The 144,045-nt window shown below is 44.0% G+C and overlaps 3 protein-coding genes and 1 long non-coding RNA gene across 11 annotated transcripts in view; 2 read left to right on the top strand and 2 right to left on the bottom strand.

Moving 5' to 3' along the window:
* Positions 1-3,666: 3,666 nt before the first annotated feature.
* Positions 3,667-47,005, bottom strand: LOC133552705 (equilibrative nucleobase transporter 1-like). Of its 4 annotated transcripts, none has more exons than XM_061900098.1 (13): positions 46,851-47,005; positions 46,536-46,772; positions 46,200-46,329; positions 42,653-42,699; positions 42,474-42,550; positions 34,992-35,084; positions 34,751-34,890; positions 27,919-28,019; positions 24,938-25,081; positions 17,680-17,787; positions 17,397-17,583; positions 8,704-8,916; positions 3,667-4,073 (listed from the first exon to the last, which is right to left on the bottom strand). In XM_061900098.1, exons 2-13 carry the CDS (start codon positions 46,720-46,722, stop codon positions 3,938-3,940), a joined length of 1,563 nt encoding a protein of 520 aa, XP_061756082.1. In that variant the 5' UTR covers positions 46,723-46,772; positions 46,851-47,005; the 3' UTR covers positions 3,667-3,937. The 4 variants fall into 4 exon arrangements, with proteins under 4 accessions (XP_061756082.1, XP_061756084.1, XP_061756086.1 ...); XM_061900100.1 differs by having other exon boundaries at positions 46,536-46,768; positions 46,851-46,940; XM_061900101.1 differs by lacking the exon at positions 3,667-4,073 and adding an exon at positions 8,598-8,703 and having other exon boundaries at positions 8,793-8,916; positions 46,851-47,004.
* Positions 47,006-56,949: 9,944 nt separating this feature from the next.
* On the top strand, positions 56,950-117,484 carry LOC133552708 (equilibrative nucleobase transporter 1-like). Of its 4 annotated transcripts, none has more exons than XM_061900109.1 (13): positions 56,950-57,326; positions 57,405-57,637; positions 91,453-91,582; positions 96,938-96,984; positions 97,087-97,163; positions 103,210-103,302; positions 103,398-103,537; positions 106,435-106,535; positions 110,911-111,054; positions 114,256-114,363; positions 114,460-114,646; positions 117,145-117,268; positions 117,358-117,484. In XM_061900109.1, exons 2-13 carry the CDS (start codon positions 57,451-57,453, stop codon positions 117,469-117,471), a joined length of 1,452 nt encoding a protein of 483 aa, XP_061756093.1. In that variant the 5' UTR covers positions 56,950-57,326; positions 57,405-57,450; the 3' UTR covers positions 117,472-117,484. The 4 variants fall into 4 exon arrangements, with proteins under 4 accessions (XP_061756093.1, XP_061756091.1, XP_061756094.1 ...); XM_061900110.1 differs by lacking the exons at positions 56,950-57,326; positions 57,405-57,637 and adding exons at positions 90,784-90,939; positions 91,022-91,254; XM_061900107.1 differs by lacking the exon at positions 56,950-57,326 and having other exon boundaries at positions 57,364-57,637.
* On the bottom strand, positions 76,727-78,240 carry LOC133552710 (uncharacterized). Its single transcript, XR_009806754.1, has 5 exons — positions 77,857-78,240; positions 77,634-77,705; positions 77,525-77,575; positions 77,276-77,446; positions 76,727-77,039 (listed from the first exon to the last, which is right to left on the bottom strand). It is a non-coding gene; the product is annotated as an uncharacterized LOC133552710 (long non-coding RNA).
* A 7,869-nt stretch (positions 117,485-125,353) lies between the features above and the next one.
* Positions 125,354-144,045, top strand: part of LOC133552707 (smoothelin-like protein 1) — a 19,675-nt gene continuing 983 nt past the window's right edge. The window contains exons 1-5 of one of the 2 annotated variants that reach the window (XM_061900104.1): positions 125,354-125,569; positions 133,924-135,362; positions 135,443-135,557; positions 140,935-141,086; positions 143,543-144,045. The exon at positions 143,543-144,045 is cut by the window's right edge and continues 983 nt beyond it. In XM_061900104.1, coding sequence (XP_061756088.1) covers positions 125,495-125,569; positions 133,924-135,362; positions 135,443-135,557; positions 140,935-141,086; positions 143,543-143,825 — 2,064 coding nt within the window. In that variant the 5' untranslated portion in view covers positions 125,354-125,494 and the 3' untranslated portion in view covers positions 143,826-144,045. The remainder of the gene's footprint in view (positions 125,570-133,923; positions 135,363-135,442; positions 135,558-140,934; positions 141,087-143,542) is intronic. The other variant, XM_061900105.1, reaches the window with a different exon arrangement.

Here is a 144,045-nt window from a genome sequence, read left to right on the forward strand (position 1 = left end):
CAGATTTGGAATCAGAATCGAGGATCAAGGTCGTCACTGTTGTGCGAACACAAATTAGGAGGCAAGACTGAATGGACAGAAAAGGCAGGCTTAAATAAAGACAGTAATCCAGAGGCAGGTGCGAGTCAAAAGCAAGAGGCAGGTGAATCTAATGAGTAACTATGGAAACAGAACAAACCAGGAACTAAGGAAGTCAAACACTAACAGAATATAATACAAAAACGAATCAAAACCAGAACATGATATGATCCGAGCAGCGGATCATAACACATGGTAAATAAAAACAGAATAACTTATATTCTGTTTTTAACTTATATTCAATTGAATAGGCTGCAAAGACAAGGTATTTAACGTTCACACCGAGAAACTTCTTTATTTTGTGTGCAAATAATCATGAACTTAGAATTCAATGGCAGCAACACATTTTTTCAGGAACACCAATACCAAAAGTCACAATGTTCGATAGAATTCTAAAAAAGTTATGACAGGCCACCTCGAAAAAACGGAATGGAATGTTACAGTTTTTTACTGAATGGCACACAAAATGTACATATAAAGACAGTGGGATTTACAATATTAACTATGAGCAATAAAACACTGAATATCAACAAGGTAGTTGGTGCCTGCCGTGGCGGTAATCCTAGAACCCGTTGGTGGACACCGGTGGTGAGGGATGCCGTCAACCTGAAGAAAGAGTCCTATTGGGTTCTTTTGACCCATAGAACTCCGGAGGCAGCGGACAGGTACTGTCAGGCCAAGCGGTTTTGCGGCTTCAGCGGTTGCGGAGGCAAAAACTCGGACATGGGAGGAGTTGGGGAAGCCATGGAAAACGACTTTGAAGAGATTCTGGACCACCATCCGCCGCCCCAAGAAGGGGAAGCAGTGCACTGTCAACACCATGTGTGGTGAGGATGGTGTTCTGCTGACCTCGACTGCGGATGTTGTGGATCGGTGGAGGGAATACTTCGAAGACCTCCTCAATCCTACCAACACGTCTTCCTATAAGGAAGCAGTGCCTGAGGGATCTGTGGTGGGCTCTCCTATTTCTGGGGCTGAGGTTGCCGAGGTAGTTAAAAAGCTCTTCAGTGGCAAGGCCTTGGGCGTGGATGAGATCCGCCCGGAGTTCCTTAAGGCTCTGGTTGCTGTGGAGCTGTCTTGGTTGACAAGACTCTGCAACATCGAGTGGATTTCTGGGGTAGTACCTTTAGATTGGCAGAATGGGGTGGTGGTTCCTCTCTTTAAGAAGGGGAACCGGAGGGTGTGTTCCAACTATCGTGGGATCACACTCCTCAGCCTTCCCGGTAGGGTCTATTCAGGTGTACTGGAGAGGAGGCTACGGCTGATAGTCTAACCTCAGATTCAGGAGGAACAGTGTGGTTTTCGTCCTGGTCGTGGAACTGTGGACCAGCTCTATACTCTCGGCAGGGTCCTTGAGGGTGCATGGGAGTTTGCCCAACCAGTCTACATGTGCTTTGTGGACTTGGAGAAGGCATTCGAGCGTGTCCCTCGGGAAGTCCTGTGGGGTATGGGGTATCGGAATGTCTGATTGTGGCGGTCCGCTCCCTGTACGATCAGTGCCAGAGCTTGGTCCGCATTGCCGGCAGTAAGTCGGACACATTTCCAGTGAGGGTTGGACTCCGCCAAGGCTGAGAGTCCAGTCCATAGTGGATCTAACATAATAGTGTGAGAGTCCAGTCCATAGTGGATCTAACATAATACTGAGAGTCCAGTCCATAGTGGATCTAACATAATAGTGAGAGTCCAGGCCATAGTAGGGGCAGCAGGAGACCATCCCGAGCGGACACAGGTAATTTGACAAGAAAGTATGTCAGGAAAAGAAAAGTGACCACAACCACTATTATTATATGCACTTGAACACAAGTGACATCATTGCTACAACCACTACAACCACCATCGTGTGCAAACCACATGCTCTCATCTTCACTTCCTGTTACCGCCTGCACTCCTCTCACTCTCCTGCCACTGACAGCACACACAGATGAGGAAGTGAGGAAAAGAAAAGTAAGTTTCCTTCCACCAGATTTAGATGCAGCTCCATCTGCATGAGTGAAGTCAGATGTTCCTTACAGATTTGTAAACTCTTGTTCTGTGTGATGGCTCCCCCTTGTGGTAATAGCTAGACTCCCCCCCCCCCCCCCCCCTCCGCCTTTCATTTGTGGAGACATTCTCAGCAAGAAAAATGTGCTCTCAAAATCAAATATTTTAGAGCATTTACCAATAAAACAAAACTTACATATCAGCAATTATTCCCTCTTATGGAAGGGGAACACTGTCCATGTCACCATTTGAAGCATGGTCGACTCCCAAGATGCAGCAGACGACGGGCAGATGGTGAATAAAATAATCCGATTAAATCAAATAAAATAAAAACTCACGAGGGAGTGAGAGCACAGAACACAAGAAGGCGAGTGCAAAAAGAGAAGCAGAAGACAACTTGTTTTCCCATGAGTTCAGGCTGTCGTGCGAGAAGACAAAAGCTGTCTTTGTCCTTATCAAGCTTTTCAACCTCCATTGTGTTCGACAGGATGCGACGTGGAGGTGTCAGTTTCCCTGATCTATTAGACAGCCACAGGAAGACCTTTTCATGACCCGAGATCTACTGTACAAAGCAGAGAGGGAGCAGACCTGACAAAGGCTCCAGGCGCCTCAGCTTTAAACTGTTTGATGTTACGATCCGCTGCCCGGATGGTTTGTTATTTTTGGTTGCATAATTTTTTCACCTATTCCTTGTTTCCGGACTGTCACCTGTTTGTCATTACCATCCTTATTTAAGCCTGCATTTTCTGTTACTCGCTGTCGTATCCTGGCCTTGTTTCCCACAACAAGTGACGACGCTATCTCCCGACTTTGGTAAATCTGTTTGGTACTTGTTAGCTTCCATGCTATTCCTGTGTTTAGTTCCCTATCTTCCATGCTAGCGCTTTTGGTTTGTATTTTCTACCTAGCACCAGTGTTTTTGTTTTTAGCCTGTTTTTTCGATAAATAAACCATTATTTCTTACCTGTACGCTGTGTCCGAGCCCGATCTGCATCTTGAAAGAGCACCACCCGAACTACCATGCCTAGCAAACGTCACGGTTTAGGACTGAGTGCGGCAGCTGTTTATGACCCCTCCTCCCCTTAGAAACAGCTGCAGCCATGTAATCAGGAAATGGCCAAATAAACGAGGAGGCATGGAGCTCCCTCCTCAGAGCGGGGGGTGCCGCTGTACGAGGGTGCAGGCACACATGCGCTCTCCTCATGAGCTGGATTGAATCCCGTCTGTTTTATTCCTTGCTTCTTGTCTTTGTTTAATAGATAGTTTGGTGTTTGAACCTGACACTTTGTTGAAGAATTGTCCATAAGTTCCTGTCCACTGTGTCGCCAACCATAGTATTCCAGTCACTAATTTGTCATTATTTGGTGACTGATCAGTGACCTCTTGCAGCTGGTTGTAGAAGTATTCAATGCTCATCTGGCTTCTCACTCTAGTTAGCTCTATGTCCTATCGTGGTTGTTTTACCTACGACTTTCTGTCCCATTACACTTGTGTATCCATGTGATACACAGGCAGGATAATAAAACTTTGAAGATCAAATACTGTGTGACAGTACCTCACTGTCTTGCAGGTTCCATGGACCACTCAGGAAGGACATGATCGCTTGAGCAGGTTTGACTCTCGTTTATTTTGCAATATAGCTTTCGCTTGCCAGGTTGAATCGCTTTTCAGCTGCTCCTCTCCACTGCTCGCTCACGGTCCGCTTTTCAGCCGCCGTCGTCGTCGTTCTTGTCTGCTCTTTGCTTTCACTGCTGCCGCTCTTTATCTGTTGTTGGAGGCTCTCCAACTCCTTCTGCCCCGATCTCTCCTCCTTCTCCCCTTTTATGCAGCGTAAGGAGAAATGTTAATCGTGTGCCGGTGCGCGATCCACGCACCTGAATTAGATTGCGGCGTCGTTTCCTGCACGCCCCGCCTCTCCGCTCAGCCGCATTCTCCGCCCTCTTGCCGCCAACTTGGGCAGGGCTCCAGCGTGCCCTGCTCCGCTGCTCGTTTGCCGGCTGCGCCTCTCCACATAACTGCATGTCATTAATTTATTGTAGTAAATCCCAAGAAGACATGCACTCTTTAGATACAAACCCCAAAAGCAGTGGAATTGTCACGTTGTGTAAATGGTAAATAAAAAGCGATTACAATGATTTACAAATCCTTTTTTAACTTATATTCAATTGAATAAACTGCAAAGACAAGATATTTCATGTTCACACTGAGAAACTTATTTTTTTGGGGGCAAATAATCATGAACTTAGAATTTAAAGGCCTACTGAAATGAGATGTTCTTATTTAAACATGGATAGTAGGTCCATTCTATGTGTTATATTTGATCATTTCGCAATATTGCCATATTTTTGCAGAAAGGATTTAGTAGAGAACATCCACGATAAAGTTCGCAACATTGTTTACAATCATGGCCACCACCAGCGAGAGCGATTCGGACCGAGAAAGCGACTATTTCCCCATTATTTGGAGCGAGGATGAAAAATAAGTGGACGAGGAAAGTGAGAGTGAAGGACTAGAAGAAAAAAAAAGAGAGGGCAGTGGAAGCGAATCAGATGTTATTAGACACATTTACTAGGATAATTTTGGAAAATCCCTTAACTGCGTATTGTGTTACTAGTGTTTTAGTGAGATTATATAGTCGAACCTAAAAGTCGCAGGGGTGTGACCACGGGTGTGGTGACCGCCAGTGTCTCCGTGGGAGGCCACGGAGGAGGCAAGAGAGTCGCAGCTGCCTCTTTGACAGGTGCAGGGGGAACGACACAAGCTCCGCTCGTGTCTACGGTAAGAGCCGACTTATTACCACAATTTTCTCACGGAAACTTGCTGGTTGACATGTGGTAGGGAACCATGTTTGCTTGACCGCTCTGTTCCGTATTAAAGCTTCACCGTCATCTTTAGGGAATGTAAACAAAGAAACACCGGCTGTGTTTGGGTTGCTACAGCCGGCCGCAATACACCGCTTTCCGCCAACTGCTTTCTTCTTTGACGTCTCCATTATTAATTAAACAAATAGCAAAAGATTCAGCAACACAGATGTCCAGAATACTGTGAAATTATGCGATTAAAGCAGACAATTTTTAGCCGTGATCTGTACTGGAAGAAAATGTCCGCTACAACTGGTGACGCCACGCGCACGCGTCATCATTCCGCGACGTTTTCAACAGTATACTTCGTGGGAAATTTAAAACTGAAATTTAGTAAACTAAAAAGGCCGTATTGGCATGTGTTGCAATGTTAATATTTCATCATTGATATATAAACTATCAGACTGCGTGGTCGCTAGTAGTGGCTTTCAGTAGGCCTTTAAACAATAAAAAAAATAACGGTTTGAATTGGTCCAGGTTATCGGGGACTGTTATTACTGACGAACAGGTGTCGCGGTGTGACTGCAGCCAGGCACGTAAGAAAACCCTCGTCTCCATGGCAACGTCTCTGTCGCTTTTCACTCATTTGCCGCTTTTCCACTAACGCGGGGTAGCCAACCCAGAATGTTGAAAGAGCCATTTTGGTAGCGGGTGGTGTATATCGTAGCGTGTATATTGTAACTTTTGAAATATCAATCAATCAATCAATCAATGTTTATTCATATAGCCCTAAATCACAAGTGTCTCAAAGGGCTGCACAATCCACAACGACATCCGCGGTTCAGCGGAAGGGAAAACTCACATCCAGTGGGATGTCGGTGACAGTGTAAATGATGACTATGAGAAACCTTGGAGAGGACCGCATATGTGGGCATACATGGCCCCATTCATTCTTTCCTTAAAGGGGAACATTATCACAATTTCAGAAGGGTTAAAACCAATAAGAATCAGTTCCCAGTGGCTTATTTTATTTTTTGAAGTTTTTTTCAAAATTTTACCCGTCCCGGAATATCCCTAAAAAAAGCTTTAAAGTGCTTGATTTTCGCTATGTGCGAAGCCACTGTCCATTTTCCTGTGATGTCATCCAGTGCTGCCAATACAAACAACATGGCGGTTACCACAGCAAGATATAGCGACATTAGCTCGGATTCAGACTTGGATTTCAGCGGCTTAAGCGATTCAACAGATTACGCATGTATTGAAACGGATGGTCGGAGTGTGGAGGCAGATAGCGAAAACGAAATTGAAGAAGAAACTGAAGCTATTGAGCTAATAGCTATTGACGCTATTCAGCCATGTCTGCGTTAGCATCGCCGGTAAAATGTGCAGACCAAACGATCAGGACTTTCGCATTGACACTGGAGCAACTTAAATCCGTCGATTGGTAAGTGTTTGTTTGGCATTAAATGTGGGAGGAAGGAAACGCTGGATGTAAATATAGTTTCAAATGTACATAAAGCTAGCGTAAATAGCATGTTAGCATTGATTAGCTGGCAGTCATGCCATGACCAAATATGTCTGATTAGCACATAAGTCAATAACATCAACAAAACTCACCTTTGTGATTTCGTTGACTTTATCCTTGGGAATGCATCTGCTTTGAGTGTCACAGACTATCCAGTCATTCTTGCCATCTCTGTGCCATCTCTGTCTTAGCATCGCCGGTAAAAACCAAACGAGGGACTTTCGCATCTCTTGACACTGGAGCAACTTAAATTCGTCGATTGGTATGTGTTTGTTTCGCATTAAATATGGGTGGAGGGAAAGGCTGGATGCAAATATAGCTAAAAATGAGGAATAATGATGCAATATGTAGATACAGCCAGCCTAAATAGCACGTTAGCATCGATTAGCATGCCGTGCTAATCGATGCACATTCTACGTAAATCAACTTGAATCCGTCCCTGATCGCGTTGTTACACCCTCCGACAACACACCGACGAGGCATAATGTCTCCAAGGTACGGAAAACAGTCGAAAAAATGGAAATTAACAGAGCTGATTTGACTTGTTTGTGTGATGTGGTGGAGAAAAATGGCGTTGACGACCTAAGGTGACGTCACGTTCTGATGTCATTGCTCTGAGAGCGATAAACAGAAATGTGTTTAATTCGCCAAAATTCACCCATTTAGAGTTCGGAAATCGGTTAAAAATACATATCAATCAATCAATGTTCATTTATATAGCCCTAAATCACTAGTGTCTCAAAGGGCTGCACAAACCACAACCCACACCACTATGACATCCTCGGTAGGCCCACATAAGGGCAAGGAAAACTCACACCCAGTGGGACGTCGGTGAGAATGATGACCCAGTGGTCTTTTTTCTGCAACATCAAGGTATATATTGACGCTTGCATAGGTCTGGTGATAATGTTCCCCCTTAACACGGATCAATCGTCCTGTCCCCTTAGCAGAAAAACAGCCCCAAAGCATGATGTTTCCACCCCCATGCTTCACAGTAGGTGTGGTGTTCTTGGGATGCAACTCAGTATTCTTCTTCCTCCAAACACGAGGAGTTGAGTTTATACCAAAATGTATACATGGATGATACAGCAGAGGATTGGGAGAATGTGTGGTCAGATGAAACCAAAATAGAACTTTTTGTTTCGACTCTTTAAAATTCAAAATTCAACCGAAAAAAAGAAGAGAAAAACTAGCTAATTTGAATCTTTTAGAAAAAATTAAAAAACATATTTATGGAACATCATTAGTAATTTCTCCTGATTAAGATTAATTTTAGAATTTTGATGACATGTTTTAAATAGGTTAAAATCCAATCTGCACCTTTTTTTTAGAATATATAACAAATTGGGCCAAGCTATATTTCTAACAAAGACAAATCATTATTTCTTCTCGATTTTCCAGAAACCAAATGTTTAAAAGAAATTCAAAAGACTTTGAAATAAGATTTAAATTTGATTCTACAGATTTTCTAGATTTGCCAGAATAATTTTTGGGAATTTTAGTCATAATAAGTTTGAAGAAATATTTCACAAATATTCTTCGGCAAAAAAACAGAAGCTAAAATAAATAATTAAAATAAAATGTATTTATTATTCTTTACAATAAAAAATAAAAAAAAATACTTGAACATTGATTTAAATTGTCAGGAAAGAAGAGGAAGGAATTTAAAAGGTAAAAAGGTATATGTGTTTAAAAATCCTAAAATCATTTTTAAGGTTGTATTTTTTCTCTAAAATTGCCTTTCTGAAAGTTATAAGAAGCAAAGTAAAAAAAATTATGAATTAATTTAAATAAGTGAAGACCAAGTCTTTAAAACATTTTCTTGGATTTTCAAATTCTATTTGAGTTTTGTCTCTCTTGAAATTAAAAATGTCCAGCAGAGCAAGACCAGCTTGCTAGTAAATAAATACAATTTAAATTTTAATAGAGGCAGCTCACTGGTAAGTGCTGCTATTTGAGCTATTTTTAGAACAGCCCAGCGGGCGACTCATCTGGTCCTTACGGGCTACCTGGTGCCCGCGGGCACCGCCTTGGTGACCCCTGACTTAACCTAATGTAGCTGAATTTTTTTTTGTTAATCTGAATAACATTTTGGAAGTTATTCGATTTTTTATCGATGAACGTTTTTGTGTGTAAAGATCGGACAAAACTTTGTTCAGACTTTGCAGCCCGACAATAAAAAGAGTGTAAATACCACCAATTAAACCGTCATATACATGTTAACTTTTATTGCTGGGATTGAAGGTTTCGACAGTGCAGAAAGACAAAGAGGGGGTGAATGAAGGAGAACAGGATGAGCAGCGTCAGAGCGATGTTCACCTGCAGTCACATGGGGGATTTGTCAGCCATTTGTCATCTGCTCTGTGATGAAGCCTCAGCCCTCCTTGGTCCGTGAGGACGATACTCACATATAAGGGATCTCCTTCCAGGACGGACTCCACTAAAGCGAAGCAGGCGTACTGCAGTAAGGAGAAGATGGCTCCCAGACACATTTCGAGTCCGTACAACTTGCCGAAGTGACAAGGTGGGAAACTACACACGCGAGAGAAGAGCACAAAGGTGAGGGTACTTCAGTGCGGGAGACAAAAGGGTATGGACATGTTCTCACACTATGGTAGTGACCTAAGTTATCAGTAGTACATGATTTATTACCAATGTCCTTCACCAAGAAGTTGTGGACCTCCATGCTTTGCCAAGTTTTCATCTGTTTTGTGGTATAAACCAGTGTTTTTTCAACCACTTTGCCGTGGCACACTAGTATGAAATGATGCAACTTCACCTAATTCAAGGGTGTCCAAAGTGCGGCCCGCAGGTCATTTTTTTAACGGCCCCACGGCACATTTTGAATATACTATGGAAAAAAATTTAAAAACATAAAGAGTGGTATAAAAGAGCAAACAGGTGAAATGTAACTGTGGAGAGGTGGAGCCGACGGGGCGGGACACGCTTTAGCCCGGCTCAAGATGGCGGCCAGGAGGCGGAGAATGCGGCGGAGCGGAGAGGCGGGGCTTGCTGGGAGCGACACCACCACAATCAAGATCAGGTGCGTGACACACACACACACCGGTTCACAATCTGCCTATCTCCTCGCAACATTTAAGAGGGGAGAAGGAGGAAAGAGAAAGAGCGAGAGAAAGTTGGAGTGTCCGCAGGAGAGCAGAAGCAACAAGACAACAAGATCAAAGGATGAGCCCCAGGGAAGGACGACGTCACCGGCAGCCGAAAAGCTAGCCGAGACAAGCAGCGGAGGAGGAGGTGCTGAAAAGCGGCCCAATCGATGCAGACACTTGCATATTTGAAAAAATAAAAGTGTAAGCGTCGATTGGGCCGCTTTTCAGCTCCTCCTCCGCTGCTCGTCTCGGTCGGCTTTTCAGCTGCCGGTGATATCGTCTTCCCCTGGGGCTCATTCTCCGATTGTTCGTGGTTTTCTTCTGCTGCAGTCCTGCGGACACTCCACCTCTTCCTCCTTCTCTTTCCTCCTTCTCCCCTCTTAAGCACTGCGGGGAGATAGGCAGATAGTGAACCGGTGTGTGTGTGTCACGCACCTGATCTTGATTGTGGCGGCGTCGCTCCCAGGAAGCCCCGCCTCTCCGCTCCGCTGCATTCTCCGCCTCCTGGCCGCCATCTTGATTCGGGCCAATGTGTGTCCCGCCCTGCTGTCGGCTCCGCCTCTCCACAGTAACAAGAACATGTTGCAATGTTTACTCTAATAACACAAAGCTGCCAGGCAGGCTGTTTTTTTCTATATAAAAAAAAAAATTGTGAATCAAAATCAATTATGAATTATTAACCAATTCAAGGCTCCAATTACGTCACATTAAATATTCCACTTTGAGATATTTTTGGGGGGAAATGTTGCATATTTTGTGTTTGCCATATAAAAAACTGAGCTGTTTTTTTTTTTTTTAAAGAATGGCCTAAAACGAACAAACAAAATACATAAACAAAAAAAATATATATTATTGCCGGATAGATCTGAAGTTGATCTTGAGACCATTGTGTTAAAAGTAAACAGTAAAAAAAAAAAAGTTTATTTTTTAACACTTTTAATGAGTTTTGACAGGCTTTCCACTGACAGTTTGTGTGTGTTTTAGTTTTTCCTCTGTGTGGGTTTAGTATTTCCTGTCTTTAGTTCCTGTCAAGCGCTCTTATTTTGTCTGTTTCCTGTTTTTTCCCCTGTGCGCTGTTTTTCCCTCAGCTGCGGCTGATTGGCACCTGGCCACACCTGGTGTCAAACAGCCCGTTCCTATTTGTACCTGCTTTGTTCCTCCAGTCAGTGCTGAATTATTGATTTGTCGATGTCACTTCTTGTCGCTCTTGTCATGTATTATCGCTCCTGTCGTGTCGTACCTTGTCGTGTCTTTGCAGTGTAGCGGTAAGCTATGTCGTTTGATGTTTGTAGCTTACTGTTTTTTGTTCCCTGCTTCCAGTTTGTTCTTTCATTTTACAAGTACGAGTTCTGTTTCCTGCTAGATGCCTGCTAGCTTCCACGCTAGACCCTTTTTGTTTTTGCTAGCTTCCATGTTAAGCTCCTTTTATTTTCTAGCTCCCATGCTAGCTCCCTTAGTTTGTTATCTGCCCACGTGCACACTTTTTGTTTGAACCCTTTGTTTGTTTTTGTCTTAGTATTTTAAATTAAATCATGTTTTCCTGCAAAATGCCTCCCTCCTTCTCTGCATCTTGGGGTTCGTCACAAACTAACCCTGACAGTTTTGTTTTTAAGTGTCATTGCACAAAAAATAATAGTGAATTAAAATCAATGGTGTTATGAGTCGTTGGCCTTTTTCCGGCTCCAATTATTATATAATCTCAAACATTCTACTTAAAAATTTTATTGGGTGAAAATATTGCATATTTTGTGTTTTTTTTCAATTAAAAAAAACATGGCTTTCTTTGACAAAAAGAGTATACAACTTAAATCTTTAAAAACGTCATATTGACAGATAGAGCTAATGTTGATCTAGAGATTTAAAACTTGAATAATAATAAAAATAATAATAAAAATACTGAATAATGACACATTTTTTACATTTTATTTTTACCAAAACACTTTGGGATCAAGCCTGAGTGGAGGCCTAAATGAATGTTTTTTATACATATATTGTATTGTTTTTTTTAAATAAATTGCCCCAGCTTGCTTTGATTATTCAGTGTGCGGCCCTCAGTGGAAAAAGTTTGGACACCCCTGACCTAATTGGTCCAAAAAAATATTTTTTGCAAATCAACAATTATGATCTGCAAATAATGTGCCGTTGTCTAGTGCCTGGACTGTATAGCAGGGGTCCCCAACCACCGGTCCGTGAAGCATTTGCTACCGGGCCGGAGAGAAACATGAAATCATTTATGAAGCACTGCATTTTGTCCAGGGGTTGTCAAACTTGTTTTCATTGAGGGCCACACCGCAGTCATGGCTTGCCACTGGAGGGCCGCTTGTAACAGTAAATAATGTATGAATTTGCCGATGAATTTCATTATTTTACTTTTTTTTTTACATATAGAGTAAAACAAATCTGTGGATTTTACCACAGTTTTTTTTTACAGAAAAAAAAAACTTTCCAGACTTTTACTGTAAAATATATGGTGTTATTTTATTATTATTATTTTTACAATAAAAATACAGTACGGCTATTTAATTTAATTTTGGCAACTCGGCTGCCAGTTTGTTTTTGTTTTTACCATTATAAAATGTGGATTAAAAAAAAAAAAGATAGCTCAGTCGACGGAATTTACTGTTAAAAAAACAAACATTGGTCATTTTATTTTCAACTTATAGTAATATGCTGTAAAAAAAAAAAACTCCCTAAATTTTACAGTAAGACCTATTGGTCATTTTTATAGTGTACAATTTGATGGATAACTTGCTTCGAAACCATAAGTTAAGCTACTCAGTGGCCTAGTGGTTAGACTGTCCGCCCTGAGATGGGTAGGTTGGGAGTTCAAACACCAGCCGAGTCATACCAAAGACTATAAAAATGGGACCGATTACCTCCCTGCTTGGCACTGTCAGGACTTTGACTTGGATTAGTTTTGCTTCTTCGACGCAGAGGGAATTTGGAACGAGCCAGGCGTGAATGTGAGTACATGTTTAATTTATTTACACACTAAATACAAAAAGGCAAACAAATGGCGCGCTCGAGGGTGGAAAACTTGGCTATGAAACAAAAAAATAGAACCGAGGCTATAAGTATAAACTAGAAGCCAAAACACTTGCTCGATGGCATGAATAATAATGAACTATAAACAAAAACAGCACGATAGCATGGCTATGAACAACTAAAACAAAACACTTACTGTCACCAAAAACAAGGGGCATGAACAGCAAGGTGTGTAGCAGGTGATCGAGGGCATGAAGGATGTGCAGCATGGGTAGGCAAGTAGGTAGCATGTAGCAAGTAAAGTTCCCAGGACGAGGACAGGGACAGAATGGCTTAAATAATGACTATGATGATTAGTGACAGGTGTGAGGCTGAGGACAGGGGCGTGACGTGGAGACCAGGTGGAAACTAATAAGTATCTATGGAAACAAACAAAACCAGGAAGTGCAAAACGGGAAACAAGGGTCCAAAAACAAAACATAAACATGATCAAACATACATCTGATTACCAGGCATGACAGGGACTCAGCATCAAGGGTTGGAATTGGGGGTTAAATCACCAAAAATGATTCCCGGGCGCGGCACCGCTGCTGCCCACTGCTCCCCTCACCTCCCAGGGGGTGAACAAGGGGATGGGTCAAATGCAGAGAACAAATTTCGCCCCATCTAGTGTGTGTGTGACAATCATTGGTACTTAAGCAGATATTTAAGTATTTATTTGGATTTTGACCAACAAAGTTAGATAATGATGTCATGAGGGCAGTTCTCCTTCTTATCCCTCTTGTTTTCCTACCCCCCTCCCCTCTTGTGTCTGTAAGTCTCCTACCCTGTCGTTAGTTCCAGGTGTGCTGCCAGTCATCCGAGCCCACTTGTTGCTAATCAACCACCAGACGTAAACCCTAGAGCTCCACTCAGCCGGTGACAGTTCGTCCGTTGCCAACGGTAGAATCTAGCCCTGAGCTCACTAACTTCTGACCTTTGCCCTGAACCTTTTGTAATTCCTGTTTTTTGTATTTCTTCCGAGGGAGGTCAGACTTTTGACCCGGTTTTCTGCTTGCATCACACAAATGTTCGGCCCTCCAGAGCCACATACCACACCGTGATTGGTAGATTCCTTCAGCTTTGCACGCGGCGCTGTCAAGGGCCATTCATACAAAACTTGCGGGCCGCGCTAATATTAAACTTTCATATTAAGGTTGGGGCCGCAAAATAACGTCTCGCGTGTCTGAGACCCCTGCTCTAATACCTTTAGTAAGAAAATAAGAAAGTAAAGAAAAAAAAAAGGTATTTCATGGAGTCACAGTGCGGGTTCCGCTCGGAAAGATCAACCATTGACATGGTCTTCACCATCAGGCAACTGCAAGAGAAGTGCAGAGAGCAGCACAAGCCCCTCTTTCTGGCCTTCATTGACCTGACCAAAGCGTTCGACCTTGTCGGCAGGGATGGGCTCTTCACAGTCCTAGCGAAGATTGGCTGGCCACTGAGACTCCTGAGCTTGATCAAGTGGTTCCATGACGGCATGCAGGTGGCACTGTGCTGAAAGAAGTTGAAGACTTCAAATACCTGGGCGCATGGGTCAACTCAACTGAGCCAGTTCTAAAAGTGAGGAAGGCACTTGCATGGAGGGCCCTGAACGGCATGACCAGTGTATGGAACTCCAACCTCCCCCGCCAAATCAAACTCAGCTTCTTCTACGCGACAGTTGAGTCCGTTCTCCTCTATGGCGAGGTCTCTGGATGGTTGCTACACCAGGATGCTGCGTGCAGTCCATAACGTCAACAAGAGTGGGCACGTAACCAACAGAGTCCTCTACAAGGGAATACCGAGGGTGAGCGAGAAGATTGCTGTAAGGAGAATGAGGCTAGCAGGACACTGCCAAAGGCATCAGGAGCTGCCAGCCAGCAAATTGGTGCTTTGGTAACCAACACATGGGCATCAGTCAAGAGGACGTCCCACACTAACATACGTGGACATACTCAAGAAGGATGCAGGAGCTCAGAGTACCAAGGAACTGGCCAAATGTATGGAGAATCGGGATGACTGAAAGCAATGATGGAAGGCTCGTCTGAGGACGACCTAGAGAGATGAAAGGCACAGACCAATATGACGGCTCAACATCAGATGCCTTCGACATCCGCGGTGGCGTTAAACAGGGCTGTGTCCTCGCTCCCACTCTCTTCGGCATCTTCTTTGCCGTTCTGCTGAAGCACGGCTTCGGATCATCGACCGAAGGTGTTTACCTACACACCCGGTCGGACGGCGGACTGTTCAACCTGGCTCGCCTAAAAGCAAAGAGCAAGGTCTGGGAGTTAACCATCAGAGACATGCTGTTTGCAGATGACGCTGCTCTGGCCACCCACACAGAAGAAGAGCTACAGAGCCTGATGGACCGCTTTGCAAAGGCATGCGACAAGTTCAGCCTAACTATCAGTCTGAAGAAGACAAATGGGATGGCCCAACATGTTGAACCACCCTGTATCAGCATCAACGACTATCAACTACAGGTTGTCAGCCAGTTCACAAACCTTGGCTCCACCATCACTGTCAACCTTTCACTGGAAGCAGAGATCAACAAGAGGATCCACAACCTTGGCCAGGTGTTCGCAAAGAGTGTGGAACAACAGCATGCTGACAATAAACACCAAGATCGCTGTGTATCGTGCCTGCGTGCTAAGTACTCTCTTGTCCATCTATCCATCCATCCATCTTCTTCCGCTTATCCGAGATCAGGTCGCGGGGGAACCAGCCTGAGCAGGGAAGCCCAGACTTTCCTCTCCCCAGCCACTTTGTCCAGCACTTCCCGGGGGATCCCGAGGCATTCCCAGGCCAGCCGGGAGACATAGTCTTCCCCGTGGCCTCCTACCAGTCGGATGTGCCCTAAACCCCTCCCTAGGGAGGCGTTCGGGTGGCATCCTGACCAGATGCCCGAACCACCTCATCTGGCTTCTCTCGATGCGGAGGATCAGCGGCTTTACTTTGAGCTCCTCCCGGATGGCAGAGCTTCTCACCCTATCTCTGAGAGCGAGCCCCGCCACCCGGCGGAGGAAACCCATTTCGGCCGCTTGTACCTGTGATCTTGTCCTTTCGGTCATGACCCAAAGCTCAGCACTATAGGTAAGGATGGGAACGTAGATTGACCAGTAAATTGAGAGCTTTGTCTTCCGGCTCATCTCTTTCTTCACCACAACAGATCGATACAGGGTCCGCATTACTGAAGACACCGCACCGATCCGCCTGTCGATCTCACGATCCACTCTTCCCTCACTCGTGAACAAGACTCCTAGGTACTTGAACTCCTCCACTTGGGGCAGGTGCTTTTTGCAGATGATGTGGTCCTGATGGCTTCATCTGGCCGGGATCTTCAGCTCTCACTGGATCGGTTCGCAGCCGAGTGTGAAGCGACCGGAATGAGTATCAGCACCTCCAAGTCCGAGTCCATGGTTCCCGCCCGGAAAAGGCTGGAAAGCCATCTCCGGGTTGGGGAGGAGACCCTGCCCCAAGTGGAGGAGTGGAGGAGTACTCTCTTGTACGCCAGTGAATCCTGGACTCTGTACTCTTCGCAGGAGAAGAGGCTAAATGCCTTTCACATTAGCTGCCTTCGTCGCATACTCGGGATTACATGGAGTGATCGTGCGACAAACCACGAGGTCTGATGCAAGCCAAGATTCCCAGCATGGTCACTTTCCTTCGTCAGCGTCGCCTTCGATGGCTGGGCCATGTGCGTCGAATGGACGATGGCTGGATCCCCAAAGACTTCCTCCGGGCAGCCACATCTACGCTTCAAGGATGTCTGCAAGCGTGGTCTGAAAGCGCTCGACATGGACCTGAACACCTGGGAAGAGCTTGCTCAGGACAGATCCAGCTGGAGACACACCATGAACACTGGATTGAAAGCTGGCAAGGCAAAACTCCACCAGCTTGCAGATGAGAAGCGAGCTCAGAGAAAGAGCAAGCAACTACATCCTGAGGCTGATTCCACCTACAAATGCACCGAGTGCAACAGAGACTGTCTGTACAACCACAGCAGACGCTGCATGACCAACTAAAACATATCTAAGGGGCGCCAATCCATGGTCTTCCGAGACTTACGGATGCCAACAACAATATTTCCAAGCTTTTTGCGGGCCATGTAAAATGACATGGAGGGTCAGATCTGGCCCGCGGGCCTCGAGTTTGACACATGTGCACTAGAAACACCAAGGAGCTTGTTTATAAATGTACAATAAAACTCCTCAATGCACATTAATGAACATATCAATTATAAATGTGACAGATTGTAGCCAAAGGCTGATTTCCATCAGCATTTCACAGCAAAGGAACACTGGACTCTCACTATTTTGTTAGATCCACTATGGACTGGACTCTCACTATTATGTTAGATCCACTATGGACTGGACTCTCACTATTATGTTGGATCCACTATGGACTGGACTCTCACTATTATGTTAGATCCACTATGGACTGGACTCTCACACTATTATGTTAGATCCACTATGGACTGGACTCTCACTATTATGTTAGATCCACTATGGACTGGACTCTCACTATTATGTTGGATCCACTATGGACTGGACTCTCACTATTATGTTAGATCCACTATGGACTGGACTCTCACACTATTATGTTAGATCCACTATGGACTGGACTCTCACTATTATGTTAGATCCACTATGGACTGGACTCTCACTATTATGTTAGATCCAGTATGGACTGGACTCTCACACTATTATGCTAGATCCACTATGGACTGGACTCTCACACCATTATGTTAGATCCACTATGGATTGGACTCTCACTATTATGTTAGATCCAGTATGGACTGGACTCTCTCAGTATTATGGTCGATCCACTATGGACTGGATTCTCCCACTAGTATGCTAGATCCACTATTGCAATAATCTGAGAATGTTTACTCACGCCACACTGATGAAAGCCACTAAGCCGCCATACAGGAAGGCATTATTGATCACAGCCATCACGAAGGTGAAGTACTGAAGAGGTAGTACAGGGATGGTAGCACAAATGGAGAAAACCAAGGAAAACAAGGCCGTCAGGAAGAGAGACAGAACCGTGGAGCGCAAGTCCGCTTCCTCGTCACTCATCCCTACACAAGCCAGAGAAAATCATGTTAGTACCGCTCGCAAATATGGATAAGACTATTGATAATGAAATGGGGGAAAGTCCGTGGCGGTGAACTCACCTTTCACCCGGGGTTTACGTTTGTGTCTGTCCAGGATAAGACCATTCCAGGGACCACACAGCACCGCACACAGTTGTGTGAACGCAAAGGCGTCGGTGTACTTGCTGACTGCGAACGCATCGGAGCAAAGATGACACCTTAATGTTTCTCCTTGACATAGCTGACTAACATACTCATTATTTCATGGACAGCTGCAATCAAAACTTAGGATACATTTCATTAATGACAATGAGTAGTATTCAGTGTGTTATTTTCTTTTGTTAGTTTTAGGGTTGTCCCGATACCAATGTTTTGGTATTGGTAGCAAATTGTATTTCGATACTTTTCTAAATACCGGGCACCACAAAAATGGTGTCAGAATAGGACAGGACAGGTCTTTATTGTCATTGCACAAGTACAACGAAACTTTGTTTTCAGCACAAACCCGTTCAAGATGAGACAAACAAACAGAACAGGAACGCTGATGGGTCGCCACAAGGCGCCCCCGTAAAAGATGGGGAAAAAGGTAAAACTATGGACTCCTAAGGGGGCCCGGTCTGGAGTGGGAAAAAACCTCCATATACATATTACAACATACATCTCGAGATATCTAGCAACAGAGGGAAGGGAGTGCGGGGTCATGGTGGTAGGCCGCAGCTCTCAGGCACTGACCATCCCTCTATCACCCTTATGGGATTTGCGTCGAAGGCGTTGGATTGGAGGTGAAGGGGTATATATATGTGGCGAGTATATTTTTGTGGATTCATGTTTGTGTGTAAGCCTGTAGTATGTCTTTGTTCCGTGGCCTTGATGTCATGCAGTCTTTAGTCCAAAGTCAACAACAACAGGTGTTTGTGTTATGATCCGCTGCCCGGATCATACCATATTCTTGTTTTGTTCCATTTTTAAATCATATTCTGTTAATGGTTGACTTCCTTAGTGCCTGTTTGTTCTGTCACTATGGCTGCTTATTTTTTCACCTGCCACGGTTCACAGACGCACACCTGTTTTGATAAATCACCGTCCTTATTTAAACCTGCCTTTTCTGTTCATTCCTTCTGGCTTCGTAAGTTTGTGTTACACGCAATTTGTGTTCGCGCAACTGTGACGACCTTTATCCTCGTCTCGGTAATCCCTTTCCTGTCCCTCTGGCTCTCTCGCTAGTAGTTTTGTTTTGCCTGTTGGGCTTATACAATTTTTTTATGTTATTTCCCTAGCTCCCATGCTAGCGCTTATGTTTTTTCTCTAGCTCCCATGTTAGTTTTGTTTGTTTGCCTTTTCTGCCTGGTACCAGTGTTTCTGTTCTTAGTCTGTTTTTAGATTAAATAAACCATTATTTCTTACCTTCACGCTGTGTCCAAGCCCGATCTGCATCAAGGAAGAACGAACCGCATCACGATGCCCCGAAGACGTTACAGTGTGTCCACGAGAGACGAGAAGGGTGTTTCGGGAAAGTCTCCAAGCCAGGGAAACAATCCAAGTTAGAATGTTTTGTATACGAGTGAAAATAAAATTTGCTTTCCACTCTAAATTGTCTATGAATGGTCCTCAAAATCCTGCGGGGCAGACTTTCCGATGTGATCCAAAATCACAAGTGTCCACAGTTCTTCCCGTATCCACCCAATCATTTGAGGCAGCTTTGAGTTACTTTGAAAACTGCCAGCAACTTCCAATTTGTGGACAAACCAAAGCAAGGCTTACTCCAATCCGCAGATGTCTTGTTGTCATAATTCCGAATAGGTAAATATATTCACGTCCTCGACTGAAAAGGCTCGCCAGGCACGCGGCCCTCCTTCTTCTCCCAAGAGTCCGTGGTGTGTCCGTCACGACAAGCTGGTTCCCCCACACCCAAGATCTTGTTAATTTTGTAGAGGCCAGTGAAATAGTTCCAATGTTGATTTGGAGAGCAGCGCAAAAAGAAGCAACATAAAAGTTAAAGGGGAACATTATCACCAAACCTATGTAAGCATCAATATATACCTTGATGTTGCAGAAAAAAGACCATATATTTTGTTAACCGATTTACGAACTCTAAATGGGTGAATTTTGGTGAATTAAACGCCATTCTGTTTATCGCTCTCGGAGCGATGACGTCAGAACGTGACGTCACCTAGGTAGTCAACGCCATTTTTCTCCACCACATTACACGCAGCAAGTCAAAGCAGCTCTGTTATTTTCCGTTTTTTCGACTGTTTTCCGGTACCTTGGAGACATCATGCCTCGTCGGTGTGTTGTCAGAGGGTGTAACGACGCGATCAGGGACGGATTCAAGTTGACTTACGTGGAATGTGCATTGATTAGCACGGCATGCTAATCGATGCTAACATGTTATTTAGGCTAGCTATATGTACATATTGCAGCATTATGCCTCCATTTGTAGCTATATTTGCATCCAACCTTTCTCTCCACCCACATTTAATGCCAAACAAACACTTACCGATCGACGGATTTAAGTTGTTCCAGTGTCAAGAGATGCAAACGTCCCTCGTTTGGTTTTTACCGGCGATGCTACGACAGAGATGGTACAGAGATGGCAAGAATGTCTGGATACCCTGCGACAGTCAAAGCAGATGCATTCCCAACGATTAAGTCAATGAAATCACAAATGTGAGTTTTGTTGATGTTATTGACTTATGTGCTAATCAGACATATTTGGTCGCGGCATGACTGCCAGCTAATCCATGCTATTTAGGCTAGCCGTATGTACATTTGAAACCATATTTATACATCCAGCGTTTCCTTTCACCCACATTTAATGCCAAACAAACACTTACCAATCAACGGATGTAGGTTGCTCCAGTGTCACAAGATGCAAAAGTCCCGATCGTTTGGTCTGCACATTTTACCGGCGATGCTAACGCAGACATGGCCGAATAGCGTCAATAGCTTCAGTTTCTTCTTCAATTTAATTTTTGTTATCTGCCTCCATACTCCAGCCATCCGTTTCAATAAATGCGTAATCTGTTGAATCTCTTAAGCCGCTGAAATCCGACTCTGAATCCGAGCTAATGTCGCTGTATCTTGCTGTGGTAACCGGCTTTATGTTTGTATTGGAATCACTGGATGACATCACAGGAAAATGGACAGTGGCTTCGCACATAGCGAAAATCAAGCACTTTAAAGATTTTTTTAGGGATATTCCGGGGCGGTTTAAATTTTGAAAAAAAATTCGAAAAATAAAATAAGCCACTGGGAACGGATTTTTATTGGTTTTAACCCTTCTGAAATTGTGATAATGTTCCCCTTTAATACAAGACAAGACAAAGAAGCAAGCAGGAGAGATAAGGGGAGAGGAGAGGGGAGCGTCCACCCTCCATGAGTGCCAGAAAGAAAAGAATAATTGTATAGAAGTTATCACACAACTTCTGTGAGTTCAGGTTCCCCTGCGAGAAGACAAGAGCTGTCTTTCATCATATCAAGCAAACGGCTTGTAAAACTCCACTGTGTTGCGATGGGATGCGACATGGAGGTGTCGGTTTCTTTGATCTATTCACAGCCGCAGCAAGACCTTGTCCTGACCCGAGATCTACAAAAGCGGAGAGGAAGCAGGACCTGACACAGCTCAAGGCACCCTTTTCTTTGAACTGTTTATGACCCACCTCCCCTGAGTCATGTAATGTCATGTCATCAGGAGATGGCCAAATAAAGGAGGAGCGCGTTGGGACTGCCTTCAGAGACTATACGGCGTTGCAGCTCAGACCTTTCTCCTCATGGGCGAAATTGAATCCTGTCTCTGCTTGATTTCTTTGCTTCTTGTCTTGTCTAATAGATGTCATCGGTGTTTGAACCTGACAAATGGCATTATTGGATTTATTTGAACAAAAAAAAAATCTTAGGCTACATTAAACATAAGTTTTTTATTGCAACTTTGTCCTTAAATAAAATGGTGAACATACTAGACGACTTGTCTTTTAGTAGTAAGTAACAAACAAAGACTTTACCGTTAATATCTGCTTTTTTTCTGCTTCAACATGTTCTATCTACACTTCTGTTAAAAGGTAATTAATCACTTATTCTTCTCTTCTTTGATACTTTACATTAGTTTTGGATGATACCACACATTTTGGGTATCGATCTGATACCAAGTAGTTACAGGATCATACATTGGTCATATTCAAAGTCCTCATGTGTCCAGGGACGTATTTATTGAGTTTATAAACATAATATATAATGTTGTACAATATATATAAAATATATATATCGTACAGGATTACTTTTTCTTTTTATTGGATATTAGTCATTTATTTAAATTCTTAGGTTTATCTTTATTACTTCTTGTGTCATTTATTTTTATCCCATATTTGTTCCCACTATAGCACCTTAAATTGGAGTCCTTAATCTTTTTATATGCAAATATAATGACAGCAAAGTCCATTATATTCAATTTTATTCCAATATAAATAAAATGATTTTGTGATGCTAAAAAATATCGATGTAATCTCGGTAGTATCGACTAGATACGCTCCTGTACTTGGTGTCATTACAGTGGATGTCAGGTGTAGATCCACCCATGGCGTTTGTTTACATTGTGACGCCGATGAGCTATTTATTGTATCCTCCTACGGTGTGTAGTGAAGCATGTTTAGCTATTCCTCGTCCTGCATCAGGCAAGAATGAAGGTTTTAGAATGGCCTTCCCGAAGCCCTGACTTAAACGTGTGGACAATGCTGAAGAAACAAGTCCATGCCAGAAAACCAACACATTTAACTGAACTGCACAAATATGGTCAACAGGAGCTTGTGGATGGCTACCAAAAGCGCCTTATTGCAGTGAATAAGCAAATATTAACATTGCTGTTACGGCTCAGACTCCTGCCACCGGCGCTCATCCATCTGTGTGCTCCAGTGAGAGCACCGCGGGCCACGCTCACGGGCGTTCCCTCGCTGGTGCGGGCGCACCTCCGCACAACTGCAGGAGATCTGCAATCAGCGCGCCTGCCTGGGATGAACGAGCTTCCTTCTTAAGCCCGCACAACCTACTATGCCATGCCGGAGTATAGTCTTCTGTTCCTTTGTAAACATCCTGTGTCATGCATCCAGTTTTCCTTGCCCTTATGTGGGCCTACCAAGGATGTCGTAGTGGTTTGTGCAGCCCTTTGAGACACTAGTGATTTAGGGCTATATAAGTAAACATTGATTGATTGATTGATTCCATCCCCTGAAATCGCTTTTCCCCTGTGACTTCCGTGTTTCTGTTGTGTCTGATGTTCCTGTTGTCCTCCTGCAGCACTTCCTGTGTTTTTCCTGTGATCCCCTGTTGTTCCCCTTGCCTCCCGGACTGCCCTTTTGGATTCTCCACCTTCCGCTTGGACACATTTCTCTCGACGCCTCTCGCTCGTTTGGATTACCTGCCTACCCCACGGACTTCCGTGTTCCTTCGCTCTCGTTCAACATTTACGGTAACACTCAACAGCTAATCTACACACATAGTCTTACACAGACACACTCTTGGATTGTGTCACGCTCCATTTCCTTGGTTAGTTTAATTATTATTGTTTGTTTATAATATATAGCAGGGGTCGGCAACCCAAAATGTTGAAAGAGCCATATTGGACCAAAAATACAAAAACAAATCTGTCTGGAGCCGCAAAAAAATAAAGGCCATATTACATACAGATAGTGTGTCATGAGATATAAATTGAATTATGAGGACTTAAGGGAAACTAAATGAGCTCAAATATAGCTACAAATGAGGCATGGTAATGCAATATATACTACATACAGCTCGCCCAAATGGCATGTTAGCATCGATTAGCTTACAGTCATGCAGTGACCATATATGTCTGATTAGCACTCCACACTGTCAGGCTTGCCCCTGACGGTTTGTCTATGTTTTAGTTTCTTCCTCTACATTTGTCTGTTTCCTGTGTTTAGTATTTCCTGTCTTTTAGTTCCTGTGTAGTGCTCTTATTTTGTCAGCTTCCTGTCTTGTTCCCTGAGTGCTGTGTTCCCCTTCGGCTGCGGCTGATTGGCATCTGGCCACACCTGTTGCCAATCAGCCGGCTCCTATTTGTACCTCCTTTGTCTTGTGTCAGTGGCTGGATCATTGTATTGTCTTGTCGATGTCACGTCTAGTCGCTCTTAAGATGTGTTATCACTCCTGTCGTGTCGTACCTTGTCTTTGCAGCGTAGCGGTAAGCTACATTCAGTTGATGTTTGTAGCTTACTGTTTTTTGTTCCCTGCTTCCGTTTTATTTTTCATTATACAAGTACGACTTCTGTTTACCTGTTCGCTACCCGCTAGCTTCCACGCTAAGCTCCTGTTCGTGTTTTTCTAGCTCCCAGTGCTAGCTCTCTTAGTTTGTTATTCTGCCCACGTGCGTGCTTTTTGTTTGTTCTTGTTTAGTTTAATTAAATCATGTCTTCTTATCCAATGCCTGCCTCCATCTCTACATCTTGGGGTTCGTCTACAAATAGCCCTGACACACACACAAGTCAATAACATCAACAAAACTCACCTTTGTGCATTCATGCACAACGTTATAAGTTTGGTGGACAAAATGAGACAGAAAAAGAAGTGGCATAAATCACGTCTTAGAAAGTTGGAGAAAGTTAAACATGTAAACAAACTAGGGTGAGTTCAAAGACCGCCAAAATTAGTAGGACAAAACGGCGCTCGCCAAATACTGGAATCAGTGAAGCATGTTCAAAATAAACAGTGTGCTTTATAGCAATTAGGGAGGTTTGTGTCATGTCTGTCCTCCTACAGAAACCATATTAAAACTAAAAATATGTTTTTTTTCCCCTCATCATTTCCGTTTTTCATATATTTTTGAAAAAGCTCCAGAGAGCCACTAGGGCGGCGCTAAATTCAGAGCCGCGGGTTGCCGAACCCTGATATATAGTGTCTTTACATAATAAATACTTAGAACCATACAGCCTCCTGGTGTCTGTTGCCGTCACCTCCCCTCAGTCCTTACACAACAATTGCTGAATGTATACTTTTGACCCAGCACGTTTGCTCACATTTGCAGTAGAGCCATAATAAATTCATAAAAGAACCAAACTTCATGAATGTTTTTTGTGACCAGCAAGCATGAGTTCCTGTCACTCTATCACAAAAAAATAAAGGTTCTAGAAATGATTGGAAACTAAAGACAGCCATGACATTATGTTCTTTAAAAGTGTATAAACGTTTTAACCACGACCGCCTTCCGCCCCATTGTAGCTGAGATAGGCGCCAGCGCCCCCCGCGACCCCAAAAGGGAACAAGCGGTAGAAATGGATGGATGGATGGATGTAAATATGACCAATTGTTGTTTGTGCGCCTGTGTGCCTACCGAGTGAGGAATCTCCATTAGTCAGCCTCTGCAGCGTGGGGTTGAGAGTCCCAATGAACAGATAATTTCTCAGTTGGATCACAGACAACCAAATTACAGAAAAAAGGAAGAATCTGGAGAGAACGCACTCGCGGAAGGTTTTTTCTGCAAGAGAGGAGAAGGCATACATATTTACTTAATGAACTGACGTGTCATTCAAATAGACAAATATCACATATGGTTCAAGTAAATAGCATTGTAAGTAGCCCAAAAAGTAGAATAATAAAATGATACTCTGTTTTGTTATTTTCCCGTAAAATCCTCCATCCATCCGGAAGGCGGCGTACACTCTGGACAAGTCGCCACCTTATCGCAGGGCCAACACAGATAGACCGACAACATTCACACTCATATTCACACACTAGGGCCAATTTTGTGTTTCCAATCAACCTATCCCCAGGTGCATGTCTTTGGAGGTGGGAGGGAGCCACGCAGTCACGGGGAGAACATGCAAACTTCAAACAGAAAGATCCCGAGCCCAGGATTGAATTTAGGACCTGCTTATTGTGAGACACGTGCACTAACCCCTATGCCACCGTGCTGCCCCTGTAAAATCAAACATATTATGTATCTCAGGGCATTCAATCGGCTGCAACCAGACTTTGGTTTGTCTTAAAAGACGTTCTGCCGCTCATCCGAGTAGGCTTCATCAGTTTGTGCTCATAGACTCAGATTGGTCAGATCTAGTCCAGCAGGCTACTAATAAAATTTTCAATCAATCAATCAAAAGGTGGCGCCAAAATCCCAAATATTAATACTCCAAAAACCAAGATGGTGTGCCTGGGCAAGGTCATCCTGGGGTAGTGAGAAAAACGACTGTTTTGATGCAAACAAGCAATCCTAACTGTCAAAGCCAACATTTGTTGAAGTGTAATTTTACCTCGTTAGCATTGAGGTATTGTGTGGCAGAACAATCACTGTAGATCGACGACTACCAGTCCAAAATAGTCGGAAACCCCCGCGTAAGCATTCCATTCAGTTGTAAACAAATGGTAAAAATTACATTCTGGTCACCTTCTGTGTGACCATGAATTGATTAACGTGGACCCCGACTTAAACCAGTTGAAAGACTTATTGGGGTGTTACCGTTTAGTGGTCAATTGTACAGAATATGTACTGTACTGTGCAACTCTACTAATAAAAGTTTCAATCAATCATTTAAAAAACAGAAAGTCGTTTCTAACTCCTGTTATTTGTTGGAGGCTAAATGGCAGAGTCTTGTAGGAATGGTTGTGCGGTGAATCATACCGTGTACCATTTTGTTATATGATTGTGGACTGTCATATATTTGTATTTGGTCACAGAAGCATTTAAATCATTTACCTACTCAGTGGCCTAGTGGTTAGAGTGTCGGCCCTGAGATCAGTAGGTTGGGAGTTCAAATCCCGGCCGAGTCATACCAAAGACTATAAAAAAAAATTGCCTCCCGGCTTGGCACTCAGCATCAAGGGTTGGAATTGGGGGTTGAATCACCATAAACTGCTCTCCTCACTTCCTAGGGGCTGATCAAGGGGACGGGTCAAATGCAGAGGACAAATTCCGCCACACCTATTGTGTGTGTGACAATCATTGGTACTTTAACGTAACTTAAAATATGCCCTTAGATAACTTCAAGTGCAGATGCCCATCATAGCTCTCCAGAGAGTGGTGGCCCTTGCCCCCAGGACAATCAGACTCCTAAAGGAATGCAGGTTTGGATTTTAGGAGTGATTATAAAAACATTAGCGACATCTCGTAAGAAGCCCTCACAGGTAGGAGTAGAGGATAGGGGTCGGAGGTCACCCGACTCAGACCAATCAGAGGATTTGTCCATACTCGCCGGCTCCAAGGCTAGAGTCACAAAGAATGGGGGTCTTCGTGTAAGGGGTATCTAGAGACAGTGGTCCGAGACGACATCAGAAGAGTAATCAGGCCCATACTCTTTCTCCTGGAAGCTGCAGTTCCAGTCTGAGGTTCGCTGAAACAAACAAAGCTTTTTGTTTGACGATTCCTCGTTGGCATCTTCTTGGCTCATCACCCATCACACGACCAACAAATACACAACAGTTGAAAGGACAGTGTTGTATATGGGAGACAGGTGGTGTCAAAGACCACCTTCTCTATTCAGAGATGTTTTTTCAACCTTGATATAGATTACTTCCCTCAATCCTCTTTCGCACCATCCGTCCTGCCTGTCTAGAATCTGTACATTTTTGTTCTCTAAGGAGTTCCGTTTCTCCCTAGGGTGTAGGTAGACAGCTGAGTCTTGGCCCGAAGAGTTTGCCCGTCTATGCTGTGCCAGATCTGACCCATCTAAGTCTATGAGCGCGAACTGATGAAGTCTACTCGGATGAGAGATGAAACATCTTCTTAGACAAACCAAACAGTCCGGTTGCAATTGAACCCCCTGAGATGACAAGGACCTAAATGAAGAACTTTCATGGTATTTGACAGTTGGTGAATAAACATGAAAAATAATCCTGAAGTTATGTAACACATTACAGTTGATGAAACCGTAATAATCAAAGACTTTCAACTGACAGTAACTAGTGGTATGAAGTTTTACACGAGACAGTACAGTACGGGATATTGAGTTATGAGTTGTGTCACTGAATGATTTGAACTTGATTGTGTCAACAGTTCAAGCACCACTGTACCTTATTTGTGTCAACAGTTCTATCACCACTGTACCTTGTTTGTGTCAACAGTTCCAGCATCACTGTACCTTGTTTGTGTCAACAGTTCTATCACCACTGTACCTTGTTTGTGTCAACAGTTCCAGCATCACTGTACCTTGTTTGTGTCAACAGTTCTAGCACCACTGTACCTTGTTTGTGTCAACAGTTCCAGCACCACTGTACCTTGTATGTGTCAACAGTTCTAGCACCACTGTACCTTTTTTGTGTCAACAGTTCTAGCACCACTGTACCTTGTATGTGTCAACAGTTCTAGCACCACTGTACCTGGTGTCGCTGGTTCCTTGTTTACATGTTGCACTTCATCTGTTGTCTGAGGGTCAAAATTCACGGACTCTTCTGACTTCTTTGATTTTCCACAGGTCAACCTGAGGTTGCAGTAGTTTGGGAGAGAGTGACAAAGCAACATTACACCACTTTTCAATGACAAATTAAATCATGCACAACAAATTTAGTCCAGTATTAGACTTTGACTCTAGTTAATAAAATATGAAACTTGAATCTTTTTCAAACATCAACAAATGTGGTGTGGAGGATGCTATCCTTTACCTGCTGCATTGAGCCCACTCACACCTGGATAAGGGAAATGGCACTGTGAGGATCCTGTTCCTGGACTTCTCGAGTGCCTTTAATACCATCCAGCCCCGCCTCCTCCAGGACAAGCTCTACAAAATGCGAGTGGGCCCCTGCCTGGTTGCCTGGATTTCGAACTACCTCACCGACAGGCCACAGTACGTCAGACTGAAGGACATCACGTCTGACACTGTCATCAGCAGCACCGGAGCACCGCAGGGAACGGTGCTGGCCCCTCCTCTCTTCACCCTGTACACCGCTGACTTCTGCTACAACTCAGAGCTGTGTCACATCCAGAAGTACGCGGATGACACAGCCATCGTCGGGTGCATCAGGGATGGCAGAGAGGAGGAGTTTCGGAACCTGGTGAGGGACTTTGTTGTCTGGTGCCACACGAACCTCTTGCAGCTCAATCCGTCAAAGACCAAGGAGCTGGTCATTGACTTTGAGAGGTCGAGTCCACGGTCACAACCTATTGTGATCGAGGGAGTTGAGGTACAGACCGTGGACTCATTCAAGTACCTCGGGGTTTGGGTGGACAATAAGCTGGACTGGACTGTTAACACGGACCACCAGTACAAGAAAGGACAGAGCAGGCTGTACTTCCTCAGGAGACTGCACTCCTTCAACATTTGTAGAAAACTCCTGTGGATGTACTACCAGTCTGTGGTTGTCAGTGTTCTGTTCTACATGGTAGTGTGCTGGGGGGGCAGTACATCTAAGAAGGACAGCTCCAGACTTGTGAAACTGATCAGGCGGGCCGGTTATAAAATCGGAATGAAACTGGACTCACAGGTGAGGGTGGCAGAGAAGAGGACTGTTGACAAACTAGTGAGCATCCTGGATGATGCCAATCACACTCTGCATAGCGTTATCAGTAGCCAGAGGAGCCTGTTCAGTACTAGACTGGGCCCCCGTAGGAGTCCAGTCTGGATTGTATTTTTTTACTCTTCCTTTCCCAGCGTTTGACCTTTTTTCCCATCTTTTACGGGGCGCCTTGTGGCGACTCATCAGCGTTCTTGTTCTGTAACCTTGTACACTGTTTGTTTGTCTCATCTTGAACGGGTTTGTGCTGAAAACAAAGTTTCGTTCTACTTGTGCAATGACAATAAATACCTATTTATCTATCTATCTATCTATCTATCTATCTATCTATCTATCTATCTATCTATCTATCTATCTATCTATCTATCTATCTATCTATCTATCTATCTATCTATCAATTGTCATTACTTTATAACTCTGGTACTCTTGTTCTGTATATTGCACAGTATGTTGTATATTGTTTTGCATATGGTACAGGATTGCTTATTGTTTTTATTAGATAATAGTCTGTTTATTTCAGTTCTTATTTTTTTACTTTAATACTTCTTGTGTGATTCATTTTTATTTCATATTTGTTTACACTACTGCACCTTAAGTTGGAGTCCTTAATCTCGTTATATGCAAATATAATAACAATAAAGTCCATTCTATTCTACAGTATTCTGTTCTGTTCTATTCTATTCCATTCTATCTTGGAGAGTGCCTGAGTTGGCCTGGACACTGGCTGAGAGTTGGTGGGCGGCCGAGGGTGGAGTCGCGTCTCTTGGTTGCTTTGTTGGGTCTGCTCCTGTCTCTGGCCGTGCTACCCCCACCCCCGCAGACGATGCGTGGAACACCGCAGAGGCCACCACAGTGTATATGTTCTTTTTTTGTTTTCTTGTTGTTGTTTTACTTTTGTGGCTGTGTATAGAAGTGGCTGGTTTCATCAACTCTGCTCTTTTAATGTCTTTAATGTCCTTTGTGTTCTTTGATGTTTCCCTCTTACACACATGTTTATGTGTGCTATGGCTATGAGTTGTTTCCCCCTTGACCTCAGTCTGGACCTCCTCTCCAGGGGCCCAGGCTTTGACAGATTTATTTTTTTTTCCCCCCCCAACCCTGTCCCCAGCGTTTACCTGTTCCTCACCTTTTTTGTAAGGGGCACCGGAAGTTGGCAGACCCTTCAGCGATCCTGTTCTGTCACCCTGTAATGTTTGGTCCTCTTCTGTCTCCCTGTAATGTTTGGTCCTGTTCTGTCTCCCTGTAATGTTTGGTCCTGTTCTGTCTCCCTGTAATGTTTGGTCCTGTTCTGTCTCCCTGTAATGTTTGGTCCTGTTCCGTCTCCCTGTAATGTTTGGTCCTGTTCTGTCTCCCTGTAATGTTTGGTCCTGTTCTGTCTCCCTGTAATGTTTGGTCCTGTTCTGTCTCCCTGTAATGTTTGGTCCTGTTCTGTCTCCCTGTAATGTTTGGTCCTGTTCTGTCTCCCTGTAATGTTTGGTCCTGTTCTGTCTACCTGTAATGTTTGGTCCTGTTCCGTCTCCCTGTAATGTTTGGTCCTGTTCTGTCTCCCTGTAATGTTTGTCTGATCTTGAATGGGCTTGTGTTGAAAATGTAAATTTCCCCTCGGGGATTATTCAAGTATTTCTGATTCTGATAAAGCAAACCACCAAGTTTAATTAAATAGTGGTATTTCAGTGTGAGCAGATAATAAGATAAGGCCCCTTTGCTTGAACATTTGCAGGTGGATTGGATCACTTCTTGTAGGAAAGAGGCCCTAATTGTGAGTGCAAAAGTGATAGCCCTATCCTTGAGAAGAGACTACCTGTCTAGCTCAACGCCAACATTTAAGTTATGACCTACAGATGTTTTCCAGACACTTAAACACAAACATCTCCTTTTATGGTCAGGATGTGCTGTCCTGACTTAGCACACACCCAGAGACAGGAAGGTGGAATTGTTAGAATAATCATGAATATATATTATCACACAAACTTTATTATGTCCTCCACGTGAATGCGTGGGTTCCCTCCGGGTACTCCGGCTTCCTCCTACCTCCAAAGACATGCACCTGGGGATAGGTTGATTGGCAACACAAAATTGGCCCTAGTGTGTGAATATGAGTGTGAATGTTGTCGGTCTATCTGTGTTGGCCCTGCGATAAGGTGGCGACTTGTCCAGGGTGTACCCCGCCTTCCGCCCGATTGTAGCTGAGATAGGCACCAGCGCCCCCCGCGACCCCACAGGGAAATAAGCGGTAGGAAACGGATGGATGGATGTAACTTTAGTATGCCTAAAGTCTGTTGCTATAGTTATTAGCTATTGTGCTCAAGCTGCATTTTTTCTATCTGTGCAAGGACAAAACTTCTTGTCTGAGGGGTGGCCTCAGCCGCAGATCTTATTTTTGTTTTAGCCCGCTAACAGCCAAGGACCTCAACGAAGATAAGATGACAGCTCGCAGACAGCAGAAACAAGGCAATCACAAGGCCCCAGCACATTCTGTCACTTATTGTGCGTACTGGACCTGCTTTGCATAATGTATGTGGCCACTCCTTTTAGAGGCAGCCTCAGTGATGTTGACTGTGGAACTCCTGTATAAATAGAGGGAGGCGGGAGGTGAACCTTAGAGCGTAGGGCGAGACTGTCAATCAATCAATCATCAATGATTATTTATATAGCCCTAAATCACTAGTGTCACAAAGGGCTGCACAAACCACAATGACATCCCCGGTAGAGCCCACATAAGGGCAAAGTAAACTCACACCCAGTGGGACTCACACCCAGTGGGACGTCGGTGACAATGATGACTATGAGAAACCTTGGAGAGGAACGCATATGTGGCCAACTCCCCCCCACCTCTAGGGGAACCGAAAACAATGGATGTCGAGCGGGTCTAACATGATACTGTGAAAGTTCAATCCATAGTGGATCCAACACAACCGTGAGAGTCCAGTCCAAAGTGGATCCAACACAGCAGAGAGAGTCCCGCCCACAGTGGAGCCAGCAGGAAACCACCCCAAGCGAAGACGGATCAGCAGCGCAGAGATGTCCCAGCCGATACACAGGCGAGCGGTCCATCCTCGGTCCCGACTCTGGACGAGCGGTCCATCCTGGGTCCCGACTCAGGACAGCCAGCACCTCATCCATGGCCACCGGACCGGACCCCCTCCACAAGGGAGAGTGGGACAGAGGAGAAAAAGAAAAGAAACAGCAGATCAACTGTTCTAAAAAGGGAGTCTATTTAAAGGCTAGAGTATACAAATGAGTTTACTCTTTTGGATTTACGAAACAGCTGCTGGGGCAGAAGCGGCGCGGGATCCTTGTCTGCTCTGAAGAGGAGATCAATCAGCACCTCTGGAACACATACAGTGACAGTAGGAGAGAAGAAGATTTGCCCCCCTGCAGAGGACTAACCACACCATCAGAACCCTCCTTCCGGTTTAACATCAAAGAGCCCACCTTGGCAGAAGTCAGGGACACCTTCCGAGCCGCTAGGACCAGCGCAGCCCCAGGTCCGAGTGAAGTGCCATACAAAGTCTACAAGCATTGCCCGAGACTCCTGGGGAGGTTGTGGGGACTCATCAGGGTAGTATGGCGGAGGGGGAAGGCCGCCAAGCAGTGACGCCATGCAGAGGAAGTATGGATACCAAAGGAGGAGAATGCAAGTGACATCACGCAGTTCCGCACCATGTCCCTGCTCAGCGTGGAAGGCAAGTTCTTTTCAAGATTCTTGTCAACAGGTTGAAAGAGTACCTCCTGAGGAATTCCTACATCGACACCACAGTGCAGAAGGGAGGAGTCCCAGGCATGCCAGGCTGCTTGGAACACAGGAGTGGTTACCCACGTGATCCGGGATGCAAGGGAAAATCAAGGAGACTTGGCTGTCCTTTGGCTTGACAGCATGGCATCCTGCCAAGAATCCTTTGGCCGCTGCTCATCTACGAAGTCCCAGTAACCATTGTGGAGGGCTTTGAACGCAACATCAGCCAGCACCTGCGTGGGTGGCTGGGCTTGCCGAAGAGCCTAAGAAGCATCGCCCTGTATGGGCACACCAACAAGCTGCAGCTTCTCTTCACCGGATTGACCGAGGAGTTTAAAGTCACCAGAGCCAGGGAGGTGTTACTTTACAGAGACTCATCTGACACCAGAGTCTCCTCTGCTGGCATCCAGGTCAGAACTGGGAGGAAGTGGAAGGCACAAGAGGCCGTCGACCTGGCAGAAGCAAGGCTGAGACATGGCGTCTTAGTAGGTGATGTGGTAGTAGGACGAGCTGGGCTGGGTAGCCATACAAGACCACGCTACGACAAAGCCCAGGGTCAAGAGAGACGGCTAATGGTGCAGGGAGAGATCCGTGCAGAGGTGGAGGCGGAACGTCAGAACAAGACAGTTACCATGCGCCAGCAAGGAGCCGGGACAAATTGGGACCACGCATCTACCTGGAAGATCACCTGGACAGAACTTTGGAAGTCAGAACCAGCAAGACTCAAGTTCCTGATCCAGTCAGTGTATGATGTCCTCCCAAGTCCATCAAATGTTAATTGCTGGGGGCTAGCAGAAACACCTAAATGTCCATTGTGCAAAGCACAGGGTTCCCTGGAACACATCCTGAGCTGCTGCCCTAAAGCCCTGGGAGAGGGGAGGTACACTTGGCGCCACAACCAGGTGCTGAAGGCAATAGCAGACACCATTGGCACTGGAATTCAGCAGAGCAAACACCATCTCCCAGTCAGGCACAGCATCTCCTTCGTCAAAGCAGGGGGAAAACCACAGGCAGGACGTAAGGCCCCAACTGGACTGCTCGCCACAGCCCGTGACTGGCGGCTTCAGGTGGATCTCGGCGGACAGCTGAAGTTTCCAGAGCACATAGCTAGGACATCACCGAGGCCAGACCTTGTTTTAACTTCTGACTCAGTGAAGCCTGTTGTGCTGCTGGAACTTACAGTCCCATGGGAAGACTGGATGGAGGAGGCCCATGAGCGAAAGAAGGCCAAGTACCTTGAGCTGGTCGAGGCGTGCAGAGAAAGCAGCTGGAGGGCCCGCTGTGAGCCTATAGAAGTGGGCTGCAGGGGCTTTCTAGGGAAATCTGTGAATCAAACATTCAGACTTCTTGGAATCAGAGGGTTGCTGGAGAAAAAAACCACTAGAAATATCAGCAAGGCTGCTGAGAAAGCCTCAAGATGGTTGTGGATCAAGAAGGGAGACAGATGGAGTAGCACGCTGCTTGGACACAATCCGGGGCCTGATCAGCCCCGGTTGGGTCGCCTAGGCGAGGGTGTCTAGAGCTCAAAGACCCGAAACACCCAATGAACCTTGGTTCTTTACTGAAGATGTGTCCAAGCTGCACTACAAGGTGTTTCTCAAATCTTCTACTGAAGCATTTAAGTCACAGTCATTTGCGTTCTCCTCATGAGCTAAATTGAACTCTGCCTCTGCATGATTCCTTGCTTCTTGTCTGTTTGATAGATGTCATCAGTGTTTGAACCTGACAGGAATATGAAAACTGACGCTTTGGCTTCTCCCATTTAGGAATGCCTCATGTTCTTGACCTGACCTCCTCCAGGAACTGCAGTCCTGTATAAAGATGCTCACTTGTAATAAAGCAACTTTCGGTTGAGTAAAGCGTCTCCAATGTCTCTTTTGATCAAGCCGCACTGCCATGTCACCCTTCTGTCTGGACGAGGGTAACAAGACCAGAAATACGCATCATCCGCTCTAGGGTTCATACCCAAATGTGTAGTGATCTGGAAGAGGGTATGGAATGATGAGTCTGGGTAACAGGAAGACAGTCCTCAGCACGTGTATGATGCTGCAGGCTGACAGGAACAGGAAACTGTCTCGAAGAGATATTCCAGCCTCAAATACCAACTGTAGGAGTAAAAATAACTTTCAGTTCATAACATCTCCGTAAAAATGAAAAGATAAAAAAAAAAATTATAAGAGGGACAACGATGACAAAATCTCCCCACCTTAATGATGAGGAAGATTGCTGGGGAAGAGTCAAAAGCCCCGTTGAGAAGAGTGATGACGGTGGACCGATTGTTGGGGAACAGATTTGCCACCTTGGGAAGTAAAATAGTTCAAATCAGAGTCTGTTGCGCCTTCTTGGTACATTTAGTCAAGTGTGAATTGGTTATGATTTAAGTTGATTTCAAACAGGCGGTGTCAAACTCCTTTTAATTGAGGGCCACATGGCAGTTATCTTTGCCCTCAGTGTCAATCAATCAGTCAATCAATGTTTATTTATACATCCCTAAATCACATGTGTCTCAAAGGGCTGCACAAGCCACAACGACATCCTCGGTTCAGATCCCACATAAGGGCAAGGAAAAACTCACAGCCCAGTGGGATGTCAGTGAGAATGACGATGAGAAAACCCCAATAGTGGATCTAAAATAATAGTGAGAGTCCAGTCCATAGTTGATCTAACATAATATTGTGAAAGTCCAGTCCGTTGTGGATCTAACATAATAGCGTGAAAGTCCAGTCCATAGTGGATCTAACACAATAGTGAGATTCCTGTCCATAGTGGATCTAACGTAAGAGTGAGAGTCCAGTCCATAGTGGATCTAACATAATAGTGTGAAAGTCCAGTCCATAGTGAATCTAACACAATAGTGAGATTCCAGTCCATAGTGGATCTAACGTAAGAGTGAGAGTCCAGTCCATAGTGGATCTAACATAATAGTGTGAGTCCAGTCCATAATGGATCTAACATAATAGTGTGAGTCCAGTCCTTAGTGGATCTAACACAATAGTGTGAGAGTCCAGTCCATAGTGGATCTAACAAAATAGTGTGAGTCCAGTCCATAGTGGATCTAACATAATAGTGTGAAAGTCCAGTCTGTAGTGGATCTAACACAATAGTGAGATTCCAGTCCATAGTGGATCTAACATAATAGTGTGAGAGTCCAGTCCGTAGTGGATCTAACATAATAGTGTGAGTCCAGTCCATAGTGGATCTAACATAATAGTTTGAGTCCAGTCCTTAGTGGATCTAACACAATAGTGTGAGAGTCCAGTCTGTAGTGGATCTAATGTAATAGTGTGAGAGTCCAGTCCATAGTGGATCTAACAAAATAGTGTGAGAGTCCAGTCCATAGTGGATCTAACATAATAGTGTGAGTCCAGTCCATAATGGATCTAACATAATAGTGTGAGTCCAGTCCTTAGTGGATCTAACACAATAGTGTGAGAGTCCAGTCCATAGTGGATCTAACAAAATAGTGTGAGTCCAGTCCATAGTGGATCTAACATAATAGTGTGAAAGTCCAGTCTGTAGTGGATCTAACACAATAGTGAGATTCCAGTCCATAGTGGATCTAACATAATAGTGTGAGAGTCCAGTCCGTAGTGGATCTAACATAATAGTGTGAGTCCAGTCCATAGTGGATCTAACATAATAGTTTGAGTCCAGTCCTTAGTGGATCTAACACAATAGTGTGAGAGTCCAGTCTGTAGTGGATCTAATGTAATAGTGTGAGAGTCCAGTCCATAGTGGATCTAACAAAATAGTGTGAGAGTCCAGTCCATAGTAGATCCAACATAATAGTGTGAGTCCAGTCCATAGTGGATCTAACATAATAGTGTGAGAGTCCAGTCCGTAGTGGATCTAACATAATAGTGTGAGTCCAGTCCATAGTGGATCTAACATAATAGTTTGAGTCCAGTCCTTAGTGGATCTAACACAATAGTGTGAGAGTCCAGTCTGTAGTGGATCTAATGTAATAGTGTGAGAGTCCAGTCCATAGTGGATCTAACATAATAGTGTGAGAGTCCAGTCCATAGTGGATCCAACATAATAGTGAGAGTCCAGTCCATAGTGGTTCTAACATAACAGTGAGAGTCCAGTCCATAGTGGATCCAACATAATAGTTTGAGTCCAGTCCTTAGTGGATCTAACACAATAGTGTGAGAGTCCAGTCTGTAGTGGATCTAATGTAATAGTGTGAGAGTCCAGTCCGTAGTGGATCGAACAAAATAGTGTGAGTCCAGTCCATAGTGGATCCAACATAATAGTTTGAGTCCAGTCCTTAGTGGATCTAACACAATAGTGTGAGAGTCCAGTCCGTAGTGGATCGAACAAAATAGTGTGAGTCCAGTCCATAGTGGATTTAACATAATAGTGAGAGTCCAGTCCGTAGTGGATCTAACAAAATAGTGTGAGTCCAGTCCAAAGTGGATGTAACATAATAGTGAGATTCCAGTCCATAGCGGATCTAACATAATAGTGTGAGAGTCCAGTCCATAGTGGATCTAACATAATAGTGAGATTCCAGTCCATAGTGGATCCAACATAATAGTGAGAGTCCAGTCCATAGTGGATCCAACATAATAGTGAGAGTCCAGTCCATAGTGGATCCAACATAATAGTGAGATTCCAGTCCATAGTGGATCTAACATAATAGTTTGAGAGTCCAGTTTATAGTGGATCTAACATAATAGTTTGAGAGTCCAGTCCATAGTGGATCTAACATAATAGTGAGATTCCAGTCCATAGCGGATCTAACATAATAGTTTGAGAGTCCAGTCCATAGTGGATCCAACATAATAGTGAGATTCCAGTCCATAGTGGATCCAACATAATAGTGAGAGTCCAGTCCATAGTGGATCTAACATAATAGTGAGATTCCAGTCCATAGCGGATCTAACATAATAGTTTGAGAGTCCAGTCCATAGTGGATCTAACATAATAGTGAGATTCCAGTCCATAGTGGATCCAACATAATAGTGAGATTCCAGTCCATAGTGGACCTAACATAATAGTTTGAGAGTCCAGTCCAAAGTGGACGTTATATAATAGTGAGATTCCAGTCCATAGCGGATCTAACATAATAGTGTGAGAGTTCAGTCCATAGTGGATCTAACATAATAGTGAGATTCCAGTCCATAGTGGATCCAACATAATAGTGAGAGTCCAGTCCATAGTGGATCCAACATAATAGTGAGAGTCCAGTCCATAGTGGATCTAACATAATAGTGAGATTCCAGTCCATAGTGGATCCAACATAATAGTGAGATTCCAGTCCATAGTGGATCTAACATAATAGTTTGAGAGTCCAGTTTATAGTGGATCTAACATAATAGTTTGAGAGTCCAGTCCATAGTGGATCTAACATAATAGTGAGATTCCAGTCCATAGCGGATCTAACATAATAGTTTGAGAGTCCAGTCCATAGTGGATCTAACATAATAGTGAGATTCCAGTCCATAGTGGATCCAACATAATAGTGAGAGTCCAGTCCATAGTGGATCTAACATAATAGTGAGATTCCAGTCCATAGCGGATCTAACATAATAGTTTGAGAGTCCAGTCCATAGTGGATCCAACATAATAGTGAGAGTCCAGTCCATAGTGGATCCAACATAATAGTGAGAGTCCAGTCCATAGTGGATCTAACATAATAGTGAGATTCCAGTCCATAGTGGATCCAACATAATAGTGAGATTCCAGTCCATAGTGGATCTAACATAGTAGTTTGAGAGTCCAGTTTATAGTGGATCTAACATAATAGTTTGAGAGTCCAGTCCATAGTGGATCCAACATAATAGTGAGATTCCAGTCCATAGTGGATCTAACATAGTAGTTTGAGAGTCCAGTTTATAGTGGATCTAACATAATAGTTTGAGAGTCCATTCCATAGTGGATCCAACATAATAGTGAGATTCCAGTCCATAGGGGATCTAACATAATAGTGAGAGTCCAGTCCATAGTGGGGCCAGACGGGTCAGCAGCACCGAGATGTCTCAAACCGATGCACATGTAACCCGGTTGACAAAACCCCATTAAATATCCTTTATTTAAATATCCTTTCAAAACCCCATTAAATATTGTATTTTATTATTTATTTTTTTGACGTTAGCATGGTTTAAAAAAAAATAAATTAACGTTTATTTATACATTTAAACAATAACAAACAGATGAGAAACAATAAACAAAATAGTTCAACAACAATATAAAACATTACAAAACATTATGAAACCCCATTCAATATCCTATTTATTTTCCTCGTCCAAGCTGTCATTGCTTGCGTTATTACGTCACGCGGTCACATGACCTAACGCGGCAAGTATAAAACCCGGTAAAGGGACACGCTGGACGATGTTGCTGCAGGTATGTGACTCCGTTTTGACCCTTTAATTATTAACGAAGCCTTCTAAACTGAAATGTCGAAATGTCGAACTGTAGGAGCCGTGGGTCGTCGTGCAAGAGTGTTTGACTGTGATTTATATGCGGAATTGGTGATTTGCATCTGTGTAGCTTTACGTAGCCTAGCTGCTGCATTCGTTGTGAATGGAGCTGTTAGCATCTACTATATGCCTGTTTCTCTGAATATACTTAAAGGCCTACTGAAAGCCACTACTAGCGACCACGCAGTCTGATAGTTTATATATCAATGATGAAATATTAACATTGCAACACATGCCAATACGGCCGCTTTAGTTTACTAAATTGCAATTTTAAATTTCCCGCCGAGTTTCTTGTTGAAAACTTCGCAGAATGATGACACGTGTTTGTGACGTCTCGGGTTGTAGCGGACATATTAGTCCAGCACCACACACGGCTAAAAGTCGTCTCTTTTCATCGCATATTTACACAGTAATTTGGACGTCTGTGTTGCTGAATCTTTTGCAATTTGTTCAATTAATAATGGAGACGTCATAGAAGAATGCTGTTGGTGGAAAGCGTTGGATTGCAGCTGCCTTTAGCACCGAAACACAGCTGGTGTTACTTTGTTGTGAAACTTTAACACAGAGCGGTCAAGCGAACATGTTTCTCTACGTCAACCGGCAAGTTTTTGGATCTGAAAATTGTGATATTAAGTCAGCTCTTACCGGAGACTTGAGTGGATTATGCGACTTCCTCCTGCAGCTGTCAAAAAGGCAGCTGTGATCTTGGCTCCTCCATTGCCTTCTTTCAGAGACATTAGCGTTCACCGCAGCCCTCCGACTTTCAGGTATAACTTTACAATCTCACTAAAACACTATTAAAACAATAAGCAGATAAGGGATCTTCCAGAATTATCCTAGTAAATGTGTCTAATAACATCTGAAACGCCGCCTGCTGCTGTGCTTTTTTTTTTCTTCCTAGTACTTTACTCTAAACGTCCTCATCCACGAATCTTTCACCCTCGCTCAAATTAATGGGGAAATCGTCACTTTCTCGGTCCGACTCGCTCTAGCTGCTGGTGGCCATGATTGTAAAAAATGTTCGGATGTGAGGAGCTCCACAACCCGTGACGTCACGCGCACATCGTCTGCTACTTCCGATACAGGCAAGGCTTTTTTATTAGCGACCAAATGTTGCGAACTTTATCGTCGATGTTCTCTACTAAATCCTTTCAGCAAAAATATGGCAATATGGCGAAATGATCAAGAAGGACACATAGAATGGACCTGCTATCCCCGTTTGGATAAGAAAATCTCACAGTGAAAACGTTATCATTGTCAACAATTGTCCCATTGTTCTTGGGTTGTTTTACTTGCTTGATGGTTATTAGTGCTGTGCATCCAAGGCACTTTATGATGCAGTCCAGTCAACCACTGTGTCTGCTATGCACCTTATTTGTGGATGCAATGTTAACATTTTGATACTATTAGAGCAGGGGTCACCAACCTTTTTGAAACAAGAACAACATTAAATTGCGCTACAGCTGTATGAATAACATACAACAAATCATTTCAAACCACAACAAAGCAATTGCAAAAGGACTGCCTACCCCCAGACTAAACGACTCTGAAACCAATAAGGAATGTAACTGTCGCAAGAAACCTGATTGCCCTCTCAACGGGGGGTGCTTACAAACATCAGTCGTTTACCAAGCAAAGGTAACACGCAAGGACATTAACACAGCCGACACGTACGTAGGATTAACCGAAGGAGCGTTTAAGGCCAGATGGAACCAGACCTTGCGGAATTCTACAGAACTCAGCAAACACATTTGGAACCTCAAAGACAATAATGTTGAAAATTCAATAACATGGCAAATTCTTGCATCCAGCACACCTTACAACAGTGGTAATAAAAGATGCAACCTATGCTTCAGAGAGAAACTGTTTATTATATATCATCCAGACCTGTCATCCCTCAACAAGCGCAGTGAAATCATTTCAACATGCCGCCACAGACGGAAACACCTCCTAGGTAACACATGAGCCAATCACCACGCCCCTACGCCTGCCTGTACCCACCCACTCTGTGTCCTATATAAATCATTGTATGTGAATGCTTCCATTAAAATCTCCTGATGATTGAGTGAACCCCTCATGAAACAGTTCTGTAGAGATGAAGTAGTCTTGTGATTTTTCCCACACCTACATATTGCGCTCTACCACCGTATCGAGCACTATTCTCTGGATAATCCAATCAAGACATATATAAATAAATAAATAAATAAATATATATATATATATATATATATATATATATATATATATATATATATATATATATATATATATATATATATATATATATATATATAAATTGCATTATTTTTGTGATAAAATATTTTAATGTTTACATTTAAATCAATAGTTTAATTTTGATTAAAAAAATATATATTTTTAAAAGGCTACTTTACGACTCTGCTTTTACATTCTTAAAAATATTTAAAAAATATTGCATTATATTTATGATTAAACATTTCAATGTTTATATTTAAATAGAATTTTGATGAAAAGAATATATGTATTTTTTAAAAGTTTACTTTTTATATTTTTTTAAAACGTTACTTTATGAATGTGCATTTATATTATTTTAAATATAAAAATTATCGCATTATTTTTATGATCAAATATTTAAATGTTTACATTTAAATAGTTTAGTTTTGATTAAAAAAATGTGTATTTTTTAAAAGGTAATTTGTTTTAATCGTTTTTTAAAAGTTTATTTTACAAAAGTGAAGTTCTATTTAATATGTAAAAAATGCATTATTTATAGTTTACATTTAAATCAGTTTAATTCTGATTAAAAAAATATTTTTAAAACATTACTTTTTATATCTTTAAAAAAAGTTGCTTTACGAATGTGCATTTATATAAAAAATATAAAACAAAAATATTGCATTATTTTTATGATAAAATATTTACAATTCAAGATTTGATATAAAAATAAAGCCAATAATGACGTAATTTTTGGTCACTTTTATTTTTTATAAAGTATGGGAAAACATATTAGTACCGATACACAAATGTTGGTATCTGGACGACCCGACTCTATGGTTATTATATGGTCATGCTCACTGAGCTGAGGTCTCAACATTCATCAGTTGGCAAAATCCCACAAGGTGTATTTTTTACCACATGCTTTTAGTCCGACCACCACTTTTGAGGCCTTCAACATGGGACGTTTTGCTGAATCATTATTTCAAGAAGTACTAAATTCCCAGAAAACATCCAAATGTACATCAATCATGACAATGAGCAAACATGTAGTGTGTGACACCGACCTGGAAGTTGGTGAGGAGCAACATACTGCCACCCACAGCGATGAAGGAAAGAGCCGGGAAAAGCAGAGCGGCTCGAGCTGAAGGGAAACGAAACAGCATAGGCCAGATCTCAGCCTTTTTGCAATATATTGACTCTTTTTAGTACAGATATTATGCACAGGAAAGTAGATATCATTTACCTGGAGTGGAGAAGGCAACCATCAAGGTGCCCATGAGGTGAAAGCATCTGAAAGACATTTCATCAATCAATCAATCAATCAATGTTTATTTATATAGCCCTAAATCACAAATGTCTCAAAGGACTGGACAAACCATTACGACCATGACATCCTCTGAAGAACCCACAAAAGGGCAAGGAAAACTCACACCCAGTGGGCAGGGAGAATTCACACCCAGTGGGACGCCAGTGACAATGATGACTATGAGAAACCTTGGAGAGGACCTCAAATGTGGGCAACCCCCCCCCCCGAAAGCAATGAATGTTGAGCGGGTCTAACATGATACTGTGAAAGTTCAATCCATAGTGGCTCCAACACAGCCGCGAGAGTTCAGTTCAAAGCGGATCCAAGACAGCAGTGAGAGTCCCGTCCACAGGAAACCATCCCAAGCGGAGGCGGATCAGCAGCGTAGAGATGTCCCCAACCGATACACAGGCGAGCGGTCCATCCTGGGTCCCGACGAGCGGTCCATCCTGGGTCTCGACTCTGGACAGCCAGTACTTCATCCATGGTCATTGGACCGGACCCCCTCCACAAGGGAGGGGGGGGACAGAGGAGAAAAAGAAAATAAGCGGCAGATCAACTGGTCTAAAAAGGAGGTCTATTTAAAGGCTGGAGTATACAAATGAGTTTTAAGGTGAGACTTAAATGCTTCTACTGAGGTGGCATCTCAAACTGTTACCGGGAGGGCATTCCAGAGTACTGGAGCCCAAACGGAAAACGCTCTATAGCCCGCAGACTTTTTTTGGGCTTTAGGAATCACTAATAAGCCGGAGTCTTTTGAACGCAGATTTCTTGCCGGGACATATGGTACAATACAATCGGCAAGATAGGATGGAGCTAGACCGTGTAGTATTTTATACGTAAGTAGTAAAACCTTAAAGTCACATCTTAAGTGCACAGGAAGCCAGTGCAGGTGAGCCAGTACAGGCGTAATATGATCAAACTTTCTTGTTCTTGTCAAAAGTCTAGCAGCCGCATTTTGTACCAACTGTAATCTTTTAATGCTAGGCATGGGGAGACCCAAAAATAATAGTTTACAGTAATCGAGACGAGACGTAACAAACGCATGGATAATGATCTCAGCGTCTTTAGTGGACAAAATAGAGCAAATTTTAGCAATATTACGGAGATGACAGAAGGGCGTTTTAGTAACGCTTTTAATGTGTGACTCAAAGGAGAGAGTTGGGTTGAAGATAATACCCAGATTCTTTACAGAGTCACTTTGTTTTATTATTTGGTTGTCAAATGTTACAGTTGTATTATTAAATAGAGGTCGGTGTCTAGCAGGAGCGATAATCAGCATTTCCGTTTTTTTGGCGTAATATAAACCATGATCATACAAACGCCGTTTCCATGAGTTGGAAAATTGTCTTAGATGTAAATACAAATGGAATACAATGATTGGCAAATAATTTTCAACCCATATTCAGTTGAATATGCTACAAAGACAACATATTTGATGTTCAAATTGATAAACAATTTTTTTTTTGCAAATAATCATTAACTTTAGAATTTTATGCCAGCAACACGTGACAAAGAAGTTGGGAAAGGTGGCAATAAATACTGATAAAGTTGAGGAATGCTCATCAAACACTTATTCGGAACTTCCCACAGGTGTGCAGGCTAATTGGGAACAGGTGGGTGCCATGATTGGGTATAAAAACAGCTTCCCAAAAAATGCTCAGTCTTTCACAAGAAAGGATGGGGCGAGGTACACCCCTTTGTCCACAACTGCGTGAGCAAATAGTCAAACAGTTTAAGAACAACGTTTCTCAAAGTGCATTTGCAAGAAATTTAGGGATTTCAACATCTACGGTCCATAATATCATCAAAAGGTTCAGATAATCTGGAGAAATCACTCCACGTAAGCGGCATGGCCGGAAATCAACAGAAAAGGACCGTGACCTTCGATCCCTCAGACGGCACTGTATCAAAAACCGACATCAATCTCTAAAGGATATCACCACATGGGCTCAGGAACACTTCAGAAAACCACTGTCACTAAATACAAGTAGTCGCTACATTTGTAAGTGCAAGTTAAAGGTCTACTATGCAAAGCGAAAGCCATTAATCAACAACATCCAGAAACGGCGCCGGCTTCTCTGGGCCCGAGATCATCTAAGATGGACTGATACAAAGTGGAAAAGTGTTCTGTGGCCTGACAAGTCTAAATATCAAATTGTTTTTGGAAATATTCGACATCGCGTCATCCGGACCAAAGGGGAAGCGAACCATCCAGACTGTTATCGACGCAAAGTTCTCAAAAACCAGCATCTGTGATGGTATGGGGGTGCATTAGTGCCCAAGGCATGGGTAACTTACACATCTGTGAAGGCAACATTAATGCTGAAATGTACATACAGGTTTTGAATCAACATATGCTGCCATCTAAGCGCCGTCTTTTTCATGGACGCCCCTGCTTATTTCAGCAAGACAATGCCAAGCCGCATTCAGCACGTGTTACAACAGCGTGACTTCGTAAAAAAAGAGTGCGGGTACTTTCCTGGCCCGCCTGCAGTCTAGACCTGTCTCCCATCCAAAATGTGTGGCGCATTATGAAGAGTAAAATACGACAGCGGAGACCCCGGACTGTTGAACGACTGAAGCTCTACATAAAACAAGAATAGGAAAGAATTCCACTTTCAAAGCTTCAACAATTAGTTTCCCAAGTTCCCAAACGTTTATTGAGTGTTGTTAAAAGAAAAGGTGATGTAACACAGTGGTGAACATGCCCTTTCCTAACTACTTTGGCACGTGTTGCAGCCAGGAAATTCTAAGTTAATTATTATTTGCAAAATAAAATCAAGCTTATGAGTTTGAACATCAAATATCTTGTCTTTGTAGTGCATTCAATTGAATATGATTTGAAAAGGATTTGCAAATCATTGTATTCTGTTTATATTTACATCTAACTCAATTTCCCGACTCATATGGAAATGGGGTTTTTAGATCCACTATGGACTGGACTCTCACACTATTATGTTAGATCCACTATGGACTGGACTCTCACACTATTATGTTAGATCCACTATGGACTGGACTCTCACACTATTATGTTAGATCCACTATGGACTGGACTCTCACACTATTATGTTAGATCCACTATGGACTGGACTCTCACTATTATGTTAGATCCACTATGGACTGGGCTCACACTATTATGTTAGATCCACTATGGACTGGACTCACACTATTATGTTAGATCCACTATGGACTGGACTCACACTATTATGTTAAATCCACTATGGACTGGACTCTCTCACTATTATGTTAGATCTACTCTGGACTGGACTCTCTCACTATTATGTTAGATCCATTATGGACTGGTCTCTCACACTATTATGCTAGATCCACTATGGACTGTATATATGCGTTTAATTTTTTTGACGGATTAGTTTTTTGTATTTTTGGTTCAACATGGCTCCTTCAACATTCCGGGCTGCCGACCCCTGGCCTCCCCCGACCACACGGTCCCCCGGTTAGGCGATGATCAAGGTGCACTTACATTGCGTAGACTCGAGCCACCGTTGTCCCAAAGCGATCGAAGATGAAACCGTTGAGGAGGGTGACAAAATTGATCATGAAGGATGCGATGGTGAAGACCAGCGAGAACTGCTCATCCTGTCCCCGGCAGTCTGATTGATTGATTGATTGATTGAGACTTGAGTTAGATTGCACAGTACAGTACATATTCCCTACAATTGACCACTAAATGGCAACACCCGAATAAGTCTTTCAACTTGTTTAAGTCCGGGTCCACATTAATCAATTCATGGTAACACACAAAGACGTTGGGTCTAGACACGTGGGTGTGTCTCTCTCACGTTTGTCTCAAACATACCTAGGACCTGCGAGCCGTTTATTCCCGTGGCGTTGACACAAAAGGAGCCGAAGAAGCCCTGCGTCTTCAAGATAAAATCAAGCGAGGCCCAGCCAAAGAGGATCCCTGCAAAACACAAACACTCCACCATGCCCGTGAACATGGAGAGGCCTCGTCGCACCCCCGGACATTTTGGACAATTCCACATTGTCCCTGTTGGTGTACCTCTCTATCACACACACACACCAGTTGATCTGCCTAAAAAAGAAGAGCGATATAAGCAATTTATGTTCTATCTATCGCATAAATGAAACTACCAAGGTCTTTCCGACTCACGCAAATATCGCCGGATCCTCTCAGGTCTCGGCGCTGCTGTATCGCACAACCTTTCTTTATAGGGCAAACCCTCCAAACAAAAGAATGGTAAGAATGCCAGCTGTAGAAAGTGTGGAAGCATGCATGGTGACACCACACCACTGTATCAGATCAGACTGATTATAGCAGACGGCGTTAATGCGGTGATCGTCCAAGACTAAGTCACAGCATTTGGGAGCCTGAAGAATGGACCGATCTCGATCTCTCTCAACACGTGCAGATCTATCCGCTCAAGATCTGCCTGTTTTTAAAAACGCAGCAAATCTCATCTACAAAACCCGCAAAAGCAGTGAAGTTGTCACGTAGTGCAAATGGTAAATAAAAAGAGAATACAATGATTTGCAAATCCCTTATCAGGCAATGACATAAAAAAAGAAAAGTTTACAACACATAATAATATAAATTAATACAGTGCAAAAGGTAACGTATCGTATGTATGTCACGACTTGGACTATGGGATAATTTGTATTTCCTACACAAAGGATATTTGGCACGGGTGAGGCGTACATTTTGGTTTATTAACACTATAACTAAAAAAAAAAGGCAAACAAAGGGCGCTCACAAGGAGGTACAAACACTTGGCTATGAAAAAACAAAAGACTAGTACAAAGGCTACAAACTATAAACATGAACAAAAACACTTGCGCTGTGGCATGAACAACAAAACTTACGTGGCGCGGAAAAAACGAACAGCATAGCATGGCATGAAGCAGATAGGGAATATGGATGTATGTAAATTTGTCAGACTGAACCCTTGGCAACTGTGGCTTAAAATAATAGCTATGATAATGATTAACAGGTGTGAGAACTGAGGACCGGGGCGTGACTTTGAGACAAGGTGGAAAGTAATGAGTTACTATGGAAACAAAGAAAACAAGTAAGTGCCAAAGCCGGAAACAAGTGTCCAAAAAACAAAACTGAACATGACCAAAACAAAACATGATCCATAGGCTTGACAATATAATACAAACCCCGTTTCCATATGAGTTGGGAAATTGTGTTAGATGTAAATATAAACAGAATACAATCATTTGCAAATCCTTTTCAACCCATATTCAGTTGAATGCACTACAAAGACAAGATATTTGACGTTCAAACTCATAAACTTTATTTTCCATCCATCCATCCATCTTCTTCCGCTTATCCGAGGTCAGGTCGGGGGGGAAGAAGCCTAAGCAGGGAAGCCCAGACTTCCCTCTCCCCAGCCACTTCGTCCAGCTCTTCCAGGGGGATCCCGAGGCGTTCCCAGGCCAGCCGGGAGACATAGTCTTCCCAACGTGTCCTGGGTCTTCCCCGTGGCCTCCTGCCGTTCGGACGTTCGGACGTGCCCGAAACACCTCCCTAGGGAGGCGTTCAGGTGGCATCCTGACCAGATGCCCGAACCACCTCATCTGGCTCCTCTCCATGTGGAGGAGCAGCGGCTTTACTTTGATCTTCTCCCGGATGGCAGAGCTTCTCACCATTTCTACGGGAGAGCCCCAAACTCATTTGGGCCGCTTGTACCCGTGATCTTGTCCTTTCGGTCATAACCCAAAGCTCATGACCATAGGTGAGGATGGGAACGTAGATCGACTGGTAAATTGAGAGCTTTGCCTTCCGGCTCAGCTCTTTCTTCACCACAAAGATCGATATAGCTTCCGCATTACCGAAGATGCTGCACCGATCCGCCTGTCGATCTCACCATCCACTCTTCCCTCACTCGTGAACAAGACTCCTAGGTACTTGAACTCCTTCACATGGGGCAGCGTCTCCTCCCCAACCCGGAGATGGCACTCCACCCTTTTCCAGGCGAGAACCATGGACTCGGACTTGGAGGTGCTGATTCTCATCCCAGTCGCTGGCCAGATGAAGCCATCAGGACCACATCATCTGCAAAAAGCGGGGACCTAATCCTGCAGCCACCAAACCGGATCCCCTCAACGCCTAAAAATTTTGTCCATAAAAGTTATGAACCGAATCGGTGACAAAGGGTAGCCTTGGCGGAGTCCAACCCTCACTGGAAACGTGTCTGACTTACTGCCGGCAATCCGGACCAAGCTCTGACACTGATCATACAGGGAGCGGACCGCCGCAATAAGACAGTCCGATACTCCATACTCTGAGCATTTCCCACAGGACTTCCCGAGGGACACGGTCGAAGGCCTTCTCCAAGTCCACAAAGCACATGTAGACTGGTTGGGCGAATTCCCATGCACCCTCAAGGACCCTACCGAGAGTATAGATCTGGTCCACAGTTCCACGACCAGGACGAAAACCACACTGTTCCTCCTGAATCCGAGGTTCGACTATCCGCCGTAGCCTCCTCTCCAGTACACCTGAATAGACCTTACCGGGAAAGCTGAGGAGTGTGATTCCACAATAGTTGGAACACACCTCCGGTTCCCCTTCCTAAAGAGAGGAACCACCACCCCGGTCTGCCAATCTAGAGGCACCACCCCCGATGTCCACGCGATGCTGCAGAGTCTTGTCAACCAAGACAGCCCCACAGCATCCAGAGCCTTAAGGAACTCCGGGCGGATTTTATCCACGCCCGAGGCCTTGCCACTGAGGAGCTTTTTAACCACCTCAGCATCCTCAGCCCCAGAAATTGGAAACGCCACCACAGATTCCCCAGGCACCGCTTCCTCATAGGAAGACGTGTTGGTGGGATTGAGGAGGTCTTCGAAGTATTCTCTCCACTGATCGACAACACCCGCAGTCGAAGTCAGCAGAAGACCATCCGCACCATACACTGTGTTGACAGTGCACTGCTTCCCCTTCCTGAGGCGGCTGATTGTGGTCCAGAATGGCTTTGAAGTTGTCCGGAAGCTGCCCCTGTCTACACCCGAGTGTCCAAAACATGAGGCCGCAAATCCGATGACACAACTACAAAGTCGATCATGGAACTGCGGCCTAGGGTGTCCTGGTGCTAAGTGCACATATGGACACGCTTATGTTTGAACATGCTGTGATGAGGTGGTGACTTGTCCAGGGTGTACCCCGCCTTCCGCCCGATTGTAGCTGAGATAGGCGCCAGCGCCCCCCGCGACCCCGAAAGGGAATAAGCGGTAGAAAATGGATGGATGGATGTTTGAACATGCTGTTCGTTATGGACAATCTGTGACGAGCACAAAAGTCCAATAACAAAATACCACTCAGGTTCAGATCTGGGCGGCCATTCTTCCCAATCACGCCTCTCCAGGTTTCACTGTCGTTGCCAACGTGAGCAATGAAGTCCCCCAGTAGGACAAGGGAATTCACTCGGGGGAGCATTTTCCAGTACTCCCTCGAGTGTATTCAAAAAGGGTGTGGACTCTGAACTGCTGTTTGGTGCGTAAGCACAAACAACAGTCAGGACCCGTCCCCCCCACCCGAACGCGGAGGGAGGCTACCCTCTTGTCCATTGGGTTGAACTCCAACGTGCACATACACTCATGCACATAATCACGTTTCATCAAATATATATTAACGTTGTTGCCCTAGGGGAAACTGGGTAACACATGGCATATTGACAAAGCTTAACCTATTGTTACTATAACAATCTACAAGATTAATATACGTTGCCTCTCTCTCTTCCCCTCCATCTTTCGGTATTCCTTTTATTTATTCATTTATTTATTCCCTCTAGTTATCATTATGTAAACATATTGTTGCATTTTAACAACTGTATTGTTGATAATAGAGGTAAACTATTGGTATTATTCATGATCAATAGCGCTTTTTCTATTGGTATTTGTATTGCTCCAGTTGTAGAGTAAAAATGCTCATTGTCATTTCTATATAATTATTTATTTCGCTAACTGCTTCTTTGCTATCACTTTTACGATCATATTTGTACGTATCGTATGTGCTGGTGTTGTTCTATTGTTTTTGTTGTTGTTGTTATTGTTGTGTTTGTTATTATTGTTTTTGTCTCTTTGTCTAATCCCCCTCTTATCCCCACAATTTCCCCCTCTGTTTTCCTTTTTTTCCTCTTTCCATCCTCTCCTGCTCCGGCCTGGCTGCATAAAATGATAATATAAATACATTAAATAAAGTCAAATTCAAATAAGGCAACAAGAGAAGTATCCTACACTTCTCTTTTGTAAAGTAAATCTGAACAGCCGATATGGGCATCTACATCAACTATATGATTTGCTTGAGAAGCTGGACAGGACAAAAAAATAAAAAAAATAAAAAAAAATAAAAAAAATAAAGCTCTACTATGCAAAGCGAAAGCCATTTATCAACAACATCCAGAAACGCCGCCGGCTTCTCTGGGCCCAAGATCATCTAAGATGGACTGATACAAAGTGGAAAAGTGTTCTGTGGCCTGACAAGTCTAAATATCAAATTGTTTTTGGAAATATTCGACATCGCGTCATCCGGACCAAAGGGGAAGCGAACCATCCAGACTGTTATCGACGCAAAGTTCTCAAAAACCAGCATCTGTGATGGTATGGGGGTGCATTAGTGCCCAAGGCATGGGTAACTTACACATCTGTGAAGGCAACATTAATGCTGAAAGGTACATACAGGTTTTGAATCAACATATGCTGCCATCTAAGCGCCGTCTTTTTCATGGACGCCCCTGCTTATTTCAGCAAGACAATGCCAAGCCGCATTCAGCACGTGTTACAACAGCGTGACTTCGTAAAAAAAGAGTGCGGGTACTTTCCTGGCCCGCCTGCAGTCTAGACCTGTCTCCCATCCAAAATGTGTGGCGCATTATGAAGCGTAAAATACGACAGCGAAGACCCCGGACTATTGAACGACTGAAGCTCTACGTAAAACAAGAATGGGAAAGAAATCCACTTTCAAAACTTCAACAATTAGTTTCCTCAGTTTCCAAATGTTTGAGTGTTGTTAAAAGAAAAGGTGATGTAACACATTGGTGAACATGCCCTTTCCCAACTACTTCAGCATGTGTTGCAGACATGAAATTCTAAGTTAATTAATATTTGCCAAAAAAAAAAAAGTTTATGAGTTTGAACATCAAATATTTTGTCCTTGTAGTGCATTCAAATGAATATGGCTTGAAAAGGTTTCGCAAATCATTGTATTCCGTTTATATTTACATCTAACACAATTTCCCAACTCAAATGGAAATGGGGTTTGTACATACCTACATACACACACACATACATATATATATACATATATATCTACATATACAAATATATACACATTTATACCCACATATACATACACATATATACATAACTTGCACTCACAGATGTAGCGACCAACTGTGTTTAGTGATAGTGTTTTTTTGAAGTGTTCCTGAGCCCATGTGGTGATATCCTTTAGAGATTGATGTCGGTGTTTGATATAGTGCCGTCTGAGAGATCAAAGGTCATGGTCATTCAATTGTTCTTAAACTGTTTGACTATTTGCTCACGCAGTTGTGGACAAAGGGGTGTACCTCGCCCCATCCTTTCTTGTGAAAGACTGAGCATTTTTTGGGAAGCTGTTTTTATACCCAATCATGGCACCCACCTGTTCCCAATTAGCCTGCACACCTGCTCACTTCCAAATAAGTGTTTGATGAGCATTCCTCAACTTTATGTTAAAGTACCAATGATTGTTACACACACACTTGGTGTGGTGAAATTTGTCCTCTGCATTTGACCCATCACCCCTTGATCACCCCCTGGGAGGCGAGGGGAGCGGTGAGCAGCAGCGGTGAGCAGCAGCGGTGCCGCGCCCGGGAATCATTTATGGTGATTTAACCCCCAATTCCAACCCGTGATGCTGAGTGCCAAGCAGGTAGGTAATGGGTCCCATTTTTTTTTATAGTCTTTGGTATGAACTCCCAACCTACCAATCTCAGGGCGGACACTCTAACCACTAGGCCACTGAGTATTATCAGTATTAATTGCCACCTTTCCCAGCTTCTTTGTCACGTATTGCGGGTATCAAATTCTAAAGTTAATGATTATTTGCAACAAAAAAAAATGTTTATCATGTTGTCTTGTAGCATATTCAACTGAATATGGGTTGAAAAGGATTTGCAAATCATTGTATTCCGTTTATATTTACATCTAACACAATTTCCCAACTCATATGGAAACGGGGTTTGTACAATGAATGTGATTAATTAATAGCATAATAAATATTGTGGAAAATCATGCTCAAAACACAAATATGTTATGTTCTTGATACCACACCTTTTTGGTCCACCTGGAAACTAAAACCAGTCAACCTTAACACTTATCTGTACATTTATGAAGTAGTCGCAAATGGAAATTTTTTTGAATTGCTTTCACACTGTTTTCATTCTTGGTAAATGATAAAGAAAGGAGATTGTGAGATGTCATCTACTGCAAATTCTTCTTGGGAGGCAAATAAGGGCAGCACGTGTGTTTTGAATCGCAGTTTTGTCTTAGGTGAAAACAATTTGACACAATATATGTATTTTTTTTTTGTCTCAAAATATCCTAATTAGTCATGAAATGTCATCCACAACAATGGACAAAAAAATGGTCTCTAGTTCCACATAAAAATATTTTGAAATAATTACCATACCATACCAGCTTTATTTATAAAGCCCTTTAAAAACAAGCACAGTTGAAGAACAAAGGGCTGTACACCACAAAGAAATAGAGGCAAAGGACAGACTAATAATTGGTTGATTACATAACAATGTGACCTCGGACTATGCTGAGTTAAAAGCCCGCGAATAAAAATTGGTTTGGAGAAGGGTCTTAAAAGTAGCCAACGAAGGGGAAGATTGTTCCAGAGTTTGGGAACCGCAACAGAGAAGGCTTTGTCCCCTCTAAGTTTGCGCTTTGATTTGGGTACCTCCAGGATCAGCTGATCAGCTGACCTAAAGGACCGGGTAGGGGCATATAGGTGGAGCAGCTCAGAGAGGTAAGGTGGGGAAAGACCACGTAAGGATTTAAAAACGAGTAAAACCATTCTAAAATGGACTCTAAAAGACACAGGTAGCCAATGGAGGGGGGCTAAGGCAGGAGTAATGGGCTCGCTTTGTGATGACATATAATCTATCAGTCAATCAATGTTTACTTATTTAGCCCTAAATCACGGGTGTCTCAAAGGGCTGCACAAGCCACAACGACATCCTCGGCTCAGATCCCACATCAGGGCAAGGAAAAACTCAACCCGATGGGACAATGACAAACCTTGGAGGGGACCCCAGATGTGGGGACCTCCCCCTCCTGGGCTACTAGTGCAATGGATGAAGAGTGGATCTAGCATAATATTGTGAGAGTCCAGTCCATAGTGGATCTAACATAATAGTGAGAGTCCAGTCCATAGTGGGGCCATCAGGAGACCATCCCAAGCGAATACAGGTCTGCAGCGCAGAGACGTCCCCAACTGATACGCAGACGAGCGGTCCATATAAGGACAAGAGCTTCGTAGGGTTCAGTGAAAACACTCAAGATGATTTGAAAGTCTTCAACTGAAAAAGGTGGTAGAGGTCTTGGTTGTAACTTTTAGTTGGCTAAGGCCAAACAAGACAATAGACGATGATAATGCCATCAGGTTGCTTGTCTTTGACGAGATAGAAGTTGGTGCAATTACACATCATTGTTTGACTGCAGTAGTAATGTAGAATGTAGAATTTTCAGAATTCGTTCCAGTGGCTTTAACGCCATCATGTGTTCATCCAATGATGGGAATGAATTTAGCAGCACATCCTGGGCTCGGGGTCTGTCTGTGTGGAGTTTGCATGTTCTCCCCATGACTGCGTGGGTTCCCTCCGGGTACTCCGGCTTCCTCCTGCCTCCGAAGACATCCACCTGGGGAAAGGTTGATCAGCAACACTAAATTGGGCCAAGTGTTGTCTACCTGTGTTGATCCTACCACCAGGCGGTGACCTGTCCTGGTGGTGCTCCACCCTCCGCCTGAATGCAGCTGAGATAGGCTCCAAGTGGATTCAAATGGTGCCTCACGATATACCACGTCGAACGCCTTGGACAGATCTATGAAAGCCGTGTATTGTTGGAGATTTTGTTCTCGACATTTCTCTTGCAAAATCAGGTCAATGGTGCCTCAGTCTAGATTGTCGAAATCCACATTGTGATTCAGGCAGCATAGCTTCAAAGACAGGGAGGGGACGGCTTGCAAGAATCCTGGCAAGTATTTTACCTGCAAGGGAGGAGATCCCTCTGTGGTTTTGACGGATGGTCTTGTCCTCTTTCTTGAACAGGGCTACCATTGGTGCATCCCGAAAGTCTACGGACATCACCTCATTTCCCCAGATCTTTGTATTCAGGAGATACAGCTGGTAGGTATGATTGATTGAAACTTTTATTAGTACATTGCACAGTACAGTACATATTCCTTACGATTGACAACTAAATGGTAACACCCGAATAAGTTTTTTAACTTGTTTAAGTCGGGGTCCACGAATATCAATTCTTGGTAAAGGATGGTAAGGTAAGGGATGAACCTCCTTGCTTAAATATTTCAGCGGAAATGTTGTCAGGTCCAACGTCTTTGCTGTTTTTTATTCGACTGATCGCTTCCTGTATTTCTGCCAGAGAGGGAGTGGCCGTCAACTCTTCTATGATTGTGGAATTATATTAAACACCCACTCTTCAACTGTTGAGTTCTGGTTGAACAGGTTTTGAAGATACTCTGTCCAACGTTGGTTGATGGCCGCACGATCTGTCAGGATTCCAACACCATCTCTCGACGTCAAAAATCGCTCGGTAAATGTCTCTTGTTGTGCTTACAAAGGCATGGGAATCACCACTGTCCTTTCATGGGCCACCACTTCATACGTCTGATATTTTCTCTGCACCCCTGCTTTCATTTCCAAGAACTTATTATTTTTGACAGCATCAGATGGATCATTTTACCAAGCGTGAAAGGCTGCTTGCTTTTTTTCCCCTATTTTTCTGCAGATGACTGTGTCGTACTCGTCAAACCAGCCCCGGGAAACGCGCTTCTAGAAATAATTTGTGTTGCACCAGGCTTAAAGAATAGAAGTTTTGAGAGTTAGCCAGTGTTCCTCTATATCGTTTGGTCTTTGCAGATCTTACTTTTGAGCATGGCATCTTGCTCTTCCGGTTTGGCAAGATCTTTCAGACATGTGACGTTCAATTTACGCCGAGCGACCTTGGCATAGTACCCACTCGAGTGTGAAGCGATCGGAATGAGTATCAGCACCTCCAAGTCCGAGTCCATGGTTCTTGCCTGGAAAAGGGTGGAGTGCCACCTCCGGGTTGGGGAGGAGACCCTGCCCCAAGGGAAGGAGTTCAAGTACCTAGGAGTCTTGTTCACGAGTGAGGGAAAAGTGGATCGTTAGATCGACAGGCGGATTGGTGCGGCGTCTTCAGTAATGCGGACGTTGTATCGATCCGTTGTGGTGAAAAAGGAGCTGAGCCGGAAGACAAAGCTCTCAATTTACCAGTCGATCTACGTTCCCATCCTCACCTATGGTCATGAGCTTTGGGTTATGACCGAAAGGACAAGTTTACGGGTGCAAGCGGCCAAAATGAGTTTCTTCCGCTGGGTCGTGGGGCTCTCCCTTAGAGATAGGGTGAGAAGCTCTGCCATCCGGGAGGAGATCAAAGTAAAGCCGCTGCTCCTCCTCATCGAGAGAGCCGGATGAGGTGATTTGGGCATCTGGTAAGAATGCCACCCGAACACCACCCTAGGGAGGTGTTTCGGGCACGTCCGACCGGCAGGAGGCCACGGGGAAGACCCAGGTCACGTTGGGAAGACTATGTCTCCCGGCTGGCCTGGGAACGCTTCGGAATCCCCCAGGAAGAGCTGGACAAAGTGGCTGGGGAGAGGAAAGTTTGGGCTTCCCTACTTAGGCTGCTGCCCCCGCGACCCGACTTCAGATAAGCGGAAGAAGATGGATGGAATAAATGGATGGACAGAAAATAAAGTTTGAGTTTGAACATCAAATATCTTGTCTTTGTAGTGCATTCAACTGAATATGGGTTGAAAAGGATTTGCAAATCATTGTATTCTGTTTATATTTACATCTAACACAATTTCCCAACTCATATGGAAACGGGGTTTGTATTACATACTATACGTTACCTTTTGCACTGTATTAATTTATATTGTTATTTTTAAAAAAAATGTTTATGTCATTGCCTGAAAAGGGATTTGCAAATTATTGTATTCCCTTTTTATTTACCATTTACACGACGTGACAACTTCACAGCTTTTGCGGGTTTTGTAGATGAGATTTGCTGCGTTTTTAAAAACAGGCAGATCTTGAGCGGATAGATCTGCACGTGTTGAGAGAGATCGAGATCGGTCCATTCTTCAGGCTCCCAAATGCTGTGACTTAGTCTTGGACGATCACCGCATTAACGCCGTCTGCTATAATCAGTCTGATCTGATACAGTGGTGTGGTGTCCCCATGCATGCTTTCACACTTTCTACAGCTGGCATTCTTACCAACGTTTTGTTTGGAGGGTTTGCCCTATAAAGAAAGGTTGTGCGATACAGCAGCGCCGAGACCTGAGAGGATCCGGCGATATTTGCGTGAGTCGGAAATACCTTGGTAGTTTCATTTATGTGTTAGAACATAAATTGCTTATATTGCTCTTCTTTTTTGGGCAGATCAACTGGTGTGTGTGTGTGATAGAGAGGTACACCAACAGGGACAATGTGGAATTGTCCAAAATGTCCGGGGGTGCGACGAGGCCTCTCCATGTTCACGGGCATGGTGGAGTGTTTGTGTTTTGCAGGGATCCTCTTTGGCTGGGCCTCGCTTGATTTTATCTTGAAGAAGCAGGGCTTCTTCGGCTCCTTTTGTGTCAACGCCACGGGAATAAACGGCTCGCAGGTCCTAGGTATGTTTGATACAAACGTGGGAGAGACACACCCGCGTGTCTAGACCCAACGTCTTTGTGTGTTACCATGAATTGATTAATGTGGACCCGGACTTAAACAAGTTGAAAGACTTATTCGGGTGTTGCCATTTAGAGGTCAATTGTAGTGAATATGTACTGTACTGTGCAATCTAACTCAAGTCTCAATCAATTAATCAATCAGACTGCCGGGGACAGGATGAGCAGTTCTCGCTGGTCTTCACCATCGCATCCTTCATGAGCGATTTTGTCAAACTCCTCAACGGTTTCATCTTCGATCGCTTTGGGACAACGGTGGCTCGAGTCTACGCAATGTAAGTGCACCTTGATCATCGCCTAACCGGGGGACCGTGTGGTCGGGGGAGGCCAGGGGTCGGCAGCCCGGAATGTTGAAGGAGCCATGTTGAACAAAAAATACAAAAAACTAACCCGTCAAAAAATGTTTACGCATAGATGAAGTCCATACTGGATCTAACATAATAGTGAGAGTCCAGTCCATAGTGGATCTAGCATAATAGTGAGAGTCCAGTCCATAGTGGATCTAGCATAATAGTGAGAGTCCAGTCCATAGTGGATCTATCATAATAGTGAGAGTCCAGTCCATAGTGGATTTAACATAATAGTGTGGGAGTCCATAGTGGATCTAACATAATAGTGAGAGTCCAGTCCATAGTGGGTCTAACATAATAGTGTGAGAGTCCAGTCTATAGTGGATCTAACATAATAATGAGAGTCCAGTCCATAGTGGGTCTAACATAATAGTGAGAGTCCAGTCCATAGTGGGTGTAACAATTGTGAGAGTCCAGTCCATAGTGGATCTAACATTATAGTGAGAGAGTCCAGTCCGTAGTGGATCTGACATAATAGTGTGAGAGTCCAGTCCATAGTGGGTCTAACATAATAGTGAGAGAGTCCAGTCCATAGTGGGTCTAACATAATAGTGTGAGAGTCCAGTCCATAATGGATTTAACATAATAGTGTGAGAGTCCATAGTGGATCTAACATAATAGTGAGAGTCCAGTCCATAGTGGGTCTAACATAATAGTGAGAGTCCACTCCATGGTGGGTCTAACATAATAGTGTGAGAATCCAGTCCATAGTGGATCTAACATAATAGTGAGAGTCCAGTCCATAGTGGGTCTAACATAATAGTGAGAGTCCAGTCCATAGTGGATCTAACATTATAGTGAGAGAGTCCAGTCCATAGTGGATCTGACATAATAGTGTGAGAGTCCAGTCCAAGAGAGTCCAGTCCATAGTGGGTCTAACATAATAGTGAGGGAGTCCAGTCCATAGTGGGTCTAACATAATAATGAGAGTCCAGTCCATAGTGGGTCTAACATGATAGAGAGAGTCCAGTCCATAGTGGGTGTAACAATTGTGAGAGTCCAGTCCATAGTGGATCTAACATTATAGTGAGAGAGTCCAGTCCATAGTGGATCTGACATAATAGTGTGAGAGTCCAGTCCAAGAGAGTCCAGTCCATAGTGGGTCTAACATAATAGTGAGAGAGTCCAGTCCATAGTGGATCTAACATAATAGTGTGAGAGTCCAGTCCATAGTGGATCTAACATTATAGTGTGAGAGTCCAGTCCATAGTGGGTCTAACATAATAGTGTGAGAGTCCAGTCCATAGTGGGTGTAACAATTGTGAGAGTCCAGTCCATAGTGGATCTAACATTATAGTGAGAGTCCAGTCCATAGTGGATCTAACATAATAGTGTGAGAGTCCAGTCCAAGAGAGTCCAGTCCATAGTGGGTCTAACATAATAGTGTGAGAGTCCAGTCCATAATGGATTTAACATAATAGTGTGAGAGTCCATAGTGGATCTAACATAATAGTGAGAGTCCAGTCCATAGTGGGTCTAACATAATAGTGAGAGTCCACTCCATGGTGGGTCTAACATAATAGTGTGAGAATCCAGTCCATAGTGGATCTAACATAATAGTGAGAGTCCAGTCCATAGTGGGTCTAACATAATAGTGAGAGTCCAGTCCATAGTGGATCTAACATTATAGTGAGAGAGTCCAGTCCATAGTGGATCTGACATAATAGTGTGAGAGTCCAGTCCAAGAGAGTCCAGTCCATAGTGGGTCTAACATAATAGTGAGGGAGTCCAGTCCATAGTGGGTCTAACATAATAATGAGAGTCCAGTCCATAGTGGGTCTAACATGATAGAGAGAGTCCAGTCCATAGTGGGTGTAACAATTGTGAGAGTCCAGTCCATAGTGGATCTAACATTATAGTGAGAGAGTCCAGTCCATAGTGGATCTGACATAATAGTGTGAGAGTCCAGTCCAAGAGAGTCCAGTCCATAGTGGGTCTAACATAATAGTGAGAGAGTCCAGTCCATAGTGGATCTAACATAATAGTGTGAGAGTCCAGTCCATAGTGGATCTAACATTATAGTGTGAGAGTCCAGTCCATAGTGGGTCTAACATAATAGTGTGAGAGTCCAGTCCATAGTGGGTGTAACAATTGTGAGAGTCCAGTCCATAGTGGATCTAACATTATAGTGAGAGTCCAGTCCATAGTGGATCTAACATAATAGTGAGAGAGTCCAGCCCATAGTGGATGTAACATAATAGTGTGAGAGTCCAGTCCAAGAGAGTCCAGTCCATAGTGGGTCTAACATAATAGTGTGAGAGTCCAGTCCATAGTGGATCTAACATTATAGTGTGAGAGTCCAGTCCATAGTGGGTCTAACATGTATCGTGAGATTTTGAGCCAAAACCTCCTTCCATCATTGAGAGCTTTGAATGGTTGACCAAATACTTATTTTCCACCATAATTTACAAATAAATTCTTTAAAATTCCTACAATGTGAATTCCTGGATTTTTTTTCACATTCTGTCTCTCACAGTTGAAGTGTACCTATGATGAAAATTACAGACCTCTGTCATCATTTTAAGTGGGAGAACTTGCACAATCGCTGGCTGACTAAATACTTTTTTGCCCCACTGTGTGTGTACATATATATATATATATATATATATATATATATATATATATATATATATATATATATATATATATATATATATATATATATATATATATGTGTGTGTGTGTATGTCCATCGGTTGGGGACATCTCGGTGCTGCTGACCCGTCTGGCCCCACTATGGACTGGAATCTCACTATTATGTTAGATCCACTATGGACTGGACTTTAACAATATTATGTTAGATCCACTATTGGGGGGGGGGGGGGGGGTCACCCACATCTGCGGGCCTCTCCAAGGTTTCTCATCGTCATTCTCATTGACATCCCACTGGGTTGTGAGTTTTTCCTTGCCCTTATGTGGGATCTGAACCGAGGATGTTGTTGTGGCTTGTGCAGCCCTTTGAGACACATGTGATTTAGGGATATATAAATAAACATTGATTGACTGATTGATTGACACTGAGGGCAGAGATAACTGCCATGTGGCCCTCAATTAAAAGGAGTTTGACACCGCCTGTTTGAAATCAACTTAAATCATAACCATTGCATTCACACTTGACTAAATGTACCAAGAAGGCGCAACGGACTCTGATTTGAACTATTTAACTTCCCAAGGTGGCAAATCTGTTCCCCAAAAATCGGTCCACCGTCATCACTCTTCTCAACGGGGCTTTTGACTCTTCCCCAGCAATCTTCCTCATCATTAAGGTGGGGAGATTTTGTCATCGTTGTCCCTGTTATAATTTTTGTATTTTTTTTATTTTTTTCATTTTATGAACTGAAAGTGATTTTTACTCCTACAGTTGGTATTTGAGGCTGGAATATCTCATCGAGACAGTTTCCTGTTCCTGTCAGCCTGCAGCATCATACACGTGCTGAGGACTGTCTTCCTGTTACCCAGACATAAAATTCCATACCTTCTTACAGATCACTACACATTTGGGTATGAGCTCTATAGCGGATGATACGTATTTTTTGGTCTTGTCACCCTCGCTTGATCAAAAGAGATGTCGGAGACGCTTTACTGAACCGAAAGTTGCTTTATTACAAGCGAGCATCTTTATACAGGACTGCAGTTCCTGGAGGAGTTCAGGTCAAGAACATGAGGCACTCCTAAATGGGAGAAGCCAAAGCGTCAATTTTCATATTCCTGTCAGGTTCAAACACTGATGACATCTATCAAACAGACAAGAAGCAAGGAATCATGCAGAGTCAGAGTTCAATTTAGCTCATGAGGAGAACGCATGGCGCTGCACACTCAGTCACAGTCTCGCCCTACGCTCTAAGGTTCAGCTCCCGCCCCCCTCTATTTATTCAGGAGTTCCACAGTCAACATCACTGAGGCCTTCTCTAAAAAGAGTGGTCACATACATTATGCAAAGCAGGTCCAGTACGCACAATAAGTGACGGAATGTGCTGGGGCCTTGTGATTGCCTTGTTTCTGCTTTGTCTGCGTGCTGTCATCTTATCTTCGTTGAGGTCCTTGAAGTCCTTGGCTGTTAGCGGGCTAAAACAAAAATAAGATCTGCGGCTGAGGCCAGCCCTCAGACAAGAAGTTTAGTACTTGCACAGATAGAAAATATGCAGCTTGAGCATAATAGCTAATAACTATAGCAACAGACTTCAAGCATACTAAAGTTGTGTGATAATATATATACATGATTATTCTAACAATTTCGCCTTCCTGTCTCTGGGTGTGTACTAAGTCAGGACAGCTCATCGTAAACATTAAATGAGATCTTCACGTGTAAGTGTCTGAAAAACAACTTTAAGTCATAACTTAAATGTTAGCGTTGAGCTAGACAGGTAGTCTCTTCTCAGGGATAGGGCTATCACTTTTGCATTCCGAAGTCACAAATAGGGCCTCTTTCTTACAAGAAGTGATCCAATCCATCTGCAAATGTCAAGCAAAGGGGCCTTATCTTATTATGTGCTCACACTGAAATACCACTATTTAATTTAACTTGGTGGTTTGCTTTATCAGAATCAGAATCAGAAATACTGTAATAATCCCGACGGGAAATTTATATTTCCAATCCCATTCAAGATCAGACAAACATTACAGGGAGACAGAAAAGGACCAAACATTACAGGGAGACAGAACAGGACCAAACATTACAGGGAGACAGAACAGGACCAAGCATTACAGGGAGACAGAACAGGACCAAACATTACAGGGAGACATAACAGGACCAAACATTACAGGGAGACAGAACAGGACCAAACATTACAGGGAGACAGAACAGGACCAAACATTACAGGGAGACATAACAGGACCAAACATTACAGGGAGACAGAACAGGACCAAACATTACAGGGAGAGAGAACAGGACCAAACATTACAGGGAGACAGAACAGGACCAAACATTACAGGGAGACAGAACAGGACCAAACATGACGGGGAGACACAACAGGACCAAACATTACAGGGAGACAGAACAGGACCAAAGATTACAGGGAGACACAACAGGACCAAACATTACAGGGAGACAGAACAGGACCAAACATTACAGGGAGACAGAACAGGACCAAACATTACAGGGAGACATAACAGGACCAAACATTACAGGGAGACTTAACAGGACCAAACATTACAGGGAGACAGAACAGGACCAAACATTACAGGGAGACAGAACAGGACCAAACATTACAGGGAGACAGAACAGGACCAAACATTACAGGGAGACAGAACAGGACCAAACATTACAGGGAGACAGAAAAGGACCAAACATTACAGGGAGACAGAACAGGACCAAACATTACAGGGAGACAGAACAGGACCAAACATTACAGGGAGACAGAAAAGGACCAAACATTACAGGGAGACAGAACAGGACCAAACATTACAGGGAGACAGAACAGGACCAAACATTACAGGGATACAGAACAGGACCAAACATTACAGGGAGACAGAACAGGACCAAACATTACAGGGAGACAGAACAGGACCAAACATTACAGGGAGACAGAACAGGACCAAACATTACAGGGAGACAGAACAGGACCAAACATTACAGGGAGACAGAACAGGACCAAACATTACAGGGAGACAGAACAGGACCAAACATTACAGGGAGACATAACAGGACCAAACATTACAGGGAGACAGAACAGGACCAAACATTACAGGGAGACAGAACAGGACCAAACATTACAGGGAGACAGAACAGGACCAAACATTACGGGGAGACACAACAGGACCAAACATTACAGGGAGACAGAACAGGACCAAACATTACAGGGAGACAGAAGAGGACCAAACATTACAGGGAGACAGAACAGGAGAGAATTTAAGGGGACACCTTTAGTCAAAAATGATTTATGACCCCTCATAAATCTATGATTTATGAGGGGTCAAGGTCAAAGGTCAATGATTTATGAGGGGTCAAGTTCAAAGGTTAATGATTTATGAGGGGTCAAGGTTAAAGGTCAAAGTCAAAGGTCAGGGTCAAATGTCAAGGTCAAGTGGGTGTGGCTTACCCGGAAGAGGGTGGAGCTAAGACCTGCGGTGGGAGTGGTTAAACCAGGAAGAGGGTGGAGTTTTAAACAGAAAGAGGGCAGAGTTAAGACCTGCGGTGGGAGTGGTTAAACCAGGAAGAGGGTGGAGTTAAGACCTGACGAGGGAACAAAGGAGGGTTCAGTTTTTTAAGAAAGCAATGTCATCTGAGCAGCATGTGACCATATATTTGATAGTTTAAATGTTTACGATCGTTTGAAACAACTTCCAGATTTCGATGTATTGATGGCTGGGAATGTTACGTGTGGAGATGTGGACACGCACGCACTTCACACACACACACACACACACACACACACACACACACACACACACGTAGAGGAGGGGTACAAAAGGGCGGTGTAAGGCTTAGTCATTATTTGGAGCTTTATACGTTAGCGTAAAGACTTTGTTCGATTCGGTCATGATTAGTGAAACGCCTGTGTCGATTTATAAAAATAATAAAACTTACATTGACGCTCCGCAAAAAAGTCGAGTGTTTCTAAATCGTATTCAGATGCCGCCGACCGAATCTTTGCGTGAGAAATGGGACTTGGAAGCGTACGGGATGGAGGGATCTTTTGGATTTGTATTCAGATACGAAATGGGGGATATCTGCTTATTTCAGCTAAAAGAAAGAAGAGACGGAAGCCCTTTCTCGATATTTTCATCGTTATCTACCGTGGATTGGGAAGTTTTAAGACTGGCAATGCCCGATTTCCTGTGGCGTGATCCTTCACCGGTGGATAAACGCGTAAAAGGAAGCTTGTTTACTTACCCGACGATGGATGAGTTGAATGAGAGAAGAATTCTGTTCAGCGATACCTGGGAGACGAAATCTTCAGCCTCGGGTCGTTGGTTTTTACGTGCCAGTCTCCGTGCTCCAAAAATCACCGGTACCTATCCGGCTCAGTGGACCGAGCCCGATGTCTTTTCCCTGGAGTCTTTCAACGATGAATGCGGGGTGTTTACACCGTTGGTGGTCGTACCCATCGTGGCATGGCGAGAGCGAATGGCGTCGATGAAGGAGAAAATAAACGACTTGTTCCGAAGCAGTCGACAATGGAAAAGCATGCTGACGACGAGAAGAAAGTTGTCCTTTGAGACCACACCCCCGACGGAGGACGAAAGGACCTCCCCCGCTTCAGTTTCAACCAATAACCTTCAAGGAAACACCCCCTCCTCCGACTCGTCCAATACCCTTTGAAAATCATAGCGTTAGTTTGATTGGTCGAGACTTTTTTTTTCGACCCTCCCTATAAAAACAACCCCACCCTGCAATTTTTTTTTTCGACCAGACCATATTGGCTCCCTTTTTTGAACGCTCGGATCTCAAACAAGAAAATGGCAAACAAGACCATCAGACGCGTAAAGACCCGTCTTATACCACAGGACGATTTCAAACCATCCGTAAACACGACTGATGAAGCAAACATGGCCGAGATCTTTAACCCTCCTGAAACGACGGCTGGATCGGAGGTGGTGAGCGACGATGAGACGTGTCGCTTCGGCAGAGATTTTTCTGCAGATGGGGGATGAAAACCGACAACGCTACGCAGTCTTTGCCAGATGACGATAGGAAGGAGGAGGAAAAGGAGAATGATCTGATCATCATAACACCTCCGCCGTCCCCGCCACCACCCCCGTCACCATCCCCGTCACTCTTGGACCCCCCCCCCCCCCCGTTGCACATCGATGATGAAACCGATGGGGGGAAGTGGTTGCTTTTCACCAGCACGGTGAAAACGGCCGTGTTTCATCTCCTCAACGAGGCCATCCGCCAGTTCAGGCAGAGCGAATGTTACGGTTGTCGGGTGAACCATCCGAGCCAGAGAAACCACCCGTGCCTGGAACCCTATGAAGAGGACTTTCTCCTGTACAACTACGACGGACTCATCAAGACTCTGCGTACGTCTAAATTCATTCAAGCCATTCAACGCTTGCTGATGCTTCGTCGCATCGAGGCTGAGGATTCAAGGGTCGAATCCTACGCCGACTCTCTGCTGTCTCAACTGAAATCTGAGAGAAATGTCTGGTGGGCCATAGATGACGTGTACAACGAGTTGGTACGGGGTGATGAAACGATTTTGAGACATCTGGATATGGTGACAGAGTGTTGGAATAATTACAAAAAAGATGGGTAATTATTGGAGAAAACTTGTAAACTCTATCGAAAACCACGCTGTTATTTACCCGTTGATTGACGCGATGGAAGCGTATGTTCTAAAACGAGACAAACCTCAAAAACTACAAATTATTCTTGATTATGCCCGCTCTAAGCCTACCTGGAAAGCTACCTGGAAATCCGTTGTCTCTCATGCTTTTGACTTTGACATTTTTGAAACAATTTTGAAGGAATGGTCTAAAGAAAAGTCTTTTCAACCTTCTCCTTATCACGTGTTCATTTTATATGCTCTGTTTGTTGATATGTCGATGTATCGTCTACGATGCGACATCCCCGTCAACGTTTTGTTTGAACTACAAAAACTGCACGAAGCGATTAAATTCACCTACGGTATACCTGTTTTACATCAAACCTTGATTATAGTTTATAGTTTATAGAAAAATTGTTTTAGATTTGCTGTGTGGTGTCCATGAATGAATAAAAACAAACTGTTTTAGATTCATTGTGTTGTTTCCATGAATGAATAAAAGAAATGTGTACCAAGCAACACGAGTTCTTTTCTCTTTGTCTTTCCACAATGGAGAAAGCTATGGAAAAAGCATACTATACACCCACACACCCGGGTAGTTTTGGAGGGGTAGATCGACTCCGTCGAGCTGTGCAGGATGAAACGGGGCAACGTGTCACAAAAGAAAAAGTTCAAGAATATTTAACGGGACAGGACGCCTATACACTCCATAAACCGGTTCGCATTCATTTTCCAAGAAACAGAGTCTTTGTCCCGCGACCTTTAACCCAGTTTCAAGCCGACCTCTGTGACATGCAAGCCTTGGCTGAATATAACGACGGTTATAATTATTTATTAACGGTCATAGATGTATTTTCCAAGAAGGCCTATGTGAGGGTTTTGAGGAGAAAGACGTCCGTGGAGGTGGTTGAATCGTTTCAATCGGTGTTGGGGGAAAGTCAGATTCCTCGCAAACTCCAAACCGACGCGGGAAAATAATTTTTTAACAAGAGTTTTCAAGCTCTGATGAAGAAACACAATATTGTACATTTTTCTACGGCCAGCGATCTCAAAGCTTCGGTGGTTGAAAGATTTAATCGTACTCTGAAAGGGAGAATGTGGAGATATTTTACAGCCAACAACACCAGGCGCTACCTAGACGTCTTACAAGACTTGGTAAAAAGCTACAATCACGGATATCACAGCAGTATTAAAATGAAACCGGTGGATGTGACTTTGGAAAATACCCCTCAAGTGTTTGAGAATCTCTACGGCTCATTCACAGCATTCAAACGCAAATACAAATTTGCCACGGGAGATATGGTGAGAATATCCAAAGTGAGAGGAGTGTTTGATAAAAAATATGAACAGAGTTTTACAGACGAGGTGTTTACAATAACACGACGTCTCCCTCGATCTCCCCCGGCATAGAGACTGAAAGATTTTGACGGTGAAATAATAGAGGGTTCTTTTTACGAAGCCGAGTTGCAGAAAGTAAAAGAGAGCGAGGACAAGCGCTATCATGTGGAGGAAATTCTAAAACGACGTACGGTCGGTGGCAAAAAACAAGTTCTAGTGCACTGGAAAAACTGGCCCGAAAAATTCAACAGTTGGGTGGACGCTGACCTCCTTACAAATGTATAAAACAATCTGATGCCTTTGATGAGCCTCACAGTCTAAAGATCATCGAGCATTATGGATCATTCCTGCAACGAGGGTTTTTACCTCACCTTACCCTCCAACGCCAGCCTCAACGTATTTAAAGAAAACAAAAGTTCCCATTACCAGATAGATTTAAGTCAACATATAGATTTAGCAGGCTCATGGGAGGTGGCCTTAACAGAGATTTCATACCCTCGCTCATGGTATAATGTTTGTAACGGAGCATTTGATGAATGGCAAAAGAGACCTCCACCGGTGCGACCTGAAAGCAATCCTGGAATGGGGATAGTTTACCGTCAAGAATTGAGAGGGGGATGTTATGAGAACGTTACACGATTCATAAATGAACTGAATGAATCTTTACAAAAAATTGACAACGATGTGAGGATAGCCTTTGACAATGTTAAAAAGCGAATCTCCTATCAATCAGGGGGTCAAACTCATTTTCGTTTTTCCCCTTCCCTGGCTTACATCATGGGAGTGAAACCTGGAAAGTGGATCAACTTTGACCGTGGGTCGGCCCCCTATCCCGCGGATATAAACGCCGGTTTCTACAATCTCTACTGTTACAGTGACGTGGTGCGACCTCAGATAGTAGGCGACGCTTATGCTCCTCTTTTGAGAATCGTGAGTGTAGAGGGAGCTTACGGTGAGATTGTCACCAAGTGTTTTAACCCCGCCTACTATTTACCCGTCTCGAAAAATCACATTGAAAACATCAGGGTGGAGATTAAATCTGATCAGAACAAACACGTCGACTTCACCTTTGGAAAGACCATCGCGAAGCTCCACTTTAGACCCGTTAGAAAGTAAAACCAACAACAATGAGAATGAGTCAACCCATGCACGACCCTCTACGTTTAGTGGGTTATTACGAAAGCCAAGTGGGGGGTTCCCTCCCCGGTTTCACAGGTTCACCTGTGATGTACGGGCGTGGGATAGGCTCCGTGTTTTCCAGGTTGTTTCGTTTTGTATCACCTCTTGTGAAAAGAGGTTTTGCCCTGGTCAAACCTCATCTTAAAACAGCGGCAAAAAATATCGCTTCCGACGTATTCAGTCATGCCGTTGGAAAAATGGATAGTGGGGTACAAGACGGATCAGGAGGAATAATGGTCCTGGCTAGACAACCCCGAAAGAGACCCCCGGGACGACGTCTCTCAACGAGTGGTAAAAAACGCCGTCATCTAGGGAGAAGAAAATCAGTCGGTAAAAGGTTTTCAAAGAGAAGGACCGTCGTTCCCTCACACGATATATTTTAAAAAGAAAAAAGATGGCTCTTTTACATCAAAATTCGGCCGAATGCACGATGGCCGAGCTGGATTTATTTTCAGCTCCTATGACTCAGATGTCTATCGATGATAAATCCTACACAGAAGTCCTGCCGCTATCCGCCATCACTGACGGGGGTCCTATTGAATTTTTCATCCCGGGAGAAGGTGAAAAGTACTTGGATCTGAATGACACATTACTTTACCTGCGGGTTAAAATTACCCGCGCCGATGGATCAAATATCCCAAACGACGCCAATGTGGGTCTCATCAATTATCCTCTAAACACCATCTTCAGCCAATGCGACATTATGCTCGGGGAAAGACTGATTTCTCAATCCAGCGCCACACACCCATACAGGGCGATAATTGAAACGCTACTAAACTATTCTGAAGCCACACTCAGAAGTCAATTCTCAGCCGGGTTATTCCACAAAGACACCGGCGGCTCAATAGACTCTATAGAAACAGCGAACGGACCAAACAAAGGACTCAACATCAGAGCCGGTTACACGGCTGAATCTAAAGAGGTTCAGCTACTAGGACCCCTCCACGCAGACATTCTTTTCAGCGAGAGACTCCTTCTCAACTCGGTGGATCTGAGGATCAAACTCACGCGTGCCAGCGACGCCTTTTGTCTCACAGGGGCTGCGGACGGTACTTTCCATCTGAAAGTGCTGGGTGCCTCTCTCTTCACAAAAAAGGTCACCGTTTCGCCGGCCGTACGATTGGGGCACGCCTCGGCCTTACTCAAAGGAAACGCACTCTACCCTTTGTCACGGGTCAGCGTGAAAACCTACTCTATCCCTGAAAATTCCAGAGTATGCACCCAAGAAAATTTGTTTTTGGGCACGATGCCTAAATACATTGTTTTGGGTATGGTAAATCATGAAGCTTTCACAGGAAGAAGAGATCTCTCACCCTTTAATTTCCAGCATTTTAACGCAGAATACATCACCCTCTGTCACGCGGGAAAACAAATTCCCTCCAAAGCTTTCCAACCACAATTTAACCAGGGGGCTTCGGTCAGAGAGTTTTACATGTTTACCGCTACAGGGAGGCATATGAAAGATTTACCTCTGTGCATCAACAGACAAGATTTTGAACGGGGTTATTCGCTGTTTGTGTTCAATCTCAATCCGGGAGAGGACAGCGACGCATTGTCTCGGGTTTCTAATGGCACTTTGAGGTTGGAAATGAGATTCAGAGTACCCTTACCCAACACGGTCACTCTTGTGGTTTACGCATGTTACGATTCTATTTTGGAAATTGATTCCAAACGACAAGTGCTGGTGGATTATTATTGACGACGGAGATGAATAACCATCAACTGGAGAAGCTTCTGCAACGAGTGTTGGGGAATGTTTTCTGTGGTGTATGGGCCTCCGACCAACTCCCCTCACTGACTCGCTCCTTTACCCCACCCTCCTACTTTATCGTCAACACCCACGAAGGACATCGACCGGGGGAGCACTGGTTATCGATGACTCTGGAGGAAGATGGGACCGCCACTTTTTTTGATTCTTATGGATTTTCTCCCGATTTTGATTACTACCCTCGGAGCATCTTGAACTTTTTGGAAAATCGTTCTGACCGTATATTGTACCACAACCTACAGCTTCAACACCCTTTGTCCACAGTGTGCGGTCAACACTGCGTTTATTATCTGCACCATCGATTTTGCGGACTGTCTTTTGAACAAGTTTTGTCTTTATACACAGATGATGTAGTAAAAAATGATCTTGAAGCATATACCCTGGTTAAAAAAATTCAACGTTGTACTAGCACGAATAAGAATAATAGTAGTCGTTGTGGCGTACAAGACGTCTGTTGTTTAGAAACTTTTTTGAACCGTTGAAATGAAAATGCTGTACACACTGCGTTTGATGAATAAAAAAACATTTTACTGAAACAAGAGTTTTGTCATCATTCATTCAAGGTTTAACCAATGTGGGGACAATGTCACTTTTCTACCTCTTCTTTTCCTCTCGGGGGATAGAAATGTTTCTTTTTCCACCCATTCTGATTCAAACTCTCCATCCGCTTTCAGACGTCTGTATTGATCTCGTGCTCTGGGGTTATGAATGGTCGATCTGGGGACATTTAGCTCCGTCAACGCTGTTAAAAATTTTCTCCAACCCTCAGGCGTGCGGGTCTGTGGATTTTTGGACCGTTGCATCAGGTGTTTCAGTAAATCGATCATATGAGATCCCTGCACCGGTGTACCGTTTTGAACAAACTCTCCTTTAGAGGTCCACCCCTTATCATTCTCGGATAATTTTTTCATAATGTACTCGGCGTTGTTACGGTCGCGTCGGGGGAGGATTTTCAGAACTTCGATCATCGTGACATCCTTTGACCCCCCGCCAGTATTCCGAGGTTTATCCTCCGGTTTATCCATCGGTTTATCCTCTGGTTTATCCTCCGGTTTATCCTCAGAGTCATTCCATGGTTCACCCCGCAAATCCTTGTGTAAAGTCAGAGTCATCCTTTTTTCCTCCCGTTGCCCCTGCTTCAACAGGCCGAGATATCTCTGCAGCAGGGTATCGTATATTTTTATTCTTTCATGAGGATTCATTCCGGGTTCGTTTAAGACGGCTCTCATTTTAACATCTAGATCATCCTCCGCCGAGTCTCTGATGGTCGGCTCCGGGCGAGTCAGACGATTTAATTGTTGGGGGGATAGGAGAAACATTTTTTGAGCCTTTTTCATCTTCAACCTTTTCCGCTCAATCCACCGATAAGATTCCCTATAAACGGTACGACGGTGGCCAGTAAGGGTAGAAGAAAACCGCCCGACTGTTTCATCAGAGTCTGGCGTTTGCGTTTCAGTCCAGTCCTTTTATCAGCCAGCAGTCGGATGATTTTCTTTTGTTTTTTAAGATGAGCAAATTGAGACGGTGATAAGGGCACATTACCCTTCAGAATGTTTAAAGCAATTTCACACAGCGTCTGGATAAAGTCTGGTGAGCCGTGACTCAGAATATCTCGACGTTTTTGTGGTGTGGCATGGTACAGAGCTTTTAACATGGGACCGTTCCTCTTTACACGCTTTGACATTATGTTTTTGGCACGTAGACAACGGGCCACTGGTGCGGAAGCACGCCCGACCTCACTCTGTATTGTTCTGGACAGAAAGGTGTCAGGTCGACCAATAAATAGCCATGAGCATCCAAAGTAGCATCCGCAAAACTTTCCAAGAAAAAACTTTTTTGTGCGGGGAACATTTGCTGTGCCAACACGTTAATCTGCAATCTGTCCCGCGGATTCTTAAACAGTATCATATAATTACAGTTTAAGCTAATGGTGCGTGAAAATTTTCCCTGATGAAAAACATTCTGGGTCAGCATCATAACGCTCATATTTCTATGATGTCTATACTGCGTGAAAATTTTAACCACTTCGGGGTGATTTGAGGCTTGAAAAATAACATCGTCCAAAATCACCAAATGGGTCTGATCGTCCGGAAACAAGTTTTCATCTTCAAAGGAATCAGGCAGTCCTTCAACAAATTTTATTTTTTTATTCATCTTTTTTAATTCAGCATACATGGGTTGGAAAGATGTATAAATCCACACAATGTTGTCGGGTACAGAATTCATGACGTGTTCACAATTTTCCAATACACATTTTACAAAAAAAGTCTTTCCGCAACCACTAGGTCCTACAACCAGGCATGAAAAAGGTGTATGAAATCTGGGATCAAAGTCTACTCGTTCCATTTTTTCCATTTCCTCTCTAATACCCGAAAGGTAAAGTTTTCCCGTCGGGAAAGAGACGTCTTTTGTCATACACCACTCAAAACTTTTTTTCGAAAGACGAGTTATTTAAAAGGAACCCCCTTTTATCACGAACAATTTGGTGATGAGGAGTGTAGATCGCACCTGTTTTGTCTTCCTCCAGATAGCCCTCCACCAAATCTTTAACGCTGTCAAAGTTGACCCTCTCACAACACTCGCGGGTTTGAGTGATTCCTTTGGCACGCAGCACAGTTTTTTTACCCTGCAGGGTTTGGTAGGCATAACTCTTTGGACCGGCGGAGACGAATTCGTGAATGCTGTCTCCTCCCAACTCATCCGTCAAATCGCCTAGATAGGACCCCGTCTCCAGAGAAACTTCCCCCTTGTTTACCGTGTAGATTAAACTATCGGTGTCTGTGTAAAGAACTCTCTCTTGCAACCCCTCTAGGTAACCGTACATTTTCAAACGTGCGTAAGCGGTGGTAAAAGCAGCGACAAATACATTATTTGTGTTACCGGGAAGCACCACGCTGTTTTTACTGTATTGCCATTGCACCATAGCAATTTGCTCGTTGAGAAAGGAAAAATATTCAACCTGATATTTTCCTGAAAATACAAAGTCGAAAAATACTTCACTTTTTCTCACCAAGGTGGTCTGAGTTCTATTGCACCTCTCCGCAAACTTTCCCCAAAGGCTGTTTAAACAGAGTTTTGACATTTGTCTCTTGGCAGGGTTGGGTTCGATTTTTTCAGCATCCAGCTGTATTCCCTGATTTTCACGATATTCACGAATGTACTTTTCCCTGCTTTCTGCATCGACGGCTTCTTTGGGATACCCTGAAGCTTCTTGCTTACCCTTTAGGAAAGTTTGAACATAACCCGTAAAAACGGTTTCGCTCCGTTCTTCAAAGTGCCACACCTCCGTAATCTTACCGACTGTATCCCAACTGTAAAGCTTTGTTGAATTCGAGCGTGACCCAGACTCCCGTTAATGCCCTTCCTTCCTCATCATGTTCGCAGGGTTCCTGCTGGTTATTGTTTTCTGCGCATGTGCGGCAAAGTGTAAACACTAGTTTACCCTTGACCGTTCTGTAGGGTAGCACAGGGAAATAGAGACCTCGAGGAGGGTGAACAACGGCTCTGACCAGACCGAAATAGTTTCCAACATCGTCAAAATCCGTGTGGATGATGACAGGATGACCCAGGGGGTAAGGAAATGCGCTGTTGACGTACGGGTAGAGAGAGGTGACATCCTCATACAATACACGCTGGTTCTCACCCGCCGTGTGCCTCAAGCAAAAGGCGTTTGTCCTACCTCCATAAAGAGCGTCTCGAGGCATGAGAGGTGCGGGGTAATTGCGTGTTTTGAGAAAGTCTATTACCCTAGGGTTTGATTTTTTCATTTCATTCCACTCGTGCTCTCTGATGACGATGATGTTGACCTTGTGGTCACGCTTTAACGCTTTCATTTTTTTCTCGGTAGCCTTGTGCAACTCCTCGAACGGTGTGTTTGTCAAAGGGCATACAGCACCGGGTTCGAAACACGTCGGGCATCCGTGATAAAAACACCCCTGAAATTCCCAGACGAATGGTTTGCCACCGATTATAGCAAACCCATCCACAAAGTATGCCCCCATCTGTTTTTCGCCTTTGTTTAAAGCATGCTGAATGAAAATACCACGACGATGCGACTCCCATTCTAACCATTGGATGCTGGTGTGTGAGTATTTTTTACACAACCCTCGGTAGTTATCCGGGGAAGGTATGGCTAGAGAACGCGGCTCGAGGAAATTAGTCACAAACACCTTCATGCAGGCCGAGGCTATGGTGATACGGGAGAAGGGGTCAACACCCGTCTCGCTCGTAAACTCGGCTCTAAATTTGATGCAACCCTCACGAAGAACATTGACGTCGTTTTTACAGTAGTGTACCGCTTGTTTTTGAAAATCAAAGACCTCGCTTTTCTCATTTTGATACCACGTCTCAAACTTGGTGCGTTCAACAGGTGTCATGCGTTCTACACCGTAATTGCTGATTGCGGGGTATTTTCCGACATAATTTAAATGTTCCTCCGAACTAAATTTGTGAGGAAAATACCCCTTGGACCAGCAATCACCGAGTCCTAACGCTTTTGGCATAGCGCTAAGCGGCATGGTAAGGAAGGAAAGCGAGTCAATGTATTTTTGCAAAAAATCAGGGTCTTTAAAACAGAGAACTTTACTCCCCTGCATGATAATTAAGGGTGCTATACTCAGCCGTACCATGCCTCTCAGAATCAAGTAACCGTCAAATCCTCTCGAATTGTGGGCTATAAATGTAGATTTAAGATAACGAGGTTTCCTGAAATGATTGAGGAAAACTGTAACACAATCCAGTCCAAAAGCACACCACTCTTCTCCTTGCAGCGTCTTGGTACAGACTAGAAAGGGAATGTGAGTGTGATTGTCATCGACAAACGTCTCAAAATCATAGAATATGATATTATCATTGTGGTTTACTTCACGTGGTTGGGGTTGTATATAGCAAAGATGTCGTGTTTCAGGTGTCTCTGAGTCACTGCGAGGTAGCTCTTCTTTACATATTTGACATTTTAACTTAGGGCACGTGTGTTTAGCGATACCTGTAGCCACAGGTACATCGTAAAATAGGTTGCATTTAAGGCATTTCTTTCGCCGATCGCAGTTGCTGACGAGTTTTTCCATAACCCGGTGTTTTACCCTGTGTCTGAGGAGACATGCAGGAGAACGACACCACATGTTGCAATCCCTGCAAAGCACAGTTTTCCCCTCTATTTTTACACACCCGTTTTGTGTACAGACCAAGCAATAGCCGTCGCATTTGTGTCTGTCGGGTTTGTTGTACCCTTGGTAACAGTAGTGACAAACGTACGGTTTTGACAAAAAACCTTTAATGTTAATGATACCGCTGTAATGATTCTGAGATAAATACAGATACAACGGATTTTCTGATTTGGGGTAATCCGTCTCGAACCGTGAGAGGGGTCGTTGGCCCTCTTCTCTGTACAGTATGACAATTTTACGACGTACCACTTTTTCAAATTCACGAATATGACTGAAAGTGACGGAAGTCTGTTCGTCTAAGCCCGCTTTTCTCTGTATTTTTTCAGCGTCCGCCACAGCCTGGCTATCTGTAAATTCAGGATGTAACAGACTTGCTAGGCTAATGGCAAAACATAGTTGATTATTCGAGTTTAATGGATTGTAAAGATAACGAGCTTTTTTTCTGCGGATTTCATGTTCCAAAAGGGTTTCGATTTTTCTTCTTACACCACCTCGAGGGTTATGTATCACCTGGACCATCACCTGTATTTCTTCATCGTTCAATATTTCAACGTTTGATTGTACCAACAGATCTAACACGTCTTGAAAAGCATTCATCACAGCCCCGGCATCGTTTCGAAATGTAAATGAAGTGTGTTGATTTGCACTTTCACCGGATAACTCCAATTGAATGATATCGTCGGGTCTAGCTTCCTTAGTTACCATCTGTGTCAGCTTTTTAAGGCTCCCCAAGACTCCGCGGTAAAATGTGGCGTAATCTGTTACATCGTTGTTTTGAGGAAAAGTTAAAACGCTGGATAGTTGTATATTGTTGAATGTTTCCCTCCTCAAGACATTTACCCCATCACCCCTCTGGGTCTCATTTGAAATTGATTGGTCAGCCGTTGACGGTTGGTTCTGCATGACCCCCACCACCTCCGAAAAATCCAAACATTCCCCCGAGGGTGTCGCCCCTCCCAACACCTTGTGATGCTGTGTAGAGGCTTGTGTGTTTGTGTTTGAATGTAACACATTAATATCATCTTGCAAAGACGGATCATCGTTTGGTTCCCATTCTATCTGGTTGTTTGGATCTAAATGATGATTACAAACGTCTTCATCTTCTACAATAACTACATCTAATTCAGATGGAACTACACCCATTATATTTCTCTAAAGAAAAAAAAGAAAAAATAATTCGAATGGAACAGATATAACAAACCAGTATGTATCAAATCATGTCTGCCATCTTCATGAGAGTGCGAGCCAGTATACGATAGTACTGTTTCAGCCTTCTTCTGTTTCTATCATGTTTGTCGAGCTGGCGGGCGCATCTACGCTTCCTCCTGCGTTTGTTGCCTGTGGAAAAAAAATAAAAATAAATAAAAATAATATATACCGGCTTTAACCACATGTGGCGCTGTCATCTCCACTCATGCAAGCATAGCCGGAAATAAACCCACCCCCTCCGGAATCAGTCCCCGCCCATTCCCCTTAGGCGCGAAATTCATTTGAGCGAAAGACATTGGAATGAGAGGAGCTCTTTAAAGCTCCTGAGAATCTTAAAAAGCTTACAGAAAACGAGAAAAACTTACAGCGGGTGCCTGTTGGACATTCACCGTCGTTTTCGATGATTTCCCCTCGGAGCAAAGATTCGATGTCTGGAGTCTTTGGCGCAATCAAGCCTTCTCCTCTGCCTGGAATGGCCGTTGACGGACCCTCCAGCGTTAAGGGAGACCAGTGAGCAAGAGATGTAAACGGAAAATCTGTAAGTAAATATATGTATATATGTATCGTATACCGCATGTTTTTTTTCTTGTAAAAATGAGAATTATTTGACTCACCAGACTGCGATTGGGTTAAAGGGATCGCGTTGGTCTCTTCCGGCGAATCCTCTATAAAACAAAATAATGAATACACACAATATTAAATAATTCGAAGGTTTAAACACACCTCGATAATCATCTTCCAACTTTGTAAGATCGATCAAACAAAGTTCTTCGTCTTTCACTTCGTCGTCATCGGCTGTTAAAAAAAAAAAAGGTATTACATCGTCGTACACGTGCAATGCTTTTAACGTTTAAATGCTTAAATGGAGTTAAACCATTGTCTAATAACGTGGTAAAAACGGAGGTAATGAAATGAATACAGTAAAAAAAAAAAAATCGGTACTTACACAAAAGGATTGGAGACTCTGTTAGGAGATCCCTTGGTGGTGGGTGAATTTCAACTCGATGTTCGACTGTTTTTAGTTCGAATAAATACTTATTATAGTAACATTAAACAGACGTGTTACAAGGAATGAAAAAAAAAAAAAAAAGAAATTACCTTTCATTCTGCAAATCGCGGTTACACTGTGTTCTGCTCTAGTTTCTCCATCTGTTTAAATATGTTTTCGTGAGGTATGGAAGTTGTTTCAGACGATCGTAAACATTTAAACTGTCAGATGGGTGGTCAGTAAAAACTGAACCCTCCTTTGTCCCCCAAACTGACCTGTTGTTTCAAACGGTCATAAACATTTAAACTGTCAAATGGTTGGTCAGTAAAAACTGAACCCTCCTTTGTCCCCCAAACTGACCTGTTGTTTCAAACGACCGTAAAGACCAGTTGCTACGTGACACTGTGTTCTGCGATAGTTTTTTCCATCTGTTTAAATATGTTTTCGTGAGGTATGGAAGTTGTTTCAAACGATCGTAAACATTTAAACTATCAAATATATTGTCACATGCTGCTCAGATGACATTGCTTTCTTAAAAAACTGAACCCTCCTTTGTCCCCTCTTCTGGTCTTAACGATGTGTGCGTACGAATGTGTGTGTGTGTGTGTGTGTGTGTGTGTGTGTGTGTGTGTGTGTGTGTGTGTGTGTGTGTGTGTGTGTGTGTGTGTGTGTGCGTGTGTGCGTGTGTGCGTGTGTGCGTGTGTGTGTGTGCGTGTGTGTGCGTGTGTGTGTGTGTGTGTGCGTGTGTGTGCGTGTCCACCAAAAACTTCCCAATCCACGGTAGATAACGATGAAAATATCGAGAAAGGGCTTCCGTCTCTTCTTTCTTTTAGCTGAAATAAGCAGATATCCCCCATTTCGTATCTGAATACAAATCCAAAAGATCCCTCCATCCCGTACGCTTCCAAGTCCCATTTCTCACGCAAAGATTCGGTCGGCGGCATCTGAATACGATTTAGAAACACTCGACTTTTTTGCGGAGCGTCAATGTAAGTTTTATTATTTTTATAAATCGACACAGGCGTTTCACTAATCATGACCGAATCGAACAAAGTCTTTACGCTAACGTATAAAGCTCCAAATAATGACTAAGCCTTACACCGCCCTTTTGTACCCCTCCTCTACGTGTGTGTGTGTGTGTGTGTGTGTGTGTGAAGTGCGTGCGTGTCCACATCTCCACACGTAACATTCCCAGCCATCAATACATCGAAATCTGGAAGTTGTTTCAAACGATCGTAAACATTTAAACTATCAAATATATGGTCACATGCTGCTCAGATGACATTGCTTTCTTAAAAAACTGAACCCTCCTTTGTTCCCTCGTCAGGTCTTAACTCCACCCTCTTCCTGGTTTAACCACTCCCACCGCAGGTCTTAACTCTGCCCTCTTTCTGTTTAAAACTCCACCCTCTTCCTGGTTTAACCACTCCCACCGCAGGTCTTAACTCCACCCTCTTCCGGGTAAGCCACACCCACTTGACCTTGACATTTGACCCTGACCTTTGACTTTGACCTTTAACCTTGACCCCTCATAAATCATTAACCTTTGAACTTGACCCCTCATAAATCATTGACCTTTGACCTTGACCCCTCATAAATCATTGATTTATGAGGGGTCATAAATCATTTTTGACTAAAGGTATCCCCTTAACTTCTCTAACAGGACCAAACATTACGGGGAGACACAACAGGACCAAACATTACAGGGAGACAGAACAGGACCAAACATTACAGGGAGACATAACAGGACCAAACATTACAGGGAGACAGAACAGGACCAAACATTACAGGGAGACAGAACAGGACCAAACATTACAGGGAGACAGAACAGGACCAAACATTACAGGGAGACAGAACAGGACCAAACATTACAGGGAGACATAACAGGACCAAACATTACAGGGAGACAGAACAGGACCAAACATTACAGGGAGACAGAACAGGACCAAACATTACAGGGAGACAGAACAGGACCAAACATTACAGGGAGACAGAACAGGACCAAACATTACAGGGAGAACGAGCAGGACCAAACATTACAGGGAGACAGAACAGGACCAAACATTACAGGGAGACAGAAAAGGACCAAACATTACAGGGAGACAGAACAGGACCAAACATTACAGGGAGACAAAACACGACCAAACATTACAGGGAGACAGAAAAGGACCAAACATTACAGGGAGACAGAACAGGACCAAACATTACAGGGAGACAGAACAGGACCAAACATTACAGGGAGACAGAACAGGACCAAACATTACAGGGAGACAGAAAAGGACCAAACATTACAGGGAGACAGAACAGGACCAAACATTACAGGGAGACAGAACAGGACCAAACATTACAGGGAGACAGAAAAGGACCAAACATTACAGGGAGACAGAACAGGACCAAACATTACAGGGAGACAGAACAGGACCAAACATTACAGGGAGACAGAAAAGGACCAAACATTACAGGGAGACAGAAGAGGACCAAACATTACAGGGAGACAGAACAGGACCTAACATTACAGGGAGACAGAACAGGACCAAACATTACAGGGAGACAGAACAGGACCAAACATTACAGGGAGACAGAAAAGGACCAAACATTACAGGGAGACAGAACAGGACCAAACAATACAGGGACAGAACAGGATCGCTGAAGGGTCTGCCAACTTCCGGTGCCCCTTACAAAAAAGGTGAGAAACTAGAACTGAAGGTAACGCTGGTCACAACCCACTTCCCTGAAGAAGCAGCTGTGGGAAGGAGGGGGGTGAAAATCAAATAAAGAAGGGTGAGTCCGGTCTTGGGGTAGAGCTTGGTGCAGACTGTGCAAAGAGTGTACAGTGGCCATCTTCCCTCGGATCCGAGTCCAAATTTAATTCTGTCTCTGTTTGATTCTTTGCCTTTTTGTCTTGTTTAATAGATGTCATCAGTGTTTGAACCTGACACTTGTCTAGTCTTAACATTTTTGTTGCCTCTTTTTGCACTGCTCTCCAAATCAACATTGGAACTATTTAACTGGTCTCAACAAAATTGGCAAGATCTTGGGTTTGGGGGAATCTGCTTGTCGTGACGGAGCGGTTGTTGCTGGACCTACCACGGACTCTTGGGAGAAGAAGGAATGCCGCGTGCCTGGTGACCCTTTTCAGTCAAGAACGTGAAGATATCTACTTATTCGGAATTATGACAACAGGGCATCTGCTGATTGGAATAAGCCTTGCTCTGGTTTGTCCACAAATTGGAAGTTGCTGGCAGTCTTCAAAGAAACCCAAAGCTGCCACAAATGATTGGGTGGATACGGGAAGAACTGTGGACACGCTTGTGATTTTGGATCACATCGGACGTTCTGCCCTGCAGGATGAATTTGAGGACCAGTCAAAGACAATTTAGTGTGAAAAGCAAATTTTATTTTCACTCGTATACAACACATTCTATCTTGGATTGTTTCCCTCGCTTGGAGACTCTCCTGAAGGACAGTGCAGTGAAGACACAACAAACTCCCTTCTTGTCTCTCATGGACACACACCTGTTGTTGTTGACTTTGGACTAGCGACTGCACAACATCAAGGCCGCGGAACAGAGACACACTGCAGGCTTACACACAAACATGCATCCACATCCGACGCCTTCGACGCAAATCCCATAGGGGTGATGAAAGGATGGTCAGTGCCTGAGAGCTGCGGCCTACCACCATGACCTTGAACTACCTTCCCTCTGTTGCTAGATATCTCGAGATCTATGTTGTAATATGTATATGGAGGTTTTTTTCCCATTCCAGACTGGGCCCCCTTAGGAGCCCAGTCTAGATTGTATTTTTTTTACTCATCTTTCCCCAACGTTTTACCTTTTTCCCCAACTTTTACGGGGGCGCCTTGTGGCGACCCATCAGCGTTCCTGTTCTGTAACCTTGTAGACTGTTTGTTTGTCTAATCTTGAACGGGTTTGTGCTGAAAACAAAGTTTCGTTGTACTTGTGAAATGACAATAAAGACGTATCCTATCTTATTCTGACACCATTTTTGTGGTCCCCGGTATTTAGAAAAGTATCGAAATACAATTTGATACCAATACCAAAACATTGGTATCGGGACAACCCTAAAACTAACAAAAGAAAATAACACACTGAATACTACTCATTGTCATTAATGAAATGTATCCTAAGTTTTGGTTGCAGCTGTCCATGAAATAATGAGTATGTTAGTCAGCTATGTCAAGGAGAAACATTAAGGTGTCATCTTTGCTCCGATGCGTTCGCAGTCAGCAAGTACACCAACGCCTTTGCGTTCACACAACTGTGTGCGGTGCTGTGTGGTCCCTGGAATGGTCTTATCCTGGACAGACACAAACGTAAACCCCGGGTGAAAGGTGAGTTCACCGCCACGGACTTTCCCCCATTTCACTATCAATAGTCTTATCCATATTTGCGAGCGGTACTAACATGATTTCCCCTGGCTTGTGTAGGGATGAGTGACAAGGAAGCGGACTTGCGCTCCACGGTTCTGTCTCTCTTCCTGACGGCCTTGTTTTCCTTGGTTTTCTCCATTTGTGCTACCATCCCTGTACTACCTCTTCAGTACTTCACCTTCGTGATGGCTGTGATCAATAATGCCTTCCTGTATGGCGGCTTAGTGGCTTTCATCAGTGTGGCGTGAGTAAACATTCTCAGATTATTGCAATAGTGGATCTAGCATACTAGTGTGAGAGTCCAGTCCATAGTGATTCTACCATAATAGTGAGAAAGTCCAGTACATAGTGAATCTAGCATAATAGTGGGAGTCTAGTCCGAAGTGGATCTAACATAATAGTGTGAGTCCAGTCCATAGTGGATCTAGCATAATAGTGAGAGTCCAGTCTATAGTGGATCTAGTATAATAGTTTGAGAGTCCAATCCATAGTGGATCTAACATAATAGTGAGTGTCCAGTCCATTGTGGATCTAGCATAATAGTGAGAGTCCAGTCTATAGTGGATCTAGTATAATAGTTTGAGAGTCCAATCCATAGTGGATCTAACATAATAATGAGTGTCCAGTCCATAGTGGATCTAACATAATAGTGGGAGTCCAGTCCGAAGTGGATCTAACATAATAGTGTGAGAGTCCAGTCCATAGTGGATCTAGCATAATAGTGTGAGAGTCCAGTCCATAGTGGCTCTAGCATAATATTGTGAGAGTCCAGTCCATAGTGGATCTAACATAATAGTGAGAGTCCAGTCTATAATGGATCTAGTATAATAGTGAGAGACCAGTCCATAGTGGATCTAACATAATAGTGGGAGTCCAGTCCGAAGTGGATCCAACATAATAGTGTGAGAGTCCAGTCCATAGTGGATCTAGCATAATAGTGTGAGAGTCCAGTCCATAGTGGATCTAGCATAATAGTGAGTGTCCAGTCCATAGTGGATCTAACATAATAGTGGGAGTCCAGTCCGAAGTGGATCCAACATAATAGTGTGAGAGTCCAGTCCATAGTGGATCTAGCATAATAGTGTGAGAGTCCAGTCCATAGTGGATCTAGCATAATAGTGTGAGTCTAGTCCATAGTGGATCTAACATAATAGTGAGAGTCCAGTCTATAATGGATCTAGTATAATAGTTTGAGAGTCCAATCCATAGTGGATCTAACATAATAGTGAGTGTCCAGTCCATTGTGGATCTAGCATAATAGTGAGAGTCCAGTCTATAGTGGATCTAGTATAATAGTTTGAGAGTCCAATCCATAGTGGATCTAACATAATAGTGGGAGTCCAGTCCGAAGTGGATCTAACATAATAGTGAGAGTCCAGTCTATAATGGATCTAGTATAATAGTGAGAGACCAGTCCATAGTGGATCTAACATAATAGTGAGTGTCCAGTCCATAGTGGATCTAACATAATAGTGGGAGTCCAGTCCGAAGTGGATCCAACATAATAGTGTGAGAGTCCAGTCCATAGTGGATCTAGCATAATAGTGTGAGAGTCCAGTCCATAGTGGATCTAACATAATAGTGAGAGTCCAGTCTATAATGGATCTAGTATAATAGTGAGAGACCAGTCCATAGTGGATCTAACATAATAGTGTGAGAGTCCAGTCCATAGTGGATCTAACATAATAGTGAGTGTCCAGTCCATAGTGGATCTAGCATAATAGTGAGAGTTCAGTCCATAGTGGATCTAACATAATAGTGAGAGTCCAGCCCATAGTGGATCTAACATAATAGTGAGACACCAGTCCATAGTGGATCTAACATAATAGTGTGAGAGTCCAGTCCATAGTGGATCTAGCATAATAGTTTGAGAGTCCAATCCATAGTGGATCTAACATAATAGTTTGAGAGTCCAGTCCATAGTGGATTTAGCATAAGAGTGAGAGTCCAGTCCATAGTATATCAAACATAATAGTGAGAGTCCAGTCCATAGTGGAATTTGCATAATATTGTGAGAGTCCAGTCCATAGTGGATCTAACATAATAATGAGAGTCCAGTCCATAGTGGATCTAGCATAATATTGTGAGAGTCCAGTCCATAGTGGATCTAACATAATAGTGAGAGTCCAGTCTATAATGGATCTAGTATAATAGTTTGAGAGTCCAATCCATAGTGGATCTAGCATAATAGTGAGAGTCCAGTCCATAGTGGATCTAACATAATAGTGAGAGACCAGTCCATAGTGGATCTAACATAATAGTGTGAGAGTCCAGTCCATAGTGGATCTAACATAATAGTGAGTGTCCAGTCCATAGTGGATCTAACATAATAGCGGGAGTCCAATTCATAATGGATCTAACATAATGGTGGGAGTCCAGTCCATAATGGGTCTTACATAATAGTGAGAGTCTAGTCCATAGTGGATCTAACATAATAGTGAAAGTCCAGTCCATAGTGGATCTAGCATAATAGTGAGAGTCCAGTCCATAGTGGATCTAACATAAAAGTGAGGGACCAGTCCATAGTGGATCTAACATAATAGTGTGAGAGTCCAGTCCATAGTGGATCTAACATAATAGTGAGAGTTTAGTCCATAGTGGATCTAACATAATAGTTTGAGAGTCCAGTCCATAGTGGATCTAACATAATAGTTTGAGAGTCCAGTCCATAGTGGATCTAACATAATACTAAGAGTCCAGTCCATAGTGGATTTAGCATAATAATGAGAGTCCAGTCCATAGTGGCTCTAACATAATAGTGAGAGACCAGTCCATAGTGGATCTAACATAATAGTGAGAGTCCAGTCCATAGTGGATCCAGCATAAGAGTGAGAGTCCAGTCCATAGTGGATCAAACATAATAGTGAGAGTCCAGTCCATAGTGGATCTTGCATGATATTGTGAGAGTCCAGTCCATGGTGGATCTAACATAATGATGAGAGTCCAGTCCATAGTGGATCTAACATAATAGTGAGAGTCCAGTACATAGTGGATCTAACATAATAGTGAGAGACCAGTCCATAGTGGATCTAACATAATAGTGTGAGAGTCCAGTCTATAGTGGATCTAAAATAATAGTGAGAGTCCAGTCCATAGTGGATCTAACATAATAATGAGAGTCCAGTCCATAGTGGATCTAGCATAATAGTGAGAGTTCAGTCCATATTGGATCTAACATAATATTAAGAGTCCAGTCCATAGTGGATCTAACATAATAGTGTAAGAGTCCAGTCCATAGTGGATCTAACATAATAGTGTGAGAGTCTAGTCCATAGTGGATCTAACATAATAGTGAGAGTCCAGTCCATAGTGGATCTAACATAATAGTGAGAGTCCAGTCCATAGTGGATCTAACATAATAGTGAGAGTCCAGTCCATAGTGGATCTAACATAATAGTGAGAGTCCAGTCCATAGTGGATCTAACATAATAGTGAGAGTCCAGTCCATAGTGGATCTAACATAATAGTGAGAGTCCAGTCCAATCTGTTGTACAGTATGTGTGTTTTGGTCCCTTTTTTTAGGAACACTAATACCAAAAGTCACAATGTTTGATAAACTTCTAAAAAAGTTATGACAGACGACCTCAAAAAAATATAAATATAAAGTGTGATAACCTGCTCAGTGGCCGAGTGGTTAGAGTGTCCGCCCTTAGACGGGTAGGTCGTGAGTTCAAACCCCGGCCGAGTCATACCAAAGACTATAAAAATGGGAGCCACTACCTCCCTGCTTGGCACTCAGCATCAAGGGTTGGAATTGGGTGTTAAAACTCCAAAATTGATTCCCGGGCGCGTCCACTGCTGCTGCCCACTGCTCCCCTCACCTCCCAGGGGGAGGAACAAGGGAACGGGTCAAAATGCAGAGGGTCATTTCACCACACCTGGTGTGACTGTGACTATCAGTGGTACTTTAACTTTACCTTTAACTTTAGATCCTCCTGCAAAATATCCTACCATGCAATGGAGTAGAGTCCGATACTTTCTCATAAAATTTGTCGAGCGATGTCAAGGATTACATGTCGGTCACATTGCTAGACATATCAAACTATCTGGTGCTCCAGACGTCATTCCACAACAGTGTTTTTCAAGGTAAATTTTTTTAATAAAGAAAATACGGAGGCACACCACCAGCAGAAAACGTTCATTTGTTTTATTAGTGAATGACTTAGCATTTCATGGAAGCTGCTTTCACACCCAATCATGGCACCCAACTGTTCCCAATTAGCCTGCACACCTGTGGGATGTTCCAAATAAGTGTTTGTGTCATGTATGCAGGAGGGAGTTGTGACGGCACAGTTCCACAAGAGGGTGATATTGTTGTATTCATTTTATTTGTTTATTTTGAGTTTGTTGTTGTTTTCGAGATGCTACCTCAGTAGAAGCATTTAAGTCTCACCTTAAAACTCATCTGTATACTCTAGCCTTTAAATAGACCTCCTTTTTAACCCAGTTGATCTGCCGCTTCTTTTCTTTCTCCTATGTCCCCCCTCCCTTGTGGAGGGGGTCCGGTCCGATAACCATGGATGAAGTACTGGCTGTCCAGAGTCGAGACCCAGGATGGACCGCTCGTCGGGACCCAGGATGGACCGCTCGCCTGTATCGAATGGGGACATCTCTACGCTGCTGACCCGCCTCCGCTTGAGATGGTCTCCTGTGGACGGGACTCTCGCTGCTGCCTTGGATCCGCTTTGAACTGAACTCTCGCGGCTGTGTTGGAGCCACTATGGATTGAACTTTCACAGTATCATGTTGGACCCGCTCGACATCCATTGCTTTCGGTCCCCTAGAGGGGGGTTGCCCACATCTGAGGTCCTCTCCAAGGTTTCTCATAGTCAGCATTGTCACTGGTGTCCCAATGGATGTGAATTCTCCCTGCCCACTGGGTGTGAGTTTTCCTTGCCCTTTTGTGGGTTCTTCCGAGGATGTTGTAGTCGTAATGATTTGTGCAGTCCTTTGAGACATTTGTGATTTGGGGCTATATAAATAAACATTGATTGATTGATTGATCCCTGTGCGTAGTGCTCTAGTTCTTGCGCTGTTATTTTGGTGGCCCTTCCTGTTTTGTTAGTGGTTTCCTGTCGCAGCTTCACGCCTTCCTTTAGTGCTATTCCCTGACCTGCTTTCTATTGGCAAACAAGACAGTTTCAGTTGTGCGGACGCTTTCCTTCTTTGTGGACGCCATCTCTGCTCCACCTGCTGTAAGTCTTTGCTGTCGTCCAGCATTTTTTTTTTTCGGGTTTATTTTGTAGCTGTCACGTGTTGTTGTTGACGAACCCCAAGATGCAGAGAAGGCGGCAGGCATTGTGCGGGAAAACATGATTTAATTTAACACTAAAACAAGAACAAACAAAAGGCGCGCGCAAGGCGGAGAACAAACTTAGCTATGAACAAAAACTAGCACAAAGGCTAACTGTGGACTACAAACAAAAACACTTACTGTGATACGAAAGAACTATGACATGAACAGAGTGAACAGAAGTAGACACAGCTACAAAGATATGTATTAATGACATTTACAGGTAGTGGTGACAATAATCCAATAATAATACAATAATGGCTGATTGACAGTGTCAATCAGCCAGCTACTATTTAAAGTTCCCCTTCCCCTCAGCCACAGCTGGGAAGACACAGCACTCCGCGAGACAAACAGGAAATGGACAAAATAAGAGCTCTGACAGGAAACAAAGACAAACGCAAGAGGAAAAACTAAAACATGGCCAAACTGTCAGGGACAAGCCTGACAGTAGCCAGTTCAGTTATACTTTTGTTTTGCATAGCCATCCCTATGCTTCATTGCCTTTTCCTTTCCGTTGTTGTGCGTTTTTGGTTTTAAGTGTTTCATACCTTTTTTACCTGCACATATCGGGATCACGACAAACTATTGTCAACGCGTTCTGACTTCTACAAAGCAATGAACTACCTGCTGCCACCTATTGATGTGGAGTATTACATGGTTAGCCTGCTGAGCGCTATACAGTAGTGGTCCCCGACCTTTTTTGGGGCACGGACCGGTTTAATGTCGCCATTATTTTCAGGGACCGGCTTACCACTTGTGAAAAATACAACTCACGATAACGCCCTCTTGTGGAACTGTGCCGTCACAACTCCCTCCTGAGTTAGTGGGAGCCGTGGGCTTGTTTCTTTGCTGTGAAATGCTGATGGACATTAGCCTTTGGCTACAGCATGTCACATTTATAATTGATTTGTCCAGAGTTTTATTGTACATCTATAAACAAGCTCATTGCTGTGTCTAGTGCACTGGTGTCAAACTCAAGCCCCGTGGGCCAATTCTGGCCCTCCACTTCATTTTACATGGCCTGCAAAAGCTTGGAAATAATCTCTCGATAAATACCTCAAATTTTCTTTCTTTACTTTCTTATTTACATACTAATGGTATTAGTTTTTTTTTTGTAGTTTGACAGGGAGGAAAAAAATGGTGTCCAATATTGCAACAAATATTATATTATCTAACTTTGTTGGTCAAAATCCCAAAAAAAACTTAAATATCTGCTTAACTTATGGTTTCGAAGCAAGTTATCCATCATATTGTACACAATAAAAATAACCGATAGATTTTACTGTAAAATTTAGGGAGTTTTTTTTCTAGCATATTACTGTAAGTTAAAAAATAATACAACCAATGTTTGTTTTTTTTAACAGTGAAATTCTGTGGACTTAGCTGTCTTTTTTTATTTTTATTTTTATTTTTAAATCCACAGTTGATGATTTTATGGTACCACATTTTATTATGGTAAAAAATAATTGCCAGCTGTGTTGCAAAAATAAAATTAAACAGCGGTTCTGTATTTTTATTGTGAAAATAATAATAATAAAATTACACCATATATATTACAGTAAAAATCTTCCCAGGTTTTTTTTGTAGAAAAAAAAAACATTGGTAAAATCCCCAGATTTGTTTTACTCTTTATGTAAAAAAAAAAAAAAAAAGTAAAATATTTAAATTCATCCCTTATATGTGAGTATTGTCCTCACGGACCAAGAAGGACTGAGGCTTCATCGCTCTGACGCTGCTCATCCTGTTCTCCTTCAATCACCCCCTCTTTGTTTTATTTGTTTTAACTATTAAACGAACCAAAAATATGACTTATTTTATCTTTGTGAAAACATTGGACACAGTGTGTTGTCAAGCTTATGAGATGCGATGCAAGTGTAAGCCACTGTGACACTATTGTTCTTTTTTATTATTTTTATAAATGTCTAATGATAATGTCAACGAGGGATTTTTAATCACTGCTATGCTGAAATTATAACTAATATTGATACTGTTGTTGATAATATTCATTTTTGTTTCACTACTTTTGTTTTTTTCTGTGTGGTGTTTTGTGTCTCCTCTCAATTGCTCTGTTTATTGCAGTTCCGAGTGTTGCTGGGTCAGGTTTGGTTTTGGAATTGGATTGCGTTGTTATGGTATTGCTGTGTAGTGGTTTTGTTGGATTGATTAAAAAAAATAAAATAAAAAAATAAATATTTTTTTAAATGAGAATCGATTCTGAATCGCACAACGTATTTGATTCGATTCGTATTCGAATCAATTTTTTCCCACACCCCATGTATGTATATATATATATATATATATATATACCTATGTGAAATACTTAAAGGTATAGTAGAGGATGTGTATAAACGATTTGTATCAATGTAGGAATGATGAATATACCAGCAATGGTAATAGACAACCTAGCAATAATGGGGCAGCTACAAAAAGGTTGGGGACCACTGTCGTAAACCATCGGAATGTGAATACATCCCCCACGTCTCTACCACCTTATGGTGTTGAGAGGAGGGGGGGTTCTTTTGTGTGAAAAGAATTTGTTTTCCCTTAGAATGCCAGATCAACTAGAGCAGCCGATATGAATGTATCGGTTAAGTTGACCTCCTAAAGCTTTAGTAAAACTTGAAAATATTCCAATTCTGTCACGATGGTCCTTCTTACTCAGCATATACTGTATGGGATTGGCCAGTAACTTAGATTCCCTGGGAGGAAGAACTGGTCCGACGCAACAATACCGAGGCTCTCTACCTTAAGCTATGAAGTGAGGGGAAACTGAGTGAATAATGACAGGTTATACGGTTATTTATTCAAACTCTTATTCGGGCTACTTTGTAACAAATGTTTTGGCAGATATTTGTAAAAGAAAAAAAACAAAATATATATATATATATATATATATATATATAATACCAAATTATTTAGAGCCCCCCTAAAACCAGTCCAACAACGCCAATGGCAACGAGAGAAATATCCTCCACTTCTCTTTTGTAAAGTAAATGTGAACAGCCGATACGGGCATCTACGTTTGTACATCAACTATATGATTTGCCTGAGAAGCTGGACAGGACAAAAAAAACAAACAAAAAAAAACAGGCAGATCTTGAGCAGATAGATCTGCAAGTGTTGAGAGAGATGAAGGTCGGTCTATTCTTCAAGCTCCCAAATGTTGTGACTTAGTCTTTAACGTCGTCTCCTGTCGTCAGTCTGATCTGATACAGTGGTGTGGTGTCCCCATGCATGCTTTCACACTTTCTACAGCTGGCATTCTTACCAACGTTTTGTTTGGAGGGTTTGCCCTATAAAGAAAGGTTGTGCGATACAGCAGCGCCGAGACCTGAGAGGATCCGGCGATATTTGCGTGAGTCGGAAAGACCTTGGTTGTTTCATTTATGCGATAGATAGAACATAAATTGCTTATATTGCTCTTCTTTTTTGGGCAGATCAACTGGTGTGTGTGTGTGATAGAGAGGTACACCAACAGGGACAATGTGGAATTGTCCAAAATGTCCGGGGGTGCGACGAGGCCTCTCCGTGTTCACGGGCATGGTGGAGTGTTTGTGTTTTGCAGGGATCCTCTTTGGCTGGGCCTCGCTTGTTTTCATCTTGAAGACGCAGGGCTTCTTCGGCTCCTTTTGTGTCAACGCCACGGGAATAAACAGCTCGCAGGTCCTAGGTATGTTTGAGACAAACGTGAGAGAGACACACCCAAGTGTCTAGACCCAACGTCTTTGTGTGTTACCATGAATTGATTAATGTGGACCCGGATTTAAAAAAGTTGAAAGACTTATTCGGGTGTTGCCATTTAGTGGTCAATTGTAGTGAATATGTACTGTACTGTGCAATCTAACTCAAGTCTCAATCAATCAATCAGACTGCCGGGGACAGGATGAGCAGTTCTCGCTGGTCTTCACCATCGCGTCCTTCATGAACTATTTTGTCACCCTCCTCAACGGTTTCATCTTCGATCGCTTTGGGACAACGGTGGCTCGAGTTTACGCAATGTAAGTGAACCTTGATCATCGCCTAACCGGGGGACTGTGTGGTCAGGGGAGGCCAGGGGTCGGCAGCCCGGAATGTTGAAGGAGCCAAAAAAATTAAACGCATATATACAGTCCATGGTGGAACTAGCATAATAGTGAGAGTCCAGTCCATAGTGGACCTGACATAATAGTGTGAGAGTCCAGTCCATAGTGGATCTAGCATAATAGTGAGAGTCCAGTCTATAGTGGATATAGCTGCTAGATCCACTATGGACTGGATTCCGAACAGGGAGGTCGTGGATCGAGGAAGGCAGTCAGGAATCCGGATGGATGTCGAGAGGCAAGGTACGATCACGGAAGACAGAGGAGTCACTGGGGAAGACACAAGGGACATGAACCAAGGAGACACGGAGAGAGCAAAGCACAGGGTAGGGAATGCGAGACGTAATGCTTACTGGGAAGATAGCGATGTTCTGGCAAAGGTTCCTCAGGTCTGCTGGTCTTTGTGCCACTCCCTTTCATCAAATCCAGGTGTGTCGATTATTGATTGAGTGCAGGCTCGTTGCTGCGTGGGCGTGCTGCGCTCAGCACGTGCGGGGATGTGTCTGAGCATGATGTCTGCGGAGGCAAGTCTTAGCGCGTTGACAGAGGAGGCGGCCGACACGGAGGAAACGCGGGTTCGACTCCGTGTCATGACAGTATAGTTGTATATATAGGTATATATGTATATAAGGTATATACAGTATAAGTATATATATATAGGTATATATGTATATAAGGTATATACAGTATAAGTATATATATATATAGGTATATATGTATATATGTATATAAGGTATATACAGTATAAGTATATATACATAGGTATATATGTATGTAAGGTATATACAGTATAGGTATATATGTATGTAAATTATATACAGTATAGGTATATATATATAGGTATATATGCATATAAGGTATATACAGTATAAATGTAATATGATCCAACTGTCTTGTTCTTGTCAAAAGTCTAGCAGCCGCATTTTGTACCAATTGTAATCTTATAATGCTAGACATAGGGAGACCCCAAAATAATAGGTTACAGTAATGGAGACGAGGCGTAACAAACGCATGAATAATGATCTCAGCGTCGCTAGTGGACAAAATGGAACACATTTTAGCGATATTTAAATTGATATGTTAAAACTTGAAAATGATCCGTTGAGGGTACACTTACTAATGATGAAAAATGATATCTATCTGTGAATATCGTGGTTCGTTTTGAGTCAACTATGAACAAAAAGGGATTTATCGCGATCAATATTTTAAATGTTTGACAGCCTTAATATATGAGAGGTACAGTATACATAACAACAATTCCAAATCAGGACTTCATTAATAACATTGTGTGCCAGTTCTATGATTAACTACGTCGCTCCATAAGATAGATGATAAATTGTTTTATTAATTCAAAGAAAACTGGTTTTGTTTTAAAAAAAAATTCTACCCAAACATTTAATAAAGTCAAATACAAATAAGGCAACAAGAGAAGTATCCAACACTTCTCTGTTCTAGAGTAAATGTGTACTGCAGATATAAACATCTAAAGTAATAATATGTATGATTTGCATGAGTGGCTGCACAGGACATATTAAAACAATACCAAAAAAACTTTTAAAAATGTTTTATATTTATTTATTTTTTTAATCGTTTTTTGATTTTTTGAAATCCAATAAAAATGCTCAGGCACTGATACAACCTGAGCCCTTTTCCTTTCTGTCAGTACTGTGGTGCTAGTTATATGTTATGTGTTGGGAAAAAAAGCACGGCTCTTCAAGACTAAGGCTGAGATGCCATTTGTTCTTCTAATGTCAACTTTTTTGATGACAATCTTGGAGTAGAACTTGATGGAAGATTGTGTCTTGGATGTCTTATATATATGGTGTTTATATATATATATATATATATATATATATATATATATATATAGATATATATATATATATATAGATATATATATATAGATATATATATATATATATATATATCTATATATATATATATATATATATATATATATATTAGGGCTGTGAATCTTTGGGTGTCCCATGATTCGATTCAATATCGATTCTTAGGGTCACGATTCGATAATATATTGATTTTTTCGATCCGATTCAGAAAGGATATTTTTCCGATTCAAAAGGATTCTATATTCATTCAACACATAGGATTTCAGCAGGATCTACCCCAGTCTGCTGACATGCTAACAAAGTAGTAGATTTTTTTTTTTAACTTATATAATTGTAAAGGACAATGTTTTATCAACTGATTGCAATAATGTAAATTTGTTTTAACTATTAAACGAACCAAAAATCTGACTTATTTTATCTTTGTGAAAACATTGGACACAGTGTGTTGTCAAGCTTATGAGATGCGATGCAAGTGTAAGCCACTGTGACACTATTGTTCTTTTTTATTATTTTTATAAATGTCTAATGATAATGTCAATGAGGGATTTTTAACCACTGCTATGCTGAAATTATGACTAATATTGATACTGTTGTTGATAATATTCATTTTTGTTTCACTACTTTTGGTTTGTTCTGTGTGGTGTTTGTGTCTCCTCTCAATTGCTCTGTTTATTGCAGTTCTGAGTGTTGCTGGGTCAGGTTTGGTTTTGGAATTGGATTGCATTGTTATGGTATTGCTGTGTAGTGGTTTGTTGGATTGTTTAAAAAAAAAAAATATATATATATTTTTTTTTAATATTTATTTATTTTTTTAAATAAAAAAATTAAAAATCTAATTTTTTAAAATTAGAATTGATTCTGAATCGCACAACATAAACGATTCGATTCGTATTCGAATTGATTTTTTCCCACACCCCTAATATATATATATATATATATATATATATATACATATATATATATATATATATATATATATATATATATAAATATATATATATATATATATATATATATATATATATATAGGGCTTCACGGTGGCAGAGGGGTTAGTGCGTCTGCCTCACAATACGAAGTTCCTGCAGTCCTGGGTTCAAATCCAGGCTCGGGATCTTTCTGTGTGGAGTTTGCATGTTCTCCCCGTGAATGCGTGGGTTCCCTCCGGGTACTCCGGCTTCCTCCCACTTCCAAAAACATGCACCTGGGGATAGGTTGATTGGCAACACTAAATTGGCCCTAGTGTGTGAATGTGAGTGTGAATGTTGTCTGTCTATCTGTGTTGGCCTTGCGATGAGGTAGCGACTTGTCCAGGGTGTACGCCGCCTTCCGCCCGATTGTAGCTGAGCGACCCCGAAAGGGAATAAGCGGTAGAAAATGGATGGATGGATATATAAAATGTTCCCATATTAATGTGTTACTATATACATATATATATATATATATATATATATATATATATATATATATATATATATATATATATATATATATATATATATATATATATATGTATATATATATATGTATATATATATATATGTGTATATATATATATACATATATATATATGTAGAGACAGAGAGAAATCGATTCAAATACGAATCGCGATTCTCACGTTGTGCGTTTCAGAATCTATTCTCATTTTAAAAGAAATCGATTTTTTTTCTTTCTTTTTTTTTTTTTTTAATGTTTGATCACGTTTTGTTTTGTTTTCTGGACTCTTGTTCCATTTTGCACTTCCTGGTTTGCTTTTGTTACCATGTCAACGCCTTAGTTCCCACCCTGTCACGCCCCTGCCCTCAGTCCCGCACCTGTTCCTGATTATCACAGCCAGTATTTAAGTCATTTTCTTTCTGTTCATCAGTCTGGGAACTTCGTTTTCATTGCCTTTCATACTTCATGCCATGCTTTTCGATTCATCCACGCCAAGTAAGTTTTTGTTTGTATTTATGCCTTTGATAGTATCTTTTGTTTGTTTGTAGATAGTATTGCCATTTGGCTGTTTTTGTTCTAAGTTTTAGTATAGATTATTATCCGCCATCGAGCGCGCTTTTTGTTTTGCCTTTTTTTTGTATTTAGAGTATAAACTAAAAAAAAAATCTACCTGAATTCACGCCTGGCTCGTCCTGTAATCCCTCTGCGTCGAAGGAGCACAAACAATTCATGTCCAGGTCTGACAAATATACAGCAATACCATAACAATGCAATTCAATTCCAAAACCAAACCTGACCCAGCAACACTCAGAACTGCAATAAACAGAGCAATTGAGAGGAGACACAAACACCACACAGAACAAACCAAAAGTAGTGAAACAAAAATGAATATTATCAACAACAGTATCAATATTAGTTATAATTTCAGCATAGCAGTGATTAAAAATCCCTCATTGACATTATCATTAGACAGTTATAAAAATAAATAAAAGAACAATAGTGTCACAGTGGCTTACACTTACATGGCATCTCATAAGCTTGACAACACACTGTGTCCAATGTTTTCACAAAGATAAAATAATTCATATTTTGGTTCGTTTAAAAGTTAAAACAAATTTACGTTATTGCAATCAGTTGATAAAACCTTGTCCTTTACAATTATAAAAGCTTTTTTTTTTTTTTATATCTACTACTCTGCTAGCATGTCAGCAGACTGGGGTAGATCCTGCTGAAATCCTATGTTTTGAATGAATACAGAATCCTTTTGAATCGGAAAAATATCGTTTTTGAATCGAGAAACGTGTTGAATTTGTTGAGAGCCGCTTTTTAGATCCTCCACATATTATTGTGTAGTGATCTTATTAGTTTCACCTGTTTCTCACGGCCCTGCACACCTGTCCTCACTAATCACCTGCCTTATATAAACCTGCATCTTTTGTTGTTCAGTCTGGGATCCAAATGTGTTCACGCACAACGGTAGGTCTGCTTTGCGCTTTTGCTTACATGCAAATTTCAGTATAATTCTCGCGAGTTCTCACGCTGCGCACTTTTATTCAATCTTAGCTCTCATGCTAAATCTTTTGTTTTCCCCTTTTTTGTGCCTATGTGCCAGTTTAGTTTACTATTTGTTTATCCTAGCTTTCATGCTAGCGTCTTTTGTTTGCCTTTTCTTAGTTCCAGTATTTTTGTTCTCTAGCGCCTTTCATTAGTTCATACCTTTTGCTGTGTTCAATTTTCGACGCATTCTCGAGGGAATCGAACCCGGCATCACAATGCCAAACAGGCGTAACGGAATTGAAAAAAAAAATCGATTTTGAATCAAATCGTGACTTCAAGAATCGATTTTGAATCGAATCGCGGGACACCCGAAGATTTGCAGCCCTAATAAACTATATATATATATATACAGACCTGCTTCAAAAGCATATAAATACTCCAATGGTTATCAGTCTAAATGTGTTGTAATAGAATGCATGAAATGTCTTATAGATGCCTTCACCTCATGGGCACCTTGATGGTTGCCTTCTCTACTCCAGGTAAATGATATCTACTTTCCTGTGCATAATATCTGTACTAAAAATAGTCGATATATTGCAAAAAGGCTGAGATCTGGTCTATGCTGTTTCGTTTCCCTTCAGCTCGAGCCGCTCTGCTTTTTCCGGCTCTTTCCTTCATCGCTGTGGGTGGCAGTATGTTGCTCCTCACCAACTTCCAGGTCGGTGTCACACACTACATGTTTGCTCATTGTCATGATTGATATACATTTGGATGTTTTCTTGGAATTTAGTACTTCTTGAAATAATGATTCAGCAAAACGTCCCATGTTGAAGGTGATTGGACTAAAAGCATGTGGTTAAAAATACACCTTGTGGGATTTTGCCAACTGATGAATGTTGAGACCTCAGCTCAGTGAGCATGACCATATAATAACCATAGAGTCGGGTCGTCCAGATACCAACAAAATGCATAGGCAATTGTGTAATAATATCATTCACTGTTGGCAATATTGATTTATTATATATACTGTATATATCTTTATATATATGTATATATATATATATATATTAGAGATGCGCGGCTAGGCAATTATATCATCCGCAACCGCCTCACTAAAGTAGTCATCCACCCGCTATCCACCCAAACCAACATTTCATCAAAGCCACACCCGCCCGTTGTAATATATCTAATATAGACAATGCAAGGCATTAGTGAGGTCAGAAAGTGTAACTCCCTCCAAATAGCACAGACACAATGGCTTTCTTGAACTGATTTATTTGAAGGCTTACTTTCCCTTCAAATTCACCATGAAAACTGTAATAAATAAAGCAGGTTACAAACGTCAAAATAATAACATGCACAGCATGTGGATCAAACATTTTATCAAGTAAAATACCAACAAATGACAAATACCTCGTTGGCCATACCCGGAAGTAGCTTCCTTACACCCGTCGACAGACTAAACGAGACACTTCAAAATAAAAGTATGCCCACATAAGTGTGAAGTGAATTATTTTTATATAGCGTTTTTTTTCTAGTGACTCAAAGCGCTTTACATATCCATCCATCCATCATCTTCCGCTTATCCGAGGTCGGGTCGCGGGGGCAGCAGCCTAAGCAGGGAAGCCCGGACTTCCCTCTCTCCAGCCACTTCGTCTAGCTCTTCCCGGGGGATCCCGAGGCGTTCCCAGGCCAGTCGGGAGACATAGTCTTCCCAACGTGTCCTGGGTCTTCCCCGTGGCCTCCTACCAGCTGGACGTGCCCTAAACACCTCCCTAGGGAGGCGTTCGGGTGGCATCCTGACCAGATGCCCGAACCACCTCATCTGGCTCCTCTCGATGTGGAGGAGCAGCGGCTTTACTTTGAGCTCCTCCCGGATGGCAGAGCTTCTCACCCTATCTCTAAGGGAGAGCCCCGCCACCCGGCAGAGGAAACTCATTTCGGCCGCTTGTACCCGTGATCTTATCCTTTCGGTCATGACCCAGAGCTCATGACCATAGGTGAGGATGGGAACGTAGATCGACCGGTAAATTGAGAGCTTTGCCTTCTGGCTCAGCTCCTTCTTCACCACAACGGATCGATACAACGTCCGCATTACTGAAGACGCCGCACCGATCCGCCTGTCGATCTCACGATCCATTCTTCCCCCATTCGTGAACAAGACTCCTAGGTACTTGAACTCCTCCACTTGGGGCAGGGTCTCCTCCCCAACCCGGAGATGGCACTCCACCCTTTTCCGGGCGAGAACCATGGACTCAGACTTGGAGGTGCTGATTCTCATTCCGGTCGCTTCACACTCGGCTGCGAACCGATCCAGTGAGAGCTGAAGATCCCGGCCAGATGAAGCCATCAGGACCACAACATCTGCAAAAAGCAGAGACCTAATCCTGCAGCCACCAAACCGGAACCCCTCAACGCCTTGGCTGCGCCTAGAAATTCTGTCCATAAAAGTTATGAACAGAATCGGTGACAAAGGACAGCCTTGGCGGAGTCCAACCCTCACTGGAAACGTGTCCGACTTACTGCCAGAAATGCGGACCAAGCTCTGGCACTGATCATACAGGGAGCGGACTGCCACAATAAGACAGTTCGGTACCCCATACTCTCTGAGCACTCCCCACAGGACTTCCCGAGGGACACGGTCGAATGCCTTCTCCAAGTCCACAAAGCACATGTAGACTGGTTGGGCAAACTCCCATGCACCCTCAAGAACCCTGCCGAGAGTATAGAGCTGGTCCACGGTTCCACGACCAGGACGAAAACCACACTGTTCCTCCTGAATCCGAGGTTCGACTATCCGGCGTAGCCTCCTCTCCATTACACCTGAATAAACCTTACCGGGAAGGCTGAGGAGTGTGATCCCACGATAGTTGGAACACACCCTCCGGTCCCCCTTCTTAAAGAGAGGGACCACCACCCCGGTCTGCCAATCCAGAGGTACCGCCCCCGATGTCCACGCGATGCTGCAGAGTCTTGTCAACCAAGACAGCCCCACATCATCCAGAGCCTTAAGGAACTCCGGGCGGATCTCATCCACCTCCGGGGCCTTGCCGCCGAGGAGCTTTTTAACTACCTCAGCGACCTCAGCCCCAGAAATAGGAGAGTCCACCACGGATTCCCCAGGCACCGCTTCCTCAAAGGCAGACGTGTTGGCGGGATTGAGGAGGTCTTCGAAGTATTCCCTCCACCGATCCACAACATCCGCAGTCGAAGTCAGCAGAACACCATCCGCACCATACACGGTGTTGATAGTGCACTGCTTCCCCTTCCTGAGGCGGCGTATGGTGGTCCAGAATCGCTTCGAAGCCGTCCGGAAGTCGTTTTCCATGGCTTCCCCGAACTCTTCCCATGTCCGAGTTTTTGCCTCGGCTACCGCTAAAGCTGCACACCGCTTGGCCCGTCGGTACCCGTCCACTGCCTCCGGAGTCCTATGAGCCAAAAGAACCCGATAGGACTCCTTCTTCAGCTTGACGGCATCCCTCACTGCTGGTGTCCACCAACGGGTTCTGGGATTACCGCCACGACAGGCACCAACAACCTTGCGGCCACAGCTCCAATCAGCCGCCTCGACAATAGAGGTTCGGAACATGGTCCACTCGGACTCAATGTCCCGCACCTCCCTCGTGACATGTTCAAAGTTCTTCCGGAGGTGGGAATTGAAACTTTCTCTGACAGGAGACCCTGCCAGACGTTCCCAGCAGACCCTCACAATGCGTTTGGGCCTGCCAGGTCTGTCCGGCATCCTCCCCCACCATCGCAGCCAACTCACCACCAGGTGGTGATCGGTAGAAAGCTCCGCCCCTCTCTTCACCCGAGTGTCCAGAACATGAGGCCGCAAATCCGATGACACAACTACAAAGTCGATCATGGAACTGCGGCCCAGGGTGTCCTGGTGCCAAGTGCACATATGGACACCCTTATGTTTGAACATGGTGTTTGTTATGGACAATCCGTGACGAGCACAAAAGTCCAATAACAAAACACCACTCGGGTTTAGATCCGGGCGACCATTCTTCCCAATCACGCCTCTCCAGGTTTCACTATCGTTGCCAACATGAGCGTTTAAGTCTCCCAGTAGGACAAGGGAATCACCCGGGGGAGCACTTTCCAGTACTCCCTCGAGTGTACCCAAAAAGGGTGGGTATTCTGAACTGCTGTTTGGTGCGTAAGCACAAACAACAGTCAGGACCCGTCCCCCCACCCGAAGGCGAAGGGAAGCTACCCTCTCGTCCACTGGGTTGAACTCAAACGTGCAGGCTTTGAGCCGGGGGGCAACGAGAATTGCCACCCCAGCCCGTCGCCTCTCACTGTCGGCAACGCCAGAGTGGAAGAGGGTCCAGTCCCTCTCGAGAGAACTGGTTCCAGAGCCCTTGCTGTGCGTCGAGGTGAGTCCGACTATATCCAGCCGGAACTTCTCTACCTCGCGGACTAGCTCAGGCTCCTTCCCCCCCAGTGAGGTGACGTTCCACGTCCCAAGAGCTAGCTTCTGTAGCCGAGGATCGGACCGCCAAGTGCCCTGCCTTCGGCTGCCGCCCAGCTCACAATGCACCCGACCTCTATGGCCCCTCCTATGAGTGGTGAGCCCATTGGAGGGATGACCCACGTTGCCTCTTCGGGCTGTGCCCGGCCGATATCTAACCTAATATCTAAGTTACATTTAAACCAGTGTGGGTGGCACTGGGAGCAGGTGGGTAAAGTGTCTTGCCCAAGGACACAACGGCAGTGACTAGGATGGCGGAAGCGGGAATCGAACCTGCAACCCTCAAGTTGCTGGCACGGCCGCTCTACCAACCGAGCTATGCCACCCCTATAGCTATACCATACTGTTTCAAAGAGTGCTGCTGGTTTTTCGTGTGTGGGTAACAACATTGAACTATTTATAAATGGTTGATTTCTATAGGCTAGCAAGGTAAAGTGTTGTACCTGACAAGTTTGGGCTACCCTGCTTCTGCAGCCTTCATCAGAGGTGTCACGTGATGTTAGCGTGACGTTGTCTGTGACGTGTTATATGAATAGTACCATCAAGAGTTGTCAGGTACAACACTTTACCTACTAGCCTGTATAAATCAACCATTTATAAATACACGTCAGTAGGCTCAATGAACCTCTTCAACATAACATTTAACCATGTATAATGTAGCGGCTGGCTACGGGGTGTTAGCCAATGACTTTAGCTGGGGGGCGGGACTTCCGGGAGAGATAGGGAAGTGAGAGTTCGAGTTGTCCCGGGAAAAGCGTTAGAGACATAAGAGCTGTTGTGTGGTTGTATTACATCTTGTGCAATAAAGACAAGACAAACGAAGAAGTTTTATGAGCCTACATTCCTGGGATTATTACAATATATATTTCCGAATTGGTTCAACCGCCACCCGCCCGAATCTATTTAAAATACATTTTTTCGTCATGTCACCCGCCCGACCCGCGGTTTATTCGCGTACTCCGCGGTTGTGACCGCAAACCGTGCATCTCTAATATATATATATATATATATATATATATATATATATATATATAGGCCTTCCGCCCGATTGTAGCTGAGATAGGCGCCAGCGCCCCCCGCGACCCCGAAAGGGAATAAGCGGTAGAAAATGGATGGATGGATGGATATATATATATATATATATATATATATATATATATATATATATATATAAAACATTGCTCCCTTGTAGTTCTGTGCCGACACAACTCCCTCCTCCACCCATTCTAACAGTGAATGATATTACACAATTGCCTATGCATTTGATTATTTACATATATATATATATATATATATAATATAGCCCTGCGATGAGGTGGCGACTTGTCCAGGGTGTAACCCGCCTTCCGCCCGATTGTAGCTGAGATAGGCACCAGCGCCCCCCATGACCTCAAAGGGAATAGGCGGTAGAAAAATGGATGTGTGTATATATATATATATATATATATATATATACATATATATATTTATTTATTTATTTACTGTGCATCGGTTGGGGACATCTCGGCGCTGCTGACCCGTCTCGCCTCGGGATGGTCTCCTGCTGGCCCCGCTATGGACTGGACTTTCACAATATTATGTTAGATTCACTATGGACTGGACTCTCACTATTATGTTAGATTCACTATGGACTGGACTCTCACTATTATGTAAGATTCACTATGGACTGGACTTTCACAATATTATGTTAGATCCACTATGGACTGGACTTTCACAATATTATGTTAGATTCACTATGGACTGGACTTTCACAATATTATGTTAGATTCACTATGGACTGGACTTTCACAATATTATGTTAGATTCACTATGGACTGGACTTTCACAATATTATGTTAGATTCACTATGGACTGGACTTTCACAATCTTATGCTAGACCCACTCGACATCCATTGCATCCAGTTTCCCCCATGCAGGGTTGGTGGGGGGGGGGGTGTCACCGACATCTGCGGTCCTCTCCAAGGGTTCTTATAGTCATTCTCACTGACATCCCACTGGGCTGTGAGTTTTTCCTTGCCCTTATGTTGGATCTAAACCGAGGATGTTGTTGTGGCTTGTGCAGCCCTTTGAGACACATGTGATTTAGGGATGTATAAATGAACATTGATTGATTGATTGATTGATTGACACTGAGGGCAAAGATAACTGCCATGTGGCCCTCAATTAAAAGGAGTTTGACACCCCTGTTCGGAATCAACTTAAATCATAGCCATTGCATTCACAATTGACTAAATGTACCAAGAAGGCGCAACAGACTCTGATTTGAACTATTCTACTTCCCAAGGTGGCAAATCTGTTCCCCAACAATCGGTCCACCGTCATCACTCTTCTCAACGGGGCTTTCGGCTCTTCCGCAGTGGTCTTCCTCATCGTTAAGGTGGGGAGTTTTTGTCATCGTTGTCACTGTTATAATTTTTTTTTTTTTTTTTTAACGGACATGTTATGAACTGAAAGTGATTTTTACTCCTACAGTTGGTATTTGAGGCTGGAATATCTCATCGAGCCAGTTTCCTGTTCCTGTCAGCCTGCAGCATCATACACGTGCTGAGGACTGTCTTCCTGTTACCCAGACACATCATTCCATACCCTCTTCCAGATCACTACACATTTGGGTATGAGCTCTATAGCGGATGATACGTATTTTTTGGTCTTGTCACCCTCGCTTGATCAAAAGAGATGTCGGAGACGCTTTACTGAACCGAAAGTTGCTTTATTACAAGCGAGCATCTTTATACAGGACCGCAGTTCTTGGAGGTCAGGTCAAGAACATGAGGCACTCCTAAATGGGAGAAGCCAAAGCGTCAGTTTTCATATTCCTGTCAGGTTCAAACACTGATGACATCTATTAAACAGACAAGAAGCAAGGAATCATGCAGTGACATAGTTCAATTTCGTTCATGAGGAGAATGCATGGATCTGCACACTTAGTCACAGTCTCGCCTTACGCTCTAAGGTTCAGCTCCCGCCTCCCTCTATTTATTCAGGAGTTCCATAGTCAACATCATTGAGGCTGCCTCTAAAAGGAGTGGTCACATACATTATGTAAAGAAGGTCGAGTACGCACAATAAGTAACAAAATGTGCTGGGGCCTTGTGATTGCCTTGTTTCTGCTTTGTCTGCCTGCTGTCATCTTCGTTGAGGTCCTTAAAGTCCTTGGCTGTTAGCGGGCTAAAACAAAAATAACATCTGCGGCTGAAGCCACCCCTCAGACAATAAGTTTTGTCCTTGCACAGATAGAAAAAATGCAGCTTGAGCACAATAGCTGACTTTAAGCATACTAAAGTTGTGTGATAATATATATATATATATACAGTAAATGATTATTCTAACAATTTCGCCATCCTGTCTCTGTGTGCTAAGTCAGGACAGCTAATCCTGATCATAAAATGAGATGTTCATGTGTAAGTGTCTGGAAAACAACTTTAAGTCATAACTTAAATGTTAGCGTTGAGCTAGACAGGTAGTTTCTTCTCAAGGATAGGGCCATCAATTTTGCATTTCGAAGTCACAATTAGGGCCTCTTTCCTACAAGAAGTGTATCAGTCAAAGCCTGGGCCCCTGGAGAGGAGGTACAAACTGAGGCTAGGGGGAAAAAAACTTATGGGCCTACCGAGGATGTCGTGGTGATTTGTGCAGCCCTTTGAGACACTAGTGATTTAGGGCTATATAAGTAAACATTGATTGATTGATTGATTGATATCCATAGCACACATAAACATGTGTGTGAGAGGGAAACATCAAAGAACACAAAGGACGTTAAAGATATTAAAAGAGCAGAGTTGATGCAACCAGCCACTTCTATACACAGCCACAAAAGTAAAACAACAACAAGAACACAAAAAAAGAACATATACACTGTGGTGGCCTCTGCGGTGTTCCACGCATCGTCTGCGGGGGTGGGGGTAGCACGGCCACAGACAGGAGCAGACCCAACAAAGCAACCAAGAGAGGCGACTCCACCCTCGGCCAGTGTCCAGGCCGACTCAGGCACTCTCCAAGATAGAATAGAATAGATCAGAATAGAATGGACTTTATTGTCCTTATATTTGCATATAATAAGATTAAGGACTCCAACTTAAGGTGCGGTAGTGTAAACAAATATGGAATAAAAATTAATCATACAAGAAGTACTAATGACAAAAAATTAGAACTGAAAAAACAGACTACTATCCAATAAAAACAATAAGCAATCCTTTACCATATACAAAACAATATACAACATACTGTACAATATACAGAATAAAACAAGAGTACCGGAATAATAAAGTAATGACAATCGATAGATAGATAGATAGATAGATAGGTCTTTATTGTCATTGCGCAAGTACAACAAAACTTATTTTTCAGCACAAACCCGTTCAAGATGAGACAAACAAACAGTGTACAAGGTTACAGAACAAGAACGCTGATGAGTCGCCACAAGGCGCCCCCGTAAAAGATGGGGAAAAAGTCAAACGTTGGGAAAAAATGAGTAAAAAAATACAATCCAGACTGGACTCCTAAGGGGGCCCAGTCTGGAGTGGAGAAAAAAAAACCTCCAAAGCAAAGCACATATAAATATTACAACTTACATCTCGACATATCTAGCAAGAGAGGGAAGGGAGTTCGGGGCCATGGTGGTAGGCCGCAGCTCTCAGGCGCTGACCATCCTTTCATCAAACCTATGGGATTTGCATCAAGGGTGTTGGATTGGGGAAGGGGGGAAATATATCTGTGTGGAGTATATTTTTGTGGATGCATGTTTGTGTGTAAGCCTGCAGTTTGTCTCTGTTCTGCGTCCTCGATCTTGTACAGTCGATAGTCCAAAGTCAACAAGAACAAGTCCGTGTCCATGAGAGACAAGAAAGGAGTTAGTTGTGTCTTCACCGCACTGTCCTTCAGGAGAGTCTCCAAGCCAGGGACACAATCCAAGTTAGAATGTTTTGTTTGCGAGTGAAAATAAAATTTGCTTTTCACTCTAAATTGTCTATGACTGGACCTCCAAAATCCTGCGGGGCAGACAGTGTTGGACGTATTGCACTCGAAGGGTAATATTGCACGGTCGGGTATTAGGGTAGGATATTGTAAAGGAGTGAATCATTTGATGTAAGTTTGAGTTGAAGATGGTGACTGATGAATATGAACATTCACCATATGCACTACATAATATGAGTTTTATTAATTCACTTCACAGACACACACAACTCACTAGAATATATCTCATGTGAAAAAGAAAACGTGAAAAAGTGGAGATAGAGTTTTCATCAGACTGCAACAATATACCTCTTCACTGATTATTAGAAATCAGGAATGACTGTTAGGAATGTTGAAACTTCCTAGTTGGATCACAGCCCTTTTTTGGATATTGCCATCCTATTTGTTCATGTTTGAAATAGATTCATGTCTCATATTTTAGTAACTAGGGTCAAAGTCTAATACTGGACTACATTTGTTGTGCATGATTTCATTTGTCACTGAAAAGTGGTTTCATTGTGCTTTGTCACTCTCTCCCAAACTACTGCAACCTCAGGTTGACCTGTGGAAAATCAAAGAAGTCAGAAGAGTCCGTGACTTTTGACCCTCAGACAACAGATGAAGTGCAACATGTAAACAAGGAACCAGCGACACCAGGTACAGTGGTGCTAGAACTGTTGACACAAACAAGGTACAGTGGTGCTAGAACTGTTGACACAAACAAGGTACAGTGGTGCTAGAACTGTTGACACAAACAAGGTACAGTGGTGCTGGAACTGTTGACACAGACAAGGTACGGTGGTGCTAGAACTGTTGACACAAACAAGGTACAGTGGTGCTGGAACTGTTGACACAGACAAGGTACGGTGGTGCTAGAACTGTTGACACGGACAAGGTACAGTGGTACTAGAACTGTTGACACAGACAAGGTACGGTGGTGCTAGAACTGTTGACACGGACAAGGTACAGTGGTACTAGAACTGTTGACACAAGGTACAGTGGTGCTAGAACTGTTGACACAAACAAGGTACAGTGGTGCTAGAACTGTTGACACAAACAAGGTACAGTGATGCTGGAACTGACACAAACAAGGTACAGTGGTGCTAGAACTGTTGACACAATCAAGTTTAAATCATTCAGTGACACAACTCGTAACTCAATATCCCGTACTGTACTGTCTAGTGTACAACTTCATACCACTAGTTACTGTCAGTTGAAAGTCTTTGCTTATTACGGTTTCATCAACTGTAATGTGTTACATAACTTCAGGATTATTCTTCATGTTTATTCACCAACTGTCAAATACCATGAACATTTTTCATTCAAGTCCTTGTCATATCAGGGCGTTCAATCGCAACCGGACGGTTTGGTTTGTCTAAGAAGACGTTTGGCCTCATATCCGAGTAGACTTCATCAGTTAGATGGGTGAGATCTGGCACAACATAGGCCCGTCCACCTATTTCCTCTGATCGGCTTGAGTCGGGTCAGTCCTCTCCTCCTACCTGTGGGGGCTTCCTACCATATATTTATTCCAAAAAGGGAGAAACTTAGCAGGCTATCAAATGCCGAGCTTACCTGACCTCTAAGCAAACAAAACTCAATAAACTCAAAACGCTCCAGCTGTGGAGGGAAAAAAGGTGCAAAGAGAACAATATGCAAAATATAACAAAAGGCACTCCAACGGAGGCAATACTAAGCACTAATCTTACCTGACAAAAGGGTACAAAAAAACGTGGCAATGACTGTGGACATGGAACGCTGGAGGTTCGCACAAAAGATACGAAAACACTCTTGCACAAGACAGAAGGAGGATGAGACATTTATACACATGAGGGCTGGGTGACACAGGTGGACACAATCAGGCAATCAGGAAAAACGTCAGACCAGTGAAACAGGAGGAAGGGCGAGTGATCTGAAACGAGAGGGAGAGTCAGCATTTCAAAATAAAACCGGAAATGACAAAAAAAAAAATGAAAACCAGACGAAACACAGACCCGATTTTATCCAGGTGTGACAGATTGATTGAAGCTTTTATTAGTAGATTGCACAGTACAGTAGATATTCTGTACAATTGACCACTAAACGCTAACACCCCAATAAGTTTTTCAACTTGTCTAAGTCGGGGTCCATCCATCCATCCATTTTCTACCGCTTATTCCCTTTTTGGGGTCGCGGGGGGCACTGGCGCCTATCTCAGCTACAATCGGGCGGTAGGCGGGGTACACCCTGGACAAGTCGCCACCTCATCGCAGGGCCAACACAGATAGACAGACAACATTCACACACTAGGGCCAATTTAGTGTTGCCAATCAACCTATCCCCAGGTGCATGTCTTTGGAAGTGGGAGGAAGCCGGAGTACCCGGAGGGAACCCACGGTCACACAGAAGGTGACCAGAATGTCATTTTTGCCATTTGTTTACAACTGAATGGAATGCTTACGCGGGTGTTTCCGACTACTTTGGACTGGTAGTCGTCGATCTACAGCGGTCATTCTGCCACACAATACCTCAATGCTAACGAGGTAAAATTACACTTCAACGATTGTCGTTGGCTTTGACAGTTAGGATTGCTTGTTTGCATCAAAACAGTCGTTTTTCTCACTACCAGAGAGTGAAACCATCCTTGCCCAGGCACACCCTCTTGGTTTTTGGAGTATAAATATTTGGCCTTTTAGCACCACCTTTTGATTGATTGATCCATCCATCCATCCATCCATCTTCTTCCGCTTATCCGAGGTCGGGTCGCAGGGGCAGCAGCCACAGCAGGGAAGCCAAGACTTCCCTCTCCCCAGCCACTTCGTCCAGTTCTTCCTGGGGGATCCCGAGGCGTTCCCAGGCTAGCCGGTAGACATAGTCTTCCCAACGTGTCCTGGGTCTTCCCCGTGGCCTCCTACCGGTTGGACATGCCCTAAACAGCTCCCTAGGGAGTCGTCCGGGTGTCAACCTGACCAGATGCTCGAACCACCTCAACTTGCTCCTCTTGATGTGGAGGAGCAGCGGCTTTACTTTGAGCTCCTCCCAGATGACAGAGCTTCTCACCCTATCTCTAAGGGAGAGCCTCGCCACCCGGCGGAGGAAACACATTTCGGCCACTTGTACCTGTGATCTCGTCCTTTCGGCCATGACCCAAAGTTCATGACCATAGGTGAAGATGGGAACGTAGATCGACCGGTAAATTGAGAGCTTTGCCTTCCGGCTCAGCTCCTTCTTTACCACTACGGATCGGTACAACGTCCGCATTACTGAATACACGGCACCGATCCGCCTGTCGATCTCACGATCCACTCTTTCCTCACTCGTGAACAAGACTCCTAGGTACTTGAACTCCTCCACTTAGGGCAGGGTCTCTGCCCCAACCCGGAGGTGGTACTCCACCCTTTTCTGGGCGAGAACCATGGACTCGGACTTGGAGGTGCTGATACTCATTCCGGTCGCTTCAGACTCGGCTGCGAACTGATCCAGTGAGAGCTGAAGATCCCGGCCAGAGGAAACAATCAGGACCACATCATCTGCAAAAAGCAGAGACCTGATCCCGCGGCCACCGAACCGGAACCCCTCAACACCTTGACTGCACCTAGAAATTCTGTCCTTAAAAGTTATGACCAAAATCTTGAGACAAAGAGCAGCCTTGGCGGAGTCCAACCCTCACTGGAAAAGTGTGCGACTTACTACCGGCAATGCGGGCCAAGCTAGGATCATACAGGGAGCGAACTGCCCCAATCAGACAGTCCGATACCCCATACTCTCTGAGCACTCCCCACAGGACTTCCCGAAGGACACGGTCGAATGCCTTCTCCAAGTCCACAAAGCAAATGTAGACAGGTTGGGCAAACTTCCATGCACCCTCAAAGACACTGCCGACAGTATAGAGCTGGTCCACAGTTCCACGACCAGGACGAAAACCACACTGTCCCTCCTGAATCCGAGGTTTGATTGTCCGGTGTAGCCTCCTCTCCAGTACACCTGAATAAACCTTACCGGGAAGGCTGAGGAGTGTGATCCTACAATAGTTGGAACACACCCTTCGGTCCCCTTACTGAAAGAGAGGGACCACCACCCCGGTCAGCCAATCCAGAGGTACCACCCCCGATGTCCACGCGATGCTGCAGAGTATTGTCAACTAAGACAGCCCCACAGCTTCCAGAGCCTTAAAGAACTCTGGCCTTGCCACCGAGGAGCTTTTTAACTACTTCGGCAACCTCATCCCCAGAAATAGAGTCCATCACAGATTCCCCAGGCAATGCTTCCTCATAGGAAGACGTGTTGGTGGGATTGAGGCGTTCTTCAAAGTATTCCTTCCACCGATCCACAACATCCGCAGTCGAGGTCAGCAGAACACCATCCGCACCATACACGGTGTTGATAGTGCACTGCTTCCCCTTCCTGAGGTGGCGGGTGGTGGTCCAGAAACGCTTCGAAGCCGTCCGAAACTTTTATTAGTAGCCTGCTGGACTAGATCTGACCAATCCAAGTCTAAGACTCTATTCGACCAATCTGAGTCTATGAGCACGAACTGATGAAGCCTACTCCGATGAGCGGCGGAACGTCTTTTAAGACAAACCAAACAGTCAGGTTGTTGCCGATTGAATGACCTGAGATATGTAATATGTTTGGTTTTACGGGGGCTGCACGGTGGAACAGGGGTTAGTGCACGTGCCTCACAGTAATAAGGTCCTGAGTTCTGTGTGGAGTTTGCATGTTCCCCCTGTGACTACGTGGGTTCCCTCCGGGTACTCCGGCTTCCTCCCACCTGCAAAGACATGCACCTGGGATTAGGTTGATTGGCAACATTAAATTGGCCCTAGTGTGTGAATGTGAGTGTGAATGTTGTCTGACTATCTGTTTTGGCCTGGTGATGAGGTAGCGACTTGTCCAGGGTGTGCACCGCCTTAACAAAACAGAGTATCATTTTATTATGCTACTTTTTTGGGCTACTTACAGTGCTATTTACTTGAACCATATGTGATATTTGTCTATTTGAATGACACGTCAGTTCATTAAGTAAATATGTATGCCTTCTCCTCTCTTGCAGAAAAAACCTTCCGCGAGTGCGTTCTCTCCAGGTTCTTCCTTTTTTCTGTAATTTGGTTGTCTGTGATCCAACTGAGAAATCTTCAGTTCATTGGAACTCTCAACCCCACGCTGCAGAGGCTGACTAATGGAGATTCCTCACTCGGTAGGCACACAAGCTCACAAACAACAATCGGTCATACTTACAGTCGTGGTTAAAAAGTGCAGACTTTTAAAGAACAAAATGTCATGGCTGTCTTGAGTTTCCAATCATTTTTACAACTCTTATTTTTTTGTGGTAGAGTGATTAGAGCACAAACTTGTTGTTGGTCACAAAAAACATTCATGAAGTTTGGTTCTTTTATGGATTTATTATGGCTCTACTGAAAATGTGAGCAAACGTGCTGGGTCAAAAGTATACATTCAGCAATTGTTGTGTAAGGACTGAGGGGAGGTGACGGCAACAGACACAAGGTGGGGGGAAAAGATCTAAGTATTTATTATATGTCAACCAAGACAGCCCCACAGCATCCAGAGCCTTAAGGAACTCCGGCCAGATCTCATCCACCCCTGGGGCCTTGCCACCGAGGAGCTTTTTAACTACCTCAGTCCCAGAAATAGGAGAGCCCACCACAGATTCCCCAGGCACTGCTTCCTCATAGGAAGACGTGTTGGTGGGATTGAGGAGGTCTTCGAAGTATTCCTTCCATTTATCCACAACATCCGCAGTTGAGGTCAGCAGATCACCATCCGCACCATACACGGTGTTGATAGTGCACTGCTTCCCCTTCCTGAGGTGGCGAATGGTGGTCCAGAATCGCTTCGAAGCCGTTCGGAAGTCGTTTTCCATGGCTTCCCCGAACTACTCCCATTTCAAAGTTTTTGCCTCCGCGACCGCTGAAGCTGCACACCGCTTGGCCCGTCGGTACCCGTCCACTGCCTCCGGAGTCCTGTGAGCCAAAAGAACCCGATAGGACTCCTTCTTCAGCTTGACGGCATCCATCACCACTGGTGTCCACCAACGGGTTTTAGGATTGCCGCCCCGACAGGCACCAACTACCTTGCGGCCACAGCTCCAATCGGCCGCATCGACAATAGAGGTGCGGAACATGGTCCACTCGGACTCAATGTCCAGCACCTCCCTCATGACATGTTCAAAGTTCTTCTGGAGGTGGGAATTGAAACTCTCTGACAGGAGACTCTGCCAGACGTTCCCAGCAGACCCTCACAATGCGTTTGGGCCTGCCAGGTCTATCCGGCATCCTCCCCCACCATCGCAGCCAACTCACCACCAGGTGGTGATTGGTAAAAAGCTCCGCCCCTCTCGTCACACGTTTGTCCGAAACTTGAGGCCGAAAATCCGATGACACAACTACAAAGTCGATCATGGAAATGCGGCCTAGGGTGTCCTGGTGCCAAGTGCACATATGGACACCCTTATTTTTGAACATGGTGTTTGTTATGGACAAACTGTGAGGAGCTCAAAAGTCCAATAACAAAACACCACTCGGGTCCAGATCCTGGCGGCCATTCTTCCCAATCACGCCTCTCCAGGTTTCACCGTCGTTGCCAACGTGAGGGTTGAAGTCCCCCAGTAGGACAAGGGAATCACCCGGGGGAGCCCTTTCCAGTACTCCCTCGAGTGTACCCAAAAAGGGTGGGTACTCTGAACTGCTATTTGTTGCGTAAGCAAAAAAAACAACAGTCAGGACCCATCCCCCCACCCCAAAGGCGGAGGGAGGCTACTCTTTTGTCCACCGGGTTGAACTCCAACATAGAATTGCCACCCCAGCCCGTCGCCTCTCACTGCCGGCAACGCCAGAGTGGAAGAGAGTCCAGCCCCTCTCGAGAGAACTGGTTCCAGAGCCCTTGCTGTGCGTCGAAGTGAGTCCGACTATATCAAGCCGGAACTTCTCCACTTCGCGCACTAGCTCAGGCTCCTTCCCCCCCAGTGAGGTGACGTTCCACGTCCCAAGAGCTAGCTTCTGTAGCCGAGGATCGGACCGCCAAGTGCCCTGCCTTCGGCTGCCGCCCAGCTCACAATGCACCCGACCTCTATGGCCCCTCTTATGAGTGGTGAGCCCATTGGAGGGATGACCCACGTTGCCTCTTCGGGCTGTGCCCGGCCGGGCCCCATGGGGACAGGCCCGGCCACCAGGCGCTCGCCATCTGGCCCCACCTCCGGGCCTGGCTCCAGAGGGGGGCCCCGGTGACCTGCGTCCGGGCGAGGGAAATCTGAGTCCCTTATTTGTGTTCATCATAGAGGTCTTCAAGCTGCTCTTTGTCTAGTCCCTCACCCAGGACCAGTTTGCCTTTGGAGACCCTACCAGGGAGCTTAAAGCCCCCAGACAACATAGCTCCTGGGATCATTGGGACACGCAAACTCCTCTACCACGGTAAGGTGGCAGCTCAGAAAGGATTAAAATGTGTCGATTGAAAAGGGGGTGTGCAGCTTGTCGTAGACAATTTAAAGTGAAAAGCAAATTCTATTTTCACTCGTATACAAAATATTCTAACTTGGATAGTTTCCCTGGCTTAGAGAATCTCCCGAAACTCCCTTCTTGTCTCTCATGGACACACACCTGTTGTTGTTGACGTTGGACTAACGACTGCACGACATCAAGGCCACGGAACAGAGACACACTACAGGCTTACACACACACATCATGCATCCACAAAAATATACTCCAAACACATATATTTCCCCCCCCCTCCCCCAATCCAACGCCCTTGATGCAAATCCCATAGATTTGATGAAAGGATGGTCAGCGCCTGAGAGCTGCGGCCCACCACCAAGACCCCGCACTCCCTTCCCTCTCTTGCTAGATATCTCGAGATGTATGTTGTAATATGTATATGTGCTTTGCTATGGAGGTTCTTTCCCACTCCAGACTGGGCCCCCTTAGGAGCCCAGTCTGGATTGTATTTTTTTTACTCATCCTTCCCCATAGTTTTACCTCTTTCCCCGTCTTTTACAGGAGCGCCTTGTGGCGACCCATCAGCGTTCCTGTTCTGTAACCCTGTAGACTGTTTGTTGGTCTTATTTTGAACGGGTTTGTGCTGAAAACAAAGTTCCGTTGTACTTGTGCAATGACAATAAAGACCTATCCTATCTTATTCCGACACAATTTTTGTGGTGCCCGGTTAGAAAAATATCGAAATACAATTTGCTACCAATACCAAAACATTGGTATCGGGACAACCCTAAAACCAACAAAAGAAAATAACACACTGAATACTACTCATTGTCATTAATGAAATGTATCCTAAGTTTTGGTTGCAGCTGTCCATGAAATAATGAGTATGTTAGTCAGCTATGTCAAGGAGGAAACATTAAGGTGTCATCTTTGCTCCGATGCGTTCGCAGTCAGCAAGTACACCAACGCCTTTGCGTTCACACAACTGTGTGCGGTGCTGTGTGGTCCCTGGAATGGTCTTATCCTGGACAGACACAAACGTAAACCCCGGGTGGAAGGTGAGTTCACCGCCATGGACTTTCCCCCATTTCACTATCAATAGTCTTATCCATATTTGCGAGCGGTACTAACATGATTTCCCCTGGCTTGTGTAGGGATGAGTGACAAGGAAGCGGACTTGCGCTCCACGGTTCTGTCTCTCTTCCTGACGGCATTGTTTTCCTTGGTTTTCTCCATTTGTGCTACCATCCCTGTACTACCTCTTCAGTACTTCACCTTCGTGATGGCTGTGATCAATCGCGCCTTCCTGTATGGCGGCCTGGCGGCTTTCGTCAGTGTGGCGTGAGTAAACATTCTCAGATTATTGCAATAGTGGATCTAGCATAATAGTGGGAGTGCTCATGTCTACGGTAAGAGCCGACTTATTACCACAATTTTCTCACCGAAACCTGCCGGTTGACATGTTCGCTTGACCGCTCTGTTCCATAGTAAGGCTTCACCTTCAGGATTGTAAACAAGGAAACACCAGCTGTGTATGTGTTGCTAAAGGCAACTGCAATACACCGCTTCCCACCTACATCTTTCTTCTTTGACGTCTCCATTATTAATTGAACAAATTGCAAAAGATTCAGCAACACAGATGTCCAGAATACTGTGTAATTATGTGATTGAAGCAGACTACTTATAGCTGGGATTGGGCTGGAAAAAAAGGCCGCTACAATCTGAGAGGTCACGCGCACTCGTCATCATACCGACGTTTTCAACAGGATACTTAGCGCGAAATTTAAAATTACAATTTAGTAAACTAAAAAGGCCGTATTGGCATGTGTTGCAATGTTAATATTTCATCATTGATATATAAACTATCAAACTGCGTGGTCGGTAGTAGTGGCTTTCATCCATCCATCCATTTTCTACCGCTTATTCCCTTTTGGGGTCGCGGGGGCGCTGGCGCCTATCTCAGCTACAATCGGGCGGAAGGCGGGGTACACCCTGGACAAGTCGCCACCTCATCGCAGGGCCAACACAGATAGACAGACAACATTCACACTCACACATTAGGGCCAATTTAGGCCTTTAAAACTATATTGCAACTCATTTAGTCAGTTTTATTGTAGTCTAATGGCTGTTTGGCTTCAGGTTCACAAGTTAACTGCGAGGTAAATATCATACCCTGATTGGGTCCTCTTTGTAGCATTGAACTTGTTTGTTAGCCTCACTTGACCATTTAGAATTATTGTTGTGATGCTCTTTACATTCTATTAATCATTACATTACTTAGGGCTGGGATGTTCAAATTCTGTGCATTTATGTAAACTGTGTATAAACAGCTAAGTGATGTATATTTAACAGCAGGCTGGTGTCTATATTTTATTGCACTGTGGTCACTTTAGTTGATTTATATTAGGGGTCACCAACGCTCAAATAGCAGCACTTACCAGTGAGCTGCCTCTATTTTTTTTATATATTTTTTTATTTACTAGCAAGCTAGTCTCGCTTTGCTCGACATTTTTAATTCTAAGAGAGACAAAACTCAAATAGAATTTGAAAATCCAAGAAAATATTGTAAAGACTTGGTCTTCACTTGTTTAAATAAATTCATTTATTTTTTTTACTTTGCTTCTTATAACTTTCAGAAAGACAATTTTAGAGAAAAAATACAAGCTTAAAAAGGATTTTATGATTTTTAAACACATATACATTTTTACCTTTTAAATTCTTTCCTCTTCTTTTCTGACAATTTAAATCAATCTTCATTTATATATTTTTTTATTGTAGAGAATAATAAACACATTTTAATTTAATTCTTCATTTTAGCTTCTGTTTTTTCGACGAAGAATATTTGTGAAATATTTCTTCACACTTATTATGATTAAAATTCAAACAAATTATTCTGGCAAATCTAGAAAATCTGTAGAATCAAATTTAAATATTATTTCAAAATCTTTTGAATTTTCTTTTAAAATTTTATTTCTGGAAAATCTAGAAAAAATAACGATTTATCTTTATTAGAAATATAGTTTGGTCCAATTTGTTATATATTCTAACAAAGGGCAGATTGGATTTTAACCTATTTAAAACATGTCATCAAAATTCTAAAATGAATCTTAATCAGGAAAAGTTACTAATGATGTTCCATTAATTATTTTTTGTATTTTTTCAAAAAGATTCAAATTAGCTAGTTTTTCTCTTAATTTTTTTCGGTTGAATTTTAAAGAGTCGAAATTGAAGATAAACTTTGTTTCAAAATTTAGTTTTCATTTTTTTCGGGTTTTCTCCTCTTTTAAACCGTTCAATTAGGTGTTTTTTCATCACTTATTCTCTACAAAAAACCTTCCGTAAAAGGAAAAAAAATGTACGACAGAATGACGGACAGAAATACAATTTATTTATATATACATATAGATTAATTCATTAAAGTTAAATTGAGCAAACTGGCTATTTCTGGTGATTTATTTAAGTGTGTATCAAACTGGTAGCCCTTCGTATTAATCAGTACCCAAGAAGTAGCTCTTGGTTTCAAAAACGTTGGTGACCCATGATTTATAATGATTGTAATTGTTTGTATAGAAAACCACACACACGCAAACAAACAACTCATGCATGTCTTCAATATACAATTGAACCTGCAAATCTGGATTTAGACAATCTATTATTTCTCCTGCACTCACCTGAACGAATAATTGCTGTCCTGACCCGACACCCTGAAGTGATTTGTAATCCATATCAAACCAGTCATGGTCGTCACTACAACTACCAAAGTGTGAGAACATGTCCATACCCTTTTGTCTCCCGCACTGAAGTACCCTCACCTTTGTGCTCTTCTCATGCGTGTGTAGTTTCCCACCTTGTCACTTCGGCAAGTTGTACGGACTCGTACTGTGTCTGGGAGCAATCTTCTCCTTACTGCAGTACGCCTGCTTTGCTTTGGTGGAGTCCGTCCTGGAAGGAGATCCCTTATATGTGAGTATCGTCCTCACGGACCAAGGAGGGCTGAGGCTTCATCACAGAGCAGATGACAAATGGCTGACAAATCCCCCATGTGACTGCAGGTGAACATCGCTCTGACGCTGCTCATCCTGTTCTCCTTCATTCACCCCCTCTTTGTCTTTCTGCACTGTCGAAACCTTCAATCCCAGCGAGTCAAAGATCTTGAACAGCAATAAAAGTTAACATGTATATGACGGTTTAATTGGTGGTATTTACACTCTTTTTATTGTCGGGCTGCAAAATCTGAGCTAAGTTTTGTCCGATCTTGACATTATAATTGCAAAACCCAAAAGCAGTGAAGTTGTCACGTTGTGTTAATGGTAAGTCCGTCTTCTTCCGCTTATCCGAGGTCGGGTCGCGGTGGCAGCAGCCTAAGCAGAGAAGCCCAGACTTCCCTCTCCCCAGCCACTTCGTCCAGCTCTTCCCGGGGGATCCCGAGGCGTTCCCAGGCCAACCGGGAGAGATAGTCTTCCCAATGTGTCCTGGGTCTTCCCCGCGGTCTCCTACCGGTTGGACGTGCCCCAAACGCCTCCCTAGGGAGTCATTCGGGTGGCATCCTGACCAGATGCCCGAACCACCTCATCTGGCTCCTCTCCATGTGGAGGAGCAGCGGCTTTACTTTGAGCTCCTCCCGGATGACAGAGCTTCTCACCCTATCTCTGAGAGACCCCCCACCCGGCGGAGGAAACTCATTTGGGCCGCTTGTACCCGTGATCTTGTCCTTTTGTCATAAACCAAAGCTCATGACCATAGGTGAGGATGGGAACGTAGATCGACCGGTAAATTGAGAGCTTTGCCTTCCGGCTCAGCTCCTTCCTCACCACCTAAGATTGATCCAGCGTCCGCATTACTGAAGATGCCGCACCGATCCGCCTGTCGATCTCACCATCCACTCTTCCCTCACTCGTGAACAAGACTCCGAGGTACTTGAACTCCTCCACTTGGGGCAGGGTCTCCTCCCCAACCTGGAGATGGGACTCCACCCTTTCCTGGGCGAGAACCATGGACTTCCCTCTCCCCAGCCACTTCGTCCAGCTCTTCCCGGGGGATCCCGTGGCGTTCCCAGGCTAGCCGGGTGAGATAGTCTTCCCAATGTGTCCTGGGTCTTCCCCATGGTCTCCTACTGGTTGGACGTGCCCTAAACACCTCCTTAGGGAGTCGTTGGGGTGGCATCCTGACCAGATACCCGAATCACCTCATCTAGCTCCTCTCCATGTGGAGGAGTAGTGGCTTTACTTTGAGCTCCTCCCGGATGGCAGAGCTTCTCACCCTATCTCTAAGGCAGAGACCCACCACCCGGCGGAGGAAACTTATTTGGGCCGCTTGTACCCGTGATCTTGTCCTTTCAGTCATAATCCAAAGCTCATGACCATAGGTGAGGATGGGAACGTAGATCGACCGGTAAATTGAGAGCTTTGCCTTCCGGCTCAGCTCCTTCCTCACCATGTAGGATCGATCCAGCGTCCGCATTACTGAAGACACCGCACCGATCCGCCTGTCGATCTCACCATCCACTCTTCCCTCACTCGTGAACAAGACTCCGAGGTACTTGAACTCCTCCACTTGGGGCAGGGTCTCCTCCCCAACCTGGAGATGGGACTCCACCCTTTCCTGGGCGAGAACCATGGACTTCCCTCTCCCCAGTCACTTCGTCCAGCTCTTCCCAGGGGATCCCGAGGCGTTCCCAGGCCAGCCGGGAGAGATAGTCTTCCCAATGTGTCGTGGGTCTTCCCCATGGTCTCCTACCGGTTGGACGTGCCCCAAACGCCTCCCTAGGGAGTCATTCGGGTGGCATCCTGACCAGATTCCCGAACCACCTCATCTGGCTCCTCTCCATGTGGAGGAGTAGTGGCTTTACTTTGGGCTTCTCCCGGATGAGAGAGCTTCTCACCCTATCTCTAAGGGAGAGACCCCCCACCCGGTGGAGGAAACTCATTTGGGCCGCTTGTACCCATGATCTTGTCCTTTCGGTCATAAACCAAAGCTCATGACCATAGGTGGGGATGGGAACGTAGATCGACCGGTAAATTGAGAGCTTTGCCTTCCGGCTCAGCTCCTTCCTCACCACGTAGGATCGGTCCAGCGTCCGCATTACTGAAGACGCCGCACCGATCCGCCTGTCGATCTCACCATCCACTCTTCCCTCACTCGTGAACAAGACTCCGAGGTACTTGAACTCTTCCACTTGGGGAAGGGTCTCCTCCCCAACCTGGAGATGAGACTACACCCTTTCCCGGGCGAGAACCATGGACTTCCCTCTCCCCAGCCACTTTGTCCAGCTCTTCCCGGGGGATCCCGAGGCGTTCCCAGGCCAGCCGGGTGAGATAGTCTTCCCAATGTGTCCTGGGTCTTCCCCATGGTCTCCTACCGGTTAGACGTGCCCTAAACACCTCCCTAGGGAGTCGTTGGGGTGGCATCCTGACCAGATGCCCGAATCACCTCATCTGGCTCCTCTCCATGTGGAGGAGTAGTGGCTTTACTTTGGGCTTCTCCCGGATGAGAGAGCTTCTCACCCTATCTCTAAGGGAGAGACCCCCCACCCGGTGGAGGAAACTCCTTTGGGCCGCTTGTACCCGTGATCTTGTCCTTTCGGTCATAATCCAAAGCTCATGACCATAGGTGAGGATGGGAACGTAGATCGACCGGTAAATTGAGAGCTTTGCCTTCCGGCTCAGCTCCTTCCTCACCACGTAGGATCGATCCAGCGTCCGCATTACTGAAGACGCCGCACCGATCCGCCTGTAGATCTCACCATCCACTCTTCCCTCACTCGTGAACAAGACTCCGAGGTACTTGAACTCCTCCACTTGGGGAAGGGTCTCCTCCCCAACCTGGAGATGGGACTCCACCCTTTCCCGGGCGAGAACCATGGACTTCCCTCTCCCCAGCCACTTCGTCCAGCTCTTCCCGGGGGATCCCGTGGCGTTCCCAGGCTAGCCGGGTGAGATAGTCTTCCCAATGTGTCCTGGGTCTTCCCCATGGTCTCCTACTGGTTGGACGTGCCCTAAACACCTCCTTAGGGAGTCGTTGGGGTGGCATCCTGACCAGATACCCGAATCACCTCATCTAGCTCCTCTCCATGTGGAGGAGTAGTGGCTTTACTTTGAGCTCCTCCCGGATGGCAGAGCTTCTCACCCTATCTCTAAGGCAGAGACCCACCACCCGGCGGAGGAAACTTATTTGGGCCGCTTGTACCCGTGATCTTGTCCTTTCAGTCATAATCCAAAGCTCATGACCATAGGTGAGGATGGGAACGTAGATCGACCGGTAAATTGAGAGCTTTGCCTTCCGGCTCAGCTCCTTCCTCACCATGTAGGATCGATCCAGCGTCCGCATTACTGAAGACACCGCACCGATCCGCCTGTCGATCTCACCATCCACTCTTCCCTCACTCGTGAACAAGACTCCGAGGTACTTGAACTCCTCCACTTGGGGCAGGGTCTCCTCCCCAACCTGGAGATGGGACTCCACCCTTTCCTGGGCGAGAACCATGGACTTCCCTCTCCCCAGTCACTTCGTCCAGCTCTTCCCAGGGGATCCCGAGGCGTTCCCAGGCCAGCCGGGAGAGATAGTCTTCCCAATGTGTCGTGGGTCTTCCCCATGGTCTCCTACCGGTTGGACGTGCCCCAAACGCCTCCCTAGGGAGTCATTCGGGTGGCATCCTGACCAGATTCCCGAACCACCTCATCTGGCTCCTCTCCATGTGGAGGAGTAGTGGCTTTACTTTGGGCTTCTCCCGGATGAGAGAGCTTCTCACCCTATCTCTAAGGGAGAGACCCCCCACCCGGTGGAGGAAACTCATTTGGGCCGCTTGTACCCATGATCTTGTCCTTTCGGTCATAAACCAAAGCTCATGACCATAGGTGGGGATGGGAACGTAGATCGACCGGTAAATTGAGAGCTTTGCCTTCCGGCTCAGCTCCTTCCTCACCACGTAGGATCGGTCCAGCGTCCGCATTACTGAAGACGCCGCACCGATCCGCCTGTCGATCTCACCATCCACTCTTCCCTCACTCGTGAACAAGACTCCGAGGTACTTGAACTCTTCCACTTGGGGAAGGGTCTCCTCCCCAACCTGGAGATGAGACTACACCCTTTCCCGGGCGAGAACCATGGACTTCCCTCTCCCCAGCCACTTTGTCCAGCTCTTCCCGGGGGATCCCGAGGCGTTCCCAGGCCAGCCGGGTGAGATAGTCTTCCCAATGTGTCCTGGGTCTTCCCCATGGTCTCCTACCGGTTAGACGTGCCCTAAACACCTCCCTAGGGAGTCGTTGGGGTGGCATCCTGACCAGATGCCCGAATCACCTCATCTGGCTCCTCTCCATGTGGAGGAGTAGTGGCTTTACTTTGGGCTTCTCCCGGATGAGAGAGCTTCTCACCCTATCTCTAAGGGAGAGACCCCCCACCCGGTGGAGGAAACTCCTTTGGGCCGCTTGTACCCGTGATCTTGTCCTTTCGGTCATAATCCAAAGCTCATGACCATAGGTGAGGATGGGAACGTAGATCGACCGGTAAATTGAGAGCTTTGCCTTCCGGCTCAGCTCCTTCCTCACCACGTAGGATCGATCCAGCGTCCGCATTACTGAAGACGCCGCACCGATCCGCCTGTAGATCTCACCATCCACTCTTCCCTCACTCGTGAACAAGACTCCGAGGTACTTGAACTCCTCCACTTGGGGAAGGGTCTCCTCCCCAACCTGGAGATGGGACTCCACCCTTTCCCGGGCGAGAACCATGGACTTCCCTCTCCCCAGCCACTTCGTCCAGCTCTTCCCGGGGGATCCCGAGGTGTTCCCAGGCCAGCCGGGTGAGATGGTCTTCCCCATGGTCCCCTACCGGTTGGACGTGCCCTAAACACCTCCCTAGGGAGTCGTTGGGGTGGCATCCTGACCAGATGCCCAAATCACCTCATCTGGCTCCTCTCCATGTGGAGGAGTAGTGGCTTTACTTTGGGCTTCTCCCGGATGAGAGAGCTTCTCACCCTACCTCTAAGGGAGAGACCCCCCACCCCGTGGAGGAAACTCATTTGGGCCGCTTGTACCCGTGATCTTGTCCTTTCGGTCATAATCCAAAGCTCATGACCATAGGTGAGGATGGGAACGTAGATCGAGCGGTAAATTGAGAGCTTTGCCTTCCGGCTCAGCTCCTTCCTCACCACCTAAGATTGATCTAGCGTCCGCATTACTGAAGACGCCGCACCGATCCGCCTGTCGATCTCACCATCCACTCTTCCCTCACTCGTGAACAAGACTCCGAGGTACTTGAACTCCTACACTTGGGGCAGGGTCTCCTCCCCAACCTGGAGATGGGACTCCACCCTTTCCCGGGCGAGAACCATGGACTCGGACTTGGAGGTACTGATTCTCATCCCAGTCGCTTCACACTCGGCTGCGAACCGATCCAATTCAATTACCCTTTTCTCGCAGATCCTTTGACCATTCTTTTGCCTTCCCCATGACTCAGAATCCAGAAACATCCGTGCAGCACTGGATGAAAGATGCAATGGTCTGTCAGAAGCCCAGAAACTCACTGACCATTTTATACACACACATTAATCACAAAAAAACAGGTCACAGGTGAGGATTGGAACCTTAATTAGCCTTTCAAACCTGTTTGTGTATACTTTTGTGCATGTTATCAGATCAAAGTCACTGGGCTTTGTAAACTTTTGATCAGGGTCATTTAATAATAATAATGGATTAGATTTATATCGTGCTTTTCTATTGTTGGATACTCAAAGCGCTCACAGAGAAGTGGGAACCCATCATTCATTCACACCTGGTGGTGGTAAGCTACATCTGTAGCCACAGCTGCCCTGGGGTAGACTGACGGAAGCGTGGCTGCCAGTTTGCGCCTACGGCCCCCCCGACCACCACCAATCATTCATTCATCATTCATTCACCAGTGTGAGCGGCACCGGGGGCAAGGGTGAAGTGTCCTGCCCAAGGACACAACGACAGTGATTTGGATGTCAATAGGCGGGAAGCGAATCTGCAACCCTCAGGTTTCTGGCATGGCCGCTCCACCCACTACGCCATGCCGCCCGCATTTGGGTACTTTCTTTTGTCATTTTGATTTAAAAAGAGTAAAGACGGTTGTTTGCCACTAATTAGCTTCACACAACCATTGAGCATGTGTAGTGGAAAATTTCTGTCCTAGGGTTACCTCCAAACTAAATGCATTGGGAGGGACACGACATAAGAGGTCAAGTCACCCTGAACTTTGGACAGTTACACAAGTTGTTATGATACAAATCAAGTCATCATGAACCGTATAAATGAGAAGGGAAGACCAAGCCTGATGTGCGCTCTTTCTTAATTCTTTCACGAGGGTTCACCATCTTTCGTCTCACGAGACCCTGTCTGTAATTCATATCGATTCAATCCAACTTTGTACTATCTGATTATGAGTAACAAACTCTCTATTGTTCCTGTTTAAGATTCGGACTTTTCGACCACATAAAATTGGCGTCACAAACAGGATGAGGCCCTGGGTTGAATCCATGATATTTCTACTACACATGAGTGGAAGAAAGGTTTTGTGTTATCATTCATATTCTCTAAAGAATGGCCAATAAATCATAAATTCTCCCAGGGAGAGTCAACTTATGAGCACAACTGTATATTTCCAGTTTTGATCTGGGACGTCTGGTCACTTAAAGACACTGAGATCATTATCCATGCGTTTGTTACGTCTCGCCTCGACTACTGTAACGTATTATTTTCGGGTCTCCCCATGTCTAGCATTAAAAGATTACAGTTGGTAAAAAATGCGGCTGCTAGACTTTTGACAAGAACAAGAAAGTTTGATCACATTACGCCTGTACTGGCTCACCTGCACTGGCTTCCTGTGCACTTAAGATGTGACTTTAAGGTTTTACTACTTACATATAAAATACTACACGGTCTAGCTCCATCCTATCTTGCCGATTGTATTGTACCATATGTCCCGGCAATAAATCTGCGTTCAAAGGACTCCGGCTTATTAGTGATTCCCAAAGCCCAAAAAAAGTCTGCGGGCTATAGAGCGTTTTCCGTTCGGGCTCCAGTACTCTGGAATGCCCTCCCGGTAACAGTTTGAGATGCCACCTCAGTAGAAGCATTTAAGTCTCACCTTAAAACTCATTTGTATACTCTAGCCTTTAAATAGACTCCCTTTTTAGACCAGTTGATCTGCCGTTTCTTTTCTTTTTCTTCTATGTCCCACTCTCCCTTGTGGAGGGTGTCCGGTCCGATCCGGTGGCCATGTACTGCTCGCCTGTGTATCGGCTGGGGACATCTCTGCGCTGCTGATCCGCCTCCGCTTGGGATGGTTTCCTGCTGGCTCCGCTGTGAACGGGACTCTCGCGGCTGTGTTGGATCCGCTTTGGACTGGACTCTCGCGACTGTGTTGGATCCATTATGGATTGAACTTTCACAGTATCATGTTGAACTTTCACAGTATCATGTTAGACCCGCTCGACATCCATTGCTTTCCTCCTCTCCAAGGTTCTCATAGTCATCATTGTCACCGACGTCCCACTGGGTGTGAGTTTTCCTTGCCCTTATGTGGGCCTACCGAGGATGTCGTAGTGGTTTGTGCAGCCCTTTGAGACACTAGTGATTTAGGGCTATATAAGTAAACATTGATTGATTGATTGAAAATAATATTCTAATACTGTTCAGCAAACTATGTATAATACAACATGTGTCCTTTTATCATAGCTACATGTATGACAAAAAAAAGCGGGTGAAAATGAGTGGTATTCAGTGAGGTAAGATGAATGAAATGAGCTGACAGTTCATTGCTCCTGCAGAATGAATTGCACTGAGTGGAGTGGATCACCACTCCAAGATGGCGGCTCCTTCTCTCGTCAGCTCCAGTAGGCAGTCACGGTCAATGCTGCGTACAAACGATCATGTTTGTATTTATTGGCGAACACGTGCCGCTACTAATGTGTTGGTCCGTCGTCGTGTGTACTTCTGTGGTTTCCACAGCACACGCAGCTGTCCGGCCCGTCGGACTGCCCCTATGTCACCCAGACTCTATTTTGGGGACATGTGTTGTTACAAAGGTCAGATAACGAAGCAAAGGCATCCCAGCAGAGCAGGGAGGAGAGAAGGTGTCGGGTAGAAGGAGCAGAGACTCACATCTCTTGCACACACAGGATCCACTTTGTTGGATCAGTCTCTACTCTCGGGGGTTCTATCGGCCGGCGTAATGGACGTAGATGCAGGGAGAACCCGGCGGTCGGACACAGGCGGCGACGAGACGGTACTTTTGTCCTCGTTGAATGTAAATGTCTTGTTTGCCTTCATCGTCCTCTCTGACGGGACCGCAGGAAATGTGTCATGTTTCAATTTCGATCACTTTTAACAAATCCAAACAGGACTAATGTTCGAGACACCCATCCATATTTTTCCGCTTATCCGAAGTTGGGTCACGGGGGAAGCAGCCTAAGCAGGGAAGCCCAGACTTTCCTCTCCCCAGCCACTTTGTCCAGCTCCTCCCGGGGGATCCTGAGGCGTTCCCAGGCCAGCCGGGAGACATAGTCTTCCCAACGTGTCCTGGGTCTTCCCTGTGGCCTCCTACCGGTCAGACGTGCCCTGAACACCTCCCTAAGGAGGCGTTCCGGTGGCATCCTGACCAGATGCCCGAACCACCTCATCTGGCTCCTCTCCATGTGGAGGAGCAGCGGCTTTACTTTGAGATCCTATGAATGACAGAGCTTCTCACCCTATCTCTAAGGGAGAGAGATAGGGTGAGAGCCACATCACCTGGCTGAGAAAGCTCATTTGTACCCGTGATCTTGTCCTTTCGGTCATAACCCAAAGCTCATGATCATAGGTGAGGATGGGAATGTGTAGATCGACCGGTAAATTGTGAGTTTTGCCTTCCGGCTCAGCTCCTTCTTCACCACAACGGATCGATACGGCGTCCGCATTACTGAAGACACCGCACCGATCCACCTGTCGAACTCACCATCCACTCTTCCCTCACTCGTGAACAAGACTCCAAGGTACTTGAACTCCTCCACTTGGGGCAGGGTCTCCTCCCGGAGATGGCACTCCACCCTTTTCCGGTTCAAGAACAGTGGTTCTCAAACTGCTGTAGTGGTGGTACACTGGCTCCATCTAGTGGACAGACAAATATTTGATTAATTGTCTAAGTCAAGATGAAGTGCTGGCTGTCCAGAGTCGGGACCCAGGGTGGACCGCTCGCCTGTGCATCAGTTGCGGACATCTCTGCGCTGCTGACCCGTCTCCGCTCGGGATGGTCTCCTGTTGGTCCCACTATGGACTGGACTCTCACTATTATGTTAGATCCATTATGGACTGGACTCTCACTATTATGTTAGATTCACTATGGACTGGACTCTCACACTATTATGTTAGATTCACTATGGACTGGACCCTCATACTATTACGTTAGATCCACTATGGACTGGACTCTCACTATTATGTTAGATCCACTATGGACTGGACTCTCACTATTATGTTAGATCCACTATGGACTGGACTCTCACATTATTATGTTAGATCCATTATGGACTGGACTCTCACTATTATGTTAGATCCACTATGGACTGGACTCTCACTATTATGTTAGATCCACTATGGACTGGACTCTCACTATTGTGTTAGATCCACTATGGACTGGACTCTTACTATTATGTTAGATCCACTATGGACTGGACTCTCACTATTCTGTTAGATCCACTATGGACTGGACTCTCACACTATTATGCTATATCCACTATGGACTGGACTCGCACACTATTACGTTAGATCCACTATGGACTGGACTCTCACTATTATGTTAGATCCACTATGGACTGGACTCTCACTATTATGTTAGATCCACTATGGACTGGACTCTCACATTATTATGTTAGATCCACCATGGACTGGACTCTCACACTATTATGTTAGATCCACTATGGACTGGACTCTCACTATTATGTTAGACCCACTATGGACTGGACTCTCACTATTATGATGGATCCACTATGGACTGGACTCTCACATTATTATGTTAGATCCACTATGGACTGGACTCTCACACTATTATGTTAGATCCACTATAGACTGGACTCTCACTATTATGTTAGATCCACTATGGACTGGACTCTCACACTATTATGTTAGATCCACTATGGACTGGACTCTCACTATTATGTTAGACCCACTATGGACTGGACTCTCACACTATTATGTTAGATCCACTATGGACTGGACTCTCACTATTATGTTAGACCCACTATGGACTGGACTCTCACACTATTATGTTAGATCAACTATGGACTGGACTCTCACTATTATGTTATATCCACTATGGACTGGACTTTCACAATAATATGTTAGATCCACTGGACGTCCCTTGCATGCGGTCGTCTCCAAGGTTTCTCATAGTCATTCACATTGACATCCCACTGGGTTGTGAGTTTTTCCGTGCCCTTATGTGGGATCTGAACCGAGGATGTTGTTGTGGCTTGTGCAGTCCAGTGAGACACTTGTGATTTAGGGCTATGTAAATAACCATTGATTGATTGATTGATTGATTGATTGATTGCGAGGTGCCTATTGATCGCCTGCCAGGCATTAAAAAAAACGACCTAAAAATGAGCGACCATCAATCTTCACCAAGACGTCACTTTGGTCACTTGATTGATATTCACGGCACCCGAGGGTCTTGTGAGATGACGCAGATCATTATTAAGAAAAAATTACCGACAGGAAGGCGAGAAACACTTTTTTATTTCAACCGTACCTGCTGTCAAAACTCTAGAGTTCCTGTCTTCACAATAAAAGCGCCGCTTCATCCTGCCTGCGCTTACAAAATAAGAATCTCAGAAACTGGTTGCAAAAAAGCTTGTAAAGTGTATAAAAAGTAGTATGGCTGTTGGACAAATAAGATGGCAAAAAGCAAGGACTTTCATGTGCTGTTGGACAGAAAGGAGGACTTTTATTTTCTCCTCCATTTGAAAATGTGGACGTTGTCATCACTACTGTCTGATTCTGATCAATGAAGTCATGACAATCAGCTTGAGGTGGGCGTGGTTGGGGGGGGGGCGGTGTAAAACACAGAAGACGGGGGGACCCGGGGCTTGTAAATTATGTTCAAAAAATGATATTTTGAAGCAAAAGTAGTTTTTGACTTCTGTCAGAAAAATTGTGTGTATCCATCCATCCATCCATCCATCTTCTTCCGCTTATCCGAGGTCGGGTCGCGGGGGCAACAGCCTAAGCAGGGAAACCCAGACTTCCCTCTCCCCAGCCACTTCGTCTAGCTCTTCCCGGGGGATCCCGAGGCGTTCCCAGGCTAGCCGGGAGACATAGTCTTCCCAACGTGTCCTGGGTCTTCCCGTGGCCTCCTACCGGTTGGACGTGCCCTAAACACCTCCCTAGGGAGGCGTTCGGGTGGCATCCTGACCAGATGCCCGAACCACCTCATCTGGCTCCTCTCGATGTGGAGGAGCAGCGGCTTTACTTTGAGTTCCTCCCAGATGGCAGAGCTTCTCACCCTATCTCTAAGGGAGAGACCCGCCACAAGGCGGAGGAAACTCATTTCGGCCGCTTGTACCCGTGTCTTATCCTTTCAGTCATGACCCAAAGCTCATGACCATAGGTGAGGATGGGAACGTAGATCGACCGGTAAATTGAGAGCTTTGCCTTCCGGCTCAGCTCCTTCTTCACCACAACGGATCGATACAACGTCCGCATTACTGAAGACGCCGCACCGATCTGCCTGTCGATCTCACGATCCACTCTTCCCCCAATCGTGAACAAGACTCCTAGGTACTTGAACTCCTCCACTTGGGGCAGGGTCTCCTCCCCAACCCGGAGATGGCATTCCACCCTTTTCCGGGCGAGAACCATGGACTCGGACTTGGAGGTGCTGATTCTCATTCCGGTCGCTTCACACTCTGCTGCGAACCGATCCAGTGAGAGCTGAAGATCCCGGTCAGATGAAGCCATCAGGACCACATCATCTGCAAAAAGTAGAGACCTAATCCTGCGATCACCAAACCGGAACCCCTCAACGCCTTGACCGCGCCTAGAAATTCTGTCCATAAAAGTTATGAACAGAACCGGTGACAAAGGACAGCCTTGGCGGAGTCCAACCCTCACTGGAAATGTGTCCGACTTACTGCCGGCAAGGCGGACCAAGCTCTGGCACTGATCGTACAGGGCGCGGACCGCCACAATAAGACAGTCCGATACCCCATACTCTCTGAGCACTCCCCACAGGACTTCCCGAGGGACACGGTCGAAGGCCTTCTCCAAGTCCACAAAGCACATGTAGACTGGTTGGGCAAACTCCCATGCACCCTCAAGAACCCTGCGGAGAGTACAGAGCTGGTCCACAGTTCCACGACCAGGACGAAAACCACACTGTTCCTCCTGGATCCGAGGTTCGACTATCCGGCGTAGCCTCCTCTCCAGTAAATTGTGTGTAAATTATCCCAAAAAAACTTTGTATTACATTGTGTTCCGGACAAGAAGACAAAAGTTTGAAACCTTCCAAGAAGAATACTCGTAAAAACCCTACTCGGACTTCCAAGCGGACGGACGGCAGGATCTGCCCAACGTCCAGAAGAACTCTAAGTATTTCTACGAACTCTTTTTGCTCTATTTTATAGGACTTTCTTTTAATTATTTTATGGGACTCTCTTTGAACAATTTTATAGAAATCTCTTTGAACTGTTCGGGAAACAAAAGCAACACTGCTGCTTTCCTGAGGAAGCAGCTGTGGGAAGGAGGGGGGGGGAAGTCAAATAAAGAAGGAGGCAGAGCGTGGTGCAGGACTGTACAGAGAGTACAGTGGACATGTCTCTCCTCAGAGTCGGAATTTAATTCTGTCTGTTTGATTCCTTGCCTTTTGTCTTGTTTAATAGATGTCATCACTCTTCTTTCCTGTGTCATTTCCAGCTAAATTAAATTAACACCCAGATTTGTCCGAGATACACACTATTGTGTACGATCTAAAAAAAAAAAAACAAGATGATGAACCTTCCATCTTTGTTTTGTTTTTAGCCCACACTTGAGCTCAGTGATGAGCGATGCACGCGAACAAGTATTTTGACTCCACTTGGCATCGTCCTCCAGAAATGACGAGCCTTTTACTACGAGTGTCCAAATGGGAAATCTAAATCGAGATGCCAGATCCCAGAGTGGCGTTTCCTATCTCGCGTTGCATTGCAGTCTGCTGGGACCGTGGTTACCCCCACAGCAGAGGGGGCCGGCTAATTTTAGGTGGTCTTGGGTGATATTACTCAAAGAATAGCACCAGAAAGCCACCAGTGTGATTTATGTTGTATTTACAAACCCCGTTTCCATATGAGTTGGGAAATTGTGTTAGATGTAAATATAAACAAAATACAATGATTTGCAAATCATTTTCAACCCATATTCAGTTGAATGCACTACAAAGACAACATGTTTGATGTTCAAACTCATAAACTTTATTTTTTGCAAATAATCATTAACTTTAAAATTGGGGAAAGGTGGCAATATATACTGATAAAGTTGAGGAATGCTCATCAAACACTTATTCGCAACATCCCACAGGTGTGCAGGCTGGGTGCCATGATTGGGTATCAATCAATCAATCAATCAATCAATCAATCAATGGTTATTTATATAGCCCTAAATCACAAATGTGATGTGATTTAGGGGATGAGGTACACCCCTTTTTCCACAACTGCGTGAGCAAATTGTCAAACAGTTTAAGAACAACATTTCTCAAAGTGCAAGAAATTTAGGGATTTCAACATCTACGCTCCATAATATTATCAAAAGGTTCAGAGAATCTGGAGAAATCACTCCACGTAAGCGGCATGGCCGGAAACCAACATTGAATGACCGTGACCTTCCATCCCTCAGACGGCACTGTATCAAAAACCGACATCAATCTCTAAAGGATATCACCACATGGGCTCAGGAACACTTCAGAAAACCACTGTCACTAAATACAATTGATCGCTACATCTGTAAGTGCAAGTTAAAGCTCCACTATGCAAAGCGAAAGCCCTTTATCAACAACATCCAGAAACGCCACCGGCTTCTCTGGGCCCGAGATCATCTAAGATGGACTGATGCAAAGTGGAAAAGTGTTCTGTGGTCTGATGAGTCCACATTTCAAATTGTTTTTGGAAATATTCCACATGGTGTCATCAGGACCAAAGGAGAAGCGAACCATCCAGACTGTTATCGACGCAAAGTTCAAAAGCCAGCATCTGTGATGGTATGGGGGTGCATTAGTGCCCAAGGCATGGGTAACTTACACATCTGTGAAGGCACCATTAATGCTGAAAGGTACATACAGGTTTTGGAACAACATATGCTGCCATCTAAGCGACCTCTTTTTCATGGACGCCCCTGCTTATTTCAGCAAGACAATGCCAAGTCACATTCAGCACGTGTTACTACAGCGTGGCTTCGTTAAAGAAAGAGGGCGGGAACTTTCCTGGCCCGCCTGCAGTCCAGACCTGTCTCCCATGGAAAATGTGTGGCGCATTATGAAGCGTAAAATACGACAGCGGAGACCCCGGACTGTTGAACGACTGAAGCTCTACATAAAACAAGAATTGGAAAGAATTCCACTTTCAAAGCTTCAACAATTAGTTTCCTCTGTTCCCAAACGCTTATTGAGTGTTGTTAAAAGAAAAGGTGATGTAACACAGTGGTGAACATGCCCTTTCCCAACTACTTTGGCACATGTTGCAGCCATGAAATTTAAGTTAATAATTATTTGCAAAAAAAAAAAAAGTTTATGATTTCGAACATCAAATATGTTGTCTTTGTAGCATATTCAACTGAATATGGGTTGAAAATGATTTGCAAATTATTATTTTTTGTTTGTATTTACATCTAACACAATTTCCCAACTCATATGGAAACAGGGTTTGTAGGGTCGCAGAGGGGTGGAAAGTTTTTGGTAAATTTCCGGAAAATCCTTTTCAACCCATATTCAGTTGAATATGCTACAAAGACAACATATTTGATGTTCAAACTCATAAACTTGTTTTTTTTTTTGCAAATAATACTTAACTTAGAATTTCATGGCTGCAAAACATGCCAAAGTAGTTGGGAAAGGGCATGTTCACCACTGTGTTACATCACCTTTTCTTTTAACAATACTCAATAAACGTTTGGGAACTGAGGAAACTAATTGCATTCAATTTCCGGAAATTTTCCGGAAATTTACCAAGGGAAGTTAGGCCCGGGAAGTTTGGAAATTTTGACCATTTTTTGACTACTCGAAGTTGGACACGGTTATCCGTGCATGTGATGGAAGAATGCACTTTTTAGGGGTTGAAAAATTCGACTGAATTTGCATCCAATCAGGTTGTTTTAGCTAATAATCATGCTGCAAGATCCAACCGTCACTATCCGTGTTTTGTGAATTACTGTATTTTATTTATATAGCACTTTTCTCTGGGGACTCAAAGCGTTTTTACATAGTGAAACCCAATATCTAAAACGTATGACGGAATGACCGACAGAAATACCCATTCTTTTATATATATAGATTTATTTATTAAAGGTAAATTGAGCAAATGGGATATTTCTGGCAATTTATTTAAGTGTGTATCAAACTGGTAGCCCTTCGCATTAATCAGTACCCAATAAGTAGCTCTTGGTTTCAAAAAGGTTGGTGACCCCTGCTTTAGAAATTCACATCTAAACTGTGAATGAACACATGTAGAGTTATGGGAAACAAGTGAGAACATGTTTTATATTCTAGTTTCTTCAAAATAACCACCCTTTGCTCTGATTACTACTCTGCATACTCTTGGCAGTCGTCGTCAAGTCCTGACTGTTTTACTAGCCGGGGAGCATGTTCAGCAGCGCGCGCACACAGAGTACTTACAAGCAGACACAGTGTGTAGAGAGAAAAGGGAGAACGGACACATTTTGGTCTTAAAAACTGAAGATAAAGTGAAATATATTTATATAGCACTTTTCTCTAGTGACTCAAAGCGTTTTTACATAGTGAAACCCAATATCGGAATTACATTTAAAGCAGTGTGGGTGGCACTAGGGGCAGGTGAGTAAAGTGTCTTGCCCAAAGACACAACGGCAGATGATGCGGGGGTCGAACCCGGAACCCTCAAGTTTCTGGCAGGGCCACTCGACCAACCGAGCTATACCGCCCATTGTTTAGCTATGTTCTGGTGGTTTTGGACTCCCTTAGTTCCTGTTTTGGTCCCCGTGGGGATTAATTGGGCTCGCCTGCCTCTGGTTAGTGGTCGGTACACTCACCTGCTGTCGACCACTAATCAGAGAGCTGTTTATTTCACCTGGCTCCATTGTTTGTTCCTGAAGCTAAGCTTCACCATAGCTTCCCGTTCTATCAGCCCGCTTTTCTGTTCGTTCTTGTTTTCTTAACCGATTTATGGAAAATAAATCATCCTCTTACCTGGACGCTTTGTCCCGAGTGGTCTGTCTGCATCCCGAGGGAACAAACCCCGCAGTAAGATGCGACCCACATGTAACATAGCATGTTGCATTCAATGTTTATTCCCATTAATTCCCGTGGAAAGTTTCCAACTTTGAATATTCTGAGAATTTTGCAACCCTAGTTGTATTACACAGCATGATGGGAATAAAGTGCCCAATGTGTTTGTGTTGATGACTCCGCAGACAGACGGACCGGACCGTGTGGAGGGTAAAGACCCAGGAGGCGGGACTCCAAAAGGGGACACGGAAGGTCAGGGGGTCCAGGGGGTAGAGGATAATGTGGCACGAGGGGGAGGTGAGGAACCCCGGGCAGCTGCTTCAGACTGGACTGAAGATAAAGGCGAGGGATCTCCTGGTGTTGACAGGGAGGAACCTGGAGAGAAACTGGATGAAGCGCAGAGGGAGGAGGGCGAGGGTGAAGAACAGGTGGAGGAGGTCCAAAATAGAGACGCTCTCAAAGATGGAGAGGAGATGCAGACTGGGAGGGTTCCAGAAAAGATGAATGGGGATAAATATACTGATGTGGTGAGTGAGGAAAGGGGCACTGATAAGGTGAAAGAGGAAAAAGTTATTGATGACGTGGAAGAAGAGAATGACACTGATAAGGTGAAAGAGGGAAAAGGTGTTGATAAGGTGAGCGAGGAACAGGACACTGATAACGTCAATGAGAAAAAGGGTGTTGATACGGGGAAAGAGGAAAAAAGTGCTGATAAGGTGAGCAAGGAAAAGGGAACTGATAAGGTGAATGAGGAAACAAGTGTTGATAAGGTGAGAAACGAAAAGAAGCCTGATTTGGTGAAAGAGGAAAAGGGTGCTGATAAGGTGAGCCAGGAACGGGACACTGGTAAGGCCCAAAAGAAAAAGGGTGTTGATAAGGTGAAAAAGAAAAAAGGGGTTGATAAGGTGAGTGTGGAAAAAGGGACTGATAAGGTGAAAGAGGAAAAAAGTGTTGATAAGGTGAGTGAAGAAAAAGGTGTTGATAAGGTGAGCCAGGAACAGGACACTGATAAGGTCAATAAGAAAACGGGTGTTGATAAGGTGAAAGAGAAAAAAGGTGTTGATAAGGTGAGCAAGGAGAAAGGGACTGATAAGGTGAAAGAGGAAAAAGGTGTTGATAAGGTGAAGGAGGAAAAAGGTGCAGATAAGGTGAGCCAGGAACAGGACACTGATAGGGTCAATAAGAAAAGGGGTGTTGATAAGGTGAAAGAGAAAAAAGGTGTTGATAAGGTGAGCAAGGAGAAAGGGACCAATAAGGTGAAAGAGGAAAAAGGTGTTGATAAGGTGAAGGAGGGAAAAGGTGCAGATAAGGGGGGGAAGGAAAAGCAGACTGATAAGGTGAAAGGGGAAAAAGGTGCTGATAAGGTGAGCCAGGAACAGGACAGTGATAAGGTGACTAAGGAAAAGGGTGTTGTTGATAAGGTGAAAGAGGACAAAGCAGAAAAGGAGGAGGTGAAGAAGAAAGAAGGCAAGGAAACGGAAGCAAAAGAAAAAGAGTCTGGGAAGTCCAAGAAGAGCCCAAAGTCTGCACCTCCTGTCGTGTCCCGTCCAAGACCCTCGGCCCGCTCTGGCAGGGCATCCGCCAGGAAGGACATCATGGCCAAGTTCCAACAAGGCGCACCCAAGTAAATCCTGGAAAACACAACAACTGATCAAGTTAAATGACTTGGATCCACAGACAGTCTTATCGGTGTTTTGTCCTCAGGACGCCCGTGACACCAAACTTTAAACTTCAGAAGTCTGCCTCCGCCTCCGCCACCGGCGCCTCCATCAAGCAGAGGATGCTGCAGTGGTGCCAGAGCAAGACACGCAACTACCAGGTAGACTTGGATATGACGGTAGCAAGATACGCAACTACCAGGTAGACTTGGACATGACGGTAGCAAGACACGCAACTACCAGGTAGAATTGGACATCACGGTAGCAAGACACGCAACTACCAGGTAGACTTGGACACAACGGTAGCAAGACACACAACTACCAGGTAGACTTGGACACAACGGTAGCAAGACTCGCAACTACCAAGTAGACTTGGACATGACGGTAGCAAGACACGCAACTACCAGGTAGACTTGGACACGACGGTAGCAAGACACACAAAAACCAGGTAGACTTGGACATGAAAGTAGAAAGACACGCAACAACCAGGTGGACTTGGACACGACGGTAGCAAGACACGCAACTAGCAGGTAGACTTGGACACGACGGTAGCAAGACACGCAACTACCAGGTAGACTTGGACGCGACGGTAGCAAGACACGCAAGTACCAGGTAGACTTGGACACGACGGTAGCAAGACACGCAAATAGCAGGTAGACTTGGACATGACGGTAGCAAGACATGGAACTACCAGGTAGACTTGGACATGACGGTAGCAAGACACGCAACTACCAGGTAGACTTGGACACGACGGTAGCAAGAACACGACGGTAGCAAGACACGCAAGTACCAGGTAGACTTGGACACGACGGTAGCAAGACACGCAAATAGCAGGTAGACTTGGACATGACGGTAGCAAGACACGGAACTACCAGGTAGACTTGGACATGACGGTAGCAAGACACGCAACTACCAGGTAGACTTGGACATGACAGTAGCAAGACACGCAACTACCAGGTAGACTTGGACACGACGGTAGCAAGACACACAACAACCAGGTAGACTTGGACATGACGGTAGAAAAACACGCAACAACCAGGTGGACTTGGACATGACGGTAGCAAGACACGCAACTACCAGCTAGACTTGGACGTGACGGTAGCAAGACATGCATTTACCAGGTAGACTTGGACATGATGGTAGCAAGACACGCAACAACCAGGTAGACTTGGACATGACGTTAGCAAGACACCCAACTACCAGGTAGACATGGACATGACGGTAGCAAGACACGCAACTACCAGGTAAACTTGGACATGATGGTAGCAAGACACCAACTACCAGGTAGACTTGGACATGACGGTAGCAAGACACGCAACTACCAGGTAGACTTGGACATGACGGTAGCAAGACACGCAACTACCAGGTAGACTTGGACATGACGGTAGCAAGACTTGCAACTACCAGGTAGACTTGGACGTGACGGTAGCAAGACTCGCAACTACCAGGTAGACTTGGACATGACGGTAGCAAGACACGCAACTACCAGGTAGACTTGGACATGACGGTAGCAAGACACGCAACTACCAGGTAGACTAGGACATGACGGTAGCAAGACACGCAACTACCAGGTAGACTTGGACACGGCGGTAGCAAGACACGCAACTAGCAGGTAGACTTGGACATGACGGTAGCAAGACACGCAACTACCAGGTAGACTTGGACACGACGGTGGCAAGACACGCAACTACCAGGTAGACTTTGACATGACGCTAGCAAGACACTCAACTACCAGGTAGACTTGGACACGACAGTAGCAAGACACGCAACTACCAGGTAGACTTTGATATGAGGGTAGCAAGACACGCAACTACCAGGTAGACTTGGACATGATGGTAGCAAGACACCAACTACCAGGTAGACTTGGACACGACGGTAGCAAGACACACAACAACCAGGTAGACTTGGACATGAAAGTAGAATGACACGCAACTACCAGGTAGACTTGGACATGACGGTAGCAAGACACGCAACTACCAGGTAGACTTGGACATGACGGTATCAAGACACGCAACTACCAGGTAGACTTGGACATGACGGTAGCAAGACACGCAACTACCAGGTAGACTGTGACATGACAGTAGCAAGACACGCAACTACCAGGTAGACTTGGACACAACGGTAGCAAGACTCGCAACTACCAGGTAGACTTGGACATGACGGTTGCAAGACATGCAACTACCAGGTAGACTGTGACATGACGGTAGCAAGACACGCAACTACCAGGTAGACTTGGACACAACGGCAGCAAGACTCGCAACTACCAGGTAGACTTGGACATGACGGTAGCAAGACACGCAACTACCGGGTAGATTTGGACATGACGGTAGCAGGACACGCAACTACCAGGAAGACTTAGACATGATGGTAGCAAGACACACAACTACCAGGTAGACTTGGACATGACAGTAGCAAGACACCCAACTACCAGGTAGATTTGGACATGACAGTGGCAAGACATGCAACTCCCAGGTTGACTTGGACACGACGGTAGCAAGACTTGCAACTAACAGGTAGACTTGGACGTGACTGTAGCAAGACACGCAACTAACAGGTAGACTTGGACATGACGGTAGCAAGACACGCAACTACCAGGTAGACTTGGACATGACAGTAGCAAGACACGCAACTACCAGGTAGACTTGGACACGACGGTAGCAAGACACACAACAACCAGGTGGACTTGGACATGACGGTAGAAAAACACGCAACAACCAGGTGGACTTGGACATGACGGTAGCAAGACACGCAACTACCAGGTAGACTTGGACACGACGGTAGCAAGACACGCAACTACCAGGTAGACTTGGACACAACGGTAGCAAGACACACAACTACCAGGTAGACTTGGACACAACGGTAGCAAGACTCGCAACTACCAGGTAGACTTGGACGTGACGGTAGCAAGACACGCAACTACCAGGTAGACTTGGACACTACGGTAGCAAGACACGCAACTACCAGGTAGACTTGGACGTGACGGTAGCAAGACACGCAACTACCAGGTAGACTTGGACACTACGGTAGCAAGACACGCAACTACCAGGTAGACTTGGACGTGACGGTAGCAAGACACGCAACTACCAGGTAGACTTGGACGTGACGGTAGCAAGACACGCAACTACCAGGTAGACTTGGACGTGACGGTAGCAAGACACGCAACTACCAGGTAGACTTGGACATGACGGTAGCAAGACACGCAACTACCAGGTAGACATATAGTTGAGGCCTTGAGCCTGCTTCTTAAGGGAGGGGTAATGCAAGCAGCCCCAGTAGACACAATACATGACTATTCAGTATGGAAATGCGCTGACACTTGTGATTTCACCCTGTCTCTGTTTTTGTCCACGTCGAGATACTCGATGTCCGTCCTTGGCCGTCAGCAGGCAGGGTCTGGAAACAAACTGCTGACGCGAGACAACTTGCAAAGCAAGATTACAAGTTGTGCCTTTGTCTTTTGAAAAGTACAACTTCAGCACAATTGATAATAACTATAGCAACGGCCTTTAAGCATAAGAGTTGTGTGATAACTTATACATCATTATTCTAACATAGTCTTCCTGGAAAAAAAGGGACCCAAAGGCACACACTGTACAGCATTTACCATGAATTAATGAACGTGGACCCCGACTTAAACAATTTGAAAAACTTATTGGGGTGTTACTATTTAGTGCTCAATTGTAGGGAATATGTACTGTACTGTGCAATCTACTAATAAAAGTCTCAATCAATCAAACATATTTTTACAGCTAAATGTGAATACATCATTTATACACATTGCCCCCTTTTTCTAAAAAATAGCTCAAATAGCAGCACTTACCAGTGAGCTGCCTCTATTTTTGACATTTTATTTATTTACTAGCAAGCTGGTCTCGCTTTGCTCGACATTTTTAATTCTAAGAGACAAAACTCAAATAGAATTTGAAAATCCAAGAACATAGGTATATATATATAAAGGTATATACAGTATAAGTACATATATATATATGTATATAAATATGTATATATATATATATATATATATATATATATATATATATATATATATATATATAGGTATATATGTATATACGGTACATACAGTTTAGGTATATAATTCTAAGAGAGACAAAACTCAAATAGAATTTGAAAAACCAAGAAAATATTTTTAAAACTTGGTCTTCACTTGTTTAAATAAATTCTTTTTTTTTTTTTACTTTGCTTCTTATAACTTTCAGAAAGACAATTTTAGAGAAAAAATACAACCTTAAAAATGATTTTAGGTGTTTTAAACACATGTACCTTTTTACCTTTTAAATTCCTTCCTCTTCTTTCCTTACAATTTAAATCAATGTTCAAGTAAATGTATTTTTTTATTGTAAAGAATAATTAATACATTTTAATTTAATTCTTCATTTTAGCTTCTGTTTTTTCGACGAAGAATATTTGTGAAATATTTCTTCAAACTTATATTTAAAATTCCCAAAAATTATTCTGGCAAATCTAGAAAATCTGTGGAATTGAATTTAAATCTTATTTGAAAGTCTTTTGAATTTTTTTGAAAATTTTTGTTTTGGAAAATCTAGAAGAAATAAGGATTCGTCTTTGTTAGAAATATAGCTTGGTCCAATTTGTTATATATTCTAACAAAATGCAGATTGGTTTTTAACCTATTTAAAACTAAAAATTAATTAATTAATTGAAAATAATCTTAATCAGGAAAAATTACTAAAGATGTTCCATAAATTATTATTTTTTTTTTTTTCTTAAAGATTCGAATTAGCTAGTTTTTCTCTTCATTTTTTTTCAGTTGAATTTTGAATTTGAAAGAGTCGAAATTGAAGATAAACGATGTTTCAAAATTGTATTTAATTTTTTTTTTCATGTTTTCTCCTCAACCATTTAATTAAGGTTTTTTTTTCATCATTTATCCTCTACAAAAAACCTTCTGTAAAACTAAAAAAATGTACGACGGAATGACAGACAGAAATACTCGTTTTTTATATATATAGATTTATTTATTAAAGGTAAATTGAGCAAATTGGCTATTTCTGGCAATTTATTTAAGTGTGTATCAAACTGGTAGCCCTTCGCATTAATCAGTACCCAAGAAGTAGCTCTAGCTTTCAAAAAGGTTGGGGACCCCTGCTCTAAATTCTAATACCGTTTAAATGGACAGAACAGCGCCCTCACCTGGCTATAAAGAGGCATGTGAGGCAAAACACTACATCGGGAAGAGTTCAGTATGTTTACTGATTATATTTGCCTAATAGCTATCTATTAAATGGGTCAAATTATCATAAATTATCGAATTGTTGGAATTATTGATCGTACAAAGGATGATATTATTGTAAAAATACTGTAATTATCATAAAACGCTGGTTTAAATTTGCATTTTTTTTTTCATCTCTGGCGCTCTCCAGTGGAAATGTCTCACATTGCAACTCATACAATTTCTCCTGATTTTTGCCGGTGTTGTTGGCACGTACAAAAATCATTTTAAAAATATATTTTTTCATGACATAATAACCTTGTCTTTGGTTATTTTTCTCCGCCCAGGGTGTCAACATCGAAAACTTCTCGTCGTCTTGGTGTGATGGGATGGCTTTTTGTGCGCTGATCCACCGCTACTTCCCCGATGCTTTCGACTACAGCACCTTGAAACCCACAGAAAGGGAAAAAAACTTCACACTGGCCTTCCAGACTGCAGAGTAGGTCCTCCCATCCAGATCGGGGCCGTCCAAATTGTGATCCGGGGGGCCACTATTGGCCCGCAGCTCCAAAATCGAACAAATAAAATACAAGTAAAAAACAATTACAAAAAAAGAGCAAATACATGTCAAGTAATGAGAAAAGCAAAAGTATATCCTAATAGTTAATAATAATAATGCGCTTTGTCACTTGTAATGGTGATTCTTAACCGAGCGCCCCCTAGTGGAGCGCCAAAAAATATCTCTTTTTCAACTGTGGTCCCTATGGGCTCCAGCGGTACTCAGTTGTAATACACTTTTGCACCACTTGAGGCAGTAATGACAATATTAAACAAAGTCATTGAGAATTATATACCGTATTTCCTTGAATAGCCGCCGGGGCGCTAATTCATTTAAAACCACTTCTCACCCCTGCGCTTACCAATGGCATGCAGTAAAAAAATTGAGTGTGATGTGGGGATACCATCACAAAGAGCACATTTGATTTAAAAAAAAAAGTTATTATGGTAATTATTTTCAGCACTGAAGGCTTGGAATAACCTATGTCTGTGATGGCCCTGCGATGAAGTGGCGACTTGTCCAGGGTGTACCGTGCCTTCCGCCCGAATGCAGCTGAGATAGGCTCCTGCAGCCCCCGCGACCCTGAAAAGGACAAGAAAATGGATGGATGGATGGGTTGTGATATAAACAGGTTTAACACTCTTACTAATATGTGCCACACTGTGAACCCACACCAAACAAGAATGACAAACACATTTCGGGAGAACATCCTCACAGTAACACAACATAAACGCAACATAACAATTACCCAGAATGCAATGCATCCGTGACTCTTACTGCTTGTATTATACACCCCCGCATCCCCAACCCCGCCCACCTCAACCGACGCACCGGGGTGGGGGGGGTTGGTGCTAGCGGGGTGTATAATACAAACAGTAAGAGTCATGGATGCATTGCATTCTGGGTAATTGTTATGTTGCGTTTGTAATGTGTTGCAGAGCCGATGTTCTCCAGAAATGTGTTTGTCATTCTTGTTTGGTGTGGGTTCAGAGTGTGGCACATATTAGTAAGAATGTTTAAGTTCTTTATATCACAACCTTCAATGTAACCGGCGTGGCTGATGAACAAGACCCCCTTTAAATGGTAAAGGTTGGCGACCCTGCTGCCTCCACCAAATTTGAAAATGACGACGGGGGAAGCGTCACTAGTGACGTCACGAATCTGACCCGGCGATAATAGTAAGCATGCGCTAATAATTTTAGGAAGCGAGTGTGTCCAATATTTTGTATATTTCAATACTTTTCTAAGTAAAGGGGACCACAAAAAATGTCAGTATTGGCTTTATTTTAACAAAAAAAATCTTAGGGTACATAAAACATATGTTTATTATTGTAATTTAGTCCTTAAATAAAATAGTGAATATACTAGACAACTTGTCTTTTAGTAGCAAGTAAACAAACAAAGACTCCTAATTAGTCTATGCAGTAACATATTGTGTCATTTATACACCTTTTATTTTGTATACATTATAAAGGACAAACTGTAAAAAATGTATTAATCTTCTTATTCATTTACTGTTAATATCTGCTTTTTTTTCTTTTAACATGTTCTATCTACACTTCTGTTAAAATATAATAATCACTTATTCTTCTCTTCTTTGATACTTTGCATTCGTTTTGGATGATACCACACATGTAGGTATCGATCCGATACTAAGTAGTTACAGGATCATACATTGGTCATATTCAAAGTCCTCATGTGTCCAGGGACGTATTTACTGAGTTTATAAACATGATATGAATTTTTACAAAAAAGGAAAAAAGATTTTGTGACGATAAAAAATATCGATGTAATCATAGTAGTATCGACTTGTACTTGGTATTATTACAGTGGATGTCAGGTGTAGATCCACCCATTGCATTTGTTTAGCCGGTGAGCTATTGTATCCTCCTACGGTGTGTAGTGAAGCATGTTTGGCTATTCCTTGTCCTCCAGTGATAATGTTACTTGGAATTAACATACATTACTGATTTATAAATAGCTAAAATTGCGTCTGTTCTCTTTTTTCTGTCTACACACTGTGTCTGCTTGTGGGTACTCTGTGTGTGCGCACTGCCGAACATGCTCCTCTGCTCATAAAAGCAGCAATGTCAGGATGTGAGGACGACGTGCTGTCTTGCCCTTTTAATTAAAAAAAAAAAAAAAAGGCAGAGGACCGGCACTTTTTTTGAGGCGGTATAGTACCGATTATGATTAATTAGTATTGCGGTACTATACTAGTACTGGTTTACTGTACAACCCTAGTACATATATATGTGTGTATATATATATAAATATGTATATATATATATTTTTTTTGTTTTGTTTTGTTTTGTTTTTATTATTATTGATCTAGCTAGAATTTATTTTCTTGTCTTAATTCTTTTTCTCCATCCCCACCGTGCGCTTCACCGCAGGTCCTTGGCTGACTGCTACCCCCTGTTGGAGGTCCCCGACATGCTCATGATGGGCAACCACCCGGACCCCATGTGTGTGTTCACCTACGTCCAGTCCCTGTGCCAAGGCCTCTCCAAGCTGGAGAAGGAGAGAAAAGACAAGGAGGAGAAGGAGAGGAAAGAAAAGGAGGAGAAAGAAGGGAAAGCGAGCAAAAACGCCTCTGAGGTCAAAAAACCAGGAGAGGAAGAGGAGGCTTGTGAGATGGAGGAAGAAGGGGACGTGTTGGTGGAAGCAGAATCCTAAGGAAGGCACCACCACCAAAAAAAAAAAAAAAAAGCCTACACTGAATTGAGACGGTCTTAGTTTGTTGTTGCTTCAAAAGCATGAGGACTTATTCCTACACACGCCACCGTGTTGGTTGTTTGTTTTTATTTATTTCTATGATTATTGAAAGATCAGGGAATGGGAAGTAAGAAACAATTGCACTTGTGTGATGATATCAATGCTGTCTATCACCGCAGTA

This window comes from Nerophis ophidion, linkage group LG05, assembly GCF_033978795.1.
Source record: "Nerophis ophidion isolate RoL-2023_Sa linkage group LG05, RoL_Noph_v1.0, whole genome shotgun sequence".
Taxonomy (NCBI): Eukaryota; Metazoa; Chordata; class Actinopteri; order Syngnathiformes; family Syngnathidae; genus Nerophis; species Nerophis ophidion.

What these genes read in the sequence shown, in the direction of transcription:
- LOC133552705 (XM_061900098.1), bottom strand. Translation starts at nt 46,722, where the DNA reads ATGTGGAATTGTCCAAAATGTCCGGGGGTGCGACGAGGCCTCTCCATG. An exon ending in GGTTGCCTTCTCCACTCCAG is followed by an intron (nt 42,551 to 42,652) that starts GTAAATGATATC and finishes GTTTCCCTTCAG; the next exon opens with CTCGAGCCGCTCTGCTTTTC. An exon ending in TGCTCCTCACCAACTTCCAG is followed by an intron (nt 35,085 to 42,473) that starts GTCGGTGTCACA and finishes TTACTTCCCAAG; the next exon opens with GTGGCAAATCTGTTCCCCAA.
- LOC133552708 (XM_061900109.1), top strand. Translation starts at nt 57,451, where the DNA reads ATGTGGAATTGTCCAAAATGTCCGGGGGTGCGACGAGGCCTCTCCATG. An exon ending in AAACGGCTCGCAGGTCCTAG is followed by an intron (nt 57,638 to 91,452) that starts GTATGTTTGATA and finishes TCAATCAATCAG; the next exon opens with ACTGCCGGGGACAGGATGAG. An exon ending in TGGAAGGAGATCCCTTATAT is followed by an intron (nt 117,269 to 117,357) that starts GTGAGTATCGTC and finishes ATGTGACTGCAG; the next exon opens with GTGAACATCGCTCTGACGCT.